Source organism: Loxodonta africana, chromosome 13, assembly GCF_030014295.1.
Source record: "Loxodonta africana isolate mLoxAfr1 chromosome 13, mLoxAfr1.hap2, whole genome shotgun sequence".
NCBI lineage: Eukaryota > Metazoa > Chordata > Mammalia > Proboscidea > Elephantidae > Loxodonta > Loxodonta africana.
In genome coordinates, this window is record NC_087354.1 from 58,208,041 (window position 1) to 58,352,219 (window position 144,179).

The 144,179-nt window shown below is 44.4% G+C and overlaps 1 protein-coding gene across 1 annotated transcript; it reads right to left on the reverse strand.

Annotated features, from left to right (window-relative positions):
• Positions 1-16,298: 16,298 nt before the first annotated feature.
• Positions 16,299-108,933, reverse strand: MYZAP (myocardial zonula adherens protein). The gene is made up of 13 exons (XM_064267492.1): positions 108,834-108,933; positions 99,010-99,096; positions 84,301-84,456; positions 81,030-81,122; positions 77,349-77,462; positions 73,345-73,497; positions 69,206-69,331; positions 67,664-67,792; positions 63,425-63,504; positions 61,263-61,368; positions 39,762-39,845; positions 27,366-27,466; positions 16,299-18,153 (listed from the first exon to the last, which is right to left on the reverse strand). The coding sequence occupies exons 1-13, from the start codon at positions 108,903-108,905 to the stop codon at positions 18,057-18,059; spliced, it is 1,398 nt and encodes a 465-aa protein (XP_064123562.1). The 5' UTR covers positions 108,906-108,933; the 3' UTR covers positions 16,299-18,056.
• Positions 108,934-144,179: the final 35,246 nt, after the last annotated feature.

The following is a 144,179-nucleotide window of genomic DNA, read 5'->3' on the forward strand; positions in this document are numbered from 1 at the left end:
GACTTGGCCTCCTTTCGTGGGCTCTGGTCAGTGCCTTTGTGGAACCCAGATCTTTTGTCAGGTACAATTCTATACCACAGAAACACATTTTATAGAATAGACAGTTTGAGCAAACATATGGCACAAATAAGAAATGCCCTTCCAGGGAGCTGCTGTATTGAGACCCCAGACTGCTTGTCTGAGATGCATGGTCCAGGCTGGGGTTGTCTTGTCCCCTCTCATCAGCCATTTAAACCTGTCCATTGAAGTGCTCAATTGCCCCTATGTCTTGGGCTGATAAAGAGTGTGAAGAGTTCATTCAAGATCCAGTGGAAGCCTCTGTATAGGACAAAAAGCCCCGATACAATTTACCTGCTGAGAACGCCCTGGCCTGTTGGCTCGGAAATCTGTCCCTGCACAGGTTTTAGCCTTGGCCAGGGTCTCGTAGGCGGGTCAGCTTTCCTGTGCTATCCAGCATTTTCTGATGACAATGGCAGTCCATGCATGTAGGCCCAGTCTAGGATGGTGGGTGAGTCTCCATGGACGGTCCTCTCTTAGATCCAGAAGGAGGTTGATTGTACATCTCTTTACTCTGGAGCAGACAATGCTTCAGCCTCTGCAGTCAGCTGATTAGACCGATCTGCTCGTTGGCTCTTTTCCGCTCTCAGCATAGAGGCTTTTCTGATGACTACCCACACAAGTAGCCAAAGCTTATCAGAAGCAGGACTGATTTTGTTATTTTTTTTGTTATTTTTTTTTTTTTTTGTCCAGATGTCTCATCTCTGTAGGGACTTATATTACATGTCAGTTCAAGGGTTGTCAGTAGCCAGATTGAATGGCCAGGCTGTTAGCTATAGCCTACGTCACAGTTTCCTTGTGCCCCTCTAAAAACAGCCCTAACTGCAGCAATTCCCATCAGGACTTGGAGGCAAAAGTTTACAAAGGTTTGCATTAATATGTCAGCATCATCAGTACATACAGTAAGATCCATAGTCAGGCTGGGGCAGGTGCCTCACTGATAGTGACCTCAGACCCAAAGTATACCTAATTGTAACACCACACCAAGTGCAAGCATTGGGTCCAGCCCAGTTGCCTGGTGACCTGGAGGTGGGCCCCCCTCTTCTAGCTTTCCCCTTACCACTGCAGCTGCAGCTATGTTGCTGTTCAGTTGTCTTGGCGGGGGCAGCTATCAGAGAATTCTGGGGTCTCTTCAAGGTCTCTCAACACAAGCTATCTTGAAGGGCTTTTTACTCCTTTTTTATTTTTTCCTTTTTTCCCTGCTGTTTTAACTCTTGCTTTGCACTAGGTGTTACAGGGTGTTCTCAGCGCCAGGGACCTGTTTATCCCTTCCAAATAGCTCCAGTCCCATGCTCTACCGACTGAGCTAGCTGGGCTTCGCTGGCCACCCTGGGATTTCTCCCACAGAAAAGCATACGGGCCAGACCTCCCCACACAGAGGTCGCTGGCCACCCTGGGATTTCCCCCGAAGATGCCTCTAGCTTCCGCAAACAGGGCACTAATGTTTCAGTGGAGGAGGAATATGCTGCCCACAAATCCTCCAGTTGCAGCTCTGCTTCCAGCTGCCTAATTAGGGCCCTAGTAGCTGGCTCCACACCGGACACCCCTCTCAATGCTGCCAATAGAAGCCACCCCGCACAAGCCGCCTCAGCACGGCAATCCGGCTTTTGCTTTGGGGCCTCCCATGAATGTCGCCATGCCCACAACAGCGGCCTCGCAACTCCCGCAAGCAAAACATGAACAGCCTTCTTTTCTTTCTCAACATGCAAAGACTCTAGTAACTGCAACAATCCCTGTGGTGTTTTCAGGGCATCCCAGTACTCACGCACAGGTCCCCAGGCATCAACAGCCTGGGTTGGTGGTCCCAGGGCACACGCCCCTGGCCACCCTGGGATTTCCCCCAGCAGAGCCCGCTTTTCCCCCACGCATCTGGGAAGGCATGATGTGCCCTTCAGATACCCACCGACTACGCCCCTTGTCGGGGGACAGCCCCAGCAAGGAAAGACCCTCACTGTGCGTCCTGGCAGATAATCCGAAGAACTGACACATAGCCCTTTCCAGATTCATACGGTTATTCAGGGAAATTTACTTACACGAGCAAGCAGCTGCTTTCTCCAGTGGCGGCCGGCTGGAGTATTTTCCGCAACCACCTAGCAAGGGACCCACGCTTATATACCATTCCAGCTGGGACCAAGGCTCATCGTTTTCTCCCATGTCCTTGGGCAGTCAGTGTTCCCAGGGACTTCATGTCCAGGCCCAGATGTTTACCTTCTTGTTGCTAAGCCACTCTTCGGCCTTAGCCACTGTCCCAGTCATGCCCCTCCCGGCCTTGTACCTTAGCCCAAGTCCACCCCAAATTCATCCCCAGCATGCTTCAGGGAAGAGCAAAGCTGACTCCACTAGGGAGGAGATGCATATAGCTGAATTGTATTATCCTACACCATCCTTCCTGCTGTTTTGATTCCTGGCTTCTTTCACCTGGCACGCCGGCTTTGAGATTCGTCCATGCTGTTGCATGTGTCAGTAATCTGTTCCTTTTTATTGCTTAGTAGTATGGATATAGTAGTGAATTGTGTGGTTTTGTTTATCCATTCAACAACTGGAGGACACTGGGTTTGATTCTAGTTATTGGTGATTATGAATAAAGTCTCTGTAAATATTTGCATACAGGTATTTTTGTGAACATAAGCTTTTGCTTCACTTGGGTAAATACCTGGGAGTGAGATTACTGGGGCATGTGGTAAATGAATGTTGACCTTTATAGGAAACTGCGAAGTGTTCACGAGGTGTCTGTGCCAACTTGTATTTCCAGCAGCGCTGGATCAGGGTGCCCATTGCTCCCCATCTCGTCAGCTCTTGGTATGGTTACTGTTTTTTTTAATTTTTGCCTCCAGATTACTGGCTTTTTTCCCCAAAGGTCTATGTGCTGTAGCTTGGGCATTTAAGAAAGATTACAGAACTAGTACCAAACATTTTTGATGGTATCAATTATGTTTTAAGGGGGAGTAGAGAACTTCTCCCCATGAATAAGTAACACAATGCATGGGTTCTGAGGAGCAGAAGGGAGAAACAAAGGATTATAAACAAGTAAGAAGCAAATTCTATTTTCGTTTGTAATTAAAAGAAAAAATCCATTTGCAAATGGAACATGCTGAATTTTCAAACAAACCAAAGCAGGAGCCAAAGATAGCTAGTGAAAAATTAAGAATGGCAAAGAGTCCACAAGAAAGCTTCTAGAGCTAATAGAGGAATTGAGCAAAGTTGCAGGGTACAAAGTCAACAAACAAAAATCAGTTGGTTCCTATGCACCAGCAATGAGAAATTAGGGAAACAATTCCATTTACAGTAGCAGCCAAGAGAATAAATACCTAGAAACAAATCTAACTAGGAATGTGAAGGACTTATACAATGAAAACTATAAAACACTGCTGAAAGAGATTTAAAGAGACTTAAATAAATGGAAATATGTTCCATGTTCATGGATTGGAAGACTTAATATTGTTAAGATGTCCATACTATCCAAAGCGATCTATAGATTCAATGTAATTCCAATAAAAATTCCAGCAGCCTTCTTTACAGAAACAGAAAAGCCAACCCTCAACTTTATAGGGAATGGCAAGAGGCCCTGAATAGCTAAAGCAATGTTGAAAGAGAAGAACAAAGTAGGAGGACTCACACTTCCTATTTTTATATAGCTACAGTAATCAAAACAACCTGGTACTGGTATAACAGACATGTAGACCAATGGAATAGAATTGAGAGTCCAGGAATAAACCCACACATCTATGGTCAACTGATTTTTGACAAGGGTGCTAAGTCCATTCGATGGGGAAAGAAGAGTCTTTTCAATAAATGGTGCTGGGAAAATTGCATTTCCACACGCAGAAAAATGAAACAGGATCCATGCCTCACAGCATACAAAAAAAAAAACAAATTCAAAGAGGATTAAGGACCTAAATGTGCAAACTAAAACCATAAAATTCTTAGAAGAAAAAGCAGCAACAACACTGTCAGGCCTAGCTTTTAACAATGGGTTATCTAAGATAATAACAAAAGCACAAAGAGCAAAAGACAAAATAAATACATGGGACCTTTTAAAAATTAAGGAAACCCTGGTGGCGTAGTGGTTAAGAGCTTTGACTGCTAACGAAAAGGTCAGCAGTTCAAATCTACCAGTGCTCCTTGGAAACTCTATGAGGCAGTTCTACTCTGTCCTATAGGGTCGCTATGAGTTGGAATTGACTCGACGCCAACAGGTATGATAAAAATTAAAAATTTTATTCATCAAAAGACTTTACCAAAAAAGTACCATCTGCATTCCTAACAAGTTCCCAGGCAATACTAATACTGCCGGTTAGGCACCAATCCTGAGATCCACTAGTTGAGCAGTGGCTCTCAAAATTCATGGTACATAAGAATCACCTGGGGATCTTGTTAAACTGTAGATTCTGATTCAATATATCTGGGGTGGAAATGCAGATTATCAGCAGGGGTTCCAACTGGTTCAAAGCCCTGAAGAAAACCAGAGCGAAAAAAGGAGAGAGAAAGGCAGGAAGAAAGAAAAGCGACTGGTTGACAGGGAGACAAGAGTGGAAGGGATAGTAAGAGAACTAGCGTTTCTCTGCACAGAAATGAGAAAAACAATGCTTCATAATTGCTTAGGAATCCACGGACACATTCCTCATTTCCCTTCCAGCTCTAAAATTCTATCCTTCTACAAAATGTCCCATTTCCCCTTTTTATATTTCACTGTGATCCCAAGGCAGCAAAAGGCTTTCCTCTGCTTCCCAAGGGTTTAGGCTGTAAAGTGCAGGCACTCCACACTGAAAGTAAGTGCTTACGGCAGTTATCCAAACTGTCTGAAAGGAGGAACCGTATTTTCAGTTCGTATCTCCCTCTTTATCAGCAAATAGTAATTTAAAGCCATTTACCGGGGTTATGGCTCCCGGGTGACCGATGTGGCCTGTTAAAATGAATCCTGACAGAAGATCCTTGCTGCTTTCTCCAAGCGCCTTCCGGCCTTCGTTTATGAACAGGAGGGACAGACAACCCATCCCAGAGGGGCTGGAGGAGGAAGCACGTGAAAATGGCTGCCGCACCTTTGTTTGCTCAGCTGCAGGGAAAAACTAGGACTAAGGGAAATGGGATTAATCAAGGGGGCAGTTACCCATTTAAAAAACATATATATATATATATATATATATATATATATATATATATATATATATATATGAAGACATTGGTGAGAAAATCTCAGCCAAATAAGTTCCAAGTTGGAGGGAAAGAAGCCTTTTCTCCTCAGGCCTTCTCATGGCTGAGTATCATTTGGTAACAAATCACACCTTTTAGGCCACCACTGTATCTTATGATCTTTTTGATTGTGGGGGAAGAAGAAATAATTCAGAGGGGAAAAAATTAAATGTTTAGTTTTCTGAGATTCCATGTAATTTTACTTTTTAATATGAAATTTTTACTTTTTAATTAGTGAAGGTAACTGGTTAGATATGTGACTAATTGTGATCGAATAACACCTTTTTAAAATTTTTCATTTGAATAAACTCACAAACCAGAAAAGCAAGGCCTTGAAAGATCATGGGTACTCGACATTGTAGCTAAGGCCCTTCCGCTGGGCTTATTTCACTTCCTCCTAACCAAAAGGTCAGTGGTTCAAATCCACCAGCTGCTCCGTGGGAGAAAGATATGGCAGTCTGCTTGCTTAAGGATTACAGCCTTGGAAACCCTATTGGCAAGGGTGAATTATCCAGTACGCAAGGTAGGCACGGGCTTACTTGTGCTTACTTACTAATCTGGAGCGAACAATTTTCTCATAGGTATCACATCTTTTGGTGCAACCCTTGTGAAATTGTGCACTCCAAATTAGTAAGAAAGCACAAGTAACCCCGTGCCTATCTTGCTTAAGGTAAAGGGATGCTCCAAGTGGCTTTCTTCTAAAAGGCTGGCTGAGGTGACCCATCCACATTAAAAGAGAGAAACTTGATTGGAGAGAAAGGGAGAGAATGGAGGGGATATTATTGAGCAACCTGAGAGGAGGAGTTATCACGGATAGTGGCAAGCATGTCGAAAGCAAACTCTGCTTAGGATCGGTTCAAATTCCATGCTGGAGGGCAGTCTCCTGGGCTTAACTGGGCTCCCTTTAAGAGCTTTCATAAAGCATTCAGTATATTGTGTCACAAAAATTACTTCATTAATAAAATAAGCGATTTTTTGACATTTCTTTTGTGCTTGAAGACAGTTTGCACATATATTTATCAGAAAACAGAAAAGCAGGGAGAGGGAGGGAGGTAATTTGCAAAGTCATCAGAGAGTAAGAGATCCTAACTTCCGTCCTTTTCCAGCTTCACTGAGGCACGAGTTGTCCATTTGGTGGGGAGAAAGAAGAACCAGGTCTCCAGACAGACAACATCAGCACGCTGTAGCTACACTCTCTGGAGTCTGACGTGTCTGATCCCCTTTAATTTTCTGTCTTCCATGAAAGAGGACACAGTCCTGAGACGCATCAGCTAGCAGAATAGGAGGTGAGAAGTAAGGAATGCCCCTGTGATACAGTCGGGAGAGTAATTCAGGGGAAAGGATCCACCATTTTCTCCCCAAAAATTAGGAGGAGAGAAAAGTCAAGAATGGTATTGAGAAAGAGTTTCAATTCTCCTGGAATCCAGATTTCTGGGGTCCGTGGAGTTGGGGCAACCCACCTAGGCTGGTGTCCTTAGATGTTCTTTTGAACCTTGAGCCTCAAGCACACTGTTCTCCTAAAAGTCCCCTTTAAGTCAAACAATAGTCTTGCTAATTAGTAAAGACAGATTTGCCTTGGGCACTGTGCTCTTTTGAAGAATTCAGTCAGTTTCAGGAAACAGAAATTCCAGGGTCAGACTGAAAGCTGTGTTTTGTAAATTATGATTAAGTAAACACTGTTCTGGGGCCCTTTTCTCTGGCAATGTCAATAGGATGGGGTATAAGAATTTTTGGAAGTTTTCATCTTCAGAACATTTTTGACTCCCTAGTGGAAATGTTACCTCGATTTGCAAATCGTATATTAAATAAACTTCAATCAGTTTCTATTATCAGCTTAGTACGATTTTTGTTTGAACAGCATATAAGACAATAAGGATGAACCAGACAGGGGAAGATTATCAGTCATCCTCAATTCTTTTTCTTTTCTGGCAAGTCAATCAGGGTGTAGGGAGGCTAACAAGCTCACAGAGGCAATCTCGAAACTACCAATTTCAAGATGAATAGACATTGATATCCGCTGCACAGCAGCCTAAACACCTTCCCCTCTCTTGTCTGGCTGCCTCAGTCAGGCGCCTTTCATATTTGTGGCACCTCAGAATGTCATTCCACGCCTCGTCTGGTGCCCCCTTGGACTTGAGCCTGGGGCAAATGCCTCCCTCTACCCCCACCCCCCCGCCCCTGCTACGCCTTTGAAGTCAATTACTTCTTTGGGCCTCAGTTTCCTCCCCTTTAAAACAATGGTACTAAACCAGATAAACTCCAAGATGCCTTTCAACACTTACATGATATGATTCCAGCATGATTAATATTCTAAGACATTCTTTGGCAACATCTGCATCTATTTAAACTTATAAATGTTGAGAAGAAATATTTGGTATGCAGTAAACCAGGAAGCAGGTAGCTCCCTTTAAATAAATACTTGCCCAGCACTGGCAAAGTTTCAGGTTTTATCAGCCTTTGCTGTACTCCAGTCACTGTCCATATCTTATGGAGCTGGATAATGTTTTCCATCACGTAGAATTCTTGGCCATAATTTTTTTTTTTTTAATCTAATGGATGACAGCTCTGAGTAATTTAAGATTATTTATGAGGTTAAAAAAAAAAAGCTCAAGTTGTCAAAATAGCAGAAGACGAGCAAACTATAGTGAATAATTTGGGAGGAACCTCACTTGAAGCAGGCTGAAGAAAAAGGTAGTGTGAAAGGATGAGCATTGTGTAGATATAGTGCAGGAGCCCCTCGGTAATGCAAAAGGTTAACCAGCTGGGCTGCTAAAGAAAGGTGGGAGGTTTCAGTGTATCCAGAGGTGACTCGGGAAAAAGGCCTGGCAATCTACTTATCAAAAATTCAGTCACTGAAAACCCTATGGAACACAGCTCTACTCTGACACACATGGGCTCATCATGAGTCGGAACTGACAGCAACAGGGAAAAAAAAAGATAATGTACAAAAAAAATCAAGGGTCCCAAATTGTGGATTTTTGGCCAAGTCCAGCCTACAGATGGGTTTGTTTGGCAGCACAGAGTTTTTCAAAACCATGAATTTGAGTGACATTAGGATGGGAACATATAGCTTGAGGGAGCACCCCTCACCCACGCCCATTATCCCACCCTAGACCCTTTACACCAGGGCACCAGCGCATGTGAGTTTGGATGTATCGTGTAAGTGTAAACGAAGAATTTACTAGCCTGCCCCTTTTCCTTTCTGAGAGGCCACAATTAATAGCATAGGAACTCTGTAGTATTACTAGTGGGCAATATATACTTGTTACAGAAAAGCGTTGATTACTTATAAATCTCAAAGTTCCGTAAGGCCTTCTATGTTTAAGAATCCTCACAGATGGTTCTCAGATAATTCATAGACTTAATGTTCCCCCAGATAATAAGCTTCAACAAGATCACATTTTTTTTTTTTCTAGGATCAAGTATAAAAAATAAATTTTAATTCAATTACTACCTTAGCAGTCCTATCTACAAGGTAAGGACTCGCCTTTTCTGGGGGAAATCAGTTTCCTTTTTTTATAGTCTGCCTAGTGAGTGCTCTATTCAAATGATATAATCCTGTCATTTTGAACAATTCTTAAAGGAATTGTTTGCAATCAAACCAGGCACTACATGCCATTGTTTACAAAGCTAGATTTAACATTTTTGTCTATAACAAATGCCATTTTAAAAGGTCAAAGAAAATCACAAATCTTTACCAAGGCCACGGAAAAAGCATCTTTACGACTATATTTTCCATTTTAAATTCTGTATCTGTGATTTTGTTACAAAAAAAAAAGTCAATTTGAGACAACCCTAATTTCCTTACTCTCAGGCCCCCAAAAATGTTTAAATCTATTTGTGGGTACCATAAAGATACTTCATTTTAGGATTGGTCCACAAAGTAGCCAGTAAACTTTTTCAGGCTAGGGGTGTTTTGTTTAGAAGGTGCAGAGTTAAGAGGAAAGGGGAGAATTAAAATATTTGCAAGATGTCATTAATCTCCAGTGAGAGTCTAGAGTTGATGTCCCCCGCCCCCCGCCCCACCACCACCATTTTTTCAGAACTAATCCAGCTTTCTGTTATTTGGCTCAGAAAAGTCTTAAATCTGTAACAAGAGAGGAACTTCCTGTTCTCAATGGTATGGCTGCCAAAGAAAACAGTTACCAGAAAAGTCCCAGGCCCCCAAAATTGCCTACTAATTATTTCTCAACCCCACCTCCCACCCCTCATTCAGGAAGGCAAATGCTGTAAATGTTCCATGTTAAAACCCTAAAGTATGTGTTGAAAAATTAAGAGAAAACCCTCAAGAATTGTTTGTCATTTATTTATATTTTATCACATCCAAATTATACTAGTTTTATGGCCCTTGGGCCCAAATTAATGTTTCTTATTATATTTTGTTCAGAATTCCACAAAGATTATACCATACCTTCATCGGAATACATTAGGGAAGTTTTTACTTAGGATTTTTCCAACTAAGAAAGAAACGAGCGGCCCCTGATATGCAGGAGCTGGCCTGGTACTGCTACCAGCTGGACCATGGTGGTGGTAGCAGCTGGCCTAATACTCATAGCTGAGTCTTGGTATTCTCCTTGGTGATCTAGTTTCAGTGGAATCCCAACCAAAATCCCTGCAGCCCTTTTGTAGAAACTGACAGGCTGTAAAATTCATATGGTAATGCAAAGAACCTAGAATAGCCAAAACAATGTTGAAAAGGAAGAACAAAGTTGGAGGACCTGTGCTAGCTGACTTCCAGGCTTATGATAAAGCCGGAGAAATCAACACGGTATGGTATTGGCATCAAGACAGGCAGATAAATTAACACAGTACAGAAACAGACCTCTGCATAAACGGCCAATTGCTTTTCAACAACGCTGCAAGAGCCATACAGTTGAGAATGGACATCCACATTCCAAAAAATACCCACATTCCAAAAAAGTACTTTGATTTCTACTTTGCCCCATGTATTATCTGTATTATCTGCCTCACGCCACGTAACACTTCACCCCCACACTCGGCAGCTGTTTCCCTCTGGTCTCTCTACTTTTGAACCCTCTTGCCAGAATCTCATCTTCAGTCTCTTTTGGATCTTTCCTACCCTGACAAAGTAAATGCGATTATCCTCAAATTCCCAGATGAGGCAAAGGAGACTACAGTTTGTTTAATCTCCTGTTCATGCAATCACATTTCTTTGCCCTATGCTTCCTTCTGCGTAACCCCTACTCACCAGTATCCATCAATCCAATCCAGCAGTATTCACTAAAGCAGCCCTGGTGGCACAGTCGTTAAAGCACTTGGTTGTTAACCCAAAGGTTGGCAGTTCAAACTCACCAGCTGCTTGGCAGGAGAAAGATGTGGCAGCCTGCTTCTGTAAAGATTACAGCCTTGGAAACCCTATTGGGTAGTTCTACCCTGTCCTATAGGGTCACTATGAGTCAGAATGGACTCAACAGCAGTGTGTGTGTGTGTGTGTGTGTGTGTGCGTGTGTGCGTGTGCGTATGTGACATTCAGTAAGATTGAATCCTTGGGTTTGCAAATAACAGTGCAACACCTCCTTTCCAGTAATGTACTAATACCAAACCCAAACCAAGCCTGTTGCCATGGAGTCGATCCTGACTCATAGTGAGCCTATAGAACGGGATAGAACTGCCCCACAGTGTTTCCAAGGAGCCCTGGTGGCACAGCGGTTAAGCGCCTGCCTGCTAACTAAAAGGTTGGCAGTTCAAACCCACCAGCTGCTCTGAGGGAGAAAGATGTGGTAGTCTTCCCATCAGCCTTGGAAGCCCTGTGGGGCAGTTCTACTTTGTCCTATTGGGTTGCTAGGAGTCAGATTTGACTCCATGGCAATAAGTTTAATCTTTACGGAAGCAGACTGCCACATCTTTCTCCCATGGAGCGGCTGGTGGGTTCAAACCATCAACCTTCTGTTTAGCAGCCAAACACTTAACCATTGAGCTACCAGGGCTCCCCTTAGTTAGTATTAATACCCAAAAAACCAAACACATTGCCGTCGAGTGGATTCCAACTCACAGCAACCTTCTGGAACAGAGTAGAACTGCCCCACAGAGTTTCCAGGAAGTGCCTGGTGGGTTTGAACTGCTGATCTTTTGGTTAGCAGCCAAGCTCTTAGCCACTGCGCCACCAGGCCTCCAGTAGAACGAACATTAGGTATCAATTATCGGCACACCTCTGGCGCAATGCTGGGAAATCAATCCATGCTATTTCTTATATTCCACCACAGCAATCTTACGCGGAGGACGCAGTTCTGTGTATTTCACAGGTGAAGCTGCTTTCTGGGGCAGCTAGCAACGTTTTCCTCATTTCATTCAAACCCCTCATGGAGACAGTAGGAAAAACAAACAAAACAAAAAAACAGAAAATAGTGAGAAGTTTACTTTTGCTACTGAAACAATCCCTATTACACTGTCCCTGCTGAGGCCTCTTTCGCGTATAATTTTGCATAATTATACAAGTATATGAAGACGATCTGGCCTTAGCATATCGATTAACTGGGCTCACATTTTCAGCTTCTGGTAGCCTCTTGAAGGTTTTGCACATTTTCCTTCAGAACAACTTTTTTTTTTATTATCATTGTGGAATGACACACAATAAGCTAAGACTTTCCACTATAACCTCTCTGCAGTGCACAACTCAGCAGCACTGAGTGCACTCCGGATGTCCGGCGTCCACCGCCACTGTCTAGCTCTAGAACTCTCCTCACCCAAAAAGGACACCCGCGCCCATTGGCAGTCACTCCCCGTTCTCCCATCCTCCCAGCCCCTGGCAACCACCAGTCTGCTTTCTGTCCTCACCTGGGCCTACTCAGGCCTCCCACCCGTGTTCTAGGGGCAGACGGACGGGCTTGGGTGGTTTCAGGCAATTTTCTTTATCCACAAAATGGCGATGACAACATCTTCCTTGCAGGCTCTTGTGAAGACTCAGTGCACGTCTGCTGCATCTAACTCAGTAGCTCTTGTGAAGACTCAGCTCATGTCTGCTGCGTCTAACTCGGTAACTCTTGATGCCTTCACTTCCCCAGCCAAGATTCTTTCTGGATGACTTTCACTTGCAAATTTCTTCATACTTATCCAAGTGTGGCATGTGTCCCCTTCTCAGTGGTTTACATCACTGGGAGGACACAAAATGGACATGATGACCAAGCACCAGATGGAGAAGAGCAGAAAAGAGGGGGCTGAAAAAGAAGTCCTCCTGGGATTCAAAGTCAGCAAACATCAGGAAGACCTGCTGGGAAAGGCCTTAGAGACCGCAAAGAACTCCAAGTCCCTATCTTTGTCTCCTCAGTATCTAACTCGGTAGCTGGTATGCACTGAACTGAACTAGGTCTCAAATCTGGGTGTCAAGATCAGTGTGGCCTGAGCCAGGATAGGGAGAAATCCTACCTTTCCTGTCTCCTCCCGCCGCCCCTCCCCCCCCACCCCAGCCCTCCCAGGGACCAGCCTGGAGATCCTGGAACAAGCAGATGGCATTTGCTTGGGGGAAGTGTGCGCCCAGAGTGAACACTCAGGCCAGCTCAGGGGGGAGTCTTGGTTGGTACACCCTCCAGTGGGGGAACCATGTCATACCACCCAGCTCCAAGAGCTTCCCAAACCTTCTTCTCTCTCCCTGGCTGGCCCTGAAAGTGTCCTTGGGGGCATGCACCACCCAGATTAAAACCCCAACCCAGACCTATGGCTTCCTGGCCTAGTTTTCTATCTCCAGGGAAGGCTAGTGGAGGCCCCCTTTCAAGGCTGACTCTAGCTTCTGGCTCACCAAGCAGCAGGCCTTCTCTGGTTCCTGGGCCCTGGGGAACATGTTGCTCCTTCTGTTTCCTAATGGCTGCCCAGGCACCTGGTCCTGTTTCCTGCTGGCTGCCCAGGCACTCTCTGGGCCTGGGGACACCTACAAGCCTGCAGCCCACACCTGAACAGTTGCTGAGCTCAGCTATTCAAAGGCAGTATCCTAAGGAACTTTTCTCGCTGCCCGTTTGGGGGATGGGTCTGCCTAAAGACAGCTACTTTATACACTTTTCATGTCTCATTCCCAGTGCTGGCAAAGGGGTCAGGAAACCATACTCTTATTCTGTTGGTGAGTTTCAGTGGGTACACATTTCCAGAGGCCGAACTGGACTGTACGCACCAAACAGCTTCAAACGTTCATAACTCCTCTTGGACCTCATCCTGGGAAGACAGACAAGTATACAAAAACATATGTACAAGATGGTCCAACAAAGATGGCTTAAAAAGGAGTAAAAACAATCCCCAAAACACCAGCATTTACGGGACAGGTCAAGTAAATTATAGTACATCAATAAAATAGAATCCAATTAACTGTCAGACACAACGGTATCAATCTATACTTATTGATATAAAAGAATGATCACAATACAAGTGAAAAGTGGTTACAAATACATGTAATGATGAAAAACCAGCTGTTGTCCAGCCGATTCTGACTCACGTGTCAGAGTAGAACTGTGCTTCATAGGGTTTTCCGTGGCTGATTTTTTTGGAGGTATGTTGCCAGGCCTTTCTTCCAAGGCACCTCTGGGTGGACTCCCACCTTTCAGTTAGCAGCTGTCTTAGTCATCTAGTGCTGCCATAACAGAAACACCACAAGTGGATGGCATTAACAAAGAGAAATTTATTTTCTCACAGTCTAATAGGTTACAAGTTCAAATTCAGGGCTTCGGCTCCAGGGGAAGGCTTTCTATCTCTGTGAGCTCTGAAGGAAGGTCCTTGTCCTCAATCTTCCCCTGGTTGAGGAGCTTCTCAGGCGCAGGGACCCCGGGTCCAAAGGACGTGCTCTGCTTCTGGTGCTGCTTTCTTGGTGGTATGGGGTCCCCAACTCTCTGCCTGCTTCTCTTTCCTTTTATCTCTTGCAAGATAAAAGGTGGTGCAGGGCACATCCCAGGGAAACTCCCTTTACCTTGAATCAGGGAGGTGACCTGAGCAAGGGTTGAAGTAGCGAAAATGCATTTTCTTTAGTGTTTTAATATTAGAGAGAATATATTTTCTCATTTGTTTTAGTATAGCTATATAAGCTGTGATTAATCTCTAGTCCTTGGAAAATAGTGCAGGCTGTGTTCAAAATATAGCTGAGCAGCCTGTTCCTCTCTTAAACATAACAAACACCCTCATACCTTACAACATGTTTCCCCCTATTCAAAACAGGTGACTGAGAGCTTGACGTGACTAACGCCATAAGGATGCTCTAAGTAATCTCTAAACATTTTTTAACTGCACCAGCTGCACCAGTTTCTTCCAAAGGGGTGCGGAGCTATCTCAGCTCCTGTGGCCTTGGTCTTTCTTCTTTTTTGTTCTCTTGAGAAATGGCCTTCAGCCTGCGAAACTAACAGGAAGGCTCTCTGGCATTTTTAATCTGCAAATTTCTCTCTTGCTCCCTATCTCAGCCACGGTGGACTTGGCAAAACAGTTCCACTAGCCGAGAGATTCTTATGTGAGTTTTTCAGCCTGTTACAAAAATACTGATTAGAGTCCGGATACCTGATATGCATATCTTTAGTTTAATAAAGAGTTTTTTCATAGTTGTTTTGTGACATATAAGACCATCTGCAGACTACGTGCTCAAAACATTAGGTAACCCTGATCTTCCCCATATAAAACCCTCCCATCAACCCTTTAGGGTAGACAGAATTTAGCAGAAATTTTAACCCCCTCTGTCTCTTGAATACCGGCATTCAATAAAGAATAAAAAAATAAAGCCCTCTTAATGCTTGCCTCCTCCTGTCTCAATATTGGCTTTGCGGCAGGCGGCTCGAACCCATGATTTGCAGTAACAGGATGGTGTTACAATCCCACCCTAACCCTCTCAGCATAAAATTACAATCAGAAAATGGAGGACAACCACACATGGCCTAATCAAGCTGATACACACATTTGGGCAGGGGAGGGGGCGGGGGGGACATAATTCAATTCATGACAGCAGCCAAGAGCATTAACTGCTCACAACACCTCGGGACTTCCATAATGATAAGTAACTTTTATTAAGTGCTTACAATGTGCCAAGCCCTATTCTAAGACCTTTGCATGTATTAAGTCATTTAATCTTCACACAACTTCCATTAGGAAAGAATGGTCACTTTCCCATTTTATAGCAGCTCAGAGAGGTTCCGTGACATGCCCAAGGCACACACTAGTGAGCAGCAGAGAGCCGGGAATGAGCTCAGGCAGCTGGACTTCTTGGTATAGGGTCACATTTGTTTAACAAACAAAACAAAATAAACAGTATAAGGGTGTGTGTGTGGTGTGTTTAAAAAGTCTAAAAGGATTGAAATGAAAATATGAATTGAGGCATTATTCTAAAGTATTTTTATTTTGGTATAAAAAAAACTTTAAATTCACTGCCTTTTAAAAAATTATTTCTGTGAGATAAATGTACTATGTAATACTAAAGCTCCTTCCCCCAGTTCTGCATAACTCCCAGGCTCATGAAGTGGTCGATGAAAGTAACTCTTTCAAAGAGAGGGTTGGGGATCACTGTTAACTTTGACAAGGATCTCAAAGGATCATCTCTCAGTTTCTTCAGTCTGTACTGTCTAGGAATTCTCTAAACAGCCTTTCTGAATAGTTCAAATACTTTTTAGAATTCTTCTGCACGTGTTTAAGAAATACTGAAGAAACGCAAAGGGCCCAGACACAGACCACCTACCCTTAATGCTGTGGAGTGGCCCCTGGCCTTCTTTGAATTTAAAGTTACTCGCTAAATTTTTCTTTTGTCTTTTTCTTGCTTGTTTTAAGAAAGAAAGGAGGGGACATGGAAGTGTTTGCAAAGAAATTTTCACTTCTGCCTTGGTCTTGTTAAAATGACATGTTTAAGCCATTGTGTTTCATTTAGAAACTGCTTCTGTTACCCAAAGCAGGTCCCGCCTGGTGCAGCTTCTGGTCAATAAAGACACACGGAGGTGAGGAGGGAGGAAGAGACTTTATTGCAAGCACCCCGGCAGGGAGCAAGGAGGTGTACATCTCAAATCAAGCTCCCTGAACAAAGGGAGGCAGGACCTTTTATGCCGTCTTTCACAAGGCAGTTCATACAAACATTATGGACTACATAGGTTATCACAGCGCGTGCAGGCGCAGTGAGACAAATTGCATTTTTTCTGTGGCACAGAGGGTAGTTAAACTGGGTTGGACTTGCTGGAGCCACACCCAGGGCTTTGAGGACAATGGCCAGGAAGGGGTAGCTTGGTCTGAGCAGCTCCCAATTGAGCCACACCCAGTGCTGTCACTTGATGCTTTGTTTGATAACAACTAAGCAATCCTGGCTATCACTTCCAGATCAGCTTGTCCAGGGCCTGGGGGGTTCCCAAGACCCTCTACCACTCTCAGAGTCCAGAGACCCTATCCCCGGGTCCCCAGACCTGCCTTCTCCCTAAACACTTCTCCTTGGTGATTTCCACAGGATGAGGCTTTCTCATGGCTAGAACACGTCCATTACAGAGGGGAACCTGGAGGGAACAGTACTTTAACACAAACCTAGAGAATGACAGGAATTGCTGCCTAGGTGCCTGGCACCGTTCAAGTTGCTCTCTGCGAATTATCTCATCTGGTAATCACAACAGCATATCACGTAGGTGTGACTGACCCCAAGCTTTTAGAGGATGAAACTGATACTCAGAGAGGGTTGATTACTTACCCAAGCTTCAACAGGGAGGAATTAAATGCAAATTCGGCTCCTCATTATACTATGCATTGTCCTCATTATCCTGACTCACAGTGATTTATCCAACTTCATTTCTTTGATGTTTGTTTGTTGATTGATTGATGGACTGATTGGGGTTGGGGAGAATAAGCAGCGGGGATTTGGGGCACAAGGGAGAGAGAATTTAAGAAGGAAAAACAATTTTGCATTTTGAAACCATGAAAGTCTCTCACTCTTTGCAGAAGGTGGGTTAACTAGATACATTTCAGGGATTAAATACACACACACACATTCACTATACTATCTTTTGGTTTATAAGCACTGCCACGGGTGACTCTCATTCCAGACCTGATTCTGCTCTCTACCCTGTCAACACGGTCATGGATGAAACACAGGGACAACATCAACAGAACAAAATACACGGCATTTATTAAATATGTGTGACGGGCTATGTCCGCAGGGTAGAGCGTGCATGAAGAGATACTCACTTAACAAAAATACCAGCTGATACTGAAAACATCAAACGACTGACGTTCCCACAGCATAAGGCACAAATTAAAACCAAGGGATAGCGTGTCAGAACGAAGCATGGAGCTTTCTGACCCTGGCAAGGACCGTCCCTACCCGTGGCTGCATAAACCCTGCGCAGATCCTCGGGACCCAGAGCGCAGAGCACCTGCGTGTTGGGAGCCCTTCCCATCCAGGCTCACGCTTCCACTGGTGCTGGTGCTGCCTGTGGACAGACTTCTTTGAACCAGAGAAACACCGCCTCTGATACTTGTACAGATGAACAAAGCCTTCGCACTGTAACAAACCATCCTGACAGGGATTTCAAATTAATCCCCTTTTTCCTCCCAACCAAAGTCTAGTAAAACAGAAAATAAATGGTGAGGAAATTCTTCTGACAGAATTTCAGGGTCTACATGGGAAACACATGGCCATGTAGTACAGCAGGGTGCTGGCTAAGCGTTGGAGATGCAGCCTCCAATACCTCTTTCTCCTTCCTCCCCCTCCCCTTCACGTTCCTCATGTCTTGGGAGTGGATTAGAACCTCAGAAAGTTCCACTCTGGCTTAAACTGTATATGTGAGGAAGCGAGTCACTCCTTCCAGACTTCAAGACTCTGAGTTGAGGGTCTGTGTCCACCGGTGAGAAGAGCACTTAGCAGGGGTCTAGGTCAGGGTTTTCTTCATGGTTAACTCCAGGACTCTGGTGTACGGGGTGTAGTTCCTAGAAGGCATGGCGATGTCACGGGTCCTGCCTGGCTGGCTGAGAAACAAGAAAAGACGGGTCAGGAAGATGAAACAAAACTCTCCACAGTCTAGGAAATGGTTTTTCAACACTTAAAAAGACTGTAATAACACATTTTAATATTTCATTTCACCATTACTAAGGAACCACCGAGACCAGGGTTCCATTTCTGGCCAACGCACCTCATGCACAGCCATCACCCGTTTGTCAGTGGAGGCTTGGGTGTTGCTATGATGCCTAGCAGGTTTCAGAGGAGCTGACAAACTAGGAAGAAAGGCCTGGCCATCTAATTCCAAAAACCAGCCAGTGAACGCCCTACGGATCACAATGCCCTATGGATCACAATGCTCTGACCCACAATCAGTTATGCTGTGGGTAGCATTTCACTCTGTTGTGAATGGGTTGCCATGAGTCAGGGGCCTACTCGATGGCAGTTAACAACAACAATGACAAAGGAACCATTACTTTAGCAACTTTTAAAAGGTTGTGCTGGGCATCCATGACTCAGAAAAGTATACAACTGCATTCAAGGGACACAGGGATAATTTTAACAAGATGTGTTCGGTGCCATGACAGAGACATGCAGAACTGTGCCAGAGATCTCTGTTTGTCCACCCACATCCAGTTTCCCCCTTCGCCCTGCTCTGTGCCTGGGAAGCTGACCTGGAAGTTCTGCCTCACAGCCTCCTTTGCCCTTCAGCTTCCAGTTGGTTCTGACTAGCTGGGAGAGGCCAGCGAGAGAGCTTGGGAAGACAGAGAGGTCGGGATCTTTATTCCCTCCCATCCCGGCTGCAGTTTGATTGTTGTTGTCGAGTGGCTTTGAGTTGATTTTCGACTTACAGTGACACCATGTGACAGAGCAGAACTGCCCCATAGGATTTTCTAGGCTGCTATGAGTTGGAATCAACTCAACAGCAATGGGTTTGGTTTATTTATTTATTTTTGGTTAATCTTTACAGGAGCAGATCAGCAGGGAGCCACTGGGTAGGTTCAAACTGCCGACCTTTCGGTTACCAGCCAAGTACTTAACCCCTGCGCCACTGGGTTCCTCTGCAGCTTGGTAGTTGGCTGCATTCCTCTACCAGAGGCCACAGCTCCCATGGGGCAGTCCCTTCCCCTGGCTCTCATCTACTGCTTTCTCCCAGAATCTTCAGGCCTAGGGTGTAACAGCTTCCCCTGTGGCTAGCTCAGGGTGTGCCTCCATCCCTCGCTTATTTCCCTTACAGCTGCTCGGGCCTTTGTAGACAGTCCCTTCATTTAACTCTCTTCAATCTTCCCTCTCTGCCAGGACCCTGAGCAACACAAGAGTGAACATATTATGGGCAAACTAAGAGCAGAACAGTTTAGCATCACGGGAGGGCATCGGGATATCCACAAAGTGTAGGGGGGGTGGACCTTGAAGTACACCAAGGCTTTCATTAACTGAGCAAGGAAGAGATGGGGATTCCGGGCAGATGGAGCAGTTAAGTACAAAGGCAAGGATGAATGATGACACCTGCCCTGGGTGTGGACATGGTTAGTGTGGCTGCAGCCAAGAGTTCATGATGGAAAGTGGAAGACAAGGCAAGCAAGATAGGTTGGAGCCCAGGGGAGAAGGTCCCCGTGTGCCTTGCTAAGGAGTTCAGAAGGGGATGCTGTTATTCTTAGGTGCCGCTTAATAGATTCTGACTCATAGCGATCCCACGTGACAAAGTAGAACTGCCCCATAAGGTTTTCTTGGCTGAAACTTTACAGAAGCAGATTGCAATGTCTTTCTCTGGAGGAGCTGGTGGGTAGGTTTGAACCGCCATGCCAGCCCTTCCGTTGGGAGCCAAGCTCTTAACCGTTGTGCCACCCAGGGCTCCTTTCAGAAGGAGATAGGGAAACACTAAAGGTTTTTAGGGAAAGACAAGATATTTCTATTTTAGTAAGAATCCTCCGGCTCACTGCAAAGTGGTTAGCCTGGAGGCAGGAAGGTTAGAAACTCCTGTTATTTAAGAGGAGAGAGACAATGAGAACTTGAATTACAGCAGCAGCACTGGAGGTGAAGTAGAGGGAAAGGTTGGGAAGATATCTGAGAGGTAGAAAGAACAGGATTTGGTGGCTAAGACAGACAAATAAACTCCATTTCCTTTTCCTTCTGGGCATATAACTAGACTATATTTTCCAGCCTCCCTTGCAATTAGGTGGGCCATGTGACTAAGTGAGCACAAATGTTTTACAGGACTTCTGTGTGTAGCCTGTAAAAAACCTCCCACATAACCCTCCATACTCTCTCTCTTCCCTTGAATACAGACAATACAGTAGAGGAATCAGGAGGACTCCAAAGCCCAGGCAGAGTCACTAGTTGGAAGAATCCTGGGTTCCTGAATGACCGTGTGGAGCAAAGCCCATGCCAACCTGCCCAGAACTGTGACATGACAGAAGCCAGTCTCTACTGTGCTAAGCCACTGAGATTTGCGGGTTCTTTGTTACATCGTGTATCCTGGCCAATGCACCAGTGTGTGAGCAATAAGAGTGAACTCTTTCTGTGTTGGCATCTCCTGTCTGGAGCGGGGATGGGAGGATAGAGAGAGTTGGAAGCTGGCAAAATTATCACGAAAGGAGAGACTGGAAGGGCTGACTCATTAGGGGGAGAGCAAGTGGGAGAACAGAGTAAGGTGTATATAAACTTATACGTGACAGTCTGACTTGATTTGTAAACATTCACTTGAAGCTCAATAAAAGTTAATAAAAAAAAAAAAAGAGTGAACTCTTTCCTCTAACTTCCCACGTGGATCATTCGCAAAGTGGTATGAAGCCTACCTCCTTAACAACTGTTTTGCAGCCTCTCTTTTCTACTCCCTCAGCCACAGCCCTGGTTCGAGCTATCAAAATCTAGCTTTGAATTTTAGAATAGTGTCCCATATGGTCTCCCTGCCTTCGGTGTTGGCAAAGCTTTCCTTCTACCCAAATCCTATCCATTTTGCTGTCAATGATATGTTCCTAAAAAGACAATTGGTGCATATTACTGTTCTTAAAACCCTTCCAACTCTCCCCATTGCTTCCGGGCAGAGCCCGAACTCCTCGGCATGGCCTAAGGGCCCGCCACCATCTCCTCGGTCTCTCCTGTCTGGATTTGCTGAGCAGCATACAGTTCCCATAATTTACCACAGTGCTTCACATCTCTCTACCTTTTTTGTGCTGTCCCTTCTGCCTTGGATGTGTCCCTAATCAAACGGATCTCGCGAATTCCTGACTAAATTTCAAGACTCGAACCAAACATTCACTTCCTCTATGACATTTCCCCTGGTCTATCCTCTTGCCCCGTCGCATGCCCATTCTCACCCGGTGATAGAAATGATCAGTCCTTTCTTTAAGCTCTCACAGCTTCCTTGAAGAGTGGTGCTCAATCCTGTGCTTCCATCAGGTTCATCTACACTCACCTTTCCCATCAGTAACACCTCCCATTGCCCTGCAGCGATTTCATCTAAAGCATGGAGAGGAGACGCCTTCTTAGAAGCATGGGGAGAATTTTACACCTCACGTGTCTCCCTCCAAGAGATTCAATATGTCTTCCTTCCCACCCCAACCGTCCACCTTGAAAATGACTGTTACCAGGCTTCTAACATACCCCTGGAAGCATCTTACTGCACGCATGGGTCTGCTAATTTGTCTCCTCCGCTAGGCATGATTTCTGTAAGGGTGAAATCACTCATCATTCACCGTCATGACCCCAGCTGTTCACACGGCCCAGGCACTGAGCTATCACTCCACAAATGGATGACAAAGGAAACCAGGGCATGAGGGAGTTTCAAGGAGTGAGTGGTCATAGTGTCAACTGCCACAGAGAAGAATCTATAGGAACTATTGATCGGGGTCCTCGGTGACTTAACCAGGCAGTTCAGTGGAGGGCCAGGGGCAGAAGCCAGATGGCAATTTGTGCCCACCACTGGGGAATCTCCAAAGAACAGAAATGATCTCCAGTGACAATATCCTAAAAGTATAACAAGTGTAGATACATTTATAAAGGTCGACCTTCTGGGCTTCAAAAATAGGCTCTCATATCCTTCTAGGAGAGGGAGTGGGATGTTTTATTTAGTAAACCACCAGAAACAACAGGATTTTGAGAACACAGGGCACTTCAACTATAGGACTGAAATTCAACCATTTTCTTTAACATATTCTGGCTACTGTTATTTATTTTTTTTATTAATCCATAAAGGGGCAGTTCCCCTGGGAGAAACAATAGTAGAATAAGCAAATGAAACTTTGATGAAAAGCAACTGTGTTCTCTACAACAGAAATATGTGAACACACACACATTTTTAAAAATACTTACTATGTACCAGGTGCTTATGACCAAGAGGAATATTTTTCATTAAATTGTACCTAAAACCAAAAAACTCGTTGCTGTGAAGTTGATTCCGACTCATAGTGACACTACAGGATAGAGTAGAACTGCCTCCACTGGGTTTCCAAGGGGCAGCTGGTGGATTTGAACTGTTGACCTTTTGGTTAGCAGCCAAGCTCTTAACCACTACTCCACCAGGGCTCCTACTAAGTGTACCTACTAAGAAATAATTTATGAGTTTGCTGCCTAAGTCCACAAGCCTTAGAACTTGGTTTATTGAGCATCAACCAAGTGCTAGACTAGGAGATGGTAACCTGGGGCCCTTTTCACAAGAAGCTCATAGTCCTGGCAGGGACAGGAGAAATGGGGGCAGGAGGCCGTAACAAGAGGTGTTGAGTGGCTCTGCAAGCAAAGAAAAACCTGAGTTTCACGTTGTCTCAGCCCTCCCCGTCTTTTCAGCAGGACAAAAAATAGAGTCGTGAATACACTCCCAAAGCCCACCTTTCCACCAAAGATTAGACAGGGCTCTAAAAGAAACAGTAACACATGTGAGGAGCGTGCTTCTTAGTTCAATCAAATATACAAGACCAAAGAGGCAACATCTGCCAAAAAGCAGAGACAAGAAGGCAGAAATGGACACGGAGAACCCGGGGTGGAAAGGGAAAGAGGGAGACCGGTGACACATCACGGGATTGCAACCAACGTCGAAAAACAATTTCTGTATAAATTTTTTTTTTGAATGAAAAACTAATTTGCACTGTAAACTTTCACCTAAAACACAATAATTTTTTCTTTTTTAAAGCAAGTCAATTTAAAAAAAAGTTGCTTTAACTGTTGTTGTGTGCCATGGAGTTGATTCCAACTCACAGTGACCCCATGTGACACAGCAGAACTGTCCCATAGGGTTTTCTTGGCTATAATCTTTATGGAAGCAGAGTTGTTGGGTAGGTTTGAACCACCAACCTTTCGGTGAGCAGTCAAATGTTTAACCGCTGCACCATCAGGGCTCAGCGCTAAGTCAGTGAGGTCAGCCGTAAGCTTGTAGGTATGGGGAGAAACGAGCAGACATGTGCTGCTCCACACCAGGCTGTGTGCCCGGCACACACCAGGGCCACACCAATTCTCAGCTGACAGAGGCCTCGTCAGTAGCCAGGTCTTCAGAGTTCTATGCACAGTCTAGGAGCTTCAGCTTCAAACCACTCACAGTTGAAGAGTTTAGCGCATCCTGAAGGACTATACTCTTGATGAGGCCATCAATCCATTTAATAAAATCACCAATTACCACCAATAAAAACTGAATTAGTGAACTTGTCTTGGCATACCCAAATTCATTTATGTTTGATAGTGTTTAACATGTAAAATTAGTTTGCATTTAGATACTGATAGTAGTAACAATAGTTAATAATAAAACTTTTTGTTTAGTTAATAATAATTATTATTAGTCGATAATATAAAATGATTCATTTAGTGTTTAACTTCAGTCCAGTTACCATGCTAAATGTTTTATACACATGCTTTCATTTAAGCCTTATAGCAATCCTGTGAGGTATTGCCATTTTCATCTCATTTTAAGGAGGAAGGGGTTGAGGCTTTAGGGAGCTTAAGTAACCGGCCCAAGGCTGCGCTCAGCCAGCAGCTGGGTGAGGTGAAAAACGGAACGCAGGTGGCCTGAGACACCCCAACTGACCACTGGACCACAGTGCCATGTTCTTGGTGAATGAAGGACGGAGGGTAAGAACAAAACTTTTCTGTATGGCTCAGGTTCAATTCAATAAGTTTACTGATTTAAAACATGCTGAAAGAATCAGTTTAAAAAATATTCTGGAAAAGACCACGTAATCTTTTATTAGTTCGATACAAGCTCGAAGTCAAAGTAAAAACCAGAAATTCTGTGAGAACATACACTGCACAGTTCAGCAACTCTCTCATTACTGTTTTAAAGCTATAAATGGAACAGCCACGTGGTAGCAAGCTGCATCACGACTCAGAAGGCCTGGCTCCAGTGTGGCTTCCAGTGAATTACTTGGTCTCTGCGGGCCTTGATTTCTGTATCTACGAAACACGGTACACCAGTAGTTTCCAGTTTGTTTGTTTGTTGCTTTAATATAGTTTTTTTTTTTTTTTTTTTAGGTAAAAGTTGACACAGCAAATTAGGCTTCCATTTGACAACTTCTACACAAATCGCTCAGTGACATTAGTTACATTCTTCACAATGTGTCAACATTCTCATTATTTTCGTTCTGGTTGTTCTGTTTCTAGTAATCTAGTTTCCCTGCCCCATTATCTTCTCATCTTTGTTTTAGGGTAACTGTTGACCTTTGGGTCTCATATAGGTGGTCCAATTTGTTTTTTACTATAGAACCTGTTTTCAAAGAAAATCTTACTTGGAATTCAACATATACAGCAGACTAAAAGGGAAGCTGCTCAGGTTATTTTTGGGGTGTCCTCACTAGCACTCCCTCACTCCCACCTCTCCCCATCCCCCCTCCACAGCACCCCAAGACCTCCCCAGGAGCCGTGGTACAGAGCAAGGTGGGGCTGGGACACTTAGGTGAAAAGGTACTGTACTGACTTGTCTCTGAACTGCCACGCCCCCAAAGACTTTCACATAGTAGGACTTCCTAAATAATTGTGGGAAAAATGAATGAAACACTACTCTGCCTTCTGGCAAAGGCGGATATGCAGCTTTCATTTCCTCTGCTGACCGACCTAGGCAGTTAAAGTACTAAGACGGATCCTGGGGGAAACCAAATGTAACATTTATGGAAAAAGCTGCTTTTAGATACTGAGGTGGCTTCCAAGTTCACCGTGGCCATAAGTTAAGGGTCTGTCAGCACTTCCATTATGAAAACCACTTTGTGGTTTCATAACTTAGCCATAAAAGTTTGCTTCAGGCTATACTTTGGCATACAAATTAAAAAGCTTATTTTAAGCCAAAATGTGGGAATTAGAAAACAAACAATTTATTGGTTTCAGACATAGTTTTGAACCCGACTTAGCCAAACAAGATTTATTATGTGGGCAATTAGTGTAGACTAAGCCACTTGGTTCTTGAAAAATAAAAAAGGGGGGAAATGACCAAACTGTTTATATTTCAAAAGGAGTCCCTAAGCGCCATCAATCATTCTTTCTGGCTATACGTTTATCATGTACATATAGTAGATGCCGATGGCACCCAGCTCAATTTACATTTTCTTTTCCCTGCTTTTTTTTTTTTTTAATTTTTGTAATTATATCAGGACGATAAAATTGTTATTACCGAAAGGCAAGTGATATAAATGAGAACATTGTCAAAGAAACAGCTTAATGCTCCTTTCAGTAAATTCTTTGAGAGTGGCAAGCAGCTCATTGGAATGAACAAAAAAGGAAACACCAGTAATGAGTAAAATTAGTGAGGTAACACGATGGTTGGGGCCAGGGCAGTGGGGCTTCAGTGGTAGAATTCCCACCTTCCATGCAGGAGACACGGGTTCAATTCCTGGGCAGTGCACCTCGTGTGCAGCCACCACCTGTGTGTCAGGGACGCTTGCGTGTTGCTATGATGCTGAACAGGTTTTAGTGGCACTTCCAGACTAATGCAGACTAAAGAAAGTCCTGGTAATGTACTTCTGAAAATCAGCCAGTGAAAGCCCTATGGATCACAACAGTCTATTCCATTGCGCACCGAGTAGCCATCCGGCCGACTCAAGGGCAGAAAAGTAACAGCAGCAACATTCAATGGTAGGTCTGGAGGAGACCCAAGAACTCACCTGGCCAGACTTCTTCTGAGTTTACAGATTAGAAAACCAAGGCTCCTGGGATGAGAGACCTGCCTGCAGGCTTCCTGCTTCTGGCTACTACAGTGAGAACCAGGTTTTCATTACCCTAACTCAGTAAGTAGCTCATCACTGTTCCCACCTGATGTAACCATTGCAGGTTCCAGGAGTCTATTCATGCCTGACACAACACACAGAGATGGTCCCGAATACACAAGAACACATGCTTCTACACACAAGGGCCAGGCACTTGTAACCCTGATTACCCAAATCAAAAGCCACGTGAGATTAGGGTCCTTGTAGTAAACTTGTGTTCTGTCGTCTTTGGCCAAGCACGGTACTGAGCACCTAGAGCCGGTGGGTTAGCTACCAAAGGCAGGTTACTGGTCACAGCTTGTAACCTCACACAGGGGAGTGGGCCTGTGAGTAGCTTAACAGTCCTCCAGCTCAAGAATGCAACTGAGCGAGCCAGCCTGTAGCTATGGGACGACTGCTCATAACTGACCTGGTGCTTGACAATGCTCTGCTACGGTACCAGGGGTCAGAATCACTTGTTAAAAATTTAGAACCGCTTTCCTCTATATTGGAAACCCTGTGGCACAGTGGTTAAGAGCTATGGCTGCTAACCAAAAGGTCGGCAGTTTGAATCTGCCAGGTGCTCCTTGGAAACCCTGTGGGGCAGTTCTACTCTGTCCTGTAGGGTCGCTATGAGTCAGAATTCACTCGACGCCAATGGGTTTGGTTTGGTTTTCCTCTATATTACTAACACACCTCTCACAGAGTTGTAAATGTCTGCTTACGTATCTGTCTCCCCGACCCAGGCTGTAGTCTGGGGCAGGAGCCACATCTCATTCCCCTCTGTACCACAAATGGAATAAAGAAGATACTCAGAGATGTGGAATGAATGAATGAATGAGTGCACTCACTAACAGGGCCAACCTCTCCCTGAAGTGGCTGCCCAGGTCTCTCTTTCACTGTCCCTTCCCCTGCACACTGCCCCTACTTCCACAGAAACCAGCAGACACCCCTCAGCAGCCACCACTTACCTTTACAGAGAGGTTTTTCATAGAAAAAATGAAATTCTGGTAACAATAGCCCAATAAAGTATTTTCTTAAATCAAAGAGGAATTTGAGTTTCAGAAGAACAGGAAATTCCTAAATACCTGGGCAGAAGATCACAGCCCACACCAATCTCTCTGGTCTCCACGTCTGTCTTGGGCTGGGTTTCCATTAAATAGTCCAACCTGCTTTGGAGTTCGTTATTCTAGAGATGAGAAAATAAAGTACTTAGTAAGGCAAATATGTTTTACCACAAATAGGCGTGATAAATTGACATGCAGTATCGGGGTTTTTCCCATGGCACAGACATCTATCGCAACATATTTATTGAGTCCTTAGGAAACTCTATGGGGCAGTTATACTCTGTCACATGGGGTCACTATGAGTCTAAATTGACTTGATGACACTCAAGAACAATAAGTACACAGTAGGTGTTAAAGAAATATTCACTGAATATTGACTGAATCTTTACAGATAGCTTTCTGTTTATGTAGATACATGTGTCCAATTTTAGATACATGGACAGAAACTAAATATCCTGAACCACACTATAAACTGCTTTTTTCCCCCACTAAACAATTTGTTGGGGGGGGTGCCTTTCCATGTTTATTAGTTTTCTTTTTATCAACAAACTCATTTAACACGTTCAGAGCATTCCATTGTATGGACATGCATTATTTACCTAGTATCTTAATGATGGACATTTAGGTATGTATCTTTTTTTTTTTTCTTTGCGATTATAAATAAGGTGCAGTTCAACTTTTAACACCACCTCACTAAACTATAAAATGAGCAAGTCTATTAATTTTATTTAGTGGGAAATACCTCTCTAACTTAATAATTAGTGTTTCATAGGTGTGAAGAATTCTGAATCCCAAACATATAAAGTAGAACAAGCCACTTGGGATTTAAAATTAGCATTCTGAATAGCTTTCTTTCAGACCAGAACCAAATATTACATAGTTTAATGATCAGATGCTCAGGAATTGGAAATTTGCCCCAGGAGGGAAATGAAGGACAAAGAAGCCAGATAAGTGAAGATGTTGAAATGCAAATACATGAACTGAGGGATTCCAAAAAGAAAAAACACAAAAAATTTTCACACAAAAAAATTGATGGCGGTTATCTCTATGTGTTGAGAATCTTTTTTTTTAAAGTTCTTCTATACATTTTTCTGTAATTTACCTTATTTTTCTGTCATGAGGCAACAACCATGTCTATCTTCTTGGCTGTATCCTCAAAGCATGGCATGTAGGAGATGCTCGATTAATATTTATTGAATAAGTATAAATGTTTTACAATGTGCATATTATGTGTATAACCAGAAAAAAATTAAAGCATTTGTTTTTGCTTTTTTAAGTTGAAGCCAAAACCGAAATATGATTCTGAGATACTAGTTAACACACTCAAGTTTAAAAGTTCTGTGGAAACAGAAGCTCATCTGTTGTAAGAAGGAGTATGAGTTATAGCTCAATAGCTCCTGCTTTGATTTGGGTGGTTCCAAGAAGCAAAGCGGCAGCTCTTGCACCAATCTGTGTCCTGCAGAATGTAAGGGTAACGGATGCCTTCTGATAAATAGGAAACCATGTCAAGAAGAGAATGCTTTCCAGATTCCCAAGCAGCTGACAAGTCACGGCAGATCTATAGGCTCTGAGCCTATTGCCTGGTGCTCTGGATGGGAGAAGAGGGCTGGCTTACGGCCAGGGAGACATCAACATCCATCCACACACACAGCTTCCCAGCATCATCTGGACTCTCCATTTGCAAGGAGAGAGGGTGGCAGAAGAGGCCTGCCCTTTAACAAGCTCCGTGATCTCATAGTTTTATCCCTTCTCGGGGCAAAGACTGTAATCACGAGGGGTTCACAGAATGCCGGGTCTAGGGCCTACAGTTAGGGGGCATGAAAGACAAAGTTAACATAAAAAGACAAAAGTAGTTGATATATAGTGAATAGTGGGGCAGGTAGCCCAAAATCCTTTGTCCTATTTCATAAAAACTCTGAGTGCGCATTGGATACCCACAGAAACTTAAAACCTTTTGTACTTACGAAAATGTAATGCATCAGTAAAAAAAAAAAAAAAATCACTGGGTATCTACTACTTGGAGCCCTGATGGCACAGTGGATAAGAGCTGTGGCTGCTAATTAAGAGGTTGGCAGTTCGAATCCACCAGCAGCTCCTTGGAAACCCTATGGGACAGTTCTACTCTGTTCTATGTGGTTGCTATGAGTCCGAATCGACTAGACAGCAAGGGTTTTTTTTTTTTAATTGTGCTTTAAGTGAAAGTTTACAGATTAAGTCAGTCTCTCATACAAATTTTTATATACACCTTGCTATACACTCCTAGTTGCTCTCCCCCCTATTGAGACAGCACACTCTTTCTCTCTACCCTGTATTCCCATGTCCATTCAGCCAGCTTCTGTCCCCCTTGGACTTCTCATCTCCCCCTGAGACAGGAGCTGCCCACGTAGTCTCATGTGTCTACTTGTCCCAAAAAGCTCATTCCTCACCAGTATCGTTTTCTATCTTATAGTCCCGTCCAATCCCTGTCCTGAAGAGTTGGCTTTGGGAATGGTTCCTGTCTTGGGCTAACAGAAGGTCTGGGGACCATGATCTCCAGGGTTCTTCTAGTCTCAGTTGGACCACTAAGTCTGGTCTTTTTATGAGAATTTGAGGTCTGCATCCTACTGTTCTCCTGCTCCATCAGGGATTCGCTGTTGTGTTCCCTGTCAGGGCAGTCATCGGTTGTAGCCGGGCACCATCTAGTTCTTCTGGTCTCAGGCTGATGAGTCTCTGATTTGTGGGGGTCTTTCTGTGTCTTGGGCTCAGGCAACAGGGTTTTTTTTGTTTGTTTTTTGGGTTATCTACTACGTATTAGACCATGTGTGAAATTGGGTGGGGGAACATAGTTAGCACTTAAAGAGATGAATGTGGCATGATTTGCAACCTGAAGAGCTCAGTCTCACGATGGGTATAGACAAGTAAGCTGAAAATAACAGAATAATGTGGTAAGTACCATGCCAGTGGAACTCACAGAATAAAAAAAAAAACTCAGGGAGAATTCAGAGGGGACATTTAATTTAAAATGGGGAGAGCAGTTGGATTGTCCATGAGGAGTTCCTGGAGTTAGTCAAGAGAAAGAGAGGAAGAAAAAGCAATGGGGATGAGTACTACTGACTTGTGCAGACATATTGGGCTGAGAACAGGCATATACTGCATTATACAAACGGGCAAGAGTTTGTTATGAACAGCTATGCATGTCGATACAAGGAGCTTACACCCTAAAGGCAAGGTCAGAACTCGATTTTATTTTAATCACTTGGGCTCCCAAGTGAAAACTGAATTGGAGGGAAATAAGACTAGAGAGAGGAAGACCAGTCGGGGAGGCCATTGGGAGTATCCTGCTAAAAGAATGAGAGCTGCACCTCCAGTATAGAGGAGTGGGTGTTTAACAAATGGATCCTCCTGCAAATCAAAGCTACAAACTCTGTACAAAAGACCAAACACAACAGCTGAGGTCTCTGGAAATCGAACAAAGACAGGCACATTTTGGAGGGCAGGTGAAACTTGGAGCCAGTGACAAGCATAAAACGGCTTTTCTGTTTGTTTCGTTTTGTTGTCCTTTCGGTTTCTGTTTGCAGCTTTGCTCCAAGAGCAGTACAGTCATGGTGGTGGCAACAGAGGGATGGTGAAAATTCAGTAGAAAGACCATCATTCTGGCGGAAGGGACCAAAGGAACCTAGGATAACCCGGGCCACCAAAAGTGAGAGCAAAACCAAAAGAGAGAATCAGAGAAGGGAGCAACCCCAAATTCTGCATACAGACTCATCTCAAGTCTCGGGCCGACCCCTGAACCATGAATGTGTGGGACAAACCGAAAGAAATTTGCAGCCAAGACTCAAAGATCTGTACAGGTGGTCACCAACTTACAATGTATTTGAGTTATGACTGAGTTATGACAAACCACACTTACCACAATCTGCTTGTAGTACATATTATCATTAGCAATATGTACTACAATGTTGCAGTGTATAATTTGCTGATGTTATCACTCTCAGATGTTCACTCACAGATATTCAATTTTATGATTTACTGTTCAAAACTGCTGTACAGATTTAGTTTTCTAAACTAAATGAGGGGCTTCAGTTGCTCAAAACATGGACCCAAACACTGATCACTTTGCTGAAGACTATAGACAGATGTGTGAAGCAGTGAGATGTTACCATGAAATATATGAAGAAAAAAGAAAAGGACTACACAGACGACTCTCACTAATTTTCTGACTAGAAATGCCATCGCCATTCCCAGGGATAATCTAGGTGATTCAGAACCTTCCACAAGTGGAGTTAACTACCACAGCTGACAACATGCCACTGTCTTCCAACTCTTCTTCATTGTTGGAGGAAGTTTTTATGATTTGTGTATTTTTTTTATGTATGTATTAAAATATACCTGTAAGTTTATTGGAAATATATTAATATTTCCAACCCCTCAAAGACAAAGAATTTATAAAGACACTGATAATAAACCAAAAAAAAAAAAAAATTTGTTGCCATCGAATCGATTCCAACTCATAGCAACCCTATAAAAGGCAATAATAATGAAAAAAAATGAGGTATTCGACTTACATCTGAACTGACTTACAATGGAGTGCTTAGGACAGAACCCTGTTGTCAGTCGGGGGCTACCTGTACTGAGATCTGAGACACCACCCACCACAGGCACAGAAGGGTGCAGTGGGATCTAACCAAATTCACTGCTGCTAAAACAAAAACCTCAACACTCTCTGGAACACTAGAACAGAATTCAAAGTCTCCACAACAAAATATTTGCATTAGTTGTGATAAAATCTGAAACTACTCAGCATACAAGGAGTCAGGAAAATGTAACCATTCCCAAGGGAAAAGAGAATCAACAGATCCCAATCCTGAGATGACTTTAAAGCTATTATAACTATGCTCAATAAGATAAAGGAAAATATGCTTGTAATTAATGAAGTAATTTTTTAAAAAGATCAGAAAAATAGAAAATACAAAAGGAGATTTTTATGGAAATTTTAGAACTGAAATAAAAAAAATTCACTAGATAAACTTAAGAGAAGAATGGAGATTACAAAGGAAGGAGTCAGCCAACTTGAAGGTATATTAATAGAAATCATCCAATCTGAAGAAAAAAAGAAAAGATTAAAACAATAAACAGAGCTTCAGGGAACTGTGGACCAATTTTTCTAAAGCCTAATTTAATATAAGGATACTGGAATCACAAAAGGAGAGGAGAGACTAGAGAAGAAGAAGAAAAAAAAAATCAAAGAAATAATGGCTGAAATTTCCCCAAACTTAGTGGAAGGCATAAATTTACAAATTCGAGAAGCTCAGAAAACCTCAAAGAAGATAAATTAATTAGAAGAGAAAACACACCCGGGCAAATTATAATCCAACCACCCAAAACCAAAACCACAGACAAATGAAAATCTTGAAAGCAACCCTGCTATATACAGGAAAACAGTAATTTGAATGTCTGAAGATACCTTATCAGAAATCATGGAAGACAGAAAACTGGAATAGTATTTTGAAGTGCTGAGAAAAATAAACTGTCAATCTAAACTTCTGTTTCAGTAATGAAGGTGAAATAAAGACCTTATTTTAAGAGAAGAAAACTAATGGTATTTCTCGTCACCTGATCTTCACTACAAGAAATGCTAAATAAAATTCTTTCAGGCTGAAGAGAGATGAAACCAGAGAGAAACTCAGAAATACAAAGTATTTCTTTAAAATATATCTGATTAAAGCAAACATTATAATAATGTATTGTAGATTTACAGTGTATTTAGCAATAATAATTATGACAACTATCACATCACAGAGTTGCAAGGTTTCTCTGTTTTACATGGAATGGTACAATATCGGAGCCCTGGTGGCACAGTGGTTAAGAGCTCAGTTGCAAACCAAAAGGTTGGCAGCTTGAATCCTTCAGTTGCTCCTTGGAAACCCTAGGGGACAGTTTTATTCTGTCCTAATATAGGGTTGCTATGAGTTGGAATTGGCTTGACAGCAGCAGGTTTGCTTTTTTTTTGGCTGGGGGGAGAGTTGGTACAATATTACCTCTAAGTGGTCTGTGAATAGTTAATGGTGTATCGTGCAATATCTAGAGCAGCCGCTAAAATATTACAGCAGAAGTGCCAGAGATAAAATAGAATTCTAAAATATATTCAAATAATGCAAAAGAAGGCAAGAAAAGGGGAACAAAAGAAACAACAAAACCAGAGGGAACAGAGAACAAATAATGAAATAATAGATCCAAATCAATAATTAGTTAATGGACTATATACTCCAATTAAAAGTTAGAGATTATCAGACTGGTTAAAAAAGTTAAGACCTAGCTAAATGTTGTCAACAAGAGATGCACTTTAAATATAGAAATATGGACCAGTTGAAAATAAGGAGATGGAAAAAGATAAACCATGTAAACAGTAAACAGGAAGGCAGGAATGGCTACATCAATATCAGATAGACTTCAAGACAAAGGGCATTAAAAAGGTAGAGACCAAATTTCATAATAATATAAGGTCAATTCATCACAAAGATACAAAAATCATAAATGTCTATGTACCTAATAGAGTCTCAAACACATGAAGTAAAAATTGACAGAATTAAAGACAGAAGTAGTCTAAAATCATAATAAGGGATGTTAACATGCCTCTCTGAACAATTGATAGAGCAATTACACAAAAACCAGAAAAGACATAAATAATGCAAGCAATATTAGCAACCAAATAAGCCTAATTGATATTTATAGAACACACACGACAACAACAGAATACATATTTTTTTCATGATGTTTAACCAAAAGAAACCATATGCTGGGCATAAAACAAGTCCCAATAAATTTAAAATAATTAAAACCATACAAAATATGTTCTCTGACCATAACAGAATTAAATTAGAAATCCAAAACAATAAGATATTTAGGAAAACCCCAGATATTTGGAGGTTAAGCAATACACTTCTAAATAATACATAAGTCAAAGAATCTCAAGGGAAATTAGAAAATATTTGGAACTGGTTAATAATAAAAATACAACATATCCAAGTTTGTGGGATGTAGCTGAAGCAGAGCTTAGGGGGACATTTATAGCTTTAAAGGCTTATATTAAAAAAAAAAAGAAAGAAAGGTCTAAAATCAATGGCCCAAGGTTCCACCTCAAGAAGACAGAAAAAGAAGAGCAAAGTAATCCCAAAATAATTTGAAGGAACGAAATAATAAGTATCAGAGCAGAAGGCAGACAAATGGAGAAAATTAACAAAGTCACCCCCCTCCCCCAGAAAAAAAAAAAAACACTGCCGTCAGGTCTATTCCAACTAACAGCAACCCTATAGGACAGAGAAGAACCGCCCCATAGGGTTTCCAAAGAGCAGCTGAGCTCTTAACCACTGCACCACCAGGGCTCCGACAAGAAAGCCAAAAACTAACAGATAAAATAGAATCAATAAAATTGATAGCCCCCACCCGGCGTAGGCTGCTCAAAGAAACAAAGAGGAGGGAGAGAAAGAATATATATCACCTATATTAGGAATTGGAAACCCTGGTGGTGTAGTGGTTAAGTGCTATGGCTGCGAACCAAAGGGTTGGCAGTTCAAATCCGCCAGGCGCTCCTTGGAAACTCTATGGGGCAGTTGACCCCTGTCCTATAGGGTCGCTAAGAGTCGGAATCGACTTGACGGTGCTGGGTTGGGTTTTGGTTTGGGTCTTTAGGGAGTAATGGCTGTGGCTGGGAGAAGGGTATCACCTTGCTATTATTCAAAAAGAAACTGTAAATCGACTCGATGGCACTGGGTGTTGAGTATATTAGGAATTAAAGAGAAATTAAAATTAAACAACTGTGTATCTGTATAGAAAAAAATTATTAACTCTTCACACAAAACATAAAAATTAACTCAAAATGGATCACAGATCTAAATGTAAAAGCAGAAACTATAAAATTCTTAGAGGAAATCACAGGAGAAAATCTCTGTGATCTTGTAGTAGGCAAAGAGTTCATAGATAAGACACAAAAAAGCACAAACTATAAATGAAAAAATTAAGTTGAACTTTTTCAAAAGTAAAAATCTCTGTTCCCCAAAAGATATCATTAAGAAAATAAAAAGGCAAGTCACAGAAAAGGAGAAAATGCCCACAAATACATATATCTGACAAAGGACTATCCAGAATGTATAAAGAACACTTATAAGTCAATAACAAGGAGACAAAAAACTCAATTAAATAACGGGCAAAAGATATAAACAGACACTTTACAAAATAAGATGTACAAATGGCAAGAAGACGCTCAGTGTCACTAGACACCAGGGAAATGCAAATTAAAAGCGCAATCAGAATTTAAAAAAAAAAACAAAAAACAAACTGGTGAGGATATGGAGAAACTGGAACACTCAGACGGCTGGTGGGAATGTAAAATACTGCAATTCCTTTAAAAACCGACAATATCTTTAAAAGTCAAACCTGCTGTATGCATGCAGCCCAGCTATTCCAGTACTAGGGATTTACTGAACAGAAATGAAAACACAAGCCCACACAAAGACTTGTACAGGAGTGTTCACAGCGGCGTCAGTCACAACAGCCCCGAACGGGAAATACCCAAATACGTATAAAGAGATGAATGGGTAAACAAACTGGCAGAGTCACGCAATGGAACACTGCTCTGAAATAGGGTGGAACACAGACAACCAACAGCACGGATGAATCTCCGATCGTTACTCTGAGTGTAAGAAGCTAGACACGAAAGGCTACACACAGTGCGCATCCATTTATATAAAATGGGAACAAATCCAATCAGTGGTTGCCGAGGGTTAACGCGGAGATGCATTTCAAAGGCAAACGGAATTCTGAGGGAGTGATACAAAGCTCTGTATCTTGGTTGTGACGGTAGTTTCACAGGTACATACAACTGTCAAAACCCATCAAGTTACACACTTTAAATAGATGCAGTCTATTTACACAAATTAATACACAATCAAGTTGATACGAAAAAGACAAAAAATGGTGAGAGCTCGAACATGGGCAGCAGGAAGGAAGTTAGACAGGAGGGGAAGATTTAAGAAATACTTCATAAATAAAATCGACAGGTATGATCAGTGAAACCCTCTGCTTCTGGGTCTTGCAGAGTAGGGCTGAGCAGAATGACAAAGAATCACCTCCAACTGCTGCCTGGGCCTAGCTCCAGAAAAGACTGCCTCTGGGAGATTCAGAATCCAGGGCTGTCCTGCTTTCAAATACCACCACCTTGTGTTTACATGTGGAATGCATGTCACACTGTGGCTCCAGAGGACTGTGTGCCTTCCAGGAAGGAAGAACCCTGTGTGTCACCTTTTGGCATTTTTTGGGAGGCGGGGTGAATTATGTCACAAATGCATGGCAGCCACCTTGCCTCCAGCTCCCTCAGGCCCAGGGGAGCAAACAGGTAGGGGCTAGAGCCCCTGCACTGAACGAGAATGTGTGTCCAATAAACGCGACTGCAGAGCCCTGGTGCCTGTCTTGCCATCCATTTCACACAGGGAAATTTATAACAGTCCCAGGAACGCACAGCAGACACGCTGAGAGGTTTATGAGTTAGACAACACACCTTAAATGCAGGACAGACAAAAGCTATTTGACTCCTTTCCTCTTTTTTTAAAAAAACATTTTTTTAATTAAAAATTTATTTTGAAATTCTCATAGATTCACCTGCAGTTATATAAAAAAAATAATAATACAGACAGATTCTGTGTATCCTTCACCCAGTTCCCCTCAATGTAACATCCTGCAAAACTATACTACAATATCACGGTGAGGATACTGACATTAATAAAACCCATCATTTTTTTCCTATCTCCAGAGTTTTACTTGTACTCGTGTGTACGTGTGTGTGTGTATTTAATTCTATACAATTTTATCGCATGCGTGGACTCCTATATTTGCCACCAAAGACAAGGTTTCCTCTGACTTTTGAATTTAGCTGCAAGTTTGGGATTTCTAGCAGAAAGAAAAATGGAATGGAATTTGTTGAGGGTTTCAGAAAGCTTATCTATCTCATGATGGCAGTGGTTTTTTTTTTTTTTTTATCTCATGAAGATATATGCCTTGTAATTTTATTTGAATAATATTCTCTATATGGGACATAGGGAATAAAATATCTCTGCTCCAGAAGGTGAGTAGATACATGTTTGTTTGGAAATAAGCAGAAGAAAAAAAGAATGGGCATATTTTTGTACTGGGAAGATTTTGAATTGGCTGGTTAAAGCCCAGTCTGATGGGCTAGGCCAGAGTAAGCTTTTAGGACTCTAGGAGGGGTGGGTGCAAAACAGAATCTAATGAGTTTAAACACAGGTAACTAAACACAGGGGAGCTGCAATTTTGGAGAGAAATCTTAGAAACAGAAATGTTCATCATAGGCTGGAGCTGGACCCCGTGACCATGCAGGAGAAGATGGGGTGGGGTGGAGCAATGCCCACTTCCTCTGCTGTCAGGAGACTGGGCCTTGAATCTGCTATCAGGTCCCCACAGGCCACCTGGGACTCAGGTCCCCATGGGCTACCTGGAGTCAGGTCCCCACGAGTATCTGGGACTCAGGTCCCCATGACCATATGCAACTTCTGGGAATGACTGGTAGATAATCCTTCAAAAAGAGAGTAAATGAAGATCCAGCTCACCACCCCTGAAAACAAAGTGATTAAGAGTTCAAGCTCTGGACTCAGGTTACCCCTCCCTACCTGTAACCTGGGGCAGGTTCCTTAATGTCCCTAAATCTCAGCATCCTTATCTATCAAATGAGTGAAATACAATCTAACTCACAGGGCACCCCTTTTAACAAAGAGAGAGCAACAATAATAAGTTAACAAATATCAAGTGTTTAGAACACACCTGGTTGCTAACCGAAAGGCTGGAGGTTTGACTTCACCCACTGGTGCCTCCAAAAAAAGGCCTGGTGATCGACTTGGGAAAAACCAACCATTGAAAACCCTGTGGAGCACAGTTCTACTCTGACACACATGGGGTTGCCATGAGTCGGGATTGACTGCATGGCAACCGTTTTTTTGAGTACATGGCAGACACTTCATACGAATTCTCATTTCATTGACACACATGTACATACATCATTTTATAATTATAAAAAACTTCTCCAGGGTCACTCAGCTAATAAGCAGCGGACCCAGGGTTCAAACTTGAGTAAGTCTGATTCCACTCTTAGCCTCGACATTACACAGGACATACGGGAAGTGTCTAACAGTGCCCAGCACACACTAGGCGCTTAATAAATGTCCTTTCTTTCCTTCCTTCTTCCTTCATACTCTCTCCTGGGCTCTCCCTCATGAGGAAGGATCATAATGAGGAACACGGACAAGGACAGAGGCCTGGCAAACCAAAGAGACTCAGAAAGAAAGGGCTCCATGCCAAACTCTTAATAAAGAGCCCTCAGAGCAAATAGGTTTTGGCTTCTTTCTATTAATATCTAACCTCTTAAGGTACTTCTTAGCCCATAATTTCCTTCTCTGGAACCTACACAAAATCCACAAAATGACAAAGTGCAAGAAAGCTGGGAATACTGAGCATCTTAAAAGTTTCAGGTAAAATTAAGTCACCTCTAAAACATGTTCAAGGAGTCCTGGTGGCGCAGTGGTTAAAGCACTCGACTGCGAACGGTTCGAACTCACTGGCCACTCCACAGGAGAAAGATGTGGCAGTCTGCTTCCATAAAGATTCCAAACAAACAAACCAACCAACCCACTGCCATTGAGTTGACTCTGACTTAGAGTGACCCTATAGGGTTTTCAAGACTGCAATCTTTACAGAAGCAGACTGCCACACCTTTCACCCGCCGAGCAGTGAGTGGGTTCAAACTGCCAACCTTTTGGTTAGTCACCGACTGCTTTAACCGCTGCCTTGGAAGTCCTATGGGGTAGTTCTAATCTGTCCTATAGGGTCACTACGGGTCCGAATTGACTTCACAGCAATGGTTTTTTTCCCCTGGTCTTTCAGCCTGGCTCTGGCACTCACTAAGCTGGGTGACTTTGCGTAAAATCACTTGCTTCTCAGTGCCTCTGTTTTTTCATCTATTAGCATAGATATAAAAACCCTTGCCTCACCTTCCTTAAAGTTGCTAAGGGAATTATGTGAGGAATATATGTGAAAAAACAAGTCATAAAGCACAGCACAAATATGGGAAATTATCAGTATTAACCAACACCTTATCAAACTTGCTAAGAAAATTCTTTTTTTTTTTAAGAAAATTCTTGAGCAAGAAAAACTAGAGCCAGAAAGCAGAGGTGAACAGCAAGCTGGAACGAGCGAGTCAGGTGGTAAAGAAAAACTAGCTGTCAGAACCTCATTTTCGGTGTTGGCAGTTAACCTTCAATCAATTTTATAAGGCCAGGAAATAGCTATATTTTTAATTAAGTGTTGGTGGTAGGCTCAGAAACATAAAATTTAATGGTAGGGTAGACGCCATCTTAAAGAAACATAGCTTCTTACCTCTCCTTCCAGGAAAGATATCTTTTCTAAAAGTTGCAATATTAGGAGTTGTTTCTGCTGCACCTTTTTCTTTAATGATTCAATCTATAAAGAAACAAAATAAATATTATTAATCAAAAGTATAGAATTACATAAATACAAGTAAATCAACTGGAAGAGATGCTTTTGGCTTTATTTAAACAGAAGCTACACACGGGTTCTCTGTGCTCCGCCAACAGTATTAGTGTAAGATGCTCTGCGCACGCAGTGGGGGTCTTGTGTCCAAGCAAGCTTGGGATATCCAACAGGATTTTGGAGAGTCACATCTCATTAAGGTTAATGCAGCATTTCCACTATGATTTCACCTTGTAACCTTTATTAAGCCCAGGTTTTCAGAAAATTTGCTATGGGAAACGGCAGATACAACTCTACGGGAAATAATTAGTCTGGATTTATGAGGCAGCCCAAACCTGGAACATTCAGGACTGTTAACCCTGTTAGGACACTCATATTTGTTTAGCCAAGTGTCAAAATCTTGGTTTGGGAAACGGATCACGGGTCACTAAAAGTGCTAATGAATGGAATTCAGAGGACCAGGGCCTCGTGTGGCCTCCTACAGTGGTGAGACTTGAGCTGGCCTTAACTTTCTATCTTTGTAATGTGTTCAATCTTGAACTCCTCTATCTTTGTTTTTCACTCATGTATTATGTCTCCCAAGACAAACCAGGAAAACAAGGCAAACCCTCTATGAGATGGATTAACACAACGGTTGCAACGATGGACTCAAACATACCAACGATCTTGAAGATGGCCCAGGACCGAGCAATGTTTCTGTTACACAGAAGCTGCCATGAGTTGGAGCCGACTTGACGGCAACTAACAATAACAAAGACAAACCATGTGTCCCCCAAAACAGCAACTATGGTACTCCATGCTAGGACATGCCTTGGACAATAGTGGGAACAATGTACAGATTCAATAAATAACATGTGGGTTTTAAGAACACGCTACCTTTCCAGCAATCTAGAATACTGAATTTGAACGTTTGCAAAATCTTTTTTAAAAAATCCTCTCGGTAGAAATTGGAACAATTCCTATTGTTGAGGGCCCTCTACTCTCTGAAAAATCTACATCTAGAAAAGGTGCACCCGCATGTACCCTTTTACCCAGCAATCCCATTTCCAGGAAGAGATCCCAAACACACACTAGCCAAAGTATGAAACAACAGTGCCATCGATTCGATTCTTGGGTATAGGATTTTTTACTTTTAGGAAACACAAAACAAGACTCCATCACTAAGTGGCTGCTTACATAAACCATAGTACATCCTAACCTAATAATAACCACATTGCTAAGAAACAGTTATCAGTGGAGGAAGGAGGATATTAGGAGGGGGAGACAGAACAGAAGACTTTCTGATAATACCTTATTACACTGTTTTAACACTGAAAACATATTTTGGAGACACAAAAAAATAAAATTAAACAAGAGGGGAAAAGTGAACCCCAAAACCTGAAAACCAGCCGAAACGAAAGAACATAATTATATATTGAAATGGTGAAAAGAATTAACTCAAGTGTTGTTGGAACACAGCAATTTGCATATTTTAGTGGAATATATTAGAAGATAAATATAGTTTCAAAGAAATCTCTCATTCACTAGGAAAATTGTGAGTTGTAAATATTGGTACTTTTTAAAAAAACTTTCTGATATATGTATTGTAGCATAATGATTTTTGGAACCAAGTGTAAAAGAAAAGAAATAGAAGTTTGAAATCTAAGAAATAAAAAAAGTTATGGTTAAATTTGAAATGGAAATATCAGTGTGAACGAATCATCTTTTATTTTCTTTTGTAAAATATGCATTTGCCAAGCTCTATCCACTGAGAAAACTTGGAAAAAACAATAACGACAAGCCCGGAGTATATTCAGATTTTGGTTTCTGAATACCATTTCCCACTAAGAACACACAACACCTCAGAGGAATGGCAAGAAATGATGAGCCTGAGATAACTTCTTAGGCCTGAAAATAAGAACATGAAGGGTCTCCCTTTGGCTGAGGGTAGAAAATTTGAGCATCAAAAAAAAAGGAATGTAATTGATTAAAACTCATTAAAAAGAATATGTAATACATTTTTTTAATATATATTTCAAAAGAATGTGTATTTTTTTAATGATTCTTAAAGAAAAGAAATGGCAACAACTCAATTGAATACCACTGGAGTGACAAGGGCCCCAATTCCTAACCTGACAATTTAGAGCAAAGAATAAAGCATTTATCCCGCCTTATTTGTATAAATTGTGTTTTACGGGTACTAAAAAGCCCTAGTTTATGAGGGAAAAGCCTTACTTTACAGGAAAATTCCAGTTAATAAATGGGGGAGGAATGAGCGAATTAGAAAATCACCCTTCTTAAGCTCCTATGAAACAACTGATTCAAGTCACCAACAACAGATGAAATGGTGAGGCAAAAAGCCAAAGGGGAACGTCTTAGTTATCCAGTGCTGCTATAACAGAAATACCACAGGTGGGTGCCTTTAACAATCAGAAATCTACTCTCTCAGTTAGGGGGCTAGGAGTCCAAATTCAGGGTATCTGCTCTATCTAGGGGAGGAAACCCTGGTGGCTTTGTGGTTAAGTATGGCTGCTAACCAAAAGGTCCACAGTTCAAATCCACAAGGCACTCCTTGGAAATTATGGGGGCAGCTCTACTCAGTCCTATAGCGTTGCTATGAGTCGGAATCAACTCGACGGCAGTGGGTTTTTTTTTGGGTGGGGAGAGCTCTAGGAGAAGGCTTTCTCTCTCTGTGAGCTCTGGGGGAAGGTCCTTGTCTATTCTGAGGTTCTGCATCTCTCTTCCCCCATCTCTGCTCTGCTTGGTTTTTTAATCTTATACCTCAGAAGAGATAGACCCAAGACACACCCTACAAAAATCCTGTCTCCTTAACATAGCAAAGACAACCCATTCCCAAATGGGACTATAACCACAGTCATCCCGTTGCCATTGAGTAGATTCTGACTCATAGCAACCCATAAAACAGAGTAGAACTGCCCCACAGAGTTTTCAAGGAGAGGCTGGTGGATATGAACTACTGACCTTTTGGTTAGCAGCTGAGCTCTTAACCACTGTGGCACCAGGGCTCCATGGAGGTTAGAGTTTACAACACATATTTTGGGGGGACACAATTCAATTCGTAACAGGGAACTTGACAACTGTGCTATTGGGCTGCTGCCACCTGAACCCACGATCACCCTGAGTGGGACAATCTGACATCGTGTGCCCCGATCACTACAACAGGAAGCACGCTGCGCCACTTGTGACGCAGTCTTATCAAAAAGTGGAATCCGAATCTAGCCTAGCTTCCAGCGCTAACGAGGAAACCGTCTAACCCAGAATGCAGGACCTTTTACAGGACAACTGACTCAGTTCCAGCAATAAGTCAGTGGGTAGGCATAGTGAGAGGGGAGATACCCAGGAGGGGGGTGCTCTATAGCAAGAAGCTTTAAACATGAAACAACCAAATGTAAAGGACCTCATCTGCACACCAACGGGACAAGCCATCAGTAAAAAGATGTGTTTAAGACATTGGGAAAATTTTATTACAGATTGTTATTAAAGGATGCCAAGGAATTACCATGAAGTTTGCTAAGAACATACTGGCATTGTGATGATGTAAGAAAAATTCCATGTGTTTTAGAAGTGAATAGTGAAGTGTGTAGGAAAACATGCAGAGTGTCTGAGATCTGTTTTAAAAGCAAATGTGGCCAATTCTTGTTATTGATGAATCTGGGTAATGAGTCTGTGGGACTTCACTGCTTATTCCTTCTGTTCTAAGTCCATTTGACATTTTCATTATAAAATATTCTAAATTCTACCTGGTGTCAAAAAAATATAATCTTCTGCTATGGAAAGCAAACTGTACAAAATAGAATAAAAAACACACTGAAGAAAAAAATGTCCAACATTAATAATAAAAGAAATTAAAAAAAAAAAAAAACAGTAATGTGTTACCCTTTAATACCTTTTAAATTTGCCCCAAACAACTGACTGAAGAAACCAGTGTTGGCAGGGGTGGGAGAGACGGCTACTCTCATGTACTGCAGGTGGCACCGTAAATTAGAATGACCCTTGAGCAGTTTAGCAATAAATATTAAGAGCCATAAAGCTGTTCATACCCTTTGACCCACTAATCCCACTCCTGGGAATTAATCCTAAGGATATAATTCGAACGTAGGGAAAAAGCTATATATACAAAGATGTTCTCGCTCATATTACTTATAATAGAGAGAAAATGGAAATAGCCTTAATGTCTAGCACTAAAGGAGTGGGTGATGAATTATGGAATATCACTTGATGGAGTGAATTACACAAACACTAAAACAATTACTGCAGAATGGAAAGGTCTCCAGAAAGCCCCGAGGTGTAGAAAACTAAAGTTTATAATGATGAAGGCACGAACTGGTAAAGAAACTGGATAAAACAAAAATAGTTCTGGGTTGGGGTAGGATTACAGGCCAAAGGGCGGCAGGAGGAGTTTGTTTTGTTTAGATTTCCTTTAACTTTTGTAGGAGTCAGTTTTGTTCCTTTTTCGATCATTCCTATGGTATTAAGATTTTTAAATTAACTTTTAAAATCTTTATATGATAGGCAAAATGGTAGTGGAATTAACCAAAATACTCGAAGGTCACGGGGAGGTAGTATTTGATAAAGTCTGGAGTTCTTAACCTTTAATGTTCATAGGGGCTTTTTCCCTAAGGTTTGTCTTGACCAGCATGCTTCTTTGTAACTCAGGCGGACTGTAAGTTTTGCAGCCTAAGGAATCCTGTGGGATGCCAGGCCTCCAAGGCCACAAAAAAAAAAAAAAAAAAATCTGTTGCAGTCAAGTTGGTTCTGATTCATAAGTGGGAGGCGAGGATAAAAGTTCTTGGAACTTCTTAAAACCGAGAGTGGCCTGATACCTACTTACCTGCATCAGTTGTTGGAGCTAACCAACCTGCCCTGACCACAGCCACACAATGGAATCACCTGGGGGGACGGGAACTTTTCAAAAGGTCCTGCCCCTAGAGATTCTGAACATACCACTGTCCTTAAAAACCCTCCAACCTTATGATGTTCTAACTCCCTAGCATGACACTTGAGGCCCTTTCCCTGGGGTCCCACTCTCTCGCCGGTTCACTTCATGCCGGGTCCACCCCACAATGAACCTACCTTCAAGCCACTCCATCCTCCTAGCAAGGAGCCCTGGTGGCACAACGGTTAAGTGCTCAACTGCTAACTGACAGGTCTGCGGTTAGAATGCACCCATGGGCTCCAAGGAAGAAAGACCTGGCAATCTGCTCCCATAAAGGTTAACCAAATCAAACCCGTTGCCGTCAGCTCTATTCCAACTCATAGCAACCCTATAGGACACAGTAGAACTGCCCATAGGGAATCCAAGGCTGTAAATCTTTACAGAAGCAGATTGCCACATCTTTCTGCTGTGGAACAACTGGTGGATTCGAACTGCTGACTTTTTGGTTAGCAGACAAGCACCTTAACCACTATGCCACCAGGGCTCCTTCTCTTAAAGGTTACAGCCTAGAAAACCCTATGGGGTTCTACTTTGTCAGACGGGGCTGCTATGAATTGAAATCTACTTGATGGCACCCAACAGCACCCATGATCCTCCTAGTGCTCTCTGGCACACTCCTGACCACACTCCAGTGCTGCCTCTGGGCCTTTGCACAGGCTGGTGCCTCCATCGAGAATGCCTTCTCATCCTCCATCCCTTCTCCAGCAGGACAACTAACACCTGCTGTCACCATCTACACAGCAGTCACCTCCCAGGCCAGCGGCTCCCAAGTCCCCTAGGCTGGCTTTGCGTCCCCTCCTCTGTGCAACATCAGCCATTTGAAACTCCCTCTTGGGACACAGGACAGTTATTGCCACCATTTGTTCACAGCTTCCCCTACGGCTGGACAGCAAACCCACAGTGGGCAACTGTTGAGTGCATCAATATATAAAAGAACCCTCCTCTTAGGGACCTGAAATCACTCTCATCGACCCACACATTTTTATAAACTGCTTTGGAAATGGCTGCCGTAGTGAAAGGATTTCTCCCAATTTGTTTCAAAAAATAACTTGTTCAGACTCACTGGTCTGATGGAGACTGGAGGAACTCCTGAGGCTATGGCCCTCCAAACACCCTGCTAACTCAGAACTGAAGCCTCTCCTGAAGTCCATCTTTTAGCCAAAGATTCGACAGGCCAATAAAACAAACAAAAAAGCTCGTGAGGAATGTGCTCCTTAGAATAATCAACAATTTGAGACCAAATGGGCAGCACCTGCCCAAAAGCAAAGACAGCAAGAAGGGACAGGAAAACTGGACGGATGGACACGGGGAACTGGGGTGTAAGGGGAAAAGGGCAGAGTGCTGACACATTGCAGGAACTGCAATCAATGTCACAAAAAAACTTGTGTATAAATTTTTGAATGAGAAACTAATTTGCACTATAAACTTTCACCTAAAGCACAATAAAGAAAAATTTTTTTTAAATAGAACTTGTATGTAGACCAGACCAAAAGAAAATTGTTTAAGAACTTAGTATGTTTATGTTACGGTTTTAGTGTGACCCTGGAGGCTATGAGGCTTCTCAGCTTCTGGAAATTTTTCCCATTGGTTATGTGTAGGACAGAAGTTGTTTTACGTAAGATGTCAGAATATGTTACACGCTATAGTGAGAATTACGTAAACAGTACCCAACTGTGCAAGACTCATGAAATTTAACATTGAACTCGGGGACTGTGAAGAGAAATTAATGAATATAAGAATTACAGCAGCAAATACGTATTAAATACTAGAGAGCACTTGATGGGGGTTTTTAAGGAACTGGGTTTTGGGATGTGTCCTTTTATCAACTGGCAAATGGCAATATACATGTAATCTGAGAAATGCCTTACGAACAACACAGAACATACTGAAAGGGAGCGTGTAAACAGTGCACGTCAGTTTTAGCACATACGGGGAGTGCCACACGTGAAACCAACCTGACTGATACCAGAAGGTATATTAACATGGATGGTCACATTCCATCAAACTGCTTAAAATTCTGTAAGGGAAAGGGAATTTGATTTTTAAAATCCAGACAGTTTAAGTTTATGGTATTATTGTTTATTTTCTTGGAAATTTGCTTTTTCAAAAAAATTTTGGTTTTATTATTTTTGGAATAACTGGCCAAGGCCCACAGGCACTTTGATCAAAAATCAGAGTGTGAAACTGTGTGTGTGTGCCCTCACACACACTGGCAAAATATGGCCACTCAATAATAAATAAACCAAAGGTCCCCAACATTTCCACCAACACCTCTGCTTTGTCGTCCCTCTTCCCATGAACCCTCACCTAAAAGACTTTCTGCTTTTAACTGCATTTACGAAGAAATAATTCATGGTCCTTTTGAATCCATCAAAGATGTATCCCGGCCAACCAGAGCGTCTACTCAAAAGGAGATAACTAGGGTTATGGGTTCTATGTCAAGAGAAAGTAACATGATACTTTATTGAACCCTTGTAGCCTTTTGGGGGAGGAAATTTATGTTGTTAGGTTATTTGAGGAGTCCCAAGGTGGTACAAATGGTTAATGTGCTGGGCTGCTAACTGAAAGGTTGGAAGTTTGAGTCCACTCAGAGGAACCCTGGAAGAAAGGTCTGGTAATCCACTTCTGAAAAATCAGACCTATAGAGTACAGGTCTACTGTGACACACCTGGGGTCTCCGTGAGTCAGAGCTGACTTGACAGCAACTGGTAGATTTTCTGAAAATATCAAAGTTTTGTAAGAAAACAGCTTGCAAATCCCCATTATTGCTCCTGAAAGCCCCCAGGGACCCAGTGAATCAGTGAGCTGAGTCGGGTCAGGAAGGAGGTAGGCACCAGCCTTCAAGAGCCACCTTTTCCCTTTGCTTCCTCTAGTCCCAACAGGGCCTTGTTTCCAACCCAGCCTCTCGTTCCCACTGTGGTTTGGTCGCAGCAGGGCTTTGTTCCTGACCCAGCCTCTCGTTCCCTCTGTGATCTGGTCCCAACAGGGCCTCGTTTCTGACCCAGCCTCTCGTTCCCTCTGTGGTCTGGCAAACACTCCTGTCCCTTTCCTTTAGCAAATCAAGAGGAACCATATTTGATCCTCAGACACCCCGCAGTGTAAAATGGGAATACTTGGAATTTTACACTCTTCCCCGGAAAAGGTTTTTAATTTTTGCTACATCTTCTCTTAATTCTATTTCAGATGTCTTGTAAACTGTAATTTCATAGTTATTGTATTTTTTAATGTGTATGCTCCTTGATAAAAGCCACCGCAAAACGCGAGAATAAAAGCAATAATAAAGCTTACCCTCTTTGTTCAACAGTAATAAAGCACAGGAACGCATGGCAAGCTCAAAGCCCGCCCCACAAACGCAGCAGGAAAGAGCCATTTAATGGGGGCCAGGGAAATGGTACATTATCTCATTTTGGAGGGAAGGGGGCAGGGGAAATGAATTAAGGCCACAACAAAACGAAACTGAAAAATTGCTAAATGAAACTCTGAGTGGGGAAAATGAAAAATCAATGAAGGAACGGAGGAAAAAGGTACATTTTTCATCTTCATGATGTCTGATTGGGTTTGTAGAAATTCATTTTCAATAAATGTATCTTGTGGCAGTCAGCCAGGCTGGATATGAACAGGGCACATATTTTAATCAATTTTTTCCTATTAAGTTTGAAGTAATATATAATAATAGAACTATACCATTCAAAAGGATCAGTTAAAACTGGCTTCTGAGGTAAAATCATCTAATTGGGTTTGATTTCTATTTTATATCAAAGATAATCTAACTTCTCTTTAAGGAGAGAAATGTTGCTGAGTGCCAGCAAGGTGATTCCAACTTAGAGAGACCACGTACAACAGAGTAGAAGAACTGCCTCATACGGTTTCCTAGGCTGTAATCTTGGACATGTTATCAGAAGGAATCAGTCCCTCGAGAAGGACATCATGCTCGGTAAAGTAGAGGATCAGTGAAAAAGAGGAAGACCCTCGATGAGATGCATTGACACAGTGGCTGCAACAATGGGCTCAAGCATAACGATGATCGTAAGGATGGAGTAGGACCAGGCAGTGTTTCGTTCCGTTGTACATGGGGCGGCTATGAGTCAGAATCGACTCAATGGCACCTAACAACAACACAACAATCTTTATGGGAGCAGATCACCAGGACTTTTCTCCTGCGGAGCCACTGGTGGGTTGGAACCACCAGCCTTTTGGTTAGCCGAGAGCTTAACTACTGCACTGTCAGGGAGGCATAGCACCCTGATTCTCTTGGGTACCTAAAAATGACTCGGCTGTAAAAATATCATAGAAGGATGAACAAAATGGCTCACCAAACCATGTGCCTTCACTGGGAAGGAAGAAAGGAGGCTGTGCTGGGTACCAGGCTTTTGCTGAGTCATCTCACTAGTTTCAGAGAAACAACCCTAAGAAGGTTATCCCCATTTTATAGCTGAGGAAACTGAGGTTCCAAGAGTTTCACCATTCATTCCCTCAAAAGGCATCTACTGAGCACCTCTGTCTTGGGCACGGTGTTGGATGCTGGGAGCACTGCAGTAACAAGGAAGACATGGTCCCAACCTTCATGAACAAACACACCACTGGATGTCCTGCTGATGGGAGTGAAGGTAGGTTTACATCACAAGGCTAAATAGGATGACCAGCTCTTCCTGGTTTAACTGAGCCTTTCCAGGTTTTAGCACTTAAGGTCTCATGTGCCAGGAACCTCCTTAGTCCCAGGCAAACCAGGACAGTTGGCCACCCTGGGGCTAGATGTTGGCAGGACTAGGAACTAAACCCAAGATTCTCTGACACTATAGCGATGTCGAGTTTTTCTTCCACCCTCCCTGTGATGACAACCTGTCACTGCAATGCTACGCAGAAATCAGGCAAAGTTCTAGAAGTAATGCTGGCATTGGATATCTTGTTTTACAAATGGCATGTAGAGGCCCTGAATTTTCAGGCTGTTCTTTCTTCCTCTATGACTTTAGAGAAAGAAGGAGGAATGGAGACACCAGGAAGGACATGCTCCTACGCTCTCTATCCCCAGATGGACACAGTTTCAGAGACAAAACACAAACACTGGACTGGAATATCCAGGGAAAGAACTGTTTAGACTAATGTAATATGGATATAGAAGCACCTGGCTCCTCACCTGGCACAAAGTTGGTGCTCAAAAACATGGTAGTTTTTTAAAAAGTCCCTAAAGTTCAAGTGCCCTGGGATATGGACCCTCACCAGCACTGGGCAGGGGCCTCCTGAGAGCCTTTGGCTGCCCTACCAGCCCCTCTCCCCAGTGATTCACCAGCATCTCCTGCCAGAGGCATCACTCTTGCGTTCAGATCTGACAAAGCAATGGGGAGCCGCTGAGTCGCTACGAGCAGAGTAATAAAGGGCATTTGGTGCTGATAACCCACCATGATTGGTCTCAACCTACATTTCTAGCCTTTCACCTTCACTCCCTCCTACAACCCAGGCAACCTAGATTGATGCTCCCTGAGCTAACTCTGTGCTTTCTGATCTCCATGTTTTTGTTTATTCTGTATTTTCTGTCTGGTATGTCCTCCACCCATTCATTCCCTGTCGGAAAAAACCCAACCCACCCTGCAAAGCCTGGTCAAAAAACCGCCTCCTCCCTAAAGACTCTTCACCCACACCAGGACTAGTTAGCATTCACAGGCACCATGCTAAGTACTTGACATGCATTTTATCAGTCAGCCCTTAACAACCACCTCAGAAAGGAGGCATTACTACGAGCCTCCCATTTTACAGATAAGGAGACTAAGTCTTGGAGAGGATAAGTAGCTTGCTCAAGACTGCAAAGCCTAATCAGGAGTGGGGCAAATGCAAAGTCAGAGTTAAATCACTCAAATTCATTAACCATGACGGGCTTCTGTATTCCCAGCCTATGACCATGACGGGCTCTGTAACCCAGCCTATGACCATGACGGGCTCTGTAACCCAGCCTATGACCATGACGGGCTCCTGTACTCCCAGCCTATGACCATGTTGGGCTCCTGTACTCCCAGCCTATGACCATGGCAGGCTCTGTATTCCCAGCCTCTGACCATTACGGGCTCTGTATTCCCAGCCTATGACCATGACGGGCTCCTGTACTCCCAGCCTGTGCCCATGACGGGCTCTGCATTCCCAGCCTGTGGCCATGACGGGCTCTGTATTCTCAGCCTGTGGCCATGACGGGCTCCTGTATTCCCAGGCTATGACCATGACAAGCTCCTGTATTCCCAGCCTATGACCATGACAGGCTCCTGTACTCCCAGCCTATGACCATGACGGGCTTCTGTACTCCCAGCCTATGACCATGACAGGCTTCTGTACTCCCAGCCTATGACCATGACGGGCTCTGTATTCCCAGCCTTTGACCATTACGGGCTCTGTATTCCCAGCACACAGTCACACCCCTGTTGAACACTCAGCACACTCTGCTTCGAGTTCTTAAATTTTTAAGGTCAATCAGAAAGTTCCTTGAAGGCAGGAACTCATGTCCATGTTTGCACTCATATGAAAGGCGTTTCTAGTCTTTAAGACACTGAATTGTACACATAGAAACTGATGAATTGGTATATGTTCTCCTATGCGTATTTTCAACAACAAAAATAAATAAAATAATTAGAAAAATGAAAAGAAAAGGTTCTTCTAAAATGACCAACGCATCAGAGAACTCCCCGTAAGTGCTACCTGGCTCCACGGCAGCCCATTCTCACCCCTAAGCCCCAGAACTGGACTTCCTGCAGACATTAGCAGCGGGGCAGGAGAGCAGGAATGTTCAAAACCAGTGGCACAGTGGAAAAAACTCAGGCTGACAAGGCGCCTGGAAAAATCAGTGTGGTCAGGATGGACTAGTCAATAGATGCTGGAAACAGGTTTTCTGCGACAGGAAAAAACAAGAAAATAAAAACAGAGACTTACTCATACCATACACACAAAAATAAATTCCACATGGGTTATTCTTTATTTCTTCACAAATATTTATTGAGCACCTACTATATGCCAGTGACTGTTCCAGGTGTTAGGGATACAGCCGAGAACAAAACAGACAAAAATCCCTGCCCTCATGGAGCTTACATTCTAGTGGGGAGAAACAGTAAACAAAATAAAAAGGCAAAACAGGCAAGTGTATGGTATTATTAGAAAATGATAAGTGCTCTGGATAAAAATAGAGTAGGGAAGGAGGGAAGAGGGTGTGGGACTGTAATTAAAGACCTAAAGATGAAAAAAAACTTTAAAACTAGACAAAAAACATCTGTGTGACCAAAAAACAAGATGCACCAAAGAGCACAGAGACTGATACATTTATACCAAAATTAGTTGTATATTATAAAAGACACCATAAACAAACAAACATACGAAAACCACTGTCTAGGAGGAGACAGCTGTATCCAAATATTTTTTGGTGAATAATTAATTTGATAATACGTGAAGAGGTCCTAACAAATCATCAGGAGAAAGATAAACAACCATATGGAAAAATGAACAGCTACATAAAAGAGGATGCCCGCTCGGTCAATAATCTTATGAAAAAATGCTCCATCTCACTAGATTTATTGAGTAGTACTGGCACAAATTAAAACAATGAGATTCCATCTCACAAGAGGCAATAATTACAGCCCAACAACACCAAACTGCAACAAGGATGCGGAGACGCCTGCCCTGTCACATGAGACTGGTGGAAGTGTGTACTTGGAGAGCAACTCTGCCATATCTACTCACAAAAAACCCACTGCCATTGAGTCGATTCTGACTGATAGCGACCATAGGACAGAGCTGAACTGCCCCATAGGGTTTCCAAGGCTTGAATCTTTACGGAAGCAGGCTGCCACATCTTTTTCCCTCAGAGTAGCTGGTGGGTTCAAAGTACCAACCTTTCAGTTAGCAGTTAAGTTCAATTAACCACTGTGCCACCAGAGTTTCTCAATACCAATTCCTCCTCTAGTATATTTCTTAGCTAGAGAAGTATAGAGACATGTTCAGCATTATTTGTAAAAGAATAAAAATTAGGAAACAAACTAAACACCAATAGGGCCTTGGATGAATAAATTACAGTATCTTCACATAATGGAATACTATACAGTCATCAAAATGAGTAATTCAGATCTATACATAATGACATCAAAAACCAAACTGGGGAAAATAGCAGGCTGCAAAATATGTACAATAAATACCATTCATGTAAATTTTTAAACACATAAATAAAGCTTTACTTTGGTAATAGGTACATATATATGCAATAAAAGCACAGAGACACGGCCTGGATAGAGACCAGATTCTCGTGGTGGTTGCCTCTGAAGAGGGCCAGAGCCAGGAGGAAAGAAGAGGAACAGAACTAGGGAGGAGTGAAAGGAGTAGAAACACTATTGGTAATATTTTATTTCTTTTATTAAAAAAAACTCTGAAACAAGTATGCCAAAATATTAATGTTTGTCAATTCTAGAGGTTTTTGTTTTTAACCATTTTCTATAATTTTCCGTATTAAAATTTTTTTTTCCAGTTAAACAAAGGAGAACAGGTCTGGGGTGGACCCGCACCACCACTGTCTGCTGATTGGCTGCCAGCTACTAATTTTTTCAGACTCTAAGCTTCAGTTTCCCGTGCTAAAAACACAAAAAACAAACAACCTGAGCTAGTAATCAAACCCACACAGGCTTAGCCTGGGGACCTGGCGCCACATGCACACCCTGGGAAGACGAGAAGCTCTCAGTAATGGGGAGTTACTCCAAATACCGACTGCTTAGCCCCTGGTTCTCTCCGTGGGCAGAATGCGGGCACCCAGGTCTCTGGGAAATATTTCAAAGCCAATTAGAAACAATTCTAATTAAGAGAAAGTGGGCTCAATGACATTTACAAAGAAAAAGTCTCCTGCCTTGAAAGGACAATTTGTACCGTGAATACATCAACCAACATGTGTCATGAAATGAACCTGGAGTATTTCTTCCTAGAATGCATAAGGCTTACATGCATGTGATATTTCTGATCCCTTAAAAAGTTCCACATCTTAGACAAAATATCTAAGATTTTAAAACAAAGAAGTAAATAATACAATGTTAAATGCTAGAATTTGAAATTATAACACGTTCATTACAAATAAATTCTACCTCAAAAGATGGCAGGCACCTCCTGTGGGTGGGGGCAGGAATGGCTAGGGGTGTGCCCTTAGGGGGTCCAGACCAAGGATCCAGTTAGGGGAGGCGGGAGGATGCGCGGTACACTCATGCTGGGGGCTGGGGGCAGGCTGAGGCAGGATTTGAGCAGATGACTCAGGTTTCACAGGCAGTAAGTCAGGTTTGGAACACATCACAGTCCGGGCAGAAGGAGCAGGCTGAGGCAGGTCCTGGCAGGTGGAGCATACAGATCTAAGGAGCTCCCGCATCAGCCTTGGGCTCCAGGCTGGGATGAGGGAGAGGTGAGCAAGGTGCCTCAGGTACCTGAACCCCCAGGAGAGAAAATGCTTCTACCTGCTGCGCCCTGGCTGCTCTCTTGCCTCAGCCTCAGTCCTGGCCCACAGGGTCCTTGCTATCTGCTCCACAAAATAAGGTCTACCTAGCCTCCAGGGACTGGCCACACCAAAAGGATGAAACACCAAGGGCACAGGGACTGCACATGACAAGGGTAGAGAGACTCACATGGTGGTAAATTTCTCTAAAACTCATTAATCCCCTTGTTTTATATTATTTAATTTTTTGCAACTGGGATCCATTGCAGAGACTCAGAAAAACATTAAGGCAGAAAGGGTGCCCCAAGAGACACTGCAGGCAGCTACACCAGAGTGGCAACTGGGTTAACCAGCTGCTGTCGAATCGACTCTGACTCATGGTGCCTCCATGTGTGACAAGCAGAGCTGTGTTCCAAAGGGTTTTCAGCGGTTGATTTTTCAGAAGTAGATCACCAGGGCTTTCTTCAAAGGTGCCTCTGGGTGGACTAGAACTTCCAACCTGTCAGCACTTTGCCCCACTGGGGGACTCCAACATCCAGATTAACACATTTCAAATGTGACCCCAATCACCCCAAGGCAACCCTGAATACTCAGCAGTCCAGGAGTACCTGGGCATCTGTGTTTAAACAGAGCAGTATGCACAGGCTGGCTACATTAATGGGTAATTACTAACATGGTAAATTACTCATCTGTTTCCTTTCCCATCGACTCCCTACTTGCTGAAGATAGTCAGAGGCATCTAAAAGAAAGACCAAAGACAAATCCTGACAAGAAAGTATCTGCCTGTCCACTCCGCCATGGAGAAGCAGATGGAAGGAGAGCTGCCCAAGGTCTAAGTGACCAGCAGCCCCTTCATGAGCTCACTCCTTTAGCCCAGCCTACTAGCCTACATACGCTAGTATCACTCATTAACTATTACTACCACAGCTGCTACTGCTATTACTACCAGTTCTCAGCAACACTGTGAGTTTGTATGAAACATCAGCACCTGCAGCTATCTCAAGGCAAACCACTATAACATAAAGTACCCATGAAATATCATTTCACTTCAATCGAATACATTTTTCTTCTCATCAGATATACTTCTCCTTTCCATGAAGTTGGTTGAACTGTCTGTTGAGGCAAAACGCTGTTGACAACAGAAACAAACCAAACTTTTCCTAAACAAGATGAGTGCTAAGTTGAGTAGTGCTATTGATACCCATTCAGAAAGGACAATCCCAAGGCCCCTTCCCAAGGAGAAATATAATCAAACTACACGGGCGCTTGGCTGCTTCCGTGTTTTCGGGGTTGTGGTGTGGTGGGCACTTCCTTCCTGGACCACTGACATTCTTCAAGCCCTCTTCCCTCTCCTGGGCAGATGTCCTTGGCAGCTTTTTCCATAAGTAAGGCTTCATTTTCCAACATCAGAAGACCAGCCTCCGCCTGGCACTTTCCAAATTCACTCTTAGCTCTATTTTTCATTGCATTTCCTTCTTTGACGTCTAGGAATCTAAGTCTCTAAAAACACTCTAAGGATATTTGCATTCTCTCAACTCTGCAGTTTGAGGTTGTATAAGGTTTGGTTGCAGTTTGTGGGTATTTTCACAAAGCAGCCCTACCTACACGGTCAAATTTCCTTTCAGTAGCCTGTCCTTCCCGTTTTGTTCATCAGCTCATCACAGATAAATGCCACCTCTTCCCAGCACAGCGAGTACGTGTGTTCTTCTAGTCACCAACAATAAAAGAAATCGCTTCCAACCCAGAGCAGTCTACCATTTTATCATCTTCCAAAGAACCGGAGACTAAATCTGGAGAAGAGCTCGTGAGCCATGATCTAGAAACAGTTCAAGTGCGTTGCATTAGGCTTCTGGGACCAATGCTATGGCTCCTTTCCCCCACCCCACTTAAGAATGACATTACCTAATTATCAGCCACAGAAATTACCCTGAATCCTCCCAACACAAGGCATTTGGCAAAAATGTACTTTTGTGTGTTGCACATTTTAGCACAACACATGATAGTTTTAAAATACTGTGTGCCTACAAGTGGTTGTGCTGTTTCAAATGGAAGGTTCTTGGGATGGAGAGAATTGAAATTTTTTAAATTGCTTTGTGCATAAATATTCTACTCAAGGGATTGATGGCTAAGCTAGAAAGCAGCACAGAGCGCAGAAGTGCAGAGGAAAGCTTATCCCAAAGATCCAGTTTGGCCCATAAGACTCCCAAAAGGGAAGAGGGTAGCCCTGGGTATCAGTCAAGAAATCAACCCAGCTACTTTTGCTTCTAACTCGTGTAGCTTTACTTTGGGCATACACAGCAGGACTCACCCACCGTGGTTAACCGTAGTAGCAGCTGGTGTTTACTGTGTATTGACTGTGCTCCAGTTAATACACTAAGGGCCTGGTATACATCATCTCATTTAGCTCTGACAATATTCCCTCCCAGGTGGACACTGCTATCAGCCCTATTTTACAGTCAAGAAAACTATAACTAGTTGAAGGTCCCACAACTAGTAAATGCGGGCTGTCTGATTCTAAAGTCCATGACCATTGCCATTGTCCAGGCCGCCTTTCACTGCATACCCAGAAGCACCTCTCCCAGGCTTCTAACTGCAGGGCTATTTGTAGGGGATGCTTATAGACTCAGGGCCTGGGAGGTGAGTTATGGGGAAGCCCTATTTTGCTGTCTGCCTCACAAGCCAGGGACTCAAAGCCTCACCTCTGAAGAGGCATTCATCATCTATTTGCCCTGATCCAGTGTGTTTCTCCATGGAATTATCGTTTATAACAACAGCATCACTCTTTAAAAAAAATCCAAGAGATGATAATTACTTTCAAAACCATTTCTTAGGAATTGCAAACAGGTTCTGCTCTGCCTTGCACTGGAAAAGCAGTCATTGTTAACAGTATTATTTCAGCAAGGTATGTTCTTTTCTTTCTAAAGAGGTACAGCAGAGCCAAGTGTAAGGTCTTCTGTGTAGACAGATGTGGGTGATTTAAACCAGGTGAGAGCCTGCATGCATACGTATGTATGCACACTAGGCACGTGCACACACACACGTGCCTAAACACATACACATGAGAAGAGGACCCACAAGACCTGCTTTTTGATCTCCTTGTTAGTGGCAGGTTCACACTTCCAAGGACATTGGGTATGTTAGATCTGTCCCTTAAAGTCTCTATCACCTATTTAACAAGTGTGCCTTATCCTACCTCAGTCACATCTTCTCTCTAGATGTACCAGGAAGTCTTTATTATTTAGACACCACCAGGCAGTACAGTTATCAAGAGTGAGCTGTGACGGAATCCTCCTGAGACAAGGGGTGGCAGCAAGTACTAGATCCCCTGACAGGACCTTCAGGCACTCACAGACTTGCATCAGCTGTCCCACATCAGTGCTCCAGTCCTTGGTTTCCTGGCCTTCTTCCATCTAGCCCTTCCCTCTTTGCTTTGGAGCCCTAGTGGCACAGTGGTTAAGAGTCTGGCTGCTAACCAAAAGATAGGAGGTTCGAATCCACCAGCCACTCCTAGGAAACCCTATGGGGCAGCTCTACTCTGAGTTGGAATCGACACGGCAGCAACAGGTTTGGTTTGGTTTTTGATTCTCTGCTTTGCCTGTTTCACAACCAGCTTTCCACCTCAGGTACAGAAGTTTCTGAAGGAAGTTGGCAGGAATACACTATCAACATTATGCAAAGCCAGTGAGGACAGCCAGCCCACTGATCTGCCTGAGAAGCCAGGGCAGCAGGCCTCAGTCCTGGTTGCACGTGGGAATCGCATAGGGAGTGTAAAGAGAGAAAAAAAAAAAACAGTCCTTCCCACCCCCACCTGCCAGGTGCTGGCTTTTTTTTAAAGCTCCCCAGGTGATTCGAACGTGCAGCCTGGGAGGAGAAGCAAGAACTAATAGGCGCCATGAATCCCCTGCACCTCTGCACACCTGCATCCCTGCACGCCGGTACCTCTGCACCCCTGCACCCCAGCAAACACTTAATTTATAGGAAGGGGGAGGGAAAACAACTGCTTTCTGCAAAAGAAAACAAGTCTAAAGAAGTAATTCTTCCTTTCCAACCCCCTTCAGACACTTTGAGTTGGCACAAACTGTTCACACGTCACAAACCACAGCTGGAAATGAGAAGACAGAGATAATAAACTCAGGCAGAAACACCTAATGGCTGAAATGGAAAACGGTCAAGGAACTCTTATGAAATTATTGTTTATTCAGCTGAGTAATATCATCGCTCATTGGCAAAAATGTAAATCCACCCCCTTGGAGGGCAAATAAGAATTTGTTTTTTTCTCCCAGATAATTTTCCCCTGGGTAGGAAAGCTGCTTTAGTTGGCAGCAGAACCAGCCCTGGGAGAGCAGGTAGAGAGGCGTGAACGACCTGGTGTGCTGAAGAAACAGCCCTCAGAGCTACGTGAACGGTGGTAACTGCTCCGGCTGGCCTTCAGGTGCCTCCCCAGCTTTTTGCTCCTCCCTGCTCTCCTGCTGCCTTTAATGGTAATCTAAAAAACCAGTCGCCATCGAGTTGACTCTGACTGAGGGCAACCCCATAAGTATTAGAGTAGAATTGTGCTCCATAGGGTTTTTAATGGCTGATGTTTCAGAAGTAGATTGCCAGGCCTTTCTTCTGTGGTGCCTCTGGGTGGGCGCAAACTTCCAACCTCTTAGGTAGCAGCAAGGCGTCCGTTTGCGCTACCCAAGGACTCTAAAAAGTGCAGCCCAATTCAAGACAAAGGATCTAATCCCAACAAAGCTGTAAAAGAGCAGAACAAAGCCCAGGGACAAGGGTTATGCCAGATGATGAGCTCCCTGAGGGCAGGGATCATGTTCACATCACTCCCATTCAGTACCCAGCCCTGGCACAGAGAAGGTGCTTGGTGGGTATCTGGTGAATGAATGAATGGTGAATGAATGAATTCTCTGTAAGTGCTATTTTTTTTCAGTCCCTTGATACTTCTATTTTCTGGCAAATCCTTAAACATCTAAAGGAGTGTGTGTTATCTTTATTTTTTTCTTTTTGTCAGAAGCAGAACCAGCTGGAAGAACTGGTAATGGAAGAGGGATAACCAATCCCTGATACCCATGACAAACGGAGAATGAACTCAACAGAAAGATCTAGCTTAGTGGGGTGTTTGGTCCACACCTTGCTGAAGACACCTTGCTTTGTCTTCTGTTAGTGAACTTGACCCCATAAGTTCTTCTGTAGTCAGAGTTCAAGATTCCACAAGTGACCAATTACTAGTCTGGATTTTTTTAAAAACAGTCCAAATGAAGTGATTTAGGTGTGACTTTGCCGATTTCACTCATTATGCCAAATTAATGACATGCTGAGATCTTAGTATCAGACACAGCATAGTAAACAATAAACCCCTTTCTGACGAGTCAGTAGAACTGCCCCGTAGGGTTTTCAAGGCTGTAATCTTTACAGAAGCAGACTGCCACCTCTTTCTGCCACAGAGCGGCTGGTGGGTTTGAACCGCCAACCTTTCAGTTAGCAGCCGAGCACTTAACCACTGTGTCACCACAGCTCAGTAAACAATAGAGATTTCTTTATATAAGGAACACTTTACCAAAGTTGCCAGATTTCCTCCACATAGTCTTTCAGATTACAGAACACAGCATTCTGAAGAAACGCCAGAGCTTCTACCTCAACTTCTTACCTCATAAGGAACGTGCCCCTGATAAAGCGTTCAACAAGCACCTTCCCAGGCTGGCCAGTTTGGGGGATGCTTTCCTCATGGCGAATGAAGAGCTGAATTTCGCCTTTTGCAAGTGCCACCCAGTGGTTCTGGCCTGGCCTTGCATCGTAATAAAGGGCAAAAACACATTGCCTCTCCCAGGGAAGAAACCCTGGTGGCGCAGTGGTTAAATGCTACGGCTGCTAACCAAAAGGTTGGCAGTTTGAATCCACCAGGTGCTCCTTGGAAATTCTATGGGGCAGTTCTACTCTGTCCTATAGGGTCCCTATGAGACGGAATTGACTCAACAGCACACAACAATAGGTTTCTCTTACACGTAATGTCAAAAAGTGCCCCGTCCCATCCTCGTGGATTTCTTGACTTTAACCCCACCTCGCTAATATTGCCACATTTTATGGATTAACAAAATCAATAACTTTTCAGAGTAGTACTTAATATAAGAAAGGGAAATGTTTTCTCAGTTCTTCCACTGCCAACAAATGTTCGATTAAGTTGAAACTTTTCCTTCCAAGTTAGAGACTCAGACCCTCCGAATTCCTATAAGCCTATTAGTACCCACCTGTTCTACTTTCCATCAGATTTTTAAACGAGCAAGGAAAAATGACTGTACCATGGGATTAGCTTTACCACAGCCTGGGCTTTCTTCTATGGAGGATCACCACAAGAAAAAGAGACAGATTACATTCACACAAGTTAAAAGATTTTCTTTTACTCTTAGAGAAAAACAAACGTTCAACTTATCTATTTTTTTTTTTTTCATTTAGAAAAATAGAGTATTAAACTATGTCCAGTATAGAAGGAACATATAAATTGGTTCCATATTGCATAGGTAGCTAAGGAAAGGAAGGATGGTGGAAGAGAGAGGATGAAGGAACAGGAGTGGAAGGAGAGGAGGAGGGAAGAAGGGAAAGAAAATGCAGAGGAAGCAGCAGGGAAAGAGAAGGAAAGGGAAGGGAAGAGAGACACACCCAGAAGTAAAGACCAGGGTTTGAGCGGGAGCAGAGCAGAGCAAAGCCCTGAGCTGCAGTAAGCTTTTGTCCCTTGAGCTGTAGACACCTGCGTGAGGTATCACTGTCCCCAGAAAGTGGGTAAGCTGACCTACTGTGCTCACAGCTTCCTCAACTGTAACCCTTTGATATGGAGAAGCCCTTCTTTAGCAGGGCAGTCACCTGGGGATATATGAGCAAACCCCTCTCTGGGCCAACATGACAGTGGCCTGAGCACAAGTTCGGCTGTGAGCCAGAGGAAACTGAGCTGAGCTGGATCTGGCTGTGGGCTGAAGTGATTCCACCTGGAAGTAATCCTGGGCCCCATGACCTCTGACGAGTGCTGGCTTACCTCCTCAACCATCTGCTTGACTTTCTTCTGCTGGCAAAGCACCATATCGTCTAGGTGTCTGATCCGTTCCCGGAGGCCGGCGGAGGCCTCCTCCAGCTGCTGATACCTAACATGGTAGGAGGAAAAGCAATCAAGCCCGAAAGCAAAGCAGTAAGACCACTCACTGCTTTAGAAGCTCACAGGCTGGGTGTTCAGAAATACTGCCAAGTAACAAGAAATGAAACTCCAAAAATGCACTCTCCTTACTTTGTGTGTATTCTGGGTGGTTAACAGACAAGCCCTGGTGGTACAGCGGTTAAAGCACTTGCCTGCCAACTGAAAGGTCGGTGGTTCAATACCACCAGCCGCTCCACAGGACAAAGATGTGGCTGTCTGCTTCTGTAAAGATTAGTCTTGGAAACTCCGTGGGGCAGTTCTACTCTGTCCTATGGGGTCGCTGTGAGCCAGAATCAACTCAATGGCAACGGGTTTGGTGTGGGTGGGTGATTAACTATCTGTCAGCTACCCCCACTGTAGAAGGAATACAGGACTCTTTTCCAAGTTTCCACTTGCAAGTTTCACCTTGTGTAAGGACAGTTACCTTATGTTCCAGAAACTGAGAGAGCTTTTGTTTTTGTTTTTTGTACCATTTACAGGTAAGAGAGGCTGTCTTGGTATTAATATCGTATTGGAACATCCAGTAAATTACCTTGATTAGAAGAACAAAGAAGGAATGGTGTCTAACAGTACAACAAAATATCTGAAATCAAGTGGCAGAGTCCTGAAATGTCTGGAATTATCGTTGTTCTACACATCATTTACTCTGTGCAAATGGACAACACATGGAAAGAACTTCTCTGCATCAAAGTAGAGCGGGCCATATCACCAGACATTGCAGACTTTTCTGTTGAAAAGGAACCAAGGAAGTCAGCAGGTAGACTCTAAGTTCTATGGCGCCACCAGAGGGGAGCACTGACAAAGGGCCTGGTGGCCCACTTGCCACTTCTCATCTCTTTCAGCTCCCTTCTCAGCAAACGTAAAGGACTAGGAATGATGCCTACAACTGTGAGAACCCTGAGTCTCAAAAACAGGAAAGAAAACATTTTTTCAGCATAACCATGTGGCAGGCAGTATGCCCAACAGTTGCCTCATAATAATAACCCAATGAGATGGGCACTATTGTTATCATCATAAAAAAACCAGTTGCCGTTGAGTTGACCATGTCTCGTGGCAACCCCACGTGTGTCAGAGTAGAGCTGTAGTCCATAGGGTTGTCCATGGCTACGTTTTCAAAAGTGTAGATCATAAGGCCTTTCTTCCAAAAAGCCCCTGGGTGGACTTGAACTTCCAAACTTTTGGTTAGAGCCAAGCGTTTTAACTATGTATTCTCCTACCATCATCATAACCACCTTTAAAAAATAATCCCCGTTTTACAGGTAAGCAAAGAATCTCAGGCTAAGTTAACTTGCTCCAAATGCACAAATCACCCCACCCTTGGTTTCCTTCACCAGAGGGTGTGTGCTGCTTGTCTGCATTTTTATTTCTAGCAGAGACAGAGTACTACACCCATATTTTCCACACAGGGCTTATATGCTCAGAGCCAGGGGCAATGCAAGGTGTTGCTGAGCAATATTTGGAAATAGATTTTAAAATTAGTTTCCAGGATAAATGGTATTAATCACAGTTGAAGAGTTTTCTCTTCAACAAGTTGCATCCTGTGGAGTTCAAGGGTATGGAGAATATTTATAGACTAAATGTTTGTACTTGGCACAGTCTCTGATGTGTTCTGTAGTTGTTGTTGTGTGCTGTCAACTCGATTCCAACTCATAGGTACCCTATAGGACAGAGTAGAACTGCCCCGTAGGTGGGGTTTCCAAGGAGCGGCTGGTGGATTCGAACTGCCGACCTTTTGTTAGCAGCCTGAGCTCTTAACCACTATGCCACCAGGGCCCCTGAAGGGGTTCTAGCGTACTAGAAACAAGCCATGGGCCATGAGATGTACCTGGAAGCTCCTAGAGGAACTGGCTACACTCAGAAGCTCTCAGCCCAGTGTTTCACACATATAATAAGTCCACAGCCATTGTTGCTCAGATGAATGAAAATGTCTAAACCAAATGAGCCCACAGAAACACAGCATGTCCTACATCTAAATCTATGACAAGACAAAGGGCACTACGTCTTACCTTCCCCTGTCAGAATCAGCTCTGTCCGCTGACATTTCTGCTTCATGTTCCAGGAGCTGGAGCTGTAATTGATGACGTTCCTAAAACAGAGAGAAAGTGGTATTTCAATCAACGAATCCCAAGTTAGGAGACAGAACCCATATCAAGCAGCTCTATCACTGCTGAGTTCCAGTCCCTACCACCCCCAAGGGCCTGCCACACCCACCTACCCAAAGTCCAAGTCAAGCCATATCTGTTGGTGTGTATTTACAGACTTCTTAGGAATAAGAGATAAATCTCCTGGATAAAGCCACTCAAGGTTAATTTAAAAAAAAAAAAATTTCATCAGTCCAGGCTCAGAAGTCTTGTCAAAATTTATAGTCCTAAATAATAATAGGAGCCCCGGTGGCAAAGTGTTTAAGAGCTCAGGCCACTAACCAAAAGGTCGGCAGTTCAAATCCACCAGCCACTCCTTGGAAACCCTATGGGGCAGTTCTACTCTGTCCTGTAGGGTCGCTATGAGTTGGAATTGACTTGATGGCACACAACAACAACAAAAAATAGTGCTAATCAATACTCAAAATCAGTGGCCTGTGACATTGCAAAATTGTTGATTATTTTCTGAATCATTGGGAAAAGAGGTTTCTGGACTTCTGGCAGTATCCTATATGTAAACGTGGGTTGTGTTTACACAGGAATGCTCACGTGTAACAATGCACGGCGGTTGTCACGATGGTGACCCCACAAAGAGGTCCACATTCTAATCCCCAGAATCTGTGAATATGTTACCTTTCATAGCAAAAGAAGATTTGCAGATGTGATTAAATTAAGCATCTTGAGATGGGAAAATTATCAGGGACTATCCAAGTGGGTCCAATGCAAAAGTCACAAAGATCCTCATAAGAGGAAGGCAGAGTCAGAGTCTGAGAGAGAGGCTGGAAGATGCTGTGCTCTGGCTTTAAGATGGAGGATGGGGCCATGAGCCAAAGAACACAGGAGGCCTATAAATCCATTGCTATTGAGTCTATTCTAACTTACAGTAACCATATAGGACAGAGTAGAACTGGCCCATAGGGTTTTCTAAGCTATAACCTTTAGGGAATCAGACTGCCACATCTTTCTCCCACAGAGCAGCTGGTGGGTTCAAACTGCTCACCTTTTGGTTAGCAGCTGAATGCTTAACCACTGCACCATCAGGGATCCTTCGTAGGAAGTATCTAGAAGCTAGAAAAGGCAACGATATGTATTCTGCCCTAAACCCTCCAGAAGGAACGCAGCCATACTGACACCTGGATTTTAGGGCTTCTGACCTCCAGAACTATGAGGTAATAAATTCGTGTTGTTTTAAGCCACTAAATTTGTGGTAATTTTTTATAGCAGCAATAGAAAACTAAGATATGTATCAGGTTGTGCACTTATGATTTGCAAGCTTCAAGGGCTGTGAGGATCATGGTCTTGGGGAACATGTAGCTCAATTGGCAGAACAGTTTATAAAGAAAATGTTCTACATTCTAACTTTGGTGAGTAGAGTCTGGGGTCTTAAAAGCTTGTGAGTGGCCATCTAAGATGCTTCACTGGTCTCACCCCATCTGGAGCAAGGGAGAATGAAGAAAACTAAAGACACAAGGGAAAGATTAGTCCAAAGGACTAATGGACCACAACTACTACAGCCTAAACCAGACTGAGTCCAGCACAACTAGGCGGTACCCAGCTACCACTACCGGCTGCTCTGACAGGGATCATGATAGAGGGTCCCAGGAGAGCTGGAGTAAAATGCAGAACAAAATTCTAACTCACAAAAAAAAAAAAAGATTTACTAGTCTAGCAGAGACTAGAGAAACCCCGAGACTATGGTCCCCAGACACCCGTACAGCTCAGTAATGAAGTCACTCCTGAGGTTCACCCTTCAGCCAAAGATAAGACAAGCCTATAAAACAAAACGAGACTAAAGGGTCATAGCAGCCCAGGGGCAAGGAACAGAAGGCAAGAGTGGACAGGAAAGGTGGTAATGGGGAACCAAAGGTTGAGAAGGAGAGAATGTTACATGTCATGGGGTTGGCAACCAATGTCACAAAAAAATGTGTGTATTAATTGTTTAATAAGAAACTAGTGTGCTCTTCATCCAAAGTACAATAAAATAATTTTTTTAATGTTATATTGATTACATATTGAAAGGATAATATTTTCAATATATTGGGTCAAATGAAATATTAAAATAAAAAAGATTTATAAGCTTTGTGTGTATATATATATAATAAATTTTAAAGTTTATCAAAGCAACCCTATAGAAAAGAGTAGAACTGCCCCAAAGGTTTCCAAGTCTGTAACCTTTACAGAAACAGACTGCCAAAACTTTCTCCCAAAGAGCGGCTGGTGGGTTCGAACCACTGACCTTTTGCTAACCAGAAGGTTGTAGGTTCAAGTCCACCAGAGGTACCTCAGAAGAAAGGCCTGGTGATCCACTTCGGAAAAACCAGCCACTGAAAACCCTTTGAAGCACAGTTCTACTCTAACACACACGGGGTCACTGTGAGTTGGAGTCATCTCTACAGCAACGGTTTTTTATTTGTTTTTTACTATGTGCCAAACATTGTGCTTAGCACTTTGCATGAATTTTCCACATTTACTCCTCACAGAAAGCCTAAGAATAAGAGCTATTCTTATCAGTGTTTCACAGGATACAAACCTGAGTTTGGAAAAGTCAAGTAACTGCCCCAAACTAGAGACAGAAGCAAGGTTCCAACCCTATGTTCATTTGTAAGATCCAAAAACCTGTGTCTTTAACCATTACAGCACTGTCCCCTTGTGAGAGGCTTGCCTGCCCAAACCACCTCCCCATACTGCCTGCTCACCTCACTTCTTCATGCTGCAGGAAAATCTGTCACCTCGAGAGATCATCTGAGTTAACCAGCTTCTCCTGTTGTAGGAGAACCGTAACATGGGAGAAAGAATCCCATCTTTTATTGACCACCACCAAAAGAAAACAAAAACCAAACTTGTTGCCATCGAGTCAATTCCATCTCATAGCAACTGTACACGACACAGTAGAACTGCCTCATAGGGTTTCCAACGAGCGGCTAGTGGATTCGAACTGCCCACATTTTGGTTAGCAGCTGAGCTCTTAACTGCTGTGCCACCAGGGCTCCATATCTAATCAGTGCTGACTTTAGTCCTAAATAAGCCAACCATCCTCTTGTCAACAAAAGATGAGATTCTGTTTTCCCATATGGTAGAAGTGAGATTGTAATGACTCTTTAGTTTGCTCCAGTCTCTCCCAGATAAAGATACCACTAGTAGAAACAGGAGATCCCAGGGAGCCCCAAAGCTCCATAGTGTGAATTTAACGCAGTCCCACTCTGGCTGCACCCTGCCTAGTCAGGGGACTGCAGAGGAGACGCTGAGGGTGAGGGGACCTCTTCTGAGGATCACTTAGCAGCCCAGTCTCTAGTCTTGTTAACACTGTCATACCCCTTCCCTCCACCATCAGGCTGAAGATTCTCAGCACCCAGACTATGAGTTCCACAGCACCGATAACGTCATGATCTCAGCAGGTCACCACTGGCCTGCAAACTCATGCAGCTATGCAGCTAGAGGGTCATTTCCAGTAACCAGCTGCAGCGCTGGCCCTAAGCTATTGTATCCTACCCCAGAAGTCTTCTGTCACCTACTAAAGGTCACCCATCCTTTCTTTCCTTGCCCCACTTTCTAATCTCTGGCCTCTTTCCCTTCTCTTCACTGGCTTCATTAAAGCCCATCCCACCCATCAGCCTGCTTGCCATGCCCACAAAGAAATGTGGCATCTCCCACTCCTCCCAGCTCCTCATATGTCAGGGAAAAGCCAATCCTGGAGACCAAGGCCCAGAAATAACAGGGATGGCTGTTGATGTAACAGCCAAATAGGGCTTAATTACCCAACAGGTAAGCTAAGTTAATGTCTGGGGCACCGGCAAAGCAAGGCTCCTAAGACACTAATTTTTGTGAAAAATTTCATTTGTAATTTTTAAAAAAACATTGAAATAGTTACTATGGGGAAAAAATCAGAACTTGGTTGGACTTCCTTATATTATACATACATATATGCAAACACAAATACATACATATATACGTGTGTGTGTGTGCATATATATATATATTTTTTTTAATCACAAATTTGAGGGATGAGAGAGATCAGTGTTGGGGGCTTCCCAAGTCTTCAGACAGGCCTACGGGGGTTGGGGAGGGTCCGAGTAGTGGGGAATAGGGCCAAGGACGGTCAGTTACCTTTTCCATGCGCTCAATCAGCCTGTCCAGCTCCCCAATCCTCTGGTCTTTCTCCTCTAGGCTGATCTCTGTTGCATGCATCTTTTTATTGGCCTCTTCGATCGCTTTCAGAAAATTATTGGTTTCTTCCTGCAAAAGAAACGTCCTCCTTAACACCGTCATGGAGTACCTAGCTTCCAGTGGGGGTCCACATAACCTTGGCCTTGCTCAATCACAATATCAACTGTATGACCTTGGGACAGTATGACCTTGGGTCCCAGAAGTGCCTCAAATCATGAACTCAATCTCCACGACTCTGGTTCTCGCCTGTGAAGAAAGACACACCCTGCGGCTTTTTAATGGACCTGGTTATTTCTTCCCCTTCTAGCCCTCGAGTTCTGGTATCTAAAGGTGTAAAAAGTGCCTGCAAACGTTATTTAGCCCTTGACTAGATGCTCAGAGAATCACTGTACTTGCCAAGAATCTAAAGGGAGTTAGGGCTAGATCTGGAATTAAACGCACAAATCGCAGATATTTCTCCCACATTGTATGCACCAACTCACCCCTAAGCAGAAACCCAGCCCATCGGTCAGTGTGCTTTATTAAACCTCTGAGGATATAGGAAAGGGCAGACATGGAGTCCTTGTCTTCAAGGGACTTACGATCTCCCAGAGAAGCCAAGCTGTGAGACATACGTCCCAGCTCTAATAACAGTATAATAAGATTCCATAGCACAGAGCAGAGAGACAGAACGGGTGTTCCAAAGACAGAGGACACTGGTAGCAGCCATGTGACTGAGGAAAACTTCATTCATTGTTGTTAGGTGCTGTTGAGTCAGCTCCAACTCACAGCGACCCTACGTATAACGGAACTGAACTTTGGTCCTGTGCCATCCTCACAAGAGTAGGTATGTTTGAGCCATTGTTGCAGCCACTGTGTCAATCCATCTCACTGAGAGGCGGCAGCATTTCCGGGGGCTTTAGGCAGCCTGAGGTAGGATCAAGGGTAGGAAAAGAGGAAATTCCAGGTAGAGAGGAGGAGCTGCAGTGAGGAAGGACATAGCTGCAGGAAGTCCAGGATCCTCCTGGATGCTGGTGAATGATCCAATTGGCTAGAGAAAGGGTGTATTCAGAGACAGAGACTGGGATCTATTCTGAACTGGGAGAGGGATGAATAAAGGAAGGAAGGGAGGGGAGAGAATGAGCAAATAAATTCCTTTGAGTTCTCCCTCATGTTAGAGTACACTAACACACCTCTAAGAAGAAACCCATCTATTTAAACTTCACCGACAATAATGAGGAGTCCCTGTGTGGTGCAAACAGTTAACATGTTCGGCTGCTAAACGAAAGATTAGAGGTTCAAGTCCTCCCAGAGGTGCCTTGGAAGAAAGGCCTAGTGATCTACTTCCAAAAAATCATCCATTTGAAAGCCCTATGGAGCACAGTTCTATTCTGACACCCATGGAGTCACCATGTGTCAGAACTGACTAGATGGCAACTAGCTAGTTAATGGTAATGAACCAATACATCTTGGTTACTCTACCAGCAGCTACCACATATGTACCAGAAGGGCCTCTTTCTCGGCGCTGTGCTTCCGCTGCTCCTCCCGCAGCTTCTCTTCATACTGGCCATACAGCTTCCTGGTCATCTCTCGCATCACCTCAGCATTGGCTTCTTGGGATGATTCCACCTAAAAAGAACAATGATGCATCTGTGAACCATCCCACAACATGGATGAATCTGGAGGGCACTATGTTGAGTGAAATAAGTCAATCACAAAACGACAAATATTGTATGAGATCACTACTGTAAAAACTCATGAAAAGGTTTACACACAAAAAATAAACAATTTTTTATGGTTATGGTCATGAAAAGGTTTACACACAAAAAATAAACAATTTTTTATGGTTATGAGGGAGGGGAAGGGTAGCAATGGAAAAACACTAAACAGACAATAGATAAGTGGTAACTTTGGTGAAGGGTAAGATAGTACACAATACTGGGGAAGCCAGCACAACTTGTACAAGGCAAGGTCACGGAAGCTCCATAGATACATCCAAACTCCCTGGGGGACCGAATTGCTGGGCTGAGGGCTGTGGGAATCATGGTTTCCGGGAACATCTAGCTCAATTGGCATAACATAGTTTATAAAGGAACTGTTCTACATTCTACTTTGGTGAGTAGCGTCTGGGGTCTTAAAAGCCTGTGAGTGGCTATCTAAGATACTCCACTGGTCTTACCCCTTCGGGAACAAGGAAGAATGAAGAAAACTAAACATACAAGGAAAAGATTGGTCCAGAGGACTAATGGACCACAGTTACCAGGGCCTCCACCAGACTGAGTCCAGTACAATGAGATGGTGCCCGGCTACCACCACTGACTGGTCTGACAGGGATCACAATAGAGGGTTCCAGACAGTGCTGGAGAAAAATGTAGAACAAAATTCTAACTCACAAAAATAGACTAGACTTACTGGCCTGACAGAAACTGAAGCAACCCCGAGAATATGGCTCCCAGACACCCCTTTAGCTCAGTAATGAGGTCACTCCTGAGGTTGACCCTTCAGCCAAAGATTGGACAGACCCGTAAAACAAAACAAGACTAAAGGGGCACACCAGCCCTGGGGGAAGGACTGGAAGCCAGGAGGGAGCAGGAAAGCTGGTAATAGGGAACCCAAGGTTGAGAAGGGAGAGTGTTGACATGTTGTGGGGTTGTTAACCAATATCATAAAACAATATGTGTACTAACTGTTTAATGTGAAACTAGTTTGTTCTGTAAACCTCCATCCAAAGTACAATAAATAAATACAAGAAAAACAAATAAATAACCAGCAGGAGCGTGGTGGGAAGTAGATGACAATGTAGCTGAAACAACATTGACCCTGAGCTGGTAAATGTTGGGTACATGAAAGTTCATAATATTATTCTATTTTTGTAAATATTGGAAATTTTCTACTAGAAAGTTACTTTTTAAGAAAAGGATAGAAGTGGGTCAGGCTGAGGCTCTGTGGATACAGCACACAATCACGCCGTCAGAAAGGTCTATCTAGAGAAGAATGATACCAGATGTGATCTAAGAAGACTTTCCCACTTGGCTGAAGGACCTGCCTGGGGCCCCTGTTCCAGCCTTGTTCCAGGAAAGAAGAGTTGAGGGAAGGGGAAAATCAGAGGTCTTAAAGGAAAGTTCATCTGGAAACAACCCAAGTGTTCACCAATAAGAAACCATATAAATAAATTACAGCACACCCACACAATTGAATATGTAGCTGCTAAAAAGAACAAGGTAAAACTAGATGTACTAATATACAACAATCTTCAAGTTCTAGAGTGTGAAAAATGGAAGGTATAACAGTCTGTTTAATATTCTCACATGTGTATATAAAAAGAGATATACAGATAAACACAGAAAAATACATGCATGTAGGCTTGATTATTCACAGACTAGGAATACCTACAGGAGGTAAACAAAATGGTAGCAATGGTTGTTTTCAGGAAAGAGAACTAAGGAATGAGAGGGAGATCAGAAGCCAGAGAGATTTTCTCTTCCCTAGTTTTTTTGTAGTTTACCTTTCATCTGGTTTGGCTTTTTTCCCTGTGTGCATGTATTACTTAAAAAAATAATAATGTCAAAACAGCAGGGAAGCTTTTGAAGAGAAGGTCCCCACGGGGAGTTAAGCTGTCCCATCGGTTGCACTGGGCAAGCCAGTCTGTAGTCAGGACTTCAGCTAAATTCAATTAAGAAATCTGGACTTACCATATCCATACCTTTGTGCTTTCCCCACTGTGGAGTTTGAAACATTCCAACCTGGTTTGGGGAACACTATGCTAGGGGCCTCTGGTGGCTTGAGCAGGCTCAGCTTCGGAGGCAGAAAGAGTCAGTGGACGTGGGTGTGAATGTGGGTGGGAGCTTGGGTTGGTGGTAACTGGTGATTCCTTTCTGCCCAGCCCATTTCCTCTCACAGGAGTCACTGATGTTATGCTGCTGACAGTTGACTTCTGTCCCTTCCTTCCAGGTTATTGCTTGTTCCAGAGAGCTAAGGTGGCTGAATACAGAATCCCTGGATAGGTGAGACCTTATTCACCCTCCACTGATTACACAATGTTCGCTTCAAAGATATGACAAAAGTCTCTGTTGGTGCCTCTACTGCTCCCTTCTCCTCCATGGACAAGAAGCCAGAAAATGGGAAATCTTAATCAGAGATATCACCACCTGAGAGAGACTCAGTGCCTCCCATACTCCATTTCTTCCACAGACACATATCGCTGGAAAGGGCTGTCCCTCAAGTCCTGTTTTCTCTGCATCTGGTCCATGTGAAATACCCCGAGTCCCTGTAACTGGTTGTTTTTTGTTTTGTTTTGCTTTGTGGGGAGGAGTAACACAAGAGAAACAGTAGGAGAAACCCTCTTAAATTCTGTTGCTCAGGATGAAAACAAGCATTCGTCTCTGAAAAAGGCAATTGTGGGTGAGGCCTAGGCTCTGTGGAAGCAGCCAGACAGCCACACCGGCTAAGATGTCCCCAGACCCTGACACCATACCACCGCTGGAACAAACAGACACATCCCATTAACCAACAACCCATTGCCTTTGATAGGAGGCAATAAACATTTGTGGAATGAATGGATAAAGGTGAGGAAGAAACTAAAACAGTGATTTCAGACTTATCTGCAAACAAGAGTTACTTTTTCAAAGTAACTCTTACTTAGAACCAGAATATGTTCAGTAGTAAAGAGAAGAGCCGCCGTATTTGAAGTGAGAGCAGAAAGGAGCGCATCCACTCTATACCTCTGGGATCCCTCTCCTCAGGATGGCTGTGTTTGGCCAAGTGGATGGTACACTGCAGGTCACAGGTGCCAATTACAGAGACCATGCAATGTGGTGTGGCTCTGCCCTCCTCTCCATCCACCTGCCCTGGCAGCAGCCCACAGGTAGGAGGGCCATACATCCCAGCTTGTTTCCCACACTAAATTAGTAACAGCACCACCTTTCACTCCCAAACATATTCCAGTTTGAGCAATAAATTATATAGCTATGTAAGTTGCCATCCCGTAAGCTAACCTGAGGCTGTGCCGAACACAATTTGAAAGCCACAGACTTAAATAAAAAAGAATTAGTTCAGGAAATAATTTGCTCCTGCCCCTGGATAGGAATTCATCCATGTTTCATATCTGGGGGGGAGGGGGGCACTAACAAGCACAGCCTGGCGGGTAAGAGGGGCATGCCCCAGAGTTCTTGGCACCCATCACTCTCCTGGAGAAGAGGCCAGGGCCCAAGTACCAGCAAACCATGCACCCTTGGCTCTTTTCTGTCAAACCAGACAGTTGGGACCTCAGAAGAAAATCTAAACAGCTAAGAACAGATCTCTAATGCATCTGAAGTCCCATACCTGTGAGGGTCCCAGCTGCTTTCTCAGCAATATAACGGCACTACCACGGTGACTAAGCAGCCCTTGCGGCCCCTGGCGGGTCAATGAAGGAAGGCCCAGTGGGGAGTTTACGGGGTACACACAATCTGGACTGATGATAGTAACCACAGAAACCTCTTCAGAGCCTTCAAGCCAAGTCCTGTGGGGTTGGCCACAAACAAAGACAAAAGAATTCCAGAAGAGGACGGAGGAAGGGAAGTGGAAGAACGGAGGGTGGGAGGAGGGAGAGGTGCAGGAAAGAAGAAGAAGGCTGATGGGACAGCTAGGCTTGTGTACTTCACCTTTATTCTCAGTAGCTGGTTTTCCACTTGTGCGGCCTCTAGCTGCTTCTGCTTCTCCCGCAGCTTGTCCACGGATGCCTGGTATGTCTGCTGCAGATTTCTGATTTGATCCTTAATATTGCTATTTTCCAAAGTAACATCCACAAGTGTTTTCTGTTGGGATCAAGATAAAAACAAAACCCAGTGGTGTGAGAAAACATGGCAAGGGTCATGGGCTGGGACACCCCTTTGTCACTTGTCACTGAGGCAGATGTCAGACCACAGCCTCTGCCAGCCTGAGACTCTGGTGTTGCAGGGGCTGAGGGCCTGCCACAGTGCTCAAGAGGTCTGCCACCCTGTTGTGTGGTGGAACAGCAAGCCTCCCCCACAACACACCCACAACTGCTGCCAACACCACTTGCCACCACTTAGGATGGATGGAAATGGATTAAAATGGAGTCTCTTCCCATAGTATAGCATTTTATGCAAACAACACAGGCCTTCTACGTTTGTTTGCCAACGGAGCCCTCCCCTACACCCCATGAGGTATTTTTTTTACAGCAACGTGTGAAAAAAAATTGGCATAGTAGCGCTTTTGCAAGGGGAGAGCGTGATTAGCAAACAAACATAGAAGGTTCACATCATTTGTGTAAAAACACAGTACATCATTTCTCTCGGAAAAAATGAGCTGAAAACAATCCCACTTTGAAAAAAATCTATAAGCATAGGTTCAAATATGTGTTTACGAGAGGGGGAAAAAAAGACTAGGGAGAAATATACCAAAATTCAAATAATGAGTTTTGCCATTTGATAGGATTGTAGATAATTTTTATTTTCTTCTTTCTGATTTTCTATACTTTCTAAATCCCCAAAGAAAAATAAGTGAGTTTTGTAGAATGAAAATGCTCACCTTTTCTCTTAAAGGGGCTGTCACTTCTGGACTCATAGACTACCTAGCAGGGTAGGGACAACATGGCTGGTATTAATTCTAGCCATGTTGCATGCAGTGGAGGACATGATAAAGGAATATTCAGGAGTAAAGTTTAATGACTTGGGCAAGTGCCTAGCAAGAGCCTGTTGATTATTGCTCCAGGCCACCCACTGGAGCAAAAATGTTTAAATTAATATTGAGGCTATTTACTGCTTCAGGTTCTACTTGGTTGACTCTCCTTATAGAGAAACTGCTCCCTATACCCCAGAATTCCCCCCACTGGACACTGGATCATGGGCACCTTCTACTACCTCCCCAAGTCATCCACAACTGCAAATTAAAAGATTTGGAAATTCTGGTATTAGACATAGTTTCTCTGTCTTCTTTGTGGATGATCAGTCTCTGAAGCTTCCTCAACTCCTTAGCCTCCATTTTGGTCAAAAATGGCCTCTCATTCCTAAATTCACTTGAATCAGGAAAAAGGATTCTCAATGGTGGCAAATAGATACCAAAGGAAATACTGAAGGCATTTGGAAGCATGGAATCACAGACCATTTGAGCTTCAAGGGGCTTTAGGAACCACCTAGCCCAGCCACCCTCACTCCAAGCCCCACCAGCTTTACAGACATTACTCTTTTCTTCATGAACCCACAGTCTAGACCAAGAGAACAAGCTTCTTCTAGTCCTATCTCTTCCACTAGCCAGACACCTTGTTTAAGTCATTTCTCTGTGTCAGCTTCAGTTTCTTTATCCATAAAACAAGGGCATTGGAATTGCTCATCTCAACAGTCCTTTCTAGCTCAGAAGTTCTGTAAATTCAACCAAAGAGTCTTGTCTCACTATCAGCAATGACAAACGTGGGGTGGAGTGAACAACTAAAGAGGTTGGAACCTTGCATAAATAAGAAGCCAACTACCTTCAGACTCATTTGAGTTTCCCAGCCATAAGATGGTGCCTTAAAAAAAAAAAAAAATGGTTTGATCTTTTAGTTATAAAGCTCCTTTGGCTGCCTGGGAATAAGAAACTGGACAATAACTAGGAATCTGTCAAGGTACCTGGGTTAGGGTTGACCCTGCCTGAACTCAGATGAGGTAAATAAAGCCCTTCATGGTTGGTCAAGAGTGAGAAAATGCTCAAGAGGGAAGGAAAGGGAGAGCTCCTTGGAGAGCTCTCTGGTGGCAGGAGGAAGGGAAACCAAGGCTACTGGATAAACTAGAGCACAAGGTGGAGCTCGGCCTGAGGCCAGGGAAGAAGGACATGCAGTAAAGAGCCAGGAAAAGGGTGGGACTCAGAGGTCCCATCAATCGGAAATGGGCATCCTGGACAAACTCAAACATCAAGTCCACCAAGACCCACTGTTGGACAGAGCCCAGCTTTGTTGCTGGCATTACTGCCATATCAGCTGCTATTAGATAATACTAGTTTCCAGGGGAAGTAGATAATCCCAACATGAAAATCTGTTTGCTTATCTAATAAATTATTTATATTCCACCCGAAAGGATTTGAAATAGCTTGTGGATCTTTTAAGAGGAGGAAAACAGGTAAGCGCCAAATAACAAAGTTGGAGGAGGGGCAGAGACTATTATATATTAGGAAATTAGGGTCCTGAGAAGCCATGTGAGGTAAATATTACACTATGTTCTCATTACTTTCAAACTAATTTGCATGGTAGGCAGGGATTCAGCTGGAAGAGTAAATGGGCAGCATTTGAGTAATTATGCGTTGCCATCAAGTCAATTCCGACTCATAGTGACCCTATAGAACAGAACTATCCCATAGGGTTTCCAAGGCTGTAATCTTTATGGAAGCAGACTGCCACATCTTTCCTCCATGGAGTGGCCGGTGGATTCAAACCACCGACATTTCAGTTAGCAGTTGAGCATTTATTTAATCACTGCCCCACCAGGGCTCCTTATTTGTAAACTAATCAAAAGAACAATTCCCGTCAAATGGGTTGATGACACAAATTTTCACAAATTTCAGACACTGGGCTTTCCTGTTTCCCCATCTGGTACTACAAGACAGTCTTTGAAATACATATGATTCTTTCTAATGTACAATAATTTGTAAACTGAGAAAAAGGGCTTAAAAGCCTTTATGAGAACTTCATTAGTAAAATGGCTAGCCTGAGGTCTGAGCCCTGCCTCCACGTTAGTATTTACTGCTTTGCTTCAGCTACTTTCAACAGTTAACAGTCAGCTCATTCCAGGAAGCCTACCACCCCTCACTTTCCTTCCTCACTCAGAGAAATGCTTACACAGGCTAGCTCCAAGATGTCTACTGATAAACAGATACTGGAGCTACTTTAAAATGTATGGTTAATGAAACAATGTCTAAGGGTCCTCATGATTGTCTTGTGATTGTTGCTTGAATTTTCAAAGTCTAGCCAATCAGAAGATTTTGCCATGCATGTAAGCAATCCAACAACAACAAAATAACCAATCCAAATGATCCATATTAACTTATTAGCCAATCACGTTAAGCCTCCCATCCCCCCCCAGCTTGGAGGTGTCCCGCCTTTGATTTCTTTACATCACCACCCTCCAATCAGAATATCGTACTTTGATTTTACCATGTAAATGCACCTGCTTGCCTTCACCCTGGGGGGAGTGTTTGATTTCACTTTTGTAAGGTTAGGCGTTTCTCTGGTTTGAACCAATGTAAACCTTCAATAAATCTCTTTGCCTTTATTTTATTAGAGTTCGCATTTTTTACTCTTGGACAAGCCTTTGGGAGTCACTTGCCGAGAACAAATACAAGATGCCTTTGGTTAAGTCTGTCTTTTCTGTGATTGGGTGGATGCTGCTGTAACACTGGGGCTCCAGGGAGAAGTGGCTGATGGGCTCTGTTAGGCATTGACACTGAAGCTGACTCGGGTGTCTGGTGGACCATGACACCTCCAGCACTGAACTCAGAATCTAAATCCTTATTTTAATGGGGGTAGAAACAACCATGGCTATGCCTAATGATTCTGAATAATGACCTGAGGGCATTCTGTGACTTATCTGTTTGCAAAGAGCAGGGCCTGCTCTTGGTTAAGTCTGGTTTCACTGTAACAGAGGGGACTCCAGTCTCACAGTGATCAGATGAATACCTGCAGGCCAATGGAGTCCGACGCCAAAGCCGAGTTCATGGCATTAAAACTATCCAGGGCTGACGACTGTGTTTGGATGTGATTCTCTAGGTAGTCCTGCTGAGCATGTGAAACCTGGACAGATCGAGGAGAGAGTTACACAAAAGCAGTCCATATATACCCACGACAATCTTTAGATAGGTTGGGGCTTCCTTCTGATAACAACCTCTATTTCAACAATATTTCAAGTAAGGCTTTACATTTAAATATCAATATCTGTATGAAACAGAGAATAGAAAGCCAATAATACTTTTCCTTGGCTAGTATTTACACATATACCCACAGGACCCTGTTTATCAGGGAGGATACAGAACCAGAGCGTTTAAGCAATTTGCCCACAGTCAAGAAGCAGTACAACTAGAACTAGGACCCTATTAGAATAACTTCTTCAGTCATCTTGTTCTTTTGACTCAAAGGAAGTAGAAAGTATATACTTTGAGCTCAACCAGTTCTCGAGCCACTGTTTTTGTCCTTGTTGGGTGTGCATGTTTAAGGGGTTTGAGACAAAAGAAGTCAATGGTTTTGTTTTTCAGATATCAGTGGTTGAATATACTCTGCTATTCATCATGATTTCAACTCTGATCTGCCCTTGAACCCTTTTTACTGCCCTTCATCAATATTTGCCAGCCTAACAGGTACAACTAATGCCAGGGAAGTTACAGATAAGAGGATAAATTATGAGGAAGTAAAACTGGAGGGGAATACCTTTACGTAATTAGTTCCTGAATTTGAACAGACAGCTCTCAGCAAGTATACTATAGGGTACATTCTATGGGTATACTACAAGAGAGCAATAGCAGGTAATGACCAAGAGTACAGGCTTTTGAATTCCAGCACCACCAGTTACCAGCTTTACGGCCCTAAATAAATTACTTTCCCTTTCTGAATCTTAATTTTATCTGAAAGAATTAAGATATGTAGGATAATGTATAAAGCACTAAGCACTTTCTAGCACATAGTAACCTGTTGTTGTAGAGTTGATTCCGTCTCATGGTGACCCCATGTGTTACACAGTAGAACTGCTCTTTAGGGTTTTCTTGGCTGTCTCATTTCATCATATTCTCCATACATTCTCTTCCTTACTTTTTCCAGAGAAAATCTTTTCTGCCACCGAGCCACTGGGTGGGTTCAGACCTCGAACCTTTCGGTTAGCAGCCAATCACAAACCACTTACACCACTCAGGCTACTCTAGTACATGTATGTGGTCTCTAAGCCAGCTATCATCATCACCAGTTTTCTTTTAGGCTTTTTTAGCCCGTATATCCCTTTCCTCAGGGAGGAAAAGGTAATTAGCTTATAACCCGTTGCCATCAAGTTGATCCTAACTTATAGTGACCCTATAGGACAGAGTAGAACTGCCCCATAGGGCTTCCAAGGAGTGCCTGGTGGATTCGAACTTCCAACCTGCTCTTAACCACTATGCCACCAGTGTTTCCAATTAGCATATAGTAATACTATTATTCCTGCAGCCCTGATGGCGCAGTGGTTAAGAGCTCAGCTTGGTTTAATAATATATTATTAAGAAAAGAAAATCAGCAAAGCAAACCTGAGATTTGTTTTCTCCCTTTGGCCAATGTACCACATATACTCAATACCCATCAACAATGTCTGAACTCAAATGTTGGTAAACAGTCCACAGCAGGAAAGGCCAATTGGCAAGTTAATCACCGGGCACCCAGTGTGTGCAGCACTTTTCTGGATATTTTCACAAAAGAAGGATCGCTGTGGCCTAGGTTAACTCACAGGACAAGCAGGCACAAGCTATTACACAAACAAGTGTTATATTGTTAAGTTGTGTGGTTCATCACTAAGTCATCTGTGCTGCCTGGAACAGATGGGGGGTGCCTCATCAGAGTGCAGCCTTGAGCTAGATCATAAAGAAGGGCTGGATGTGGACAGGCAGGCAGGCAGTGGAACCATGGCTCCGAGATGGACTCAGGGGTGGACCCCAGCGTGGACTGTGGGGGCCACAGGAAGCAACCTAGCACAATGGAACAGGATGTGCTCCCTGAGGAGCCACGGGACAGAGAGCTGAACGGTGAGCCAGGGCCAGGATCACATGGCACGTCCTTGCTCAAGAGCGTGTCTGCATGTGCTTTGGCTGCCATGTGCAGCACCACCTGGAGGAAGAAGAAGCTGTAGGCAGAGAGACAGGGTTGGGCTCCTGGGGTGGTTCTGGCCTTAAGAAATGAGGGCATGCAGGAGATGACAATCAAAGCAAGGGGCAGAGTCTTGTTTATGTATCTGTTGCAAATCCAATCCTTCTGTTTTGATTACAGTGGTGATGGAGTAAATATCCATAAATATGTAAGAATTTCACAAGTCTCTTCCTACCTGCCAATAAGAATGTGACTCAGTGGGTCCGTTTATGGGCCCCCAACCCTATAATCAAGGCAACAGGTCTTACTTAAGCAAATAACCTCACAGCCCAGCCATAAACCAAGCTCAAATGCGTGACTGTTGTAACTCTTCTTTCCTGGAGATAATATCTCTTATGTGAGGTATATGCACATGTACCTGGACTTTTAGCTTCTGAATTATGAACAAAATACAAAAAAATTTTGGCTAAACTAGAGGAAGGCTATCTTTTTGAAATTTTCCCAGTATGTAATACATTCACATGGTTTGAATATTTAAACACATAAAAGATACACAGTGAGAAAAAACTTCTTTTCATCCCTGTTTCATTTGCTCAGTTACCACCCTCCCAGCTAGGGACTACTGTTAACCTTTTTTTTTTATTATCTTCCCAGTAACTTTTTGTGCACAAACAAGGCAATTTAGATACATTTATTTTCCACTCCTGTTTCACACAAATCACATCATGCTGGCCACATTTTCCTGCCTTTCTTTTCTTTTTTTTTCCTTTTTTCACCATCTACTTTATATCTTGGAAATTTTTAGGAGTCTCTTTTGAAAAGCTTACTGTTTCTCTCTCTCTCTCTTTTTTTTTTTTTCCAACTGCGGATATTTTTTGTAGAGATATAACATGATTGATTTAACTTGCCCCTTCTTGATGGGCATTTCGGTTTCCAATCTTTTGCTAGCACAAGCGATGCTGCAATAAGTAACTTCATCCACACGCATCTCACACGTGTCAGAGTTCATCTGTAGAATAAATTCTTAGGAATAGAATGGCTGGGTCAAAAAACAGGAGAATTGGTAATTTTGATAGATGCTGCCAAATTGCCATCCTAAGAGTAATAAAAATTTACATTCCCACCAGCACTTTGGTTCGCTGGGGCTTTCCACGTATATAATTAAATCGTTTGTAGACAGTGATAGTTTTATATGTACCTGTCCAGTTTTTATATACCCCCAAATTCCCTTCTATTGCTTAATTGTATTGGCTAGTATCTCAGGGAGAATGTTAAATAATAATGGTGATCGCTGGCTTCCTTTTCTTGTTGTTGACTTTGAGGGAAATGTTTCTGACGCAAAGAAGACTATTATCCCTGCTATAAAAATTTTCCTTTAAATAATAAACTTCATTGTATGATAAAGTTGCCTCGGTTCATTTAAAATATAATCCCATTCATAAAGACCATTACATATCAAATATTTTCATGCACTAGCCACTCAGAGGAAGTTCTAAGCTCCACCATCCCTCCAACTTCACGGTCCCTGAGATAGTTACTCACTGACAGTTCCTGGGTGAGCTGTCGGATCTTCCGTCTCATTTCGTCATAGTCTCCGAACATTCGCTTCCGTACTTTTTCTAGAGTGGCTCTCACCTGCCGCCCACAAAGACACTAGTTAGGGATCAAGCTATTTAACCTCTTCCTGAGAGATTGCCAAAACTTTAAGAGACTCTAAGGAGAGACGGCCCCGCAAAGAATACATTCTTAAAAAGATCATTCAGGAAATTACGGGGGAAGATCATCCTTGACATCGAGTTAGAAACTAAGGTAAACTCTAAAGAAAAAAAGTGGTTTGTTGAAATTCACCTATCACCTTCGAACCAAGTTTAGGCAAGGTTTACCTCTTTCTCCAGCACAGATTTTTCATAAGTAGATATTTTTAACAAGTTAACTCTACAAACACCTGGTCAGGAGGACCAAAATACCATAAAACAAAAAGCAGCCTCGGTAATTTTCCCTGTCTCTGTACTAATTGCCAAAGAGCAATCAAACATCTAGAACATAAGGCAGAAAAGTATAAAGCCATAAATTTGAAAGTCAATTCCTTAATAATTTCCGTTAATACTGTTGTTGTTAGGTACAGTCGATTCGGTTTGACTTATAGCGACCCTATAGGATACAGTAGAACTACCTCACAGAGTTTCCAAGGAGCGGCTGGTGGATTTGAATTTCCGATCCTTTGGTTAGCAGCTGAGCTCTTAACCACTGTGCCACCAGGGCTCCGATATAATATACAAGGCACCAAATATAACAAAAGTTACAGGGATTCCCCCAAACACTTGTTTACATGTTGTTCAAGTGTCTCCATAGTTCTACTGCCAGAGGAGTAACAAGGCCTTAACAATGAAAAAACAAAACAAAAAAATCTTACACTCCCTGCCTCCTCCCTTCTTTCCATGCCCCTAAAAGAGCTCAGGCATCTTCAAATGGGTCAGGAAGTATCAAGGCAGCCCTCTCCAGGCACAAACGCTCTGGAATTCCTATATAGGAAGGGCTTACAGGCAGCTGGTTGGTTTGAATGACAGGTGTGTAGCGGGCAGTGCTGGGGGACTTGTCTTGAAGCTTCATTCGTACAGCGAGCACACTGTATTAAATGAGACTGCATGTTTCTTGGGGTGGCTGGGAGGGACAGCATTGATGGAGATCGGGGAGTGGGATCTGGGGGAATCATTAAGAGCCCAAGCCCTTCTCAGATGAATTCTAGTAATAGGGTCAACTTTCTTGCCATTAGGTACAAACATTTTGGAAAAATACAGCAGAAGCGCAGCTTTTCATCTTGGGCAGGCAGAATGGCTTCCATTTGGGCCCTGAGTTGGCTCTAGTGCTGCTCACCAGCGTCTAAGTGGGTGGAATCTTGAGCTGGCTGTCACGTCCACAAACAGTGTGGGAAGTCACACAAAGAAAGCAAACAAACCCATAAACACACCTGGAATGACCAAGCTGGGGATGGACATGCAGCCCAGCTAGAGAAGGTGGGACCTGGAAATTCACTTTAAGTTGGAGATCATAGTGGAGGCTGGTAATTCTAGGTTAGAACCACCCCTGCAACTTCTCCACATGTGGCTCATAATTGGCCTGAGCCTGCTGTCTTTGTCTTGGGCAACTTATGATGCTTCACTCTGCTTAGAATGTTTGCCATTGAAGCAATGCCATGGTATTTGGGGCATTTAAATGAGAAAGAGCTAAGCATCTCCTTGAGAAAAACACAGGAGACTTAGAATGTTTAAGCTGCTCTTATACAGGGAAATCCAGAATGAAATACTCTGAATGGCTAAAATTTACTTTGTGGGGGTAGGATGACTGGGGATTTGAGGCTGGTGGTTGGCACATATGATCCGTACATTAGTATGTGTGTACAGCTTTTCTGGCTTCTCTTCATTTCCTCTGTTAGGCATTTCTTATTTCTGAAATTTGATAAGATATTAAAACAAAAACTCATACAAATGTTAAGATAACATAGCTTTATGTTTTATCAGCAAACTCACCAAACAAAATGGGGCTCACAGAGCTGGAAGTTTTGACCTTACCTGAGAAATATTTACATGGAAAAACAGAAGCCCAGAAAGGGTAAGTGATGTGCCAGGCCAAACATAGGGCTGGACTTTGAACCAAGGTCCATGGGCTCACAGGCCTGGGTGCCTTCTGCTGCCCCACCCTGCCTCTGCTTCCCATGAGACAAACACTTTGTAGCCCACAGGTCAGTGCTTGGGGCTCATCAACGTCAGAGAAGTTCTTTCATCTAATCAGGGGCCTTGGTTTGGGCAACAGGTGCATCAGTCAATCTAGGAAGACCATAGGTGGAACAAAAAGAAATGTAGATAGATATGGGGCGAATGGATGGATGGACAGGGATAGAAAAAGTTAGAAGAAAATGCTATAAAATGCTAACAACTGTTTTGGATGAATTTGTGGCTGATTTTGTTTTCTTCTTAAATGTTTTTATATTTTCCAGATTTTCTCAAAAGAGTATATAGTTAAAATGATAAGAAATTAAATATTAAATTAAAAAAAGCATTGACTGCTTGTGTTGTACAATGTCCACTGTAGTTCACTTGTCAGCATCTGCTTAACTCGACTGATTGGTCTGAACCAACCACAGTTCTCCCATTCCTTGCCAGTGACACGCGTGGGACTGGGTGAGTGATCCAGTCCTGGCCAATGAGATGTGAGGAGAAGTCTATTGGGGACCTCTAGAAAGTAACACAGAGAGGGATGGCCTCTTAGCTTCCTCCAGACACTGTCACATTTTCAGATGATGTCACTTGCCTGAGGCTGAATGAGGAAAGGGCCAAGGGAAACTCAAGACAAGTGGGAATGAACCTGGGAAGTGCCTGCCTGGAGCCCACCTACCCCTAGGCTGATGTGCCCACTTGAGATAAAGGTCTCTTCTGATTAAGTCAGTTTGAGTTAGCTTTTCCGTTACTGGCTGCCAAAATCATTCAAATGTGTGCAGTTTACTTTGGGGTGTCCAGTGTAATAAGTGAAACCACTTAAGAACTTCTGCTCCATACACAGAGGAAGGAAGTCATTGGTCTCCGAGTATCGGTACTTAGTATTGTCCATCCCACAGAAGTTCAACCTATATCTCACTGCAGAATGACAATGACTTTTAACATTGCCATGAAGGTATGTAGAGACACTTCCACCCAAAATGGTAACGCCAAGGAATCTTTCCAAATGCCTTGTTATATTCACATCAGTGCTGTCAACCCCACCCTCTTACATGCTACAAAAAGAGGAGAAACTAGAAAGTGGTCCTTAAATGGCTCACGTCTTTGATGTAGTTCATCTCTTCCTTCAGCTGATTGGTGGACCAGCCGTACACCACCATTTCCTTCTGCTGATTTTGATCTGATCTTCGCACCACACCGTACACCACACCCTGGGGAAGTTTCCTGGGAGCTTCTCCATTGCCTAGGTGAGAAGGCTAAAAAAGGGCAGAAAAAGACAAAGGGAATAACGACCCTTTAAAACAAACAAACAAAAAAAGCCAAACCCATTGCCATCGAGTCAATTCCGACTCATAGCGACCTTACAGGACAGTGTAGACCTGCCCCATAGAGTTTCCAAGGAGCGCCTGGCGGATTCCAACTGCTGACCTCTTAGTGAGCAGCCGTAGCACTTAACCACTACGCCACCAGGGTTTCCAAAACAGAGCGTAACCACAAATGCCCCGGCAGAGCAACCTGGCAAATGATCTGCCTCTCAAGTCATTACCAGGACCGATACCAGTTGCCCTCAGGTCAATTTGACCCTGTGTGTGTTAGTGTAGAACTGTGCACCACAGGGTTTTCAGTGGCTGATTTTTCAGAAGTAGATCACCAGGCCTTTCTTCCGAGGCACCTCTGGGTAGACTCGAACCTCCAACCTCTAACCTTCTGTTAGCTGCCACAGGCGTTAACCATTGCACCACCCAGGGATTCCTAATGACTCTTCAGCCCCATGTGAACAGTTTTAACAAATGGGCCCACCCTGTGAGGTTATGCATTTGTGCCCAGTACAGGGGTGCCTGGCAGCAGGGAGCGAGGGGGCAGATATCTACTCTCCAAGTCCCATCTGGCATGGGCTTGGCCTGCCTTTACCCTGGAGAACACGCACCTTTCTCTAATTTGTCCCAAGGCCCCATCCACTCCATACTAGCACGTACGCAGGGCTAGATCTTTCCAGAGGGGACATCTTTTTCTAATTCTTACAAAGGCGCCAGATGGCTTTGTGGTATCCCTGATAACAAAAACAAGTGTCTGAAATCTCACATTTTAGTTAATTCTGTCTTCCCCCTTGGGTCTGTTCTCCTGTATGTCTTCAACTCCATCACTACATATGTTGTATGAAATACATGAGGTTGGGGAAGAAAGTAAGGTGTCCTGGTAGCGTAGTGGTTAAGAGCCCAGCTGCTAACCGAAAGGTTGGCAGTTCAAACCCACCAGCTGCTTGCCGGGCAAAAGATGTCAGTTTGCTTCTGTAAAGATTTACAGCCTTGGAAACCTTATGGGGCAGCTCTGCTCTGTCCTACGCAGTCACTATAAGTTGGAATAGACTCAACAGCAGTGGGTTTGGTTTTCGGTGGGAGAAGACTGCTGGCAGCCATCTGGCAGCCAAACTGTCCTCTGAGTGAAGGCTGACTCTGGGGTTGAAGTGAGGTGGGATACCGCACAGCCTGTTGTAACCATTCCAAAAGAATCTCCCTGATCCTGCTGGTGGATCCTTAATCCCTTCAATTAAAACACTGATCATTGTTGAAATGCAAACACCCCTGGGAAGGAGTACCACATCCAAGTTGGAACACGCCTCTGTAGAATGAAGGCTCAGGAAGCAGGAGAAAGAGAACTCAGATTGACCGAACATCTACTATGAGCTAGAAAGGTTCCTCAGCATGTTTAATCTTTATAACTATGTTAACCCGATAAGAACCCTTTGGCATCAAGTCAATCCCGACTCATAGCGACCCTAAAGCACAGAGTAGAACTGCCCCATAGGGTTTCCAAGGAGCGCCTGGTAGATTCCAACTGCCGACCTTTTGGTTAGCAGCCGAGCTCTTAACCACTGTGCCACCAGGATATCCTACAACTACTCTATAACATAGTAATTGTCTCCATAGCTGAGAAAGCTGAACTTCAGAGAGCTTAAGTAACTTGCCTGTGGTCAAACACCTAGATTCCAGTCCAGGTCTGTCCGACTCTGAGTCCGCTTCTCCATACTGCAGGCTTTGTTAGATGTAGGGGCACAGAGTGGGGGGCTTCATAACATGGAAGGGACCAAACCAAAAACCAAACCCACTGCCATCAAGTCGATTCCGACTCATAGCGACCCTACAGGACAGAGTAGAACTGCCCCATAGGGCTTCTAAGGAGCACCTGGTGGATTTCAACTGCTGACCTTTTGGTTGGCAGCCTGAGCTCTTAACCGCTACGTCATCGGGGTTTCCCTGGAAGGGACAGAGGCCAAGGAAAAAAAATCAAGACCAAGAGCTGAGCCTTCATAGACAACTGCCCTGCTCCTAGTTTTCACCGGGGCTGACCCTGGTGCCTGGACAAGGCCACAGCACAGAAGCTGGGATTCCAAGATGGCAACTCCACTCTCCTGCTGACCTGTAAACCACTTTGCATAGATTCTTTCCATGCACCCACAATATTTTTGACATACAAAACCGTAATTTGCATTTTTTAATCATTCATTGAGTCAGAACAATAAGTACTTTATGATTCCATTCATTCAAAAGTTGTAAAAGCAAAAAAAAAAGAGTCCAGAAAGATACATGAGAAATTACTAATGGCGCCCCGTAAGGAAAGGACCGTGAAATGGACAGAGGTGCTGACAACGGGCATGGCCTTCACTTTTTCTTTATACCCTTATGTATTATTTTTGGTTTTACAATAAAAACTTTTTAAGACTTAATGAAACATCTATTGTTTCCCACCCTTCAGCACATCTCTGGGAAGAAATGGGGTGTGAGAGGCTCTGGCATTTTGTATTCCAATAAATGCTTCCACTTGAGTCCGTTATATTTGGGTCCCACACACTACCCTGAAAATGCAGGTGTTAAGTTAAGGTGACCAGGCTGTTAAATGGTTCTCTGTGGAGTGACAGGCTGGGGTTAAGAGTCCCTGAAGTACTTAGCATATAATTAGGAAGAGGAAAAGCTCTAATGAAATCCCCACATTCCAGGAAACAAAAAAGCCTGCTCTTTCAGTCTCCAACTCCACCCAGTTCCTGAAAAACAAGCTGGTGACCACACACAGCTTTGGTAAAGTGCATTTCTGCAAAGCAAAGGCTTTCACAGTTGGGTGAGTTTGCAGGAAACCACCTCAGGTGACTGGATTAAGAGAACTCTGCATCAGGGCCAGCACCGCGTGAGGAGGCAAAGACCACCGCCAATGGGGGAAAATACAAACAACCTGAAGGCAGGGTCTGTGATACTGCACTAGATGACCTATGCACCTAGAAAGATGTCTAAGACGCATAAAGTGTAAAATAGTAAATTTCATATTTGCTTTATTGTTCTGGAAACCCTGGTGGCATAGTGGTTAAGCGCAACAGCTGCTAACCAAAAGGTCCGCAGTTTGAATCCACCAGGCGCTCCTTGGAAACCTATGGGGCAGTTCTACTCTGTGCTATAGGGTCACTATGAGTTGGAATTGACTTGATGGGAATGGGTTTGGGTTTTTTTTTTATTTTTTATTGTTTTAAAGCGTGACTGTAAAACATCTAGACGGATGAAATGAAAACCATTCGTGGCAATTTCCTCAGTAGAAGGGTATTTTGCTTTTTCTTTTATGTTCTATTATACTCTTTGAATCTGTTTTTGGCAAAAAAAAAAAAAAAAGCATTATTTTTGAATTAATAATTTTTATTTTAATTTTCAAAAAAAATTATTGAAATGTCAGGGTCAAAATGAAAGGCCCACAGGAAAGGGTCTGGTGGCAGGACTCTGCTCAGACACAGGCCAATCACTCCACCAGGAGAGAACTCCGAGCCAGCTTACATTGCTGCTGGGCTATGACAGGTCAGGAAACGCACGTTTATGAAGAAAGAGCAGGAGAAAGACACTTTCTGTCTAGCCATTTTACTAACAGTATTTTCTTTCATTCTCACAATAACCCTACCATGTAAGTGTTATTAGTTCTTTCAAGGGGGCAGGATTCAAACAAATGCGTGTCTATGTCTTTACAAATTTAAGTTCTTTGCTTGACCACAATGCCTCCAAATAGTTAACGGTCAAAAGCAGAACTGGACCGCACATCTCTATGTGGCAGCCCAGAGCTTCAAAGGTAGGGAAGCCAGAGCCTCAAGGGTAGGGAAGCTAGAGCCTGGCCTTCAGGTCCTGGGTCTATTTGGAAGAGATGGGCCAGGATACGAGGCTCTTCTCCAGTCTGGGTCCACTGCCCCCTTCATCCAGACCAGCCTCATTACTCCTTCCTGTTCCTTTAGTGGCCAACCTCCTTCTTGCCTCAGGGCATTTACACATGTTGTTCCCTCTGTCTGTTCTGCTCACTGTTGTCATTGAGTGGATTCTGAGGCATAGTGACCCTAGAGGACACAGTAGAACTGCTCCATAGGGTTTTCAAGGAGCGGCTGCTGGATTCCAACTGCTGAGCTTCTGGCTATCAGCCGAGCTCTTAACCACTGCACTACCAGGGCTCTGCACTGCTCACACTTCAGCTCAAATATCCTTCCTTCAAGGAAGCCTTCACTGACTCTTCAGACACTCCCCATGGCAACCACCACAGCCATACCAAGGGATTATTAGTGTCATCATGTACGTAAGGCCTGCCTCCTTGTAAGCTCCAAGAAGTCTAGGGCCATGTTTGTCTTCTTTGCCACTACAATTCCCAATATCTAACAGTGATTGACATGCAGTGGCCCAAAAAAAAACCAAACCCAGTGCCGTCGAGTAGATTCCAACTCATAGCGACCCTATAGGACAGAGTAGAACTGCCCCATAGAGTTTCCAAGGAGCGCCTGGCGGATCTGAACCACTGACCCTTTGGTTAGCAGCCGTAGCACTTAACCACTACGCCACCAGGGTTTCCACATGCAATGGGGTCCTCAATAAATATTTGCAGAATGAATTAGGGCCTTTAGAAGTTGGAAGAGGTTCTGGGGAATTGCCCAGAGGATGTTAAATATGGTCTCACTGAAGGGAACACCCTTTATCCCTCTGAGATAGAGGGGCTGGTAGCTTATGTTTGCCACACCATTGCCTATTTGGAGGACAAGACATCACAAAATGTATACCCAGATTAAAACAATGGACACTATACCTATTAAAACTCCTGGCCATGAAGCAATACTAGGCAAAATCACCCTGAAAACAAAAGCCCCCAAAAACGCATGGAATACAAGAAGGTTATCATCAAAGAAGTCAAAAGGAAACATCAGAAAAGGCATTCTACAATCCCTAGGTGGACTGACAGCTGGTTTAATCAGTAAAAGACAGACTTTCTCAAGCCCGCCCCTGTGATCTACTCCCACTTTAATATTCACCTGTAGGCTCACATGTTGGCCATTTTCCCTAGAGAGATGTTTAGCAGCAAGGGTCTTAGAAAGAAGGAGAAACTATAGAAAAGCAACTCAGTCTGAGTTCCTGTTGTAACATCTTTACTGCCATTGGAGAGTTGGGGTTAGTGAGGCCAGTGATAGGGGGCCATAATTTCCAGACCCTGTATCAAAATATGGAAACCCTGGTGGCGTAGTGGTTAAGTGCTATGACTGCTAACCAAAGGGTTGGCAGTTTGAATCCACCAGGCACTCCTTGGAAACTCTATGGGGCACTTCCGCTCTGTCCTATAGGGTCTCTATGAGTCGGAATCGACTCAACAGCACTGGGTTTGGTTTTTTGTTTGGTTTGGTATCAAAATACGGAGGCCTGGTGGTGCAGTGGTTAAGAGTTCAGCTGCCAACCAAAGAGGTCAGCAGTTTGAATCCACCAGTCGTTCCTTGGAAACCCTATGGGGCAGTTCTACTCTGTCCTATAGTGTCACTCTGAGTTGGAATCGACTCGATGGCAACGGCTTTAACGGGTTATATCAAAATATATGATCTTACAATGCAATAAGCTCCACAAAGGCAAGGGTTTTATCTGCCTTTTTCACTGCCAAATTCCCAATCCTTAGCATAAACAGATACTCAGTAAGATGTTTTGATGGAAGGAAGACAGAATATTTGGAGTATTTGGTTATCCTAGCTACTTAGGATCAATCTGTAAAAAGGACAAGAATCCCTTGGTCAATAAGAGCTCTCAGGGAATTTGTAACAGCAGAAACACAGTCTGACATAAATCAAACCAACATTGGTAGACGGCTGCAGCCAGTCCCCAGGTCCAGAGGCCAGGACAGGCAGCTGGTCGCATGTCCAGGCTACATATACGGCTTGGATGTGCCCTAACGTGAACTGAATGATTTGCAAATTAGAAAGCAAGTTATTTTCCCAAAATTTCTTGCTCTGGACCTCTAGGGCACCACTGACCCAAGATGGCTAGGAGCTGACCACGCTGGCATTCTGTCTGTCCTGCAGGCAGAGAAGTCCGTCCTTTTCAGGAACGTGCTCTGGCCTGTCTGACCTGCATTTCCATCTTAGCAAAGCACTGGATCCCATCATTACTCATAGTTAACTTTGCTTTGCCTTCTTGTGGCCAACACGAACATTACAGCTGCCTTAGTTATCTAGTGCTGCCATAACAGAAATACCACAAGTGAATGACTTTAACAAAGAGAAACTTCTTTTCTCACAGTCTAGTAGGCTAGAAGTCCAAATTCAGGGTGTCAGCTCCAGGGGAAGGCCTTCTCTCTCCTTGGGCTCTGGAAGAAAGTCCCTGTCATCAACCTTCCCCTGGACTAGGAGCTTCTCTGCACAGGAACCCCACGTCCAAAAGATGTGCTCTGCTCCTGGCACTGCTTTCTTGGTGGTATGAGGTCCCAAATTCTCTGCTTGCTTCCCTTTCCTTTCATCTTCTGTAAGATAAAAGGTGGCACAGGCCACACCCCAGGGAAACTCCCTTTACATTGGATCAGGGATGTAACCTGAGCAATGGTGTTATAGCCCACCCTAATCCTCTTTAACCACAGGCCGAGATTATGATTTATAACACATAAGAAAATCACAAAATGGAGGACAACCACACAATACTAGGAATCATGGCCTAACCACGTTGACACATATTTTGGGAGACACAATTCAATCCATTACAATAGCTGAGCCTGAGGGGCCTCTTCATAGCCTGGAGGAGGAACAGGGAGGGAATGAGCAGCCCATACTTTCAGAGAAACGGAAACCTTTCGCCTGTTATAACGTATTTGTTACTTCTGACTATCTCACAAGCTGAACAGAGACCATTTCCTGAATAAGCACATTCTCCAAAAAAAAAAACCAACCACTTCCAGTGCTTAGAGATGAGAGGAAAAAGAAAAACTTCTGGCTAAGCAGGAATACCAAAGAGTGATAGTGCTAGTGATAGCACCTGATAGAGGCAACTTCTTGAAAATGTTACTTTACAGCTTCTCTGCCAACAATGGAGCCCTGGTGGTACAGTGGTTAAGAGCTCAGGCTGCTAACCAAAAGGTCACCAGTTTGAATCCACCAGCTGCTCCTTGGAAATCCTATGGGACAGTTCCACTCTGTCCTACAAGGTCACTGCTTAGGCCTAATGACTCCGGGGGAAAAAATCAGGGACTGTTTTTCTGGAGCCCAGTGGTTTAGAACACACCCTGGGTAAACTTGACTGATAAAATGCAAACATCCTAAATAGACTTCCCCGAGAGGTGCCGTTGATGCACCCATGGCAACACGGCCCAGTCCAGCCCAACTTTAGGAGAGGCCCGATTTTGGAATCACACAGACCCAGGCTGGAACTGCAAACCCCCTGTGTGCTAGCTACAGGGTCCTGTGCAAACTATCAACTTCACTGAGCTTCAGAGTCCTGACAGCAAATTGCAGATATTAAGACCGCCAACTTCTGAGGGCCATCCTAAGGAATGTCAGAAGTAATGTACAAATACCCAGTATGGGCTAGTGGCAAAGTGGTTACATGCTCCGTTGCTGAGAGAAATGTCAGTTTCAACCCCCCCAGTGGCTCCAGGGGAGAAAGACATGACGATCTCCTTCTGTAAAAATTACAACCCAGAAAACTCTATGGGGCGGTTCTACTCTGTCACAAGGGGTTGCTACGAGTCAAAATCAACTCAATGGGACCCAACAACAACATGCTGCTGGGCAAGCAAAGGACACTCAACAAAAAAAATGACAGATTTTTAATGCTGTCGCTGTTGTTAAGTACCGTCAGGTCAGATTCATAGTGACCCCACGTACTCACTAAACTCGACACATCTGTCTGAATGTTCTGTCTGTCCACCCACCTCTCTTTTTGGGTATTTTTGCTGTTCATCAAATTTGCTCTGACAGTGAAATGCTCATCCCCAAAACTGACACTGATTTCTCCTCATGGGAAGATAAAGTCTCAAAATATTAGAAAAATTGAAAAGAGGTACGTAGTCCAGTGGGTTTGTAAATAGTATTCCTGGCTCCTCCTCAGTGTCTAATAAGGTAGGGGTGGGGAGAGGCTGCTGAGGGCAGCCCTGACCCTACATTAAACCACGGTCACTACATTTTCACTGTGTTACCAACAATACTCCCACACGTATTTGTTAGAATTAAAAATTCCCAGCTAAAGAAATTTGACAACCACTGGCTTTGGCTAACTCTTCCACTTGCTAAATGAGGAAACTTACGCCCTGGGGACGACATGACTGGCCAACCCCTCCAGGGGCCCGTGAGGCAGCCGGGACAGAAGCGCAGGCTGTTATCTGTGAGGTGCACAGTCCTGCACACTGTCACCCAGGAGCTGAATCATGGCAGCACTCCCCCTCACCTGGCAACAGCCTGCGCTGTTGTGTAAACAGCCACGCCAGGCCACCCGTCAGCAGGCTTATTCACCCAGGGCCTTTAAAGGAAAACTCGTTGCCAGTAAAAGGGGTTATAAAACCTAATGGCTCCCGAAGCCAACTCTTCAGACATGGATTGGACTGGACAATGGGTTGGAGAGGGATGCTGGTAAGGAGTGAGCTGCTTGGATCAGGTGCATGCTTGAGACTATGTCGGCATCTCCTGCCTGGAGGGGAGATGAGAGGGTGAAGGGGGTTAGAAGCTGGCGAAAAGGACTCAAGAAGAGAGAGTGGAGGGAGAGAGCGGGCTGTCTCATTAGGGGGAGAGTAATTGGGAGTGTGTAGCAAGGTGTATATGGGTTTTTGTGTGAGAGACTGACTCGATTTGTAAACTTTCACTTAAAACACAATAAAAATTATTTAAAAAAAAAAAACCTAATGGCAAGGGTTCCCTCCTTTTAGACACTTTATGGGGCTATGGAAGTTCCTGACTTTACACCCACCCCATTATCGGGGTTCTCAAAGAGAAACAGCTTCTTCAGAAACACAGGCCACCCAAGGATACCTACAATGCTGGGATGGAGGGATGCTAACAGCTATTCAATGCATCAAGAACCTTGTGAATTTGCAGAAGACTTCACCATCAGACAGACTCAGGATCAGCAGGGCCCAACGCACATGCAGCTCAAACAGGAGTGTCCAACGGGCATTTGATTGAAGATGATAAACCTGTAATAACTGATGTTGGCCCCACCTCTAAGACAGAGTGGCAGGTTGGACAGCCTGTAGATGGGAGGTAAACTTGTAGTAACCGGTGTTGGCCCACCTCTAAGAGAGAGTGGCAGGTTGGACAGCCTGTAGATGGGAGGAAATAATCCCCGAGGCACAGGGCAGTCAGGGAAGGTCCAAGGGAAGCAGGCCTTTAACTGAGACTTGAAGGACGGGGAGGACCAAGATACACTGAGAGACGGCCCTAAGAGGCTCCAGGCGTGGCTGGACCTTAGCAAGGGTTTTGAGGAGGGAGTAAACGTCATGTGTTTGGAGATAGGAACTGTACCTGTCCAGCAGAGCTGATAAACAGCAACAAAAACAAAAAACAAGGAGATATGGCTGAGTTAGCCTTACATGGGCTGAGTTTGGAGTAACGAGGTCACCCAAGAGGAAGTGACAAGCAGGGTCTGAGCGCTGCAACACATTAAACCCAGTGCCATCAAGTCGATTTCGACTCATAGAGACCCTATAGGACAGAGTAGAACTGCCCCATAGAGTTTCCAAGGAGCGCCTGGAGGATTTGAACTGCCGACCTTTTGGTTAGCAGCCATAGCATTTAACCACTACACCACCAGGGTTTCCTGCAACACATTAGTGGTGCTATATTGTAGCAAAATGAAAATTCTGGTATTCTGGCGTTTATTTTCTGTATAACGAAATGCAGTTTCTATATTTTAAAGGAGGGGTACCATCATCTTCTTCTGCCACCTCTGACCTCATTTGCTGTTTCATCTCAGAGGCGGCCAGGGTCCAGATCTGAATCTCTAAGGAAGGTTGTTTGGGGAAGAAGGTTCTCATAAAAATAAGTTATCCTAGAGAAGGAGGGGTCAGGCGCTAAGAGAGAAGGGATTTGGCTCTGGAGGAAATAAGAGGGAAGGAGTAGCAGGAGTCTGCAGGGGGCGGCGGGTAGACTCCCAAGGAAGGGAGGAATGGGCCCAGACATTTGCCTCCCCATGGCCTCCCCTGTCCCTCCTCTAACCCCCATATGCCCCCCAAACGTTCTCCTAACATTGTCTGCCCCATTTACAAGATGACTCCATCAGATTCATTTAACTCTTTGCAACCACGTGTGATTATGCCTATTTTACAGGTGAAAAAACTGAGCAGAGAAACCAGGTGTTTGGGGAGCTCGTCAGCAGAAAGCCAACTTGGGGCAGTTGGTATCTCCTGGAAGAAAAGGACTCAAAGAGTAGGGCCAAAGCATCAGCCTTAGGGGTAGGAAGCCCTCCCAAACACATCCCACGAACCCATGACTCAAACAAAAGGGCACTGATGGTTTTCTAATTGCCTCCAGGTGCTTCCTGCGACACACCTTCGTGGGGCTGGAAAATGTGCCATCTGCCATTCCCTCCATCATGAGTAATTGCTCTCCTCAATGACTGTGAGCAGCTGGGAGTGGCATCGGTGTGTGGCTGGTTGCCCTTAGCATCCCAGGTCCTCAACACACACTAAGCATCTTCTACAACTGTGTCGAAGAGCAAGGCCCCACCTTGCCCTCAGTCTGCTGCAGCTCTAAAGGGGCCCTGGAAATCCTTCGAGAAGTTTCCTTTCATCAGAAGCCAACCAGGCCCTTGGCATCTTCCTGCTTCCATGTGTGAGCCAGCATCAATCCTCTGACTTTGCACACAGCAGACCCCTCTCCAAAGTATCCAAAGTCATCTGAGCGGGGAGGGTCATCCAGAGTTCTAGGCATCTTGCAATTTGGGGGGCTACAATGTCCCAGGGAGGAGCAGCCACGTTAGAGGAGGCAGCCCCACAAGAGTCTTGTCCCTCGCTGGAGGCTGATCTCTGGCTGCCAATGAGTCATGCCCAGAAACCTGTCCAGGGCATGGTGTCAAAATCACCTAGACCAGCCTCCTAGTTACTACCAGTACCTTCAAGTGCTGTCACCACCCAAGGACTTCAGACCTGGGGAGACAGCCAGGCTCCGCCCTCCTCTCTACTAGAGTTCTTCTGTACTGAGTCACCAACGCACCTAGGCAGTACTCGGGCTGCACACCTGGTTCACCAGCATGCATACTCTACCACCGTGGTGTCTACGCCTGCTCCTTAGAGCCCTGAAGTTCTCAAGGCACCTGGGGAGGGGTAGAGGGGTGAAGGGAGAATGGAAGGACTCTGGCCCCCACCAGTGCTTCAGCCAGAGAAGAGCCACTTTTACCTGGCTTATGTATTAAAAAAAAGGGCTCAGTATAATGTTTTGATTTAAAAAAAAAAAAAAAGAGTGTCACATTGCTTTAAAAGGAGTTCCTGGGTGGGGCAAATGGTTAATGCACTCGGCCACTAACCAAAAGGCAAGAGGCTGAAGTCCACCCAGAGGCACCTCGGAAGACAGGCCTGGTGATCTACTTTCAAAAAATCATCCATTGAAAGCCCTATGAAACACAGTTCTACTGACACAGTGAGATTGCCATGAATCAAAGTCCACTCAACAGCCACCAGTGACTTTCCCGCAGCAGTGGAATGGCCTCCAGTGCCCCGCAGCATCTACCACACACTTTCCACACCCAGAACCCTTCACAGATACCTCCCCTGGCATGTAGCCTGGCACAAACGCTGACCTCCATCTCCAACTCTGACTGACCAAACTCCTCACATCCTCTCCTGAGTGTACAGGGACAGCCACCAAGTCCCTTGTCCCATCACCTTCTCCGGCTTGAGCCCCTTCTTCAAAAAAGTACTCCTTCTGAATCCCCACGTTCTAAGCTGCCCATACGCCCCTGGACAAACTTGGGCCCAAGCCAAAAACCAAAACCCAGTGGTGTTGAGTCGATTCTGACTCATAGTGACCCTATAGGGCAGCGTAGAAATGACCCATAGCATTTCTGAGGAGCAGCTGGTGAATTTGAACTGCCAACCTTTTGGTTAACAGCCAAATGCTTAAGCCACCATGCCACCGGGGGTTTCTCTGACCAAGCCATCAGCTCTAAAAGGGACAGATAGAGGCAGAAGGGGGCCCCCCACAGCACCTGGGCCCCTCTTCCTGGTCATCAGCAGATTCCAGTGGCTGAGCACAACCACTCCCTCCCCCATCGTCTGAGCTTTTAACCCCAAACTTTTTCTTTTGAGAATGGTCAAAGCTACAGAGAATCCAAAATAGTACGTGACCACAGTACCATTATCACAAGTAAGATTCAATAAAATTTAGTATATGGTGCATATTCAAAATTTCTACAATTATCTCAATGTATCCCTTGAAGATCTTTTTTTTTAAACCAAGGTCTAATCATGGTTTACTCATCACATGCGGTATTAACTCTCTTCAGTCTCTTTCATTTACAACAGACTTTTTTTTTTTAATGGCACTGAATTTACTGAGTTTGGGCCAACTGTTTTGTAGAATGTTCCACATTTTGGATTTTTCTAATTGTTTACTTATTATTACATTCAGTTAAACAAGTTTGGCATGAATAGGTAACACCGTGTGTTTCTTCACTGTGTAACCCCAGAAGTCATATACTGTTAGGTTGTCACAAAACCAGTGATGTTAAATTAGATCGCTTGGTTGAAATAGTGACTGCCATGTTGCTCCACTGTAAAAGGCCCTTCTTCCTTTAGGATCGGTAGCAATCTGTGAGGTGACACTCTAAAACTACTCGGATGTCTTCCTCCACAACAACTTTTTACCAACTAGCTTTAGCATGAATTGATGAGGCTAGCTGGGAGCAGCGGTTTTTTATGTTTATCAGCTGGTGTTTTCTTTCTCTTTCTCTCTCACTTGTGGATTATTTTTCTTTCGTTGTGTCATAACAATTACTCTCATTACTCCTTTTAATGTTCAAATCATTCCAATTTTGGCCAGTAAAAGCCACCTTCTGAGTCCTTCTGATGTGACTCCATTCATCCTTGAGTGCTACCTTGTTTCCCAGCTCAGCAAGATGTCCCAGACTCACCTTCTGCCTCCCCTGCTCCAACCTGGAACGAGCCATTTTCTGGGATCCCTTTGGTGGAACTCACCCTCACTTTTTACACAGAGAAGCAGCTTTACATTCTCCGCCTTCTACCAGCCACTGCTCCACTTTCCTCCCTCCCTACCTCCTTTCCCGGTCATTCAGTTCATCATTTGCATCAGCACAGGTAGCTCTTTGTCCCAGGTAGAAAGTGGGGAGAAGAGCAAGAGGAAGGAAGTACAGACAAAGATGTGCATTCAAACGAGGCGCATTAGTTATCAGCCAATCACCAGCCAACGAGAAGCTTCATCTTTTATAGTTCGACACATTATTGGTTAACTCCTCATCAATGCTTATACTTCAAAAAGTCACTGTCGCAGGATTCCACTGATGTAATTTATATCATATCATTTTTTTATATTCATATAAAATATATGCTTACTTACCCCTGGCACTCCTATCCCTTCTCTTGCTTTACTTGTCTCTACTTACCACTGTCGGAAACACTGTAAAATGTCCTTAATTATTTTGTTTATTTTCATTCTCCTCCCACTGGAACGTAAGCTCTATGAATGGCAAGGAGTTTTTGTTTTGTTTTGTTTTGTTTCCAACTCTGCTCCCTACTGTACTCCCGGGGACCAAAACAGAGCTTGGAACATAGCCAGTGTCCCATAGCTGCGGCGAACGAGTGGAAAGCCGGCCCAGGACCACGGCCGAGAGGTAGACAGGTTTCCATGTATCCTGTGAGGCTCCCCTTCAATGTCACCTTCCACACGGTCAGGCATTCTCCCCTCTGTGCCCCTAGATCCCATCTTACATCTCTGGATCCTAACACTTGATTTGTCACATCATCATTTATTTATACATTTATCTCAACTGAAAAACTGTGAGCTCCCCAATGGCCAGGACAAGGTCAGATTTATCTCCATTTAGCACATCAACTGGCACAAAAATGCTTGCTGACCTCCTCCTCCCTTCAGCCGAGTCCCTTCTCCCCTACCACAGCCACCTGCTTAAGCTGTTCCTTCCCAGGCAGCCTGGTCTCTGTGGGAGCTGGGCTTCCTGCGGAGGAGAAAGGCTCTGGCCCCCTAGGCAGCTCACAATGGGTCCTTTGACTCAACCGGACTGGGCTGTTTCAGGAAAAAATACCCTCCCTGCCACAGCACCTGTCACCAAAGCCAGTATCCCTACATGCTTCGGGGCAACACAGAGTCACAGTGTTCACCAAGAAAGCAGCACAGGGGTGTGAGGTGGCAGAGCCTACTGGGAGGACAGTGGGACTCTGGGAAGAGGTGAGATGAGGTGGGTCAGTCCAAAAGGCCTTTCATCAGTAGAGCTGCTGACATTCAGACTCTGAATAGCCTGGACCAGGGGCTGAAGGGGGCAGGGCTGGAAGACAACACGAGGATTAGAAGCTGCCATAGCTATGCTTCAGAGACGACTTACCTGCTCTTTCCTTTCCATCTTCTTTTCACCTTGCTCAAAAGCTGGACTCTCAGGAGGTACGGTCAGCCGTAGTCTACAGACATTGGCCTACGAGAGACAGTGGAGAGAGGCCTAGTTATTAACCAGTGTTGAGCTAGTGACCTTGGGCAAGTTACCTAGCTTCTCAGAGCCTGTTTTCCCCACTTAGCAATGCGGATAACTGAACCAATCCCACAGGGGACTGTGAGGATAACCCCAGCTTTTGCCTAACCCATCAGAGGTACTCACCACCCTGCTGCTCAAAACAAGGAAACTACTGAATACGTTCATATGCTTCAAGCGTATTTTTTAATGGCCCAGGTTCCATAACAGTATGTACAGAATTATCTCATTTCACATGTTTATCCCAAAATAAGTTTAGGGGGCTAGAGGTCAAAATACACACAGTGGTTGTTAAGGGCTGAATTGTGTCCCCGAAAAAGATATGTTGAAGCCCTAACCCGCAGTGCCTGTGGCTGGGAAACTGTTCAGAAACAGGGTCTTTAAAGATGTTCTTAGTTCACAGGAGGTCATACCTGAGTAAGGTGGGCCCTGACCCAATATGACTGGTGTCCTTACAAAAAGAGGGGCAGGAACACAGAGGGACACCAAGGGCAGACGGCCAGGTGAAGACTGGGGCAGAGACTGGAGTGATGCACCCACAAGCCAAGGGTTGGACCACCAGAAGCTGGGGGAGAGGCAAGGAAGGCTCTTCCCTGAGGCCTGTGGAGAGCATGGCCCTGCTGACCCCTGGATTCGGACTCCTAGCCCACAGAACTGTGAGACAACAAGTTTCTGTTGTTTTAAGCCACCCACTTTGTGGTACTTTGTTAAGAAGGACCTGGGAAACAAAGGAGGAGCCCTGCTGACAATGGTGATGGTGACGTGCTCGGCTGCTAACCGAAAGGTTGGTTGCTCCACAAGAGAAAAGTCCTGGTGATCTGCTCCCATAAAGATTACAGCCTAGAAACCCTATGAGGCAGTTCTACTCTGTCCTATAGGGTCACTGTGAGTCGAGGTTGGCTCGAGGACACACACCCACCACAGGAGACAAATACAGTGGTTATCTGTAAATGGTAAGATTTCAAGTGACTGGGGTAGGGGGTGCTTTTTGCATGACTATAGCTTTAATTAGGAAAGCCTGGTAGCATAGTGGTTAAGAGCTACAGCTGCTAACCAAGAGGTCAGCAGTTTGAACCCACCAGGCGCTCCTTGGAAACTGTATGGGGCAGTTCTACTCTGTCCTGTAGGGTCACTATGAGTCGAAATCGACTTGACGGCAACGGGTTTGGTTTTTGGTTTAGTATCTTTAATTTTTCTATAATAGTCATGGGCACGTTTAATTACATGATTTCCTTCTCCAGGTACCTGTCCCTCCAGATAACATGTCCAAAGTACATGAGATTAACTCTTGCCATTCTCACTTTTAAGGAGCGTTCTAGCTGTACTTCTTCCAAGGCAGATTTGTTCGTTCTTCTGGAAGCCCATGGTATATTCAATACTCCTCGCCAAGACCATAATTCAAAGGTGGTCAACTCTTCTTCGGTCTTCCTTATTCATTGTCCAGCTTTTGCATGCATATGAAGCGACTTGAAAATACCATGGTGTGGGTCAGGCACATCTTAGTCTTTAAAGTGACATCTTTGCTTTTTAACACTTTAAAGAGATCTCTTGCAGCAGATTTGCCCAATGCAGGATCAGAGTCCTTCCTAAGTAGATCATTAAATGTACTGTCATGTGAAAAAAGGCAAGTTGCAGAGCAAATATTAGACTAATCCCATTTTTGTTTTTGAGATACACCCTGGTCATTTGTGTAGATTTAGGAGGAAAAATGTGTGTAAGGAAACACAACCAACTGTTGATGGTGGTTATTTCTGGAAAGTGGGATGGGAAGGGATTTTTTGTTTCTGACTTTATAAATTTTGGTGTTGTTTACAACAGCTCCAGGTGTGTGTGTAAGTTTTTTTTTTTTTTTTAACTTTTATTGAGCTTCAAGTGAACGTTTACAAATCAAGTCAGACTGTCACATATAAGTTTATATACACCTTATTCCGTACTCCCCCTTGCTCTCCCGCTAATGAGTTAGCCCTTCCAGTCTCTCCTTTCGTGACAGTTTTGCCAGCTTCCAACTCTCTCTATCCTCCCATCCCCCCTCCAGACAGGAGATGCCAACACAGTCTCAAGTGTCCACCTGATATAATTAGCTCACTCTTCATCAGCATCTCTCTCCTACCCACTGTCCAGTCCGTTTCATGTCTGATGAGTTGTCTTCGGGAATGGTTCCTGTCCTGGGCCAACAGACGGTTTGGGGACCATGACCGCCAGGATTCCTCTAGTCACAGTCAGACCATTAAGTATGGTCTTTTTGTGAGAATTTGGGGTCTGCATCCCACTGATCTCCTGCTCCTTCAGGGGTTCTCTGTTGTGCTCCCTGTCAGGGCAGTCATCACGTGTGTAAGTTTTTTAACCAAATTAATAGTAGTAGTCACAATTATAAAGATTACAGAGAGGGTGTGGAGGGGGGAGGAAGGAAGGGACGGATAGACAGACAGACAGACAGAGAGACACACACACACACACAACAGAGCAACAACAGCAATGGGAACACCTAATAGGTCTAGAAGGCGCTCTGAGTTCCATAACAAAAGCACTAAGGAATTCCTGAATCCATCCACTAGGTTGACCTGGCACAGTCCACCTTTCATCTTTCATTCGCCTTCAGGAATCTCACGGTGGAAAATTTGCCACCAAGTTAGATCAAGGCAGTGATGCTTATCTCTCTGAGAATTTTGTGATGCTGACCTCCACAGTTCCCTGGAACTCAGATATGCAATACCCAGAGCTGCCCCACACTGGGCAGTACCTCAAAGGCAGGTAGGGTACCTGATCTCCAGGGCTTCCCACAGCAGTTGGCTCGGCCCTTGTTTTCCAAGCACTGAAAAGACAGAATCATTCTGACCCTGGTCACCACTGCTACTGGACCAGCGTCCCTGGATGCAAACATCTCTTGCAGTGGATCAAAAGCAGGCAGCTGGACAAGGCATATTTCATTACTCAATTATATGAGCATCCACTTCTCAGAAAATACTTTCAGGGGCTGTGAGGTCACCAAAATGGAAAAGAAATGGCCCGGCCCCCCAGGAGTTCATAATCCAGAAACACACGCGAATAGACTCCAGAACCCTTAGCCTAACCCACGAGGTACTGAGAGGCACAGTGAACGTTCCTGTACTGCCTCTGACACTACTAACTACGCAATCTTTGGCCAGTTCCTTAATCCCCAGTGCTGCAGCTGCCTTAGCTGTAAAACAGAGCTAATGATGAAACCGCTTGCCCTCGAGTCACTTCCTACCCATGGCAGCTCCATGTGTGTCAGAACAGAGCTGACCTCCGTAAGGTTTTAAGTGGCTGATTTTTCAGAAGAAGGTTAACAGGCCTTTTTCTTCCATGGCACCTCTGGGTGGACTTGAACCTCCAGCCTTTCAGTTAGAAGCTGAGTGCATTAGCTCTTTGCACCACCCAGAGTCGCTAGGCTAACAACACCATAGATACTGCAGAACAATCCTCTTAGGGCTGTTGTGAGGATTAAATGAGTTCATAACTGTAAAGGGGTTAGGACAGTTCCTGGCACACATTAAACACCTGGTAAGTGTTCTTTGGAGCCCTGATGGCACAGTGGTTAAGAGCTGTCTGCCAACCAAAACGTCAGCAGATCAAATCCACCAGGCACTCCTTGGAAACTCCACGGGGTAGTTCTACTCTATCCTATAGGGTCACTAGGGGTCGGAATCAACTTGATGGCAACAGGTTTGGGTTTTTTTTTTTTTTTTTGGTAAGTGTTCTTTATTACCATGGGAATGTAGGAAAACCAAACCCGTTGCCATCTCATTTCAAGAATTTAACTAACAATTATTGAACAGCTCCTATGTTCCACACACTACAAAATGGAAAAACCAAAAATCAAACCCATTGCTGTCGAGTCAAAATCGACTCATAGCGACCGTACAGGACAGAGGAGAACTACCCCATAGCGTTTTCAAAGAGCAGCTAGTGGATTTGAACTGCCGACCTTTTGGTTAGCAGCCAAGTTCTTAGCTACTGTGCCCCCAGGGCTCCACAAAACAGATGGAAGGGGGAAAAGGGGGAAGAGGTCAAGCAAGCTTTGTATCTTAATCACTTTTGCAACCCTTCAGTACCTGGCACAATATCAACACATAAGAAGTGCTTGCTCAGTAAAGGCCAGTGAGTGTATTTTTTTTTTATGGTGAACTAAAATAAAATACGGTAAGGAGACTGTACCTGAAACTCCCCAGAGTCCCACACTCTCTTCAAACCAAACCCCTTGGGAAGGACAGAAGGGAAGGGCAGACATTCAGGCCTCCTCCACAAGAAAATATACAATGAAGCCCTTGTCTGAAACTCATGGCACTCAGGGTCCCTTTGGGACCTCATTTCTGGTCCTTTTGTGGAGAGAGAGGGCCTGAATCTTTCACCCTCGAGGTACACTGGGCAGCTGCGTGCCATCACGCATTCAGCTTCAGGCACCAGGACTAACCCAAGGAAAAAGATCCACCTCAGACAACAGGGGTGGAGAAGATGACCCAGGGAGGTGATGAGGTTTGCTAATAAATTTACAAAGATGGATTTACCTAAGGAAATAAACCAAACACATTTACATTTTTTTCAGCCTACTCCACTGTGTGACTGTGCCAGCTCCACCTAACAACAGAAGGTGAGGTCCCAGGAGGTGTGGCCAGGACGCCAGGCACTCTGCTCTGCACAGGTATACGATCTTCAGAAGAGGAAAGCTAGGCTGCTTACGCAACAGGACACACCAGTCTGGATTAGGCCTCTTACCTCGGCTGGCCTGGTTATCTACATCAGGGTGGGGCAAACTTTTTCTGGAACAGGCCAGATAGTAAATATTTAGGTTTTGCAGGCCATTGTAAAAAGCATTCTTAGCTCAAGGGCATACAAAAATTGGCTGAGTGCCAGATGTGACCCACAGGCAGCAGTCTGGTGAGCAGTACTCGAGTCCCACCTTCCTCCATCAGGGCTGACTCAGAAGAAATTCACAGATGGGAGGATGGCAGCCTCTCCTTGTTCTCTCTGGCTCACTTCTGCACCAGGCACACGAACGTGCCCTCAAACGCCAAGATATCCAGAGGGAAAATGTACACAAGGATACCTGCGTGCCTGGGAGTATTGCTACCCCCCTCCCTAGCCCCACACCCTTGCCCTTCATCACAAGGCCAGAATGACCTTTCCGCAATACTGCCCAGGGGTGTCTGCATTCCCAGAAGGCTGTAAGTGGAGAACAATGCATGAAGTCCTGGCTCTTATCCTCAGCTTCAGGTTAGAACTGCCCCAGGAGGGGCCTAAAAAAATACTGACGCTATTACCTACCCTCAGAGGTTCTTATTCAGTTGGTCTGGGGTAAGGCCTGGGCATGGGGACCCTGGGTGTTTCAGAAGGTTAAGTGCTCTATGACTGCTAGCCAACTATTCAAACTCATCCAGAGGCACCTCAGAAGACAGGCCTGGAGATCTGCTTCCTAAAGGTCACAGTCTTGAAAACCCTATGGAGCCGTTCTACTCTGCACACACGGGGTTGCCATGAGCTGGAATCAATTCCATGGCAACTAACAACAAGATATTTTAAGCTTCCAGTGATTCTGTGTAACCGGGGTTGAAAACCACTGACTTAGCAGAGGAGTGAAACTGTGCAACAGGATGAGATGGCTAGGATACATGGAACCCTACCAGAGCCGTCAGACTCCTCACCTGGGCCCATTTGTCCATCCATGTGTCCCGTTTCCTGCCCAGGTGGGTGTGAGGCCGATGGGCTGGCTTTATCCCAAGACATCTCTTCCTGTTTTCCCATTTGCCAATTGGATGTTGAGTGTGGCTTTTTAGGACCCTGGTGAAACTCCTCTTTTTCAGCACCTATTATACCAGGATGAAGGAGAGGGGCCCCTAAGCCCTCTCCCAGGTAATTTATCTAGGTGATACAAGCAATGACGGGGCACACAGGCCTGTGGAGAAATGCGGAAAAGAAGGGTTCAGGGCAGGAGTCCTGGAGGTGAAAGCACAAATAAGGGCAAAGAGGTGAGAAACAGCATTGAAAGCTTGGGAAATGACAAGTCGTTTGGAATATCTATAAAGAGTTATGTGGAGAAACTCAAACCGTGGCCACAGAGTCAATTCTGACCTATAACCACCCTACAGGACAGGGCAGAACTGCCCCACAGGGTTTCCAAGGAGCACCTGGTAGATTCAAACTGCTGACCTTTCGGTTAGCAGCCATAGCACTTAACCACTGTGCCACAGGGGCTCCAAGGGCATAAGTGTCTTGGTAAATCCAGTTTCCCTAAGTGTCTCCAGAACTCAAGTCTGACGGTCCTATGTCTCAGCAAGACCAATGAACAAAAGTATGGAGGTTGAGACATTTTTTCTGAGCCTACAGCTGTCATTTTTAGTGGCACAGGCTTTTGGGCTAAGCCTGTCAGGGGCTGGCTCAGGAGGACCCTGGGGAAGAGCTGGTCTTTTCTAGGTACAGTGTCCTCCCACCCTCACCATCCTGGTAGTTGCTGCAGTCGCTTCCTTCCGCCATACTCCGAGGTCCCACAGCATCCTGTCTCCTCCTCACCATCCAGGGTGATACAGGCTGGTGTGCACAGATGTTCCCAGGTACTGAGAAAGGGAGGTGAACGAACGCCTGCCTGCCCCATTTATGGGGCAGCTGAGGAAACTTTCACTTAGGTCCTCTCAGGCAGAAACAGGACGTAGGAGCACCGTGCGCTGCCCATGGCATGATGACCGCAGGCCCGCTCCAGTTAGTAACAGAGGAAGCCTTTGCCAAATGGAAAGAAGTATCACCAAAGGCAGCCTGGGAGATAATCCTGCTACCCTTAAATGCCCTTTTTTTTTTTTTGGTATGTGCCACTGAGGGTCCACAGTACCAGTGACACCAGCCAACAATCTCTTACTATCAACAGAGTGCAGTGCTGGATTAAACCCTAGACAGGTCTATCATCCCACACCACCCTCGCTGAGCAACTTAACCCAAAATATTTGGCTGCATAAGGCAACACGTGCCTTCTCCCAAGGCACACACCCAGCCGCATACCTGACCTTTCCTTTCAAAGGCTCGTTCAGCAGGATGAAGTAGCATTTACAAAATTCCTTGCAAAATCATGAAGACATGTCATTACTTTTTTTAAATGTTTCCCCCTACCCCCCATCCCCACATCGCCCAAAGTCGTCATTCTGGAGATGGTTATTCTCCAGCCAATTTCTCTTCCTGCTGTTGCCATAGATAGAGCTATTTTTAGTGCACAACTGGTTTGCAGGCAGTAGACTTTATTTTTTTAATTTCACAATCTCTGCTGTTTGCATCCATAAATGCCTCTCAGAGCTTGGCCCATCGCCTGACAGAAATCACTCTCTCCGCCTTTTTTTTCCTTGAGCGATGATTTCAGATAAGAAGGAAGAACAAATCTTAGGCGCGGGTGGAACAGGGCTAACTGGTGGCAGTCTGGTCTGGCCACACCACCCTGTGAGCTCACTCAGAGAACTCCCTGCTCAGCATCAGCTGTCACCACCATTTCTGGTTGGCCTGACTGTCTGGCCTAGCTTGGCCTGTTTCCCCTACAGCACCTGATTTGGTAAGCTCTCTGGATGAAACAGAAATGTAATTTTCATGGCTAACAAGACACTGTTCAAGACTACCACCTGTCCAGCTTCGGAGAGGAAAGAGAGGGTGGCTCAGACTTTACTGACAACTTTCCAGAGCCCTTTTAATGATTACTTATTTGTCAACAATTTCATTTCCAAGGCATCCTGTTCTCATTTTTCTAAAAATAAGTGTTTTGCCTTAAAGCAGGTCCAATATGCCACCATCATACAGACTACATCACGTGTTCCATTTAGACGAATGATATTTCTTTCAGTGTCGCGATCACATCGATCCTCGTACACCGTTCTGCTCATCCTGCAAGACTAAATGCAAACGTTGCCCCCAGTGGGAGAGGCCTTCCTCAGGTGCCTCAGGAACCACCTTTCTTTTTAGCTTCCGCAGAACCTTGTCAACACTCTCCCCCAATGTAACAATCATCACTTTGTATGAGAATAACTGGAGACAAGGTCTGCCTCCACAGGTAGGATGGGCCCAATGGACCTGTGAGTCACCGAAGACCTATAAATGTTTTTAGCGAGTCAATCGAGGACAGATCGCAGACTCCTGCCGCGCCCACGCGCGCGCACGCAGTACCTGCGGCATTTGTGGATCACGGGCAGAATAGGACGCCTTAAAGCCGGGTTGAGCCCTAGAGCATCAAGATGTCTTCTCCCCAGAACAAGGACCAGTGTACTCGGCCAGTCCTGCCTGGTCTGACCCAGGCCCCTACAACTTCCAGTTCCAGAGCATTCCTGTCGTCTTATTCCAAAGGCAAAGCCTTCCTGATAGTGTGTCCCACTATGCTGGACATCACACCCTTCATAGCTAAAGATATGCTCAAAAATAAATATTTGAGGGGAAAAAAAAAAAAAAATCCCCAGAAATGTTATCTGGTATACCAATCACATTTGTACCCACTCACAATATTGCTCTGGCCGCCCCGACCAGTTCTCACCTCTGGAGGGGGACTTGGAGAACTTCATGTAACTCATGTAATCAGGTCCCACACTTGACCCTGTGGTTGGAAAACCACTTAGACCTAATGTGGATCTGGCTTTATGAATCTAATGATTAGACAACTAGAGTTCTACCAACCTTAAGTGCCATATCATACATACACAGGAAGCAATCACTTAGCCCACACCCAAGAGTAAAACAATGCCTTTCTTCTAGAGATAAAGAAAGATACCACATAAGGTAACTGCCAATCACTTGGTTAAAGTACCTAAAGACAAACAAGCATGTCTACCACTCTAGGAAATAGATAACAGTATCAAAGGGGGCTTGGGTTTGGATTCAACCATCTGTTTAGCTAACCCTAGGGAAAATAAGATGGGAGAAGTCTCACCCCAAGTAAAGGGGCACCATAGTAAGTATTGAATATCATGGTAAATGGATGAACTAAGCAGCCGCCAGCTAAGCCCCTGGCAGTGTGCTCCGATGTGCTGATCTTGGGAGAGACACAGAAAGTGAAAGCCGCATCCTGCAGGCCTCCGGCCTTTCTTTTACAGGGCATCCGGAGAGGGGAGAAAAGAAGCAACAAGGATTGCCGGGAACAGTGCACTTCCAAAAGTGCAGCCTCCTTGGAGACAGTGCCTGGAGCTTCCCAGGCTGCTGCTGTGCTAATATTTACATCAGAAATAAAGTGATGTCCATAAACCCAAGTCTCCCACAGCAGGGTTCCTGGGTGGCCCGGTTGCTGACCCGCTAGTTCGTAATGTGGCACCCACCTTGCTAGCCCAGAATCGGTATTGTCTGATCATCAGTGGACACAAATGCAAGAGGGAAAGTTTGCGCTTTAGATATATTTCAAGGTAGGGACACTGCAGAAATAAACGATTCCCAAGTCTCCCTTGCTTTTTAAACTTGGCTTGAGCGGGAGGCAGGAAGAAGAGGAAATCTCTGGGAATTCCAGAAAGTCTCCTAAGCCCTGTCCTGCGAGCCGGTGAGGCGGCCCTGGGGCGTCAAGGGAAAGGGTCACGGCCAGGGCTGGGACAAGCCTGGAGCGTTGTTCCCAGGGTGGCCCAGGACCGGCTCGCGCGCGTCCCCCACCCTACACTCCTACAGCGGGGGGCCTGGACTGGGAAGAAGGGGACAGAGCAGTGGCGGCTCCGGCCACAGCTACTCACCCTCCTGCTGGGCGCCCCGGGCGCTCCGGAGCCGCCCGCGAGCAGGGTGACGGTGGACGTGGAGCGCAGCATCCCGCGCAGCCTTCGGCGCTGGCGGTGCGGGCGCTGCTCCTGGCGGGCGGGCGGGCGCCGGATAAGCGCGCCGGGCGCCCTGAGCGGGGGCGGCGAGCGGCTCCAGCTGCGGACCAGCTGCGGCCGGGCGCCGGGGGCGGGCCGGGCAGGGGCGGAGCCGGGGGCGGGGGCCGAGCGCTCGCCCGACCTGTCCGGCTGCATTTTCTCCCCAGGGCTCAGCCCGGGCAAAGTTGAGCGCCGCTCTCTTCTCCGCGCTGCGCGCTCTCAGGGTCACCCCCAGGGTGGGAAGAAGCCCCGACACCCCAGGCGGCCTTGGGCACCGCCCCGGGGTCTCGCACTGTGGCCTGTGCAGTCGAAGTCCGCCTGCCAGTCAAACTCCTGGCTCGCTGCCCACCGGCCCATCCAGGCTTTGCTCCACTCAGGGACCACTGAGACCCTTGCCCCCTGTCATTCATTCCGTATTTACTGAGTGATGGCACACGTCGCTCCCCGCCGCCAACACAGTCGACCGGCCCCTGTCCTCGCGGGGCTGACGGTCCGACCGCACAGGGCAGGCAGCAGGGGCCGCACTGGGGTAGAGGAGTAGGGACCGTGAACAGTGGGGGCACACGAGCTGGCCTCGGGAGCCAGAAAAGGCCTCCCCAGAGGAGGTGATGACCAGACTGAGACCAGGGCGTCCAACCATTTCGTTCTGGTTCCGGTCTGAACCCCTGCTGAGAATTTGCATTTCTAACAAGCTCCCCACCACCACTGCGTCTGTCACTTTGTCATACTCTGGGAGCTTGCATGTTGCAGTGATGCTGGGAGCTATGCCACCAGTATTCAGATACCAGAGGGATCACCCATGGGGGACAGGGTTCAGCTGAGCTTCCAGACTAAGTCAGACTAGGAAGAAGGACCCAGGGGTCTACTTCTGAAAACAATTAACCAGTGAAAACCTTATGAATAGCAGTGGAACATAGTCTGATACAGTGCTGGAAGATGAGCCCCTCAGGTTGGAAGGCACTCAGAATAGGGCTGGGGAAGAGCTGCCTCCAAGTGGAGTTGACCTTAATGATGTGGAAGGAGTCAAGCTTTCGGGATCTTCATTTGCTGATGTGGCACGACTCAAAATGAGAAGAAACCGCTGCAAACATCCATTAATAATCGGAACTTGAAAAGTAAAAACCATGGATCCATGAAAACTGGAAATAGTCAAAAATGAAATGGAATGCATAAAGATCAATATCCTAGGCATTAGTAAGCTGGAATGGACTGGTATTGGTCATTTCAAATCAGACAATCGTATGGTCTACTATGCTGAGAATGACAGCTTGAAGGGGAATGGAGTTGCATTCATTGTCAAAAAGAACATTTTAATATCTATCCTGAAGTACAACACTGTTGGTGATAGGATCATATCCATACACCTACAAGGAAAACCAGTTAATGTGATTCTTATTCAAATTTGCACACCAATCACTAAGGCCAAGGATAAAGAAGTCAAAGATTTTCACCAACTTCTACAGCCTGAAATTGATCGAACATGCAATCAGGATGCACTGATAATTACTGGCGGTTGGAATTCAAAAGTTGGAAACAAAAAAGAAGGATCAGTAGTTGGAAAATATGGCCTCGGTGATAGAAACGATGCCAGAAATCACATGACTGAATTTTGCAAGACCAACAACTTCTTCATTGCAAATACCTTTTTTCACCAATGGCCACTATACACACGGACCTTGCCAGATGGAATACACAGGAATCAAATCAACTACACCTGTGGAAAGGACAATGGAAAAGCTCAATATCATCAGTCAGAACAGGGCCAAGGGCGGACTGTAGATCAGACCATCAAATACTCTGAAGCAAGTTCAAACTGAAACTGAAGGAAATTAGAACAAGTCCACAAGAGCCAAAGTATGACCTTGAGTATACCCCACCTGAATTTAGAGACCATCTTAAGAATAGATTTGATGCGTTGAACACTAATGACCGAAGACCAGATGAGTTGTGGAATGACATCAACGACATCATACATGAAGAAAGCAAGAGGTCATTAAAAAGACAGGAGAGAAAGAAAAGGCCTAAATGGATGTCAGAAGAGACTCCGAAACTTGCTTTTGAACGTCAAGTAGTTAAAGAAAAGGAAAAAATAATGAAGTAAAAGAGCTGAACAGAAGACTTCAAAGGGCGATTTGAGAAGGCAAAGTAAAGTATTATGATGACGTGTAGAGACCTGGAGATAGAAAACCAAAAGGGAAGAACATGCTCAGCATTTATCAAGCTGAAAGAACTGAAGAAAAAATTCAAGCCTCAAAGTTGCAATAGTGAAGGATTCTATGGGGAAAATATTAAATGATGGAGGAAGCATCAAAAGAAGATGGAAGGAATACACAGAGTCATTATACCAAAAGGAATTGTTCGGCATTGAACCATTTCAGGAGGTAACATATGATCAGGAACCGATAGTACTGAAAGAAGTAGGCACTAGCAAAAAACAAGGCTCCAGGAACTGATGGAATAGCAATTGAGATGTTTCAACAAATGGATGCGCCATGGAAGTGGTCGCTCATCTATGCCAAGAAACTTAGAAGACAGCTACCTGGCCAATTGCCTGGAAGAGATCCATATTTATGCCTATTCCCAAGAAAGGTGATCCAACCAAATGTGGAAATTATTGGACAATATCATTAATATCACATGCAAGTAAAATATTGCTGAAGATCATTCAAAAGTGGCTGCAGCAGTATATCAACAAGGAACTGCCAGAAATTCAAGCTGGATTTAAAAGAGGACGTGGAACCAGGGTTGTCATTGCTGATGTCAGATGGATCTTGGCTGAAAGCAAAGAATACCAGAAAGATGTTTACTTGTGTTTTATTGACTATGCTAAGGCATTTGACTGTGTGGATCATAAGAAATTATGGATAACATTGCAGAGAATGGGAATTCTGGAATACTTAATTGCGCTCCTGAGGAATCTGTACATGGATCAAGAGGCAGTTGTTCGAACAGAACAAGGGAATACCGATTGGTTTAGAGTCAGGAAAGGAGTGCATCAGGGTTGTGTTCTTTCACCATACCTATTTAATCTGTATGCTGAACAAATAATACGAGAAGCTGGACTGTATGAAGAAGAACGGGGCATCAGGATTGGAGAAAGACTCATTAACAACCTGCATTACGCAGATGACACAACCTTGCTTGCTGAAAGTGAAGAGGACTTAAAGCACTTACTAATGAAGATCAAAGACCACAGCCTTCAGTATGGATTGCACCTCAACATAAAGAAAACAAAAATCCTCACAACTGGACCAATGAGCAACATCATGATAAACGGAGAAAAGACTGAAGTTGTCAAGGATTTCATTTTACTTGGATCCACAATCAACACCCATGTAAGCAGCAGTCAAGAACTCAAAAGATGCGTTGCACTGGGCAAATCTGCTGCAAAAGACCTTTTTAAAGTGTTGAAAAGCAAGGAGGTCACCTTGAGAACTAAGGTGTGCCTGACTCAAGCCATGGTGTTTTCAATTGCCTCATATGCATGCAAAAGCTGGACAATGAATAAGGAAGACCCAAGAAGGATTGACACCTTTTAATTGTGGTTTTAGAGAAGAATATTGACCATACCGTGGACTGCAAAAAGACCGAACAAATCTGTCTTGGAGGAAGTACAACCAAAATGCTCCTCAGAAGTAAGGATGGTGAGACTATGTCTAACATACTTTGGACATGTTATCAAGAAGGACATCATTCTTGGTAAAATAGAGGGTCAGCAAAAAAGAGGAAGACCCTCAATGAGACAGATTGATACAGTGGCTGCAACAATGGGTTCAAGCACCCTACTTCCACAGTCCCTACTCTTGGGAGAGTTTTATAGCAACAATTGTGAGGATGTGCAGGAACAGGCAGTGTTTCATTCTGTTGTGCATGGGGTCACTATGAGTCGGAACCAACTCAACGGCACCTAACAACCACAACAACAAAAACTCCCCGGCAATGCTAATATTGCTGGTTAGGAACCATTTCTAAGAACCACTAGTAGAGTGATGATTCTCAAATTTTATCATATATAAGACTCAATTGGGGATTGTGTTAAAATGTAGGTTCTGATTAACATATCTGGGGTGGAAATGCAAATTCTCAGAACGAACAGGTCAGAAGCCCTGGCTGAGACCTGAAATACGGGTAGGAGCACGCCAGCCATAGAGTGTTAATGAAAACCGTTCACGTTCATTCAGTGATTACTGTGGGCTGGGCTAGCAAACGCTCTGTGTTACCCCATTCCATCCTCAAAACCAGCCATTTAGTTTGCACCTTATTATCCTGTATCCCCATTTTGCAGATGAGGGCACTGAGTCACCAGGGATTGAGTAACACACCAGAGGCCCCACACTCAGTAAGAGGCAAAGCTAGGACAAAACCTCATAGTCCAACCTAGTGCCTTGATTGTTCACTCTGCTGCCCATGCAGATGGAAGAGGGAGTTTCAGGCCGAGAGACCTGCCATGTACAAAGACAGCAGGCTGGCAAGAGAGCTTAGGGCATATATTTAAGGAACGAGAATATCACAGTGTAAGGGGCAAAGTGATGAAGGAGCAGCAGATGGGGGCAAAGCCAGATCACAAAGACCCGCTGTGCGTAGCTAACAGTTTGGCCTTCATCCTGGAATGGTCTTTAGCAGGGCTGGCACAGTCTCTCTCTAACTGCCCTTCAAAGCCCAGGTCAAACACTGCCCCCCACAGAGCTCTCTGGAAACCTCCTATGCTTACACTGGTGAACCTAGCAACTGTTTGGGATCATGGCTTGTGTTAGAGCTGCCTATGTGTGTCTGTCCTTCTCCCAGACTGGGAGCTCTGGAGAGCAGGAGCCAGGCCTCATCCCCCTCTGAACCCCAGGGTGACACCAACAGGGAAGAAGCTCAGTAAATGTTGTCAAACAGAATTCCAAACCATCCTGTGAAAGTCATTCCTTTTGTAGATGAGGAAACTGAGATCAGTGTAGAAAAGCGACTTTCCCGAGGTTGCACAGCCTGTTCTTCACCAGCCCCATCACTGTCCTTGTCACAGCTACGCCTGTGTTCTGAGGGCTTTGTATGCATTTCTCCTCAAAAACCTCACAATGGCCCCACAAGGTGAATACTGTTATTATCCTCATTCTGCAAATAAATGGGGAAACTGAGGCCCAGAGGTTAATTAGCAACAAGGCTGGGACTAGACGTCTAGTCTTCTAACTTCAGATCTACTGCTTTGTTAGGATCCTCCACCTTGAAGTTCCCCATCCACCCATCTGCTCCAAAAAAAAAGGGTGGGGCTGCTTTTGAAGGTCCCCTCCCATCCTACTTCCACAGTTCCTACTCTTGGGAGAGTTTTAGAAGATTGAAAACTGGGCCTACTTTTCAATAAAAACAGGTCAAAATGTGGCTGTTGGAAGCCACCATAGATTAGCAACATCTGCATGTTTACCTCAACACAAAGAGGCTAATGATGATTGTTGATTTACTGTTGTCTTAGGAGAAAGGAAGTGGACTGTTATTCAGACAGAGTCAAAATAACCTGGCTTCATCAATATTTATTTATATTATGGTGACCACCCAAAACAGAGTCAACATTTGAAAGGAAGGGGGTTGTCCATGGGTTCATTTCTTCTCTATCCATCCACGTCCTCATGACATGATTAATATAATACTTTTCATACTGCATTCTAGCTCATTACAGAAGCACCGGAGTGCTCACTAGCTTTGAGCTCTTTGTAGGAACTGGGTCTGGCTTACATCTCTGCATGTCCAGTGCAGAGCAGTAGCTGGCACAATCTATGTTGAATGAATGAAGAAATGATCTCACAGAGCATGATTTCAACTCACTCATGGTCAAGAAAAACAGAGACTAAGATCTTTACCAATCCAAAAGTTGACCCAGCTTCATGGGTGGCCAGGTGTCTAAACAGTTTGCCAGCTAAAGCAGCCGGAAGCATGGGGTTGTCTCAGCTGGGCTAGCTCCCCAACATTGAGTGTCACCAAGGACTAGGGTGGTGTGATTGAGCAGATGCCACCTCTGGCCTATGCTGCTGCCCCTGCCACGCTAGCACCGGGAAGCTGAGGTGGTAGGAACCACAAGGCAGAGGAGGGGAGCGGCGAGTTCATGGATAATGGGAAAGGAGGGAAAGGGAAGACAAGGAGGGCTTCGGGGTCAATGGAAAGGCAGATCTAGAATGGAGAAAAAAATGAAATTATAGCCACAGGTTTCTATGAGCAGTCCCAGAAAGGGAAGATGAAGAAAGATTGGCTCTTCTTGAAGAGGAATCAAAGTTGAGAACTTCTGCCTCAGCCAGTCCTCTGGGATCTCTAGAACAGAGAGAGTGGAAAAGGGGGCAGAAGTGGAAGAGGTAGGATAAAGCACTGGGGTGGAAGGTCACTCTATTCCCTTTCAACAAGCCCAGTCCCCTCCAGAAACACCAGCATTGAACATAATTCTGCTGGCTCACCAGTTGAACCAATGAGCCATGGTGGTGGGGGGTTGTCACCGTTTAGGCAGGAGCAGCCACCAGGGACCAGGGCGACAGAGCTGCCTTAGCTACCATTCCTTCCTAGCTGCAGTAATAGTCACATGTTCCTAATATCGGTCCTAAATTTCTCCGCTGGAGCCCAGGTTGTAGAAAATTCCAGATGTCAGTGTGAAAGCCCTATATTTTCTTGAAATCAGCTAATGAATTACCCCTCCTTCTCCCATCTCAGTTCGTAGAATTCTCTCTCGTGTCCTCCAGGCCTCTGCTTTCTGCATTGCCTTTATTTCTTTCTTCTGAGCCACCCCCTCCACGCCAATTCTATCGGCATTGTTAGGTGATGCACTCATGAGGGACCCATTTCTTCAGCAAAGTCCTGAGCAGCAAAGACTGCCATTATTTCTCGGCAGAAACCATCAGCAGTTGGATTGCTGCAGGAGGGTAGGATTAGGTGAGCTCAGCAACGCCAAATTCCTGACATTTTCTGCCGTCTTCACTCTTGTGTCTCTGACATGTCCTTTTTTTCCTCTTCCTCTCAGCTGTGACAGCATCACGAAGTTCTGGCATATTCTTCTGTTCTGAACGCCAGAGACCAAACTTTCACAATAGGAAAAGGACACAGTTCCAACCCAAGGGCCAGGGTATGAAATTACAAAGCCCCTTTGGGTAAAGTGGAACAAGAAACACCCCATATTCACAGGGAGTCTAAGAAGCAGAGAACAAGACCCAGAGATAAGGAAAACAGACCTAGAGGGACCCAATATGCCAGCCAAGTCACCGAGATACACGGCGTTCATAAACCTGTCTAGACACAGGCTGGAACCTATAGCCGACCCACCCTGGGGAACGCCAGCTCACTGAAAATAATCCTGCCAGTTCATCAGCTAAACCAACAAACAAACGAGCAGCTGGCAGAGTGATGATAAGCCAATTCACTGAACAAATATGTACCAAGTGCCTGCTGTGTGCCAGGCACTGGGGACACAGGGGTGGATAAGACATAGACCTTGCTTTCTAGGATTTCGAAATCAATCTGGGAAGAGACGTGTACTTGGTAAAATAAAACGATAGCTAACACTTACAAGGCACTTATTGTGTTCAAGGGTCCCCTGGGTGGTACAAACCGTTAATGTGCTTGGCTGCTAATGGAAAGGTCAGAGGTTCGAGTCTCCCCAGAGGTGCCACAGAAGAAAGCTCTGGCAATCCACTTCCAAAAAATCAGCCATGAAAACGCTATGGAGCCTCAGGACAGAGCTGGAGAAAAACATAAAACAAAATGAACTCGAAAACGACCAGGCTGTCTGGTCTGACAGAGGCCGGAGAAACCCCGAGAGCATGGCCCCCAGACACCCCTATAGCTCAGTGAGGAAGTCACTCCTGAGGTTCGCCCTTCGGCCAAAGGTCAGGTAGGCCCATAAAACAAAACGAGACTAAAGGGGCACGCCAGCCCAGGGGCAAGGACAAGAAGGCAGGAAGGGCAGGAAAGCTGGTAATGGGGAACCCGAGCTCCAGAAGGGAGAGTGTCGACATGACGTGGGGGTGGCAACCAATGTCACAAAACAAAGTGTGTATTAATTGTTTAGTGAGAAACTAGTTTGCTCTGCAAACTCATCTAAAGTACCGTTAAAAAGAAAGAAAGAAAGAAAGAAAGTCCTGTGGAGCACAGTTCTACTCTGACGCTCATGAGGTTGCCTTGAGTCGAAACTGACTCTACAGCAACCAGTTGGCTGTGTTCAAAAGGCTTAAAATGCATCAAACATATTTAACTTTCATAATGACTCATTGAGGAAGGTACTCTGTTTTGCAGATGAGGAATCAAGTCACAGGGAGGTGAAATAGCTTGCCAACACTAGTAAGTGGTGGCGCTAAGCTCCAATAGCAGGCAAAGCAGCTCCAGATGGCTCTGTGTCCTTGAAAACTCACCTCCCACACCGGGACAGAGGCCAAACCGGAGGCATGTCCAAAGTACTGTGATGAGTAGAGAAGAAGGGAAGTAAGGCTGTATAGGAGCTGGCCCTGAAGAACAAGGAGGACAAGGGTGAGAGCCTTCCAGACTGAGGGGCCAGAGGACCTGGGGAATGGGGGTGTGCCTGCTTCGCTTGAACTTCAGGACAGGAAGCAATGGCCAGAGACAGAGCAGAGCAGCCTCAGATTGCAAAGGGCCTTGACTAGAATTGAGATTTGTGAGAAGGGCGGTAACTTCAACAGATTTACATTAAGAAAGATGGCGGGCAGTAGAGAGAGGAGCGTGGACAGAAGGCAGAGGCTTCAGGGAGAGTACTTTGGAGTTAATATGAGATAAAGAGACTCTGGACTAGGGGAGAAAGTGGCACTGGAAAGGAAGGGAGGAGACAGGCTCAAAAGGCATTTAGGCAGAAAATCAGCAGAACTTAGTGACCCACTAGAAGTGGGAGGATTTCGTAGTCCACCCTAGTGAGTGACTGACCCATCTTTCTACAGATCCTGGGAGAAGGGAAATCAGTCAAGAAAATGAGTGAAGCAGAGGATGAGTGACTGATGACTTTCTCAGCATGAGGTTTCCCTGTGCATTCAACACAAAGGAGTCAATCTGGAAACCTAGAAGAAAGCATCCTCTGACTTTTCCAAGCAGCTAAGCAGTCCTGTAGCAGAACACCAGCAGGTGCGAAGGCGGCCATCTTGCATATTTATTTTTTCAGGTGGACATCCAGGTGACTGTCTTTAGGAGGGAACAGGCTCCACCCAATATCAGAAAAACAGGAGAAAGAGTAAGTCCCGTGAGAAACGTCAAAGGAATTCAGGGCATTCCTGAGCAGTATGGTACAAAGGGCAGCTCGTTTTACAACCCAGGTGCTTCCTTAGGTAATTTAGGAGCTTCGCCCTGAAGGCCACTGAACTGGTGACTGGTCAGTAAATCCCATTCGGGCTGAATAAAATATGAGTAATACCTGCATTTGAATCTACACCAAGAGTGAAGTAGTTAATCCATAGAGAAGGTTTTTTTTTTTTTTTAATAAATAAAAAGCCCTGAAATATATAGATATATATTTTTTTATATATAGATATATAATATATATATATGCAGAAGGAGCCCTGGTAGCACAATGGTTAAGTGCTCAGTTGCCAACTGAAAGACTGGTGGTTGGAACACACCCAGCAGCTCCACAGGAGAAAGACCTGTCACTCTGCCCCCGTAAAGATTTCAGTGGAGAAAGCCCTATGGGGAAGCGCTTCCCTGTCACATGGGGTAGCTATGAGTCAACATTTGTTTTGACAGCACCCAATGACGACAGCGACATATACGTGCAGAATGTCTGACCTGTGTATTTGTCTATGACTGTTGTCTTAGGTCAGCATCTCCCAGAAGCAGATTCTGAGCCCAGGGTTTGTGTGTATTAAGGAAGGGGGAAGGAGGAAGCAAAGGGAACCTTAAACGCAGTTCATGATTTGGCCTGAGCCTGAGGCTGCTCCTGGTGTGTAAATGGACCTCAGAGTTAGTCCCACCTCAAGCAAAGAAGCTGGGGGTTTGTCCTCCCTCACTAGTCAGTTCAAGGACTAAGGGCACCAGGAGAACTGGGGCAGGGTGGAAGGAGATACACACTCCAAGGCACTTGTGGCACCCCAGAAGACCAAGGAACCTCCACACCACTGGAAAGCCCTCTGAAGAGGGTCACAAACTTTTAGCATCAGAGCACACAAAAGCTGGGGTCAGACGCTCAGAGCTGGTGGCAGAGAGCCAAGGAGGTCTGGGCAGGCACCAGCTGTGTCCACTGTATCACCACGCTCCATCCATATACAGATCTGAAAATAAATATAAACGCTAACGGATACCTAATATATCACTGCTCAGAGTCAAGCTCTCTGCAACAACGGTGACCACAAACCACCGTGTGGCTCGGAGGGTGAGGTACAAAACAGCTTGAATACAGACAGTCTGAAAAAGGAAGATGACGGAACACTAAATCTCCCTGATGGAAGAGGCAGGACTCAAAGTCAAGAGGCTGGAGCAAAGAGCAGAGTCCGACAGGGTGGGATCTGCCAGAAATAAGGCTATGGTTCTAACCTTGGGTCTAAGGAAGCAACCTACAAGTGCAGGACACAGGACCCAGCTTGGCCGGGAGCTCCACAGAAGCCAACCCTGCTGTGGGCTGGAACTTCTCCTCTAATTTCAAGCTTCACTCAGCGGAAAAACTGGGTCTGGAACCGGCAAGGCCGGAGTCCCTACTGTGTGGTGCTGGTCTGACCACGCCTGGAATGTGGCCTTCAGGTCTGGGTGCCACAGTTTAAAGGAACGTGAACGGGCAAAATGATGTCCGAAGAACGGAACTCAGATGGTGTAAGAGCTTGACACTGACTCATGGGAGACTCAAGTAACAGAGCTGGGCATATTGCTCCTAGAGAAGACAAGGCTGAGAACACATCACCTTTAGGTGGCTCCCGTTCTCGAATTAGTGCCACGGTGGCAGACAGGTTAGACTTGATCTGTGTAACCAGAAGTGTAGGATGGGGGCCAGTAGGAAAGAGCTGAAAGAAGACGGCATTCAGTACCATCTAAGGACCAAAGCCAACGGTCAGAGCCGGCCAAGTAGGGAAAGTGGACAGGAAAGAAATTGCGGAGAGTGGAAATGATGGGTAAGCCAGGGCATCCCCAGCACTGGACTGTGGCTTTATCAGTGGTCCCCAAGCCTTACTGCCCTCCAAAGTCACCGAGAACCTGCTAACAATACAGGTTCCGGGGCCTTCCCCACAGAAATTCTGACTTCGTAGATCTTATATGATACCCAGAAATCTAACCAGTGACCCAGTGGCCATTGAGTCCACCCTGACTCCTGGCAACCCCACGTGTGTCAGAGTAGAACTGTGCTGCATGGGATTTTTAATGCCTGATTTTTTCTTTAGGTAGATTGCCAGACCTTTCTTCTGAGGTGCCTCTGAGTGGATTCAAATCTCCAACTTTTCAGTTAGCAGCTGCACATTAACCATTTGCACCACCTGCAGTAGCTAAGCATTCAGCTACTAACCAAAAGGTCGGCAGTTCAAATCCACCAGCTGCTCCTTGGAAACCCTGTGGGGCAGTTCTGCCCTGTCCTATAGGGTCACTATGAGTCGGAATCGACTTGACGGCAACAGATTTGATATTTGTACGAAGATAGGATTTATTGCCTAAAAGTACATTGTTGTTGTTAGGTGCCATTGAGTTGATTTTTGACTCATAGTGACCCCGTGTGACAGAGTAGAACTGCCCGCACAGGGTTTCTTAGGCTGTAATCTTCACAGGAGTAGATCGCCAGGTCTTTTCTTCTGCTGCCACTGGGTGGTTCGGAACTGCCAACCTTTCAGTTAGCAGCAGAGTGCTTAACTGCTGCACCACCAGGTCTCCTAAAGCATATCAAGCATCTTCAAAGGACGAATTGCTGAGCGCTGCAATGCCCATTAAAATAGAGTTTATAGGAAGCTATTTTTTTTTTTTTTATACCTTTTGCCATCGAGTCAATTCTGACTCACAGCGACTCTATAGGACAGAGTAGAACTGCCCCAAAGAACTTCCAAGGCTGTAATCGTTACTGAAGCAGACTGCCACATCTCTTTCCTGCAGAGCGGCAGGTGATTGAATCGCTGACCTTTCCATTAGCAGCTGAGCGCTTAACCACTGTGCCATCAGGGATCCTTATACAGGAAGCCAGCAAAACACAAAACCCAGCCTGCAAGACCCTGCTCTAAAGGCAGGTTTTCAGGATATGCCTCACCTGGAGAGAAAGTTCACACAGGTCTGATTATGTGCGTTAATATTGCCAGACTCCACAGAGACCCAGATTGTGGGACAAAGTCTCAGTCCCAGACATGATAGCCCAAACTGAGCACTGCAGTCTCCTACGGGGTGATGGATCAGGAGTCCCCTAAAGTACCATGTAAAGACAGCTATTCATCATGGCGGGTACTCCAACTGAAGGTCGAATTACCTGGTGACCCTTTCCCAAGAAGGGAGAGGCCCAAGTAATCTGTGGATCTGAAAGAGAAAAGCAACACCCTTGTATCCAGAGCCGGCACTAAAACCTGAAAGGGTGAGGGGGCAGGCAGATCTGCCCTCTGTGGTTTCTACGGCTTCAGCTGTTATCTTGATGGTAGTTGGCCTCAGCCCATTCCATAGAGAGTTCGGGAGCTGGGTCAGCCTTTCAGAGTTGTCGTCATCTGGGGCAAGGGGTTCAGGGTCTTTGCACTTCCGCTATTGACCAGTCACTTCCCTTCCCCTGGAGAGAGAAGCCTAGGGCAATTCCCGTGAGCCATCCACCATGCTTGGTAGGTGGGGAACAAAGGAGATGTGGGTGGCGTCCTGTAGCATCCACTACAGTGCCTTTGCTCAGGCTCCTCCCTCCACCACAGATGACACCATTACTGCGAAATCCTCCATTGTCCTCCCATCACTGATGTTACAGTGCTTCTTGCAGTGTTTCGCCATTTTTTGTTTAACATGTTGTTGTGTTAGGTGTCCTTGAGTCAGTTCCAACTCATAGCGACCCTATGTACAACAGAGGTCCTTCACCATCCTCACAATCATTTTTATGCTTCAGCCTACTGTTACAGCCACTGTGTCAATCCATCTCATTGAGGGTCTCCCTCCTTTTCGCTGACCCTCTACTTTACCAAGCACAATGTCCTTCTCCAGGGACTGATCCCTTCTGATAATATGTCCAAAGTATGTGAGACATAATCTCACTGTCCTTGCTTCTAAGGAGCATTCTGGTTGTACTTCTTCCAAGACAGATTTTGGCAGTCCATGGTATATTCAATATTCTTCGCCAACGTCGCAATTCAAATGCATCAATTTTTCTTCATCTTCCTTATTCATTGTCCAGGTTTCACACGCATATGAGGTGATTGAAAACATCATGGCTTGGGTCAGGTGCACCTTAGTCTTCAAGGTGACATTGTTTAACTAGAACTCCTTAATGGTAGGACTGCCTTGTGCATCTCTGTTGCACCAGGCGAATAGCAAGAAGGCAATAGAACATACTGAATAAGAGTGAGATCCCTGCACCACACTATCTGAGTTCAAATCCTGAGACTACCCATCACCAGGGCAGTCCATTTGCTTCCCTGAGCCTCAGTTTCTCGATCTGTAAAATAGGGGAAATGGTCATTATCACTGCCTTAGCATTGTTAGGATTACATCATTCTTGTATCATTTAATAACATAAGAAAGACAGCTGGCATGTGATATGTACTTAATAAGAGAAGGGAGCAGAGAAGGCTGTCTCCTGCTGCCTTTTCTCACTGACCTATAAGCAAAGATCTAATTACTCAGTTTCAGGAGAGGCTGGGCAAGAAAGAGTAGGGGAAGAAGCTGTGGGTAGCTGTGACATGAATGGCCATCCTGGGGAGCCATGGGTTCTTGGTAGTGTAGGGGCATGGGTGAGAAATGAGGCCAGAGGCTCAGACAATGGCAGCTGGACAATGGGCAACTGGGAAGGTCCTGAAATGGGAGGGAGGGGAGTTGAGGGGAAGATGCAGGGGCAAGCTTAGCCCTGGCTGTGAGAACTGAGGCCTGTTCCAGGACAGCATCGGTGTCTTAGCCCTTCGCCAGGACATTATCTCCCCGAAGATCTCTGAAAACACCATCCCCACTGTGCTTATTATCTCCCCCAAGCAATGTTCTCAGCAAATAAGTAGACAGATATATCACAAATGCCAGGCGTTTCCTCCCTGTCCAGTTTAGATTCTAGGACAATGTATTCATCACTCTGTCTTGATATCGGCCACCACACATACTTCTGGAAAAAGGAAACAGCCTGCATTAGAGGGGGCTGGACAGCCTGGCTCACTTGCATCCTGTCTCCCATGGCCGGCCAGGCCGGATAACTGGCTGGAAGCCCCCTTTCTCTCTTCACCCCTCCCTCAGCAAAACTATCCATGAAGAAACATCTTCCTGTCCTGGTGGAGAGAGACCTTTGTCCTGCCTACGTGAGGGTGCACCCAACCCGTTGCAGTCAAGTCGATTCTGACTCATAGCGACCCTATAGGACACAGTAGAATTGCCCCGTAGAGTTTCCAAGGAGCGCCTGGTGGATTTGAGCTGCCGACCTTTTGGTTAGCAGCTACAGCACTTAGCCACTAAGCCACCAGGGTTTCCTATGAGGGTGCAAGCGGAAGGCATATCATGACTGGACGCTGTTAACTGTCCAGGCTTCCTTGCAAATTTGAACTCATGCTGCCCTGATATGACTGTTTAATATGTTTCTTTTTTTTTTTCATTGGGCTTTAGATAAAGGTTCACAGAACAAACTAGTTTCTCATTAAACAGTTAGTACACATCTTGTTTTGTGACATTGGTTACCAACCCTGTGACATGTCAGCACTCTCCCTTCGCAACCTTGGGTTCCCTATTACCAGCTTTCCAGTCCCCTCCTGCCTACTAGTCCTTGCTCCTGGGCTGGAGTGCCCCTTTAGTCTCATTTTGTTTTATGGGCCTGTCTAATCTTTGGCTGAAGGATGAACCTCCGGAGTGAATTCATTACTGAGCTAAAAAGGGTGTCCAGGGGCCATACCCTCAGCACTTCTCCAGTTACTGTTAGGCCAGTAAGTCTGGTCTTTTTTTTTCTTTCTGTGAGTTAGAATTTTGTTCTACATTTTATTCCAGCTCTGTCCAGGACCCTCTGTTGTGATCCCTGTCGGAGTAGTCAGTGGTGGTAGCCAGGCACCATCTAGTTGTAATGGACTCAGTCTGATGAAGGCTGTAGTACTTGTGGTCCATTAGTTCTTTGGACTAATTTTTCCCTTGGGTCTTTAGTTTTCTTCATTCTCTTTTGCTCCAGACAGGGTGAGACCAGTGGAGTGTCTTAAATGGCTGCTCACTAACATGTTTATATTTGGATTGCATATGTGTGTGTTTGGATTGGGATTGTGTGTACTATGGTATATTGTGTTATATGTTGTTATGCTATCATGTTATATCATGTTATTTTTTTCCCCCAACTTTATTTTGCTGAAAAAACCTACAGGCTACAAACAGATCCAAACATGCCGGGAACTAAAATTTCTTCCAAAAATCTTGTTGCTGATGAGTTGATTCTGACTCATCAAGACCCCCTGTGTTACAGGGTAGAACGTCTCCATAGGGTTTTCTTGGCTGTAATCCTTACAGAAGCAGATCATCAGGTCTTTCTTCTGTGATGCTGCTAGGTGGGTTCAAACAGCCAGCCTTTAGGTTAGCAGTTGAGTGCAGATACTTGACTAAATACATGAACTATGGCCTCGTCTACCCTGAGACCAGAAGAACTAGATGGTGCCTGGCTACTACTACTGACTGTTCTGATCAGGGCCACAATCAATAGATCTTGATAGAACAGGAGAAAAATGTGGAACAGAACTCAAATTCTTAAAAAGTCCAGACTCACTGGACCAGTTGAGACTAGAGGACCCCCTGAGACTATTGCCCTGAGATACTCTTTATACCTTAAACCAAAATTATCCCTTGAGGTTGCCTTTTAGCTAATAACAGATTGGCTCATAAAATAGACAATATCACCCATGAGTAATTAGCTCCTTTAAAAAATCATTTACAGGGAACCCAAGGTCGAGAAGGTAGAGTGTTGACCTGTCATGGGTTGGTAACCAATGTCACAAAACAGTATGTATATTGATTGTTTAATGAGAAGCTAGTTTGTTCTTTAAACCTTCATCTAAAATACTATTAAAAAAAAATCATCTGTAGGAGACAGAACAGTCAAAAATTACTCTAAAGCAAAGACGAGAAGGTAAGGGGGTAGGGAAACTAGAGTACTGGAAATGGTACAACCAGAATGGAATGAATGAGAATGATGACACTTTGTGAAAAATGCAACCAATATCACTGAGTAATTTGCGTAAAAATTGTTAAATGGGAACCTAATCTGATGTGTAAACTCTCACCTTAAACACGGTAAGTTATTATTTTAAAAAATACTTGGCTAAAATAAAACTTCCCCAGCTCAGTTGGCTCAGCACATCATTTTGGTTGACCAGTTTGAAACGGGGATCAGAATAGAGCCCAACTTTGGCCTACTAAACACTAAACTAAATTACACTATTTGTCAGAACCACATATCTTCATTCATTCACTTATTTAGTCATTTATTCATTTACTAACACTATGGACACCCATTTCTTGAGTACTTTCAACATGTCAAGTATTGTCCAGGGCTGTAGTGAATGAAAGGGTAGGTAAGACTCACCCCCTGCCCTGGAGAAGGTTACGGTCTGGAGGGAGGCAATGGGGAAGAAGGGAAGGGCAGCACGAAAGAATTATGCATTTGGAGACCTAAGAAGGTACAGAAGGCGTGAGACGGGTAGAACGGCAGGAGGGTGGCTGCTCTGCCACTCAGGGACCAGATCATACATACACAGGGCCTTGGTTGCTATGAATGTTGCCCTGAGATTTTGCCTTTGAATTTCACCCTGAAGGCAATGGGAAACCACTGCAGTGTCTTAAGCAGAGGAGACTCACTATTACACGTTGCCACCAAGCTGTAAGCTCCACCACTAGGCTATGAGCAGGATGAAGGCAAAAAGCATGGCTCATCCAGTGTGTGTCCCCAGCCATTAACATGTACACACAGGAGCCTCAATCTATATTTGTTAAAGAATGAATGCATGTGTGAAAATGGTTCAAGAAAAGCAGAAGAGAAGTGGTCTCTGGAGATGGAGAGGATGGGAGGGACTGGGACCTTGTGAAGTTTGGGAAAGGTTTGGGATACCACAGTGGGAATCCAAGAGATAATAGCAAGTGGTAGATAAAATGGTTGCCAGATTGGTTGACATCATTAGCTATCAGGGAAATGCAAATCAAGATCAGGATGAGGTAGCATGTCACACCCACAAGGAGGGCTATAATAAAAAAGATAGATAATAACAAGTGTTGGCAAAGATAAGGAAAAATCAGAATCCTAATACACTCTGGGGAGACTGCAAAATGGTGCAGCTATTTCGGAAAACGCTCTGAATTATTATATGACTCAGCAACTCTACTACTAGGTACATTTATATTTTAGCCAAGAAAAATGAAAATGTGCATGCGAAAACATGTACATGGATGTTCATAGCACCATTATTCACATTAGTCAAAAAGCGGAAATAACCAAGATGCCCACCACCTGATGAATGGATAAATGAAGTATGGTATAGCCATATAATGGAATATTATTCAACAATAATAGGAATGAAGTATTGATACATGAATTATAGTAAGTGGAAGAAGCCGGTCAAAAAAGGCCACACATTTTATGAGTCCTTTTATGTGAAATGTCCAGAAAAGGCAAATACATAGAGACAGAAAATAGATTAGTGGCTGCCTAGGGTTGGCAGGATTTGGGGGAAGTTGGGAGTAAATGCTAACGGGTGTGGGGTTTCTTTTTGGAGTAATGAAAACATTCTCTAGTTGCTTGTGGTGCTGGTTGCACAACTCTGAATATATAAAAAAACGTTGAATTGTATACTTTAAATGGATGAATTGCATGGTAGGCAAATTGTATCTCAATAAAGTTGATACCGAAAGAAGACACTGTGACACGTATATCTGTGACAGAAACTTTAACACACACACACACACACACACACACACACACAGACCTACACATGCACGATGATTGCCAGCCTAGGGGAAGATCCAATGAGGAGTAAATGGTATGATTTGGTAGCAAAGCCAGTCAGTGTGACTCTTGGCCTTTCTCCGAGCAGTCCAGGGGCAGAGTGAAGAAAGCAGGGTGAAAAAACAGAGCCAGTAACAACTAACAACAAACAAAGGAACCCGTTGCCATCAAACTGATTCTGATTTATGGTGACCCCATGTGTGTCAGAGTAGAACTGTGCTCCACAGGGTTTTCAATGGCTGATTTTTCTGAAGTATAATGCCAGGCTTTTTTTCTGAGGTGTCTCTGAGTGGACTTGAACCACCAACTTTTCAGTTATCAACTGAGCACATTAACTGTTCGCACCACCCAGGGACTCCATATAACTAACAATAGCCAATAGTTACTGAGAACTTCTATAGACCAAAACCAAAACAAACTCCTTGCTCTAGAGTGGATTCCAACTCATTCTACAGACCAGCAGCTCTTAAAAGCTGTATGTACATCATCTCATTGTACATTATAGCATCTTCACAGCATCCCAGTGATGTAGGTACTCTCATGAACCTCAGTTTACAGATGAGGAAGTTGAGTTCCAGGAAGATTAGGTAACTTGCTCACGTCTCACAACCAGTAAGGAAGGTGTGGGGGGCACGAACCCAGGCAGTCTGACTCCTGAGGAGGGGCTCCACGCTCCTGCTTGGTGCTGCCTTCCCTAAGGGTGGGGGCTTGTGCCAGAGGTGGGGTGCAGGTCAGGGAAAAGTGGGATGTTAATGCACTGGGTGGGGCCCAGGCCCCTGTTGTCTCAACGAGGGTGAAGAACTGGTTCTGTGAGTGTCATGGTGGCTCTGAATGGCTACAGCATAAGCTGAAGAATTTGTGGTTAGGATCCTGACTCTGAGTTCTTGGAAATGGGGCCATTTAAAGCAGCATTGCATTCCAAGGCATGGAGGAAAGAGGGGTGGGGGAAAGAGCATGGGTGTTGGCCATGGTGCTTTGACAGCCAGTAACAGGCTAGTCATCATCCCAGATGGTGAAATAACTGAGACTTTCCAACTCTTGCAATTCTGTGAATTTCTGAGACACATACACACCAAAGACATATCCCTGGAAGAAGGCTAAAGGGGACTCTGTCAACAGTCAGACATGGAGATGGAAAATGCATGCAAGAACCAGGACCTTGAAGAACCCAATTGCTTCTGTCAGTAGTTCTCAAACTTTCTATCAATGGGACTCTTTCAATAACACTGCTTAAGAGTTTGGAAAGATTTGGAAAGGTTTTTTTCTGTCAAATTACATTTCTAATGAGTAATTAATTTATTTTCATTAACCAAAGAGATTTATAATTGTCAGTTAGAACTTCTGAGCAGCAGAGAGCACTGCCTTGCCTGGCTGGTTTGCTGTAAGCCCCAAGCAACGATGGTTTCAATGGCTGGGGCAGCATTGCTCACAGCTGTGCAATCTTCCTGTCAAGCTGTCCAGAGTCATGGCTGGTCTGCTGGTCCCTTGAGAACATCTTCAGGCCCACCAGTAATCACTGTCTTCATTAGTCTCTATGGTTAGGGCCGGCTTGTTAACAGGCAGTGCAGAGGGTGGGGCAGCTGTGAATTGGGCCAGGATTTGGGTCCCTGGAAGACAAAACTGGTTGCCATCAAGTCGATTTTAACTCATAGTGACCCTACAGGACAGTGTAGAACTGCCTTGTAGGGTTTCCAAGGAGCAGCTGGTGGATTCAAACTGCTGACCTTTTGGTAATCAGCCAAGCTCTTAACCACTGCACCACCAAGGCTCCCTAGAAGACAAAGTGCTACTTAATTAATACTAAATGGAGGGTAAAGCACTGAGATTCCATAAACACCACTCCCCAATTTTCTAGAGTGATACCAAGTCTGTGTGGTTTTGTTCTTTTCAATAAAAGCAATTCAGGAGGTCTTTAGAGTGGTTAAGAGCTCGGTTGCTAACTGAAAGGTTGGCAGTTCAAATCCACCAGTTCTTCTTGGAAACCCTATAGGGCAGTTCTACTCTGTCCTATAGGGCTGCTATGAGTTGACATTGACTCCACAGCAATGAGTTTGGGGTTTTTTTTTTTTTTTTTGCACGTGTGTAGGAGCCATGGTGGCACAATGGTTAAATGCTTGGCTGCTAACCAAAAGGTCAGCAGTTCAAACCCACCAGTTGCACTGTGGGAGAAAGATATGGCAGTCTGCTTCTGCAAAGATTTAGAGCCTTGGAAACCCTATGCGACAGTTCTACTCTGTCCTATAGGGTCACTCTGAGTTGGAAACGACTTGACAGCAACAGGTTTGATTTTGGTTATAACCACATGCAGTTAGTGGCTACACAGCAGTAAGAGAAGGAGTCAGAATTGGGAGCCCCTTCCTCAGACCCTCAAGTCAGGGCTGTCCCTGCTGCTGCACAAGGCTCCTTTCTGTTCCAACACAAGTAAGTGATTTCTCTGAGGATATCTTTAAATGTCTTCCAGCCTAGCCACCCATCCCAGGCCTGTTAATGAAGCCTGGGGTCTGCAGGGACAACATAGCAAGAGGCAACCCCCTCGGGGAAGACAGGTACCTGAACCCGAGGGACCTAAACCCCACTCATTTAGAGGACCCTGTTCTAGACCCACAAGGAGCCACATGTTCATGTGTTGGACCTGCCATGTTTAACTGATAGTCTACTTCATCCTGATGAGTAATTTCAAGTCTCTAGGCCTCTTCTTTGGGACAAAGACCTCTGATCTGCTCCCATAAAAATTATAGCCTAGGAAACCCTATGGGACAGTTCTCCTCTGTCACATGGGGTTGCAATGAGTCAACAATCAACTTGTCAGCACCCAACAGCAACAACAGCAGGCCTGTCCTTCCTCATCTGAAAAAGGCTACCAATAATACATATGTCATGGGGATGTTTTCAGAATAAATGAGGTAATGTTTGTAAAGCACTATGTATGGTTTCTGGCACACAGTATGTGCTCAGTAGGTAATGGCTGCTATTTTTAGTTACTAGATCCACTCTGAAAAATCAGCATGTGGTGCAGCAAAAACTATTCAGGTTAGAATCAGGCAGAGCTTCCTAAATTCATAAAAATTAGACTGGGAGTTACTATTTGTCGAAGATGTGATCTTTCCATACCCACAAATTTTGAAGAATAGGATGGACATTCACAGCCTGGGTTAGTTTAGACATAGGCCTTTCTGGAAGCAAGGGCTAGATGAGGTGACCTCTGAAATTACAAAGAATCAATTCATGTGTGATACATAAATATCACGAGGAAATAGGGCGAGGGTGATATGACAGCTAATTGTTCCTGGGTATTTGAATTCCTTCACTTTGGGGGACTGGTAGCTTGTTGGAATATTGTAAGAGCATACAGAATGATAAAATGCTGGGCAAAGAGATGAGCTGGTAGATTGCTCCAGTAAGGGGTGTAACATAGTATTGCAAGTACATGTTTGCATTACAGCTGGAAGATACATTTTAATTTAAACAAGGAACACCCAGCCATTAGTTGACCACAGGGTCTTCATGAACTAGGATTCTGGACTGCCTAGGCTTGGGAAACATGCAATTCTCCTAAGAGTTGAGTTTTTTATTTTATGATGGTGAAATATATATAACAAAGTGCTTGCTATTTTAACCATTTTTAAGTGTAAAATCCAGTGGCATTAATTACATTCAGCACGTTGTACTGCCATCACCACTATTTATCCATCTATTGTGCTTTAAGGGAAAGTTTACAAATCAAGTCAGGCTCTTATACAAAAACTTATACATACCTTGCTGTGTACTCCTAGTTGTTCTCCCCCAATGAGACAGCACACTCCCCCTCTCCACCCTGTATTCCCGGTGTCCATTCAACCAGCTTCTGTCCCCCTCTGCTTTCTCATCTCCCCAGATGCCTCTCACCAAAGTGGGATGCAGAAGATTTTCTTAATATATTTTGTTATGTTAAGTGACCTAGATGTCCCCTGAAACCATGATCTCCAAACCCCCATCCCTGCTACCCTAGCCTTTGAAGTGTTCAGTTGTATTCAGGAAACTTCTTTGCTTTTGGTTTAGTCCAGTTGTGCTGACCTCTCCTGTACTGTGGATTGTCATTCCCTTCACCTAAAATAGTTCTAGTCTACTATCTAATTAGTGAATACCCCTCTCTCTCCCTCTCTCCCCATCCTTGTAACCATCAAAGAATATTTTCTTCTGTGTTAAAACTTTTTCTAGAGTTCTTATAATAGTGGTCTCATACAATATTTGTCCTTTTGCAACTATTTTGACTCAGCATAATGCCTTCCAGATTTCCTCCTTTATGAGATGTTTCACGGAGTCATCGTTGTTCTTAATCATTGTATAGTATTCCATTATGTGAATATACCATAATTTATTTATCCATTCCTCCATTGATGGGCACCTTGTTTACTTCCATCTTTTGGCTATTGTAAACAGGCCATCACCACTATTTCCAAAAGTTTTATATCACCCCAGACAGAAACTCAGTACCCCTTCAGCAATAATTTCCATTCTCTCCTCCCCCAGGCCTTGGTGACTACTGATAACCTTTTGTCTCTATGCATTTGCCTGTTCTATACATTTCATACAAGTAGGGTCATACAGTATATGTCCTTTTGTGTCTGATTTCACTCAGCATAATATTTTCAAGGTTCATACATGGAATGGCATGTATCATTCCTCTTTATACCTGAGTAATACTCCATTGTATGGATATCCCACATTTTGTTTATCCATTCATACGTTGATGGACACTTGAGTTGCTTCCACCTATGTGTGAATATGCTGCTCTGAACATTGGCATTGAGTTGTGAATGGGATTCATCCACAAACTCTGGAATCTTTTTAACCCAGAGTGAGGGACAGGAACATAGCTTCCCTAAGGAATAATCATGCTACACCAATTCCAGAGGAAATGAACATAAACATTGATGTTAACATTAGGGGAAAATTGTTAGTTGCCACTGAGTTGATTCCAACTCATGGCAACCCCATGTGTGCAGAGTAGAACTGCTCCATAGGGTTTTCAAGGCTACGATCTTTCAGAAGCAGATCACTAGGCCTGTCTCCTGAGGCATTTCTGACTGGGTTTGAACCAGTTCCTCCCAATTTGAATCCCTGCTGAAATTTTGCATTTCTAACAAGTTCCCAATGCTTCTGGTTAGGGACCAATTCTGAGAACCACTGGTAGAGCAGTGGTTCTCAAATTTAATTATATGTAAGAATCACCTGGGGGTATTCTTAAAATGTAGACTCTGATTCAGTATATCCAGGGTGGAAATGTAAATTCTTAGCAGGGGTTTGAACCAGTTTGAAGCCTTGGTTTGAACTACCTTTTGGCTAGTAGTCAAGCACTTAGCCATTTGCATCATCCAGTTGCATATAATTGATAGATGATGTAAAAACTCTTGACAAGATTCTTCCACAAAGGCTATCCTTTCAGAAGAGCCATGGTTGTGGAGGCTGACTTCTCGGGCATGGAGAACTGGCTTAAAGACAGAAAGTGGAGCATAAACAGGAGCTGCCCATGCAGAAGAGCTGCAAACCCAGAGTCTCCCAGATACTGAGTCTAGCACTGATCTTTTTTTTCTTTTAAAATTCTTCAATTATTGCATGTTCATCACTTAGAAAAATAATATAAGCAAAAAGAAGAATCAGTCACCTGAAGTCCTGCCACTAATTTTGGCATTTTCACAAGATCTTTGTATAAGAAGGAAGATCTTGAAAAAATCTCCCAGTTTGAACATGGTAGTAAGTTCCTAAACAAAGCCAAGCTCTGACCTACACATAGTCCTCTAGGGTTGGATTTGAGAGGGCCTCAAACACCATTCTGCTCTGTCTAGGGCCTGGCGTTCTTACCATTACAGATTCTTTCATAACCCATTGCCCTCAAGTCGATTCCAATGCATAGCGACTCTATAGGATAGAGTAGAACTGCCCCATAGGGTTTCTAAGGCTGCGATTTTTACAGAAGCAGACTGCCATATCTTTCTCCCACAAAGTGGCTGGTGGGTTTGAACCACCAACCTTTTGATTAGCAGCTAAGCACTTCAACCATTGCACCACAAGGGCAAATATTCATACTGGGCAAATATTAGGATTCAGTGAGTTCCCTGATGGAAGATCAAGGTTTTATGGGCCATTAACACACCTTTGCAGGGATTACTGTGTTATAATAAGGCAAGCAGAACACAAGGCACTGAGGGAAAAGAAAACTGAAAAGAGCTACATAAAAGAGCGTTACTATTATTGGTCCTAAATGATGGGATTCCAGCTAAAAGTGTAACAGAGGCTCTGCACTGAAGTCACCAGACTCATGGGTCACCAATGCTGACATCTGTAATCTACTGGTAAAATGCCTAGCGTGCTCCCAGCAAAACACCTTGCAAACAGTGGGAGCTCAGTGAATATTTGTTCAACAAATTAACAGCAACATCACTTAAGACAACAAACAAAAAAAACGAACTTAAATGTCCTACCATAGGTTATTGGCTGTATACATCTGTGATATATCCCTAATTGTGCAAGATAGTCAATGCCTGAGTTTTTCTTTTTGCTAAAATGAAGAGAGTAATTGTACCCATCTCACAGAGTTCTTGTGAAGATTAAATCCGCTTAGATACGCCAAACATCTATAACACTGCCTGGCATACCAAACCTACTGCCTTCAAGTTGATTCCAACGCATTGCAACCCTATAGGACACAGCAGAGCTGCCCCACAGGTTTCCCAAGGCTGTAATCTTTACAGAAGCAGACTGCCACATCTTTCTCCTGCGGAGCAGCTGATGGGTTCGAACTACCAACCTTTCCGGTTAGGGGCCGAGCACTTAACCATTGTGCCATCAGCGCCTGGCATATAGTAAGAAAAAAATAAATGTTGAGTATTATTAGGAATATTCCCTAAACTACTGTGCAGCAATTAAAATGGCATTGAAGAAATGCATTTTTACACATGGAAAAATGTGTAAAAATGCATGATAATTTGAAAAGTCGGCTATATAATAGTGTAAACAATCTGATTCCAGTTTTTGTTGTATGTATATATATATATATATACATAAAAGCCTAGACAAACATTCATCAAAATATTACCAGTAATAATTATTTCTAGATAGTGAGACTAAGGCTGACTTTTTCTTTTTTTTATCTATGCTTTTTAAAACAATGAACATAAATTCTTTGTGCAAGTGGAAAAAATTTTAATACAAATTTTTTTGAATGCAGGAAAAAAAAAGCATTCATAACCTTCGACACAGTAATTCCAATTTGGGGTACTATTCTAAAAAAAAAAAAATCTCAAATACAGAAGAAAATACTGCCTGTAAGAATTAGGTAAAGTGTGTTTTCTGCACATGATAAAATAATGTATAGTGATATTAAAAGATGTTCAATATGTTTAAAACATTAGATATTTTAAAACATTTACACAATCTTCCAAACAATATTATTGGTATTAAGTAAATTAAATGGTAGAAAAAACAACTGGCATGTGATCTCAAGCACATAAACAAAGAGAATAAATACTGTGAGCAGAATAGACAAGAGAGAGCTAGAGCAAAATAGAACAGGAAAACAAAGACCCATTAATTACCAGGGGGCATGTTTGACTCTTTGTTCTCTGTTGATTAAAGTTAAACACGTTCGTCACTTTTTGACCCAAACAGGGTAGATTCTTTCTCAGTGATTCACACATTAACCAGAAACCCTTAGACTTACTATAACTTCAGTTCCCCCAGGGGTGGCACGTTGCCCAATGATGTAAGACTAAAATCATTAAGTCTATTTAGTCTGGAAATTGAAAGACCCAGAGGAAATACAGTTTCAGTTTATGAAAACATAAAGTTTAGGTAAATACAGACTTGTTCCCTTCTAAAAATGTGAGACAAACAAAAGTTACTTCAGTTCTATCAACGTTTATCAGGTACCTCCTACAAGCAAAGACAAATAATGAGAAACAGTCTTCGCCCTGGAGCAGCGTGAAAGTGGCTCAGTGAGGACATCTTCTGACCTCCTCTAACTTCCCAAAGGGGAGAATCATCAGCATCAACAGCCCAAGGCTGATTCCTGGAGGTCAAATATATTTCCACCCTCCAACCAACCCTTTTACCAGTCCTGACACCAGCCATCCCTCCCAGGGCACTCTCTATTTCTCTGCTGGTTTCAATAATTCATTGCAATGGCCGCACAGAACTTACAGATCATACTCACAGTTATGGGGTTTATTAGGGTTCAGGATCAGGAACAACTCAGGATAGAGTTCTTTGGTCAGGACAGCTTCTTGGCCATGCCCGCAGGCAGGATCTCTCTCGCCTGGACCCTCAGCCCTTGGGCCTCTTGGGCCAGCCTGGCCTCTGCCCTGCTTGAGCAAGTGTCGCAAAGCTTTTTAGCTCCACCAGTAAGTACACAGAGGCACCCCGCTCCTCCAGAAAGCCTGAAGGTGCTCAACTCTCTATCTCCATAGGTTGGGGAGCCTAGCTCCGCCAGCAAGTACCCCGAGGCACTCCACTCCACCAGGAAGTCTCCTGCCCAAAGGTGCTCAGCTCTCTCGCTCTGTGGGTTGGCTCATCTACTGTAGCTGCCTTGCTCAGTGGACTGGGAAGCCCACTTCACCACCTTGCACCGGTCTCCTGGCTCTGCTGCCACTGTTTCTCTACCACTGCTTCTCACTGTCTCAGGCTGGCTTTCTGTCTCCTGGGTCTAGGAGGTTCTAAGCGCAGGGACCCTGGGTACAAAGCCCATGCTTCACTCACATCTCTTCTTCTTGGTGGTAGTGAGGTCCCTCCTTTTTGCCTCTGGGTTGGCTCATTTTAAACTGAGCAGGGTGGCAAAACTAACCAATCACTTCATTAGGGTTCCAGACACCTTATTTGCATGGTTCCACCCCCACAAGTGTGCCATGCATTTATTTGCATTATTAGCAAGCTGTCCAATCCCCTCAGTGGGCCTACAACACCTTATTTGCATAGTCCCACCCAGTCATTTTGTGGGAGTTACAAGACCATAGCAAGGAAGGCCATATAAAAACAAGCCATCATACCACAATGGCTTACCCCCTAATGGTCCAGATCTTGTTCAATTCTGCAATTCCACAATGATCTTCAAAAGCCTATACAGGAGAAATCCACACGTAGGCCCAAAAAGGTGGGGATGAATTTAGAGAGAGGGCTGAACTAGAACTTAGAAACATATGCTCTCAATTGTTCCTTTCGCTGCTGGGTGATTACGGGAAGCGGGACATCAGGGCCAACTCTCTCCCCGTGTCCACTGGAGCTGTTGACAGGGACAATCATGGGCAGTGGAGCAGGCTCTGCAGAGGGGCATGGCAGTGTGCCCTCTCATGTAGGACGGTACTTAGCTAGTTTCAGAATTGGGGCTCAGCCAGGGTCCCCAAGGCCACAGCATAACTGGTCCTTCCTGGACCTCAGGGTTCCCCGTACATGCTGTAGTTCAACTCTGGGTTGCTCAGGGATTTCACACACACTCAGACACAAACCCGGTTGGAGGTGCCCTTGGAAGTTATCAAATCTCCTCCCCTCCTAAAGGAGGGATTTGTTGGGAAAGTTCTGGGGGCCTGGCAGAGGGTGTGGTTGGGAGTGGAGGCACCCTAGGAGAGGAACGAGTTACCAATCACTCCTATCTACAACACGTCCTTGCTCTTCGAATACTTGATTTTGCTTGGGGGTTGGATTTTCATTTGGTAGCGAAGAAGGTCTGCACTGAACAATCTCAGGAACAGCCTCTGCCTGAAGACACCAGGTTTGGCCGCAGCGTGGTGGCTATGTGCTCTCTGCTGCCACCCAGGGAATCCACCGAGACAGCGCAGGTAGGGAGAGCTCTGCTCATTCCGGAGAGGTTCATTGTGGTCCCCAGATGAGCAGCACCGGTGCAGAGTTCTCAGCTGTCCCAGAAACTTCGGGAGCGGGGCCAGCCGGCTGTGTTTTACCAAGCCCTCGAGGTAACTCTGATGGACACTCAAGTTTTAGAAGCATTGGTGTAGACTAAATAATGGTTTCCATTCAGGGATGCATGAAATGGATAATCAGCTATTTCTCAACTGGGAGAAGCTGATTGTCAAAGATCAAATCCTTTCATAAAAACTAAATCTTACCAGCTGTTTAAAAAAATTCATCTTCTTCCCAGGAAGGACAAGAAGGCATAACATCCAACTCCTCTGCTCTTTATCCAGAATCTCCTGACTCTGAACATCCACTATTTCCCTGTTTATGACAGTAGCATTATAAAGTCCTCCAAAAATCTGGCCCCATACCTCTTCTCCTGCCTCACCTCCTGTCCTTCCTCCACTTCATTTATCCTAGACTCGTGCAACTGGCTGGGTCTCTGAATCCAGCCTTCATCACCATGTTCACCCTATTCCATCCACCAAAGACACACCCACCTGTAAACTAAAATTCCAAAATAAAAAGTACTAAAATATTGCACTCATTTTTAAGGCTCTCTCAATCACCATTTCCTCCATGAAGCCTTCCCTGATTGCCTCAGCCAATACCAATCTTCCCCATCATAAACGACCACCATGCTTCATCTATTCCTCTCTATTAGTGCTGGAGACTTCACCCCTTGTTTTTTTGCTGTTGTTGTTTTGTTTTTGCTTTTTTAAATTTTATTGTGCTTTAGGTGAAGTTTACAGAACAAATTCGTTTCTCATTCAAAAATTTATACACAAATTGTTTCCTGACATTGGTTGCAATCCCCACAATGTGTCAGCACTCTCCCCCTTTCCACCCCAGGTTCCCTGTTGCCATTTGTCCTTTCTGACCCTTCCTGCCTTCTTGTCCTTGTTTTTGGGCAGGTGTTGCCCACTTGGTCTCATATACTTGATTGAATTAACAAGCACATTCCTCATGTGTTATCGTTTGTTTTATAGGCCTGTCTAAAAAGGTGGACTTCAGGAGTGGCTTCAGTTCTGAGTTACCAGGGTTTCCGGAGGGCATAGTCTTGGGGGGTTCCTCCAGTCTATCAGATTCATTCTTTGTTTTCTAGTTTTCAGCTGACATTTCTTATCCCTCTGAGGCCAGGAACTGGGTCCTAGTCATGTCAGCATCTTCCCATGCTGAGTAGGTATTCAGCAAATGCTGTCTGAGAGGGGTGCATGAACAACTGGTCTCTCACAAAATAGCAGCTCACCACAGATGATGAAATTAAAAGCAGGGTGATGCAGACATCACAGTGGAGAGCTGACATGAGGGTCATTTAGGAGCACCTGATGGGCAAGGCTGGGATGACAACCTTGATACAGCCCCAAGCCTCTTGGGCAGGTCCTAGATCCCCTTGTTCCATCAGGACCGGAGGCCGCCAGCTCCCCCTGCTGGCCACTGCAACTACTAGGCCAGTGCTCCTTCCAGTAGCTCTGTGAGGCCTTCAATCCCATCAACCTCCGTAGTCCCCCAAGAAGCCCACCTGAGAACCCAGCAGCTCTCAAAACACTCCACCCCTGCAGCTGCTAACACCCAGCTGGGATTGCTGCGTCTCACAGACCTGAGCCTCTGGCCCAAATCTCCTGATGCTATCTCAGGAAGGCAGGTTGACCCTACTATTTGTCTTCTCCCAACTTGGGTCCTATCCTCACTGCCCTCCCCATTAAGTGACCCTACGTTTACAGTTCTGACTGTTGTGGACCTGCTAAGAGAGAGCTATACCAGGCCCTTGAGAGAGAAACTGAAAGCCAGGGGGAAGTCAGAGGGTGAGGAATCTCCCAGAGAAAGATGTTTGAGGAGAGGAAGATGACCACCAAAACAGGGAGCAAAAGATATTGAAGCCCTGAGGCGGCAAATGGGAAAGGCCAGTCCACTAGGTGGTCTGGGACTGACATGGCCAGGGCCTGGGGCTCAAGCACAGAGTCTGAAGCATGTCTGGATTTGGGTGCCCGAACCCCTTGAAAGGCCTTCAGACAGACCCTGTCCTCTCGAGCTGAAGCACTCTCATGTATTATTCAACACTACAGTCACTGAAATAAAACTTCGTGGACGTCTTCCTTCAGGGTCACCTCACTGACCAGGAGTCCCAGGGCTTGGTCATAATCCTTTTGGGACCTGAGGGGAGCAGTCCACAGACAGGTTTCCTCTGTGGCCCTCAGGAAATGGCAGGATGCTGCAGGGAAGGAACCCTGGTGGTGCAGTGGTTAAGAGCTTGGCTGTCAACCAAAAGGTCAGTGGTTCAAATCCACCAGCCACTCCTTGGAAACACTATGGGGCAGCAGTTCTAGTCTGTCCTATAGGGTTGCCATGAGTTGGAATCGACTCGACAGCAATGGGTTTGGTTTTTTTGGTTTGGACAGGGAAGGTGGGGGAGACTTATGAGGAGGCCACAGTGGGGGAGGGAACGGCATGGGAGGGGTGTCCCCAGTGACTGCACTTACCTCACCATCTTTTATTTATTTATTTTTTTATATATCCCCTCAAATTGCTGTTGTTTACTTTTCTGTTAATGTGTCCTGTGGGACACTTATACATTCTGGGCCTGGATGAAACATTACAAAATTGGCTTGGAAGAAAAAGAAACTAGAAACAGTGACTGCCTCTGAGAAACTGGGGAGACTGGATCAAGAACGGAAAACTTGTTTTTCATTGTCTTACCCTATTGTTCTCTCGGCATTTTTAATTATATGCTACTTAAAAAACAAGCTTGTCTTCATAGATAAAAATAAAAAGGGCAGTAAAAGACAAATCACAAATGGACATCTTAAAAAACAAACCTAGCTAATAGTAAAAAAGGAGATTAACCTGATTAAAGACAGATTAGTCTGTTATTTAGAAAAAAAGATGTTCATAATAAAAGCTGAGGGGTGGGGGGGCGTGGAGAAACTGTCACATTTGTATATTGCCAGTACCTATATAAATTGGTAAGATATTTTGAAAAACACTTTGGCAACATTTATAGAGACTTAGAGTTTTTTTTTTGTTCACTTGACAACCCCAGGAACTTCACTTTTGGTCAGCTAGCCAAAGCAAATAACCTGAAATACGGAAAAAGCTACAAACACAAAGATGTGCACGGTATAAGGGCAGATATTGGACTCTTAAACGTCCAGTGAGAGAGAGGTGGGTCATTAAGTGATGGATTCACTCACTGGCATGTTTTGGGGCATTTAAAAAGAGTGACAAAGATGATCTACAAACAGGAAACATCTTGTCCTATAATGTGAGGTGACAATAAAATCATACACAAAATCACATAAACACTGTGGCGGTTGTTGTTGGATGTTGTCAATTATGATTCCTGGTGACTACATGTGACACAGTACAATTGATGCATAGGGTTTTCTTGGCTGAAATCTTTACTGAAGCAGATTGCCAGGTCTTTCTCCCACCTAGCTGCTGGATGGGTTCAAACCGCCTACCTTTCAGTTAGTAGCTGAGTGCTGTGGAGTCACCAGGGCTCCTACTGCAGTGGTAACCAAAACACGCTGCTGTGGAATCGATTCAGACTCACAGCAATCCTATAGGACACAGTAGAACTCCCTCTTAGGGTTGCCAAGGCTATAATCTTTACAGAAGCAGACTGCCGCGTCTTTCTCCCTTAGAGCGGCTGGTGGGTTCAAACTGCTGACCTTTTGGTTAGCAGCCAAGCACTGTAACCATGGCACCACCAGGGCTCCCGGTACTGTAGTACTGTGGTGGTAGCTGTTTAAAAAACTGCGTAGGAAAAAAGACTGAAAGGAAGTGTACCAAAATGCCAACAGCAGTTGATTCAGCTGGTGGGGTTATTTTTCAATTTTTTTTTTTTTAAATAGTTATCCTATTTTACATGGAAAAAATAAATGTGTAAAGAAAGAAACGAGGGCTGTCTTTCAGTTCCTCTGCTTGCCGAGAAGGAGCACATGAGAGCCCTCTTGGCAAGGTGAGGTGTTATCCTATTTTCAGAAGCTTGTGGCTACGAAATGCTTATTAAGGAAGCATAAACACCACAAGGAAACCTTGGTGGCGTAGTAGTTAAGTGCTACAGCTGTTAACCAAGAGGTTGGCAGTTTGAATCTGCCAGATGCTCCTTGGAAACTCTGTGGTGCAGTTCTACTCTGTCCTATAGGGTCGCTATGAGTTGGAATTGACTCGACAGCAGTGGGCTTTTTTTTTTAAACACCATGACTACACATCTATTTCTCACTGAACAGTTAGTACACATATTGTTTTATGACACTGGTTAACAACCCCATGACATGTCAACACTCTCCCTTCTCGACCTCGGGTTCCCTATTACCAGCTTTCCTGTTCCCTCCTGCTTTCCATTCCCTGCCCCAGGGCTGGTGTGCCCCTTTAGTCTTGATTTGTTCCATGGGAGCCTTTCATTTCTGACTGCAGAGGTTGATCTTTTGTTTTTAAAGATGGTTGAACGTTCGGTCTTACACACACATACAAAACATGCTCATGATTTTGCAGACCAGCTTTTTCTTTTAAACCCTCCTCCAGTTCTTTTTTTTTCCAAAGGCGGTGCCTGAGATGTTCGGATATTCTTCCACTGTTCTCAGGAAACCAGTGTATCCGGGGGAGCTGGCTCTTCCCTCTTAGCCTCTCCACAGCTTCTCCACTGTTGAGGCTGGTCACTTTCTAGTTTGTCCTTGCTTATAGGACATAGCCCTTTTAGAGGTGTCAACTGAAAGCCTGGGGTGTCTTCCATGGCAAGCTTGAACTCTAATTTTTGTCTCCTCAGAACCATGGAACTACTGATAGTTCTGATTAGATTTTCAGCCTCTTAGTAGCCACTCTTCTTGGTTTCTTAGCATCTTGTCCAGCTGAGGAGACAGCAAATGCCTTAGGAGGAAATTGCATGTAGGACGCCAAGCACACTTCTCTGTAGTTAACTTCTTTTCCAGATCTTAGCAACTCAAGTCTTGGATGCCTCAATTCCTTTGAATTCCTCAATGCCTTCAAACAGCTGTTTTTTAAAAAAAAAAAAAAATTTATCTGCCTGTGTAGTTGTCCTCGGTGGAAGGGTTTAGTCTGACACCAGCTACCATGTCACCCCTACAGCGGAACTCAAATCCTTCCAGCAAGTTCTGGTGTATGAAGCAATCGGCATTTAAAAACTCAATACTCAGCACTGAAAAGGAAAATTGACCAAAAACAGAAAAAGAGATTGACTAAAGCTATACACATCAATCTAGATAAGTCTCAAAACATGACTCTGTACGGAAAGTCACAGAATAATATGCACAAAATGCTCAGATGTACACAAAATTTAAAAACCCACAAAACATTATATAGTGCTCAGAATGCATATATGTAAAAATAGAGAAAACTGAGTGGAAGGACACACACATATTTCGCAAGTGGTTGCCTTTGAGAGGGAGAAAAAGGAATGAGATGCAGTGAGGGGCAAGGGAGGTATTGTCAACGTTATCAGTGATGTTTTACTTCTTTTATTTAAAACTGTGAAGCAGGTGTGACCAAACATTAACACTGTTAATTCTTGCTCAACAAAACAAACCAAGAAATCCTCAATTCAAAATTCTCAGATATCAGATGCCATGCCCTGCTATCTTACCTATTTCCATCTTCCCTGTATTTGTTGTTCCTATTCTGTCCTATAGGGTCGCTATGAGTTGGAATCGACTCAACGGCACTGGGTGGTTTACTGTGTGGTTTAAGATAAGGAAAGGTGTGCGTCAGGGTTGTATCCTTTCACCATACTTATTCAATCTGTATGCTGAGTAAATAATCAGAGAAGCTGGACTAGATGAAGAAGGATGGGGCATCAGGATTGAAGGAAGACTCATTAACAACCCGCATTATGTAGATGACACGACCACGCTTGCTGAAAGTGAAAAGGACTTGAAGCACTTATTGATGAAGATCAAAGATCACAGCCTTCAGTATGGATTACACCTCAACATAAAACAAAAATCCTCACAACTGGACCAATAAACAGCATCATGATAAACAGAGAAAAGACTGAAGTTGTCAAGGATTTCATTTTAGAACCAAGCTGCACCTGACCCAAGCCATGGTGTTTTCAGTTGCCTCATATGCATGCAAATGCTATACAGTGAATAAGGAAATCCACAGAAGAATTGACGCCCTTAAACTATGATGTTGGCAAAGAATATTGACTATACCATAGACTGCCAAAAGAATGAACAAATTTGTCTTGGAAGAAGTACGGCCAGAATGCTCCTTAGAAGTGAGGATGGCAAGACTGTCTGACATATTTTGGACGTGTTATCAGGAGGGATCAGTCCCTGAAGAAGGACATCATGCTTGGTAAAATAGAGGGCCAGCGAAAAAGAGGAAACCCTCAATTAGATGGATTGATACGGTGGCTGCAACAATAGGCTCAATGCCTCACAAGGACGGCACAGGACAGGGCAGTGTTTCATTCTGTCATATACAGGGTCACTGTGAATTGAAAATTGACTCAACGGCACCTAACAACAAAACGTCTGTATTGGGCTCAAACGTATCAAAGATCATGAAGGTGGTTCAAGACAGGTCAATGTTTCATTCTGTTATACATACCCAACCAAAAAAATCAAACCCATTGTCAAGTCCATTCAAGTCACAGTGACCCTGCAGGACAGAGCAGAATGGCTGCACAGGGTTTCCAAGGAGCAGCTGGTGGATTTGAACTGCCAGTCTCTTAGCAGCCAAACGCTTAACCACTGTGCCGCCAAGTCAGAGCTAACTCACAGCAACTAACAGTAATACAACCAGTGTCTGTGTTGCTAATAGCAAAGTCACTGGGACGAACTCCTCAGCTGGCTCCGTAACCTCTGGGGAGCAAGCTCTGGCTGCACACGGGCACCCCTTGGACGCCCTCTTCCCTGACAGCCAGCCTGGGAGTGCTCTGCTTCCAGCCTGCACATCTCCGACTATCACAGGCTGGGCCGCCCTGCTTATCTTGGGTTTACCTACCTTTCCATGGGGACTGGGAAGACCGCCCAAATTAGTAAATATGAAGTCCGAAAACATTCTGCACCTTGATTTTAGAATCCAGCAGCCATGAAACACACAGACAAAAGAGAATTTCCACAAAGGGGAGGGGGTGCATAGTGAATTATTCATTCTTGCAAGACCCAGTTTCAGAAAACGAATCCAGTTTTGGAAGCCACGTGTGAGTCTGGAACTAACGCCTCTTAGCAGGGCCAGTGCTGTAGATATACCCAGGCCAGAGGACATGGTGGCTGTTCTGTTCACCAGTGTCATTATCCAGATGCCAGAGTCTTCCCCAGGAGACAGGCAGGGCCATGTGTGTC

Bases quoted from the DNA above. Each gene is read 5' to 3' on its own strand.
- MYZAP (XM_064267492.1), bottom strand. From the start codon at position 108,905: ATGCTGCGCTCCACGTCCACCGTCACCCTGCTCGCGGGCGGCTCCGGA. The intron at 99,097-108,833 runs GTGAGTAGCTGT...TGTCTCTCGTAG, and splicing joins CCGGGGCGCCCAGCAGGAGG to GCCAATGTCTGTAGACTACG. The intron at 39,846-61,262 runs GTAAGCCAGCAC...GTTTCTTTATAG, and splicing joins TCAAGCAGATGGTTGAGGAG to ATTGAATCATTAAAGAAAAA.